This window comes from Dendrobates tinctorius, unplaced genomic scaffold (genome assembly GCF_039654945.1).
Source record: "Dendrobates tinctorius isolate UK_male_01 unplaced genomic scaffold, ASM3965494v1 ptg000021l, whole genome shotgun sequence".
NCBI classification, from domain to species: domain Eukaryota; kingdom Metazoa; phylum Chordata; class Amphibia; order Anura; family Dendrobatidae; genus Dendrobates; species Dendrobates tinctorius.
Window position 1 is genome coordinate 44,713,279 of NW_027361689.1, and position 144,179 is coordinate 44,857,457.

General features: G+C 44.6%; 1 protein-coding gene and 1 long non-coding RNA gene across 2 annotated transcripts; one reads left to right on the plus strand and one right to left on the minus strand.

Annotated features, from left to right (window-relative positions):
• The first annotated feature begins 25,339 nt into the window (after nt 1-25,339).
• LOC141083745 (uncharacterized) lies at nt 25,340-110,158 on the plus strand. Its single transcript, XR_012230819.1, has 3 exons — nt 25,340-25,400; nt 108,328-108,499; nt 108,665-110,158. It is a non-coding gene; the product is annotated as an uncharacterized lncRNA (long non-coding RNA).
• LOC141083870 (astacin-like metalloendopeptidase) lies at nt 27,821-63,610 on the minus strand. Its single transcript, XM_073568357.1, has 9 exons — nt 63,532-63,610; nt 62,612-62,746; nt 59,687-59,804; nt 54,548-54,726; nt 54,310-54,391; nt 51,910-52,037; nt 51,683-51,795; nt 51,372-51,582; nt 27,821-28,320 (listed from the first exon to the last, which is right to left on the minus strand). The coding sequence occupies exons 1-9, from the start codon at nt 63,608-63,610 to the stop codon at nt 27,821-27,823; spliced, it is 1,545 nt and encodes a 514-aa protein (XP_073424458.1).
• Nucleotides 110,159-144,179: the final 34,021 nt, after the last annotated feature.

Here is a 144,179-nt window from a genome sequence, read left to right on the forward strand (position 1 = left end):
AACTACAGGTGCTGTAGCTTGCTTAACAGCTCGGCAGCCGTTCTCAGGCCCAGTATGGATTCAACAACATTGTAGAAAGTTGATAAAGGGTACAGTTTCACCGGAAAACACGTATATATGTAGCCTAGTTTACACATTAAAAATATATGTCTATAGATCAGGAGGCAGACTCAGATGTTCTCAGGCCCAGTATGGATTTGACCAGATTGTACAAAGTTGAGAAAGGGTACTTTATCACTGGATAGCAGGTATATATAGCATAGTTTAAACATGTAAAATCTCCGTGTTCTCAGTATGGATTACACAGCAATCTAAAAAGTGGAAAAAAGGAAATGCATTTGAGGCATACACAACTATATACTTTTGGTGTTATTTTTAAATCTTCAGATATATTTCTGTCTCAACAATACAGTCCAGCCTCTCCGCAATAGGAAATGATATGCATACAATTACTGACATAAAGGCTAGTGATTGCAGAAATCTAGGAATTACTATTCACGGAAAAAACTTCCGTCACAATTCTCATAGGCGATGCTGACCCTCAATTAATTTGTGTGTTGAGACAGTGAAAACATTTTTTTGTGAATAAAGTCTTGCTGTATCGCACTTCCGTTGATTCCATCACTGTTACTCATCTCAATCAAATTTTTATCACAGGGAGCGATGTAAACATGGTGCTCACTGGCTGTCATGATCTGTCACATAACTTTGGAGTGCAAAAGACAGAAGCCACAGGCCGTAGGCGATTCTATTTGATTGGCATGAGAGGGCACATTTTAAAATGTGTGCCGGAATGTCACACGTTTGTGAGTAGGAAAACTGTGAAAGCTGATGATAAACCACCACTGCTTGTCATTGTGAGTCGACGTCCATAAGAAATGGAAGCCATTGATGATCTGGAGCTAGAGCCCGGCCAGCAGGACAGGGCATAGCTACATCTTAACCATCATCTTTCAGTTCAATCAATTTGTAGTGGCACTCCCAGTGAAGGATTTGACAGCCCAGACTACACAGCGGAGGAGCAGGGAGAGGTAAACATTGCAAATGCTGGGGCCCTGCCCAAGCAAGGTGGGCACACTCGTGGGCGTCGGTTCTGGCACTGGGCCCCTCATAGTATGGCGGTGTGTCTGACGGCGGGTGTGCACCACCACCATCAGAGACACTTGATGGCACTATGAGGGACCCTGTGCCAGTGCCCGCGCCCAAGAGTCGGCCTACCCACCTGTCCAGGGCAATGGCACTCGCACGGTTTCGTGTGCTAGGTGGTGACCCCGGCCATGGGGGGGGGGCAGCCCTGTTAGGGCGGTTTACAAAGTGGCATATGTTGATGTGGGACATTCAGCTGCTGCAAAAGGCGAAATAGGTCAAGTTCGCGGAATAGGAGGAGGACCAAAGCAAGCCATTTTTCTGGCAACCTATGTGTCATCAAGGGAAGGTGGGACAAAATCCTTGGAAACCCATGCATGGTTCATTTTAATGAAGGTTAGATCATCCACATTTTGGGTTTACAGACGGGTCCTTTTTTCTGTCAGGATTGATCAGCTGCACTGAAGACTCTTTCCGATAGCACACTTGCAGCTGGGCAAGCGAGCTCCTGTAAGGCATATTGTGCCAATTCAGGCCAGGTGTCCAGTTTAGCGGCCCAATAGTCAAAGGGGAATGACCTGTGCGGGAGAACATCGATATGGGAGGAAAAGTAGTTTGTAACCATAGTTGACAACTGCTGTCTCCTGTCACTTTCCATCGATGCAGTATTACCAGTTGTGTGAGCGGTACTTGAAAAATCAGTCCACAACATTGTCATGAAACCACTGTCTCCAACGCCACTTCTGCTGTGTGCACCACGAACACCTCTGCCAAGCTGCCCCTGGCCCGTACGGCTCGTGTGAGAACCATCACCGCTGCTGTGTGCTGGGAATGCCTCAACCAACCGGTTTACCAGAGTTGCTTGTTTATTAGCCAATAATAGGTCAAGGTTCTCGTGTGGCATGATGTTTTGCAATTTGCCTTTATAGCGTGGATCCAGGATGCTGGCCAACCAGTAGTCGTCATCGTTCATCATTTTGGCAATGCGGGGGTCCCTTTTTAGGATCTGCAAGGCATAATCTGACATGTGGGCCAATGTTCCTGGTGTCAGTGATGCACTGCGAGTGCTGGTTGGAGGAGCACTTTCTGGCAAATCCACATCCCTCCAGTCACGCACAAACCCTGTACCAGACCTTGCCACGCCAACATTTTCACTTGCCCCACGAGATGCATCCTCCTCCCCTAAGTAATCATCCCCATCATCATCCTCCTCCTCCCCTTCTTCCTCCACCTCATCCAGGAGAGGTCCCTGAGCAGACAATGGCTGAATGTCAACAAGGATTCCCTCCTCCTCTTCCTCCTCTTCAACATTGGCTGCAGACACCTGCTCCTTAAGGTGCGTCAAAGTTTGCATGAGCAGACGCATAAGTGGGATGCTCATGCTTAGGATGGCGTCGTCTGCGCTTACCAGCCGTGTGCATTCCTCAAAACACTGAAGGACTTTACAGAGGTCTTTCAGCTTCGACCACTGCACACCTGTCAACTCCATGTCTGCTCTCAAAGTGCCTGGCCGTGTATCCTCCCACAAATGCATTATGGCCTGCCTCTGCTCGCACAGCCGATCCACCATGTGCAGGGTGGAGTTCCACCTTGTTGCAATGTCGATAATGAGGCGGTGGTTGGGAAGGTGGAGCAATCGCTGCAGCTTCTGCATACGAACGGAGTGTACAGGCGACCGGCGGATGTGCGCGCACAGTCTTCGCACCTTCTGGAGCAGGGCTGTTAACTCCGGATAATTTTTGAGGAAGCACTGCACCACCAGGTTCAAGGTGTGAGCCAAGCAAGGTATGTGGCTGAGTTTTGAAAGGGCTATGGCTGCCACAAAATTACGGCCGTTATCACTAACTACCTTGCCTGCCTCAAGATGTACACTGCCCAGCCATGACTCAGTTTGTCGCTTCAAGTACTCGGCCAGCACCTCGGCGGTGTGTCTGTTGCCCAAACACATCATCTGCAACACAGCCTGATGACGCTTTCCACTAGCTGCTCGATAGGGGGACACATCGTGTGCAACAGTGGCAGCTGCAGATGGAGTGCTCGTACGACTGCGCTCTGTGGACGAGCTTTCGCTTCTGGAGGAGGAGGAGGAGGAGGAGGAGGGTCAAACGCCTACAGCCAACTGTTTCCTATACCATGGGCTAGGCAGCACTGTCCCACCACCACTGTCCCCTGTGGACCCTGCATCCACCACATTAACCCAGTGCGCAGTGGATTGTTGGATTGTGTGAGGCCCAGTGAATATCACACCGCTATGTCACAGGCTCAGTGTCGCAGGTGTGAAAAAAGTCACTATAGGACAGGGGAGATGTAGAATTTCTGAACACACTTGTGGACACTGTTGGATTGTGTGAGGCCCAGTGAATATCACACCGCTATGTCACAGGCTCAATGTTGCAGGTGTGAAAAATGTCACTATAGGACAGGGGAGATGTAGAATTTCTGAACACACTTGTGGACACTGTTGGATTGTGTGAGGCCCAGTGAATATCACACCGCTATGTCACAGGCTCAATGTCGCAGGTGTGAAAAATGTCACTATAGGACAGGGGAGATGTAGAATATCTGAACACACTTGTGGACACTGTTGGATTGTGTGAGGCCCAGTGAATATCACACCGCTATGTCACAGGCTCAATGTCGTAGGTGTGAAAAATGTCACTATAGGACAGGGGAGATGTAGAATTTCTGAACACACTTGTGGACACTGTTGGATTGTGTGAGGCCCAGTGAATATCACACCGCTATGTCACAGGCAGAAATTGGCTAGTGTATGACAAACTACAAGGTGTATATAGAATTAGGCAGAATAGGAATCTCCCTAGAGTGTAGGTCTGTAAGAACGGAACATGTCCTCGACTTATTCTTACAGAGTCACACACAGCTTCACTGTGGCCGTGATAACAGCCGTTACACGGTACTGAGAGAGGAGCGTGCACGTACACCGCTGTCCGGTGTCCGTAAAATTGTCAAGCTCCGTGTTTTTTAAGTATATGGACTTACACACGCTGTCTCTCTATAGTTTTGAATGTGACCAAACAGCAAATATACTTAACTGTTTGAAAACCAGACAAAACTAGAAGGTGGAGGTCTGTAAGAACGGAACATGTCCTCGACTTATTCTTACAGAGTCACACACAGATAGCTTCACTGTGGCCGTGATAACAGCCGTTACACGGTACTTTGTGAGGAGCGTACACCGCTGTATGATGTGAAAAAATGCACGCTCAGTACCTCAAAGCAGTTTGCAGAGCAGTGGGAAAACAGCAATGCAGCTATCAGGAAGCCTTATAAGGCAGCCTTACAACCAACACAGCTGATCCAGCAAAATATAGCCTCCACTTGCACTGCACACACAGTGACTGGTGTGTTGTACAGGCAAAATCGCTAGCAGCAGAAGCAGTTTTTGGTGTCTTCTTCTCTGCCTAACGCTCTCCCTACAGAATCATCATCGTCAGCAGCAGCTCTCCCTATTCTGAGATCAGCATGAGTAACATGGCGGTCGGTGTGCACGCCCTTTTATACCCCCTGTGACGCCCACGAAAGCAAGCCAATCACTTGCATGCCCTTCTCAAAGATGGTGGTGACCCCTGCCTATGTCATCACATTGCCCACAGTGTCCGTGGATCCTGATTGGCTGAAAAAGGGCGGAAAACAAACTTTTGAAACGCGACTTTGGCGCTAAAGTCTCCGAGCTCGTGGCCGACCTCTCCCTAGGGTCGGGTTTCGTTTCATGAAACCCGACTTTACCAAAAGTCGGCGACTTTTGAAATTTTTCAACCCGTTTCGCTCAACTCTAGTCTCCAGGACTATAGGAGAGCCCCACGCTGAAGGGGTTACAAGCGCCCGAATCCCAGCGTGAGTATTGTTGGGCGTGGGGGCCGTATCATCACTTTCACTGAAGTAAGTTGTTAATGACTTTGGCTGCATGCTTGGGGTTGTTGTCTATATGCCTCCCTGATGGTATTACATGATGGATAATTATCTGCCTGCATGTCTTAGCATTGAGGATACTATTAATTTTGACCAAATCCCCATCTCCATTTGCTGAAATGCAACCAAAAACTTGCCTGGACTTTCAACCGTGCTTCACTATTCCTGCAGACCCTCATAATTCTGCTGCTCTCCAACCCATTAGTGACCAAACTGCCATCTTTTGACTCATCAGTTCAAAGCAGCTGCTGCCATTTTTCTGCACCCCAGTCCTACATATAGTAACATGTGAGTTCATTTTCCCCTTCACCATTGAGGTCTGATGAACTCCCTCTTCTGGTGAAGGAAGGTAGTGAGGCTGATTACCAAGCAGGTGGGCAGGATGATGATGACTGGGTGATGTGAATTGCTGACTGGATATAAGGCAGCCAACGCCCTTCTGCCTTGCTGGTGATCTCTCTGAGGGATTCTAGGAGACCAGTCTGATTCCTGCTCCTCAAAAGCTAAGTTTTCTGCTCTGCCTTTTGCATTTGTGTTTTGGGTTTTGTTTTTCCTTGTTTTTCTGGATTTCTGCCATCCCCTGCTGGGGTGTGCTGAATTCCTTTTTGCTCTGTCTTCAGATAATACCTGAGTACTGATATAGTCTTTTTGAAGCCTAGCGTCTTCAGGGCTTTTTTCCCTATCAGTCTGTTGGCTCTTGTTTTTGAGAGAGTTTTGGCGGATTGCAGACAGCAGCTTTTCTATTCTGTCCTATTTAGTTAGCTTGGACCCCATCATTTGCTCAGCCTATCTTTCTATCTGTGTGAGTGTTTTTTCATCTTGCTTCACCGTCATTATATGTTGGGGGCTACATATTGCTTTGGGGTCTGCTCTGGGGCAGTTTAGATTTTCCTTTCTGTCTTTAGGCTATGTAGTTCTCCGGCTGTGATCGAGGGGTCTAGGGCACCGTAGGAACCCCCCACGGCTACTGCTAGTTGTTGTTGTTAGGTTCAGGGGTCTGCAATCTGATAGCTGCCAACTTCTCTGGTTTTCTGGACTTAGCTAGTATTTCTGTTTTTGCCTCCTATGGTGACTCATTCATAACAGAATCACCCGCCATACCGCAGATCCTAGGGTACTCAATAGCAGGAAAGAATTGTAAAAAAAAAAAGTGTGTATATTTTTTCCTCTATATCTCTGAGGCCGTAGGGGAATTTTTTTTTCTCTCAATGGAGATAAAGCAATTGTCTGATCGTGTGGAGCAGCTCGCTGCGGAAGTGCGGGGAATTTCCGCCTACCTTGCTCATTCACATGCTGCTGAACCAAAGATCCCTACTCCTGATGTGTTTTTTGGGGATCGGTCCAAATTTTTGAATTTCAAAAATAATTGTAAATTATTTTTTGCCTTGAAGCCTAACTCGTCAGGGAGCTCCGCGCAGCAGGTTAAAATTGTCATCTCTTTGCTGCGTGACGATCCCCAGGATTGGGCATTTTCTTTGAAACCAGATGATCCTATTCTGACTAATGTGAACGCATTTTTTCAAGCCTTGGGGTTGTTGTATGACGAACCTAATGCTATTGATCAGGCTGAAAAGACCCTGTTGGCATTGAGCCAGGGTCGAGATTCTGCAGAATTGTACTGTCAAAAATTCCGAAAGTGGGCGGTCCTTACTACCTGGAATGATAATGCCTTGGCAGCTCTCTTTCGGAAGGGTTTGTCAGAAGCCGTAAAAGATACTATGGTGGGATTTCCTGTTCCCTCTGGTCTTGACGATTCTATGTCATTAGCCATTCAGGTTGATCGGCGTTTACGTGAACGCAGGACTGCACGAGAGGTGTCGCCACCTGTTGAACAAGTGTCTGAACCTATGCAATGTGATAGAGTTTTGTCCAGTGAGCAACGTCAGGAGTTCAGAAGGCGTAATAAGCTGTGTTTTTTTTGTGGAGATGCCTCGCATATTATTTCTGTCTGTCCTAAACGAGAGAAACGTTTTGCACACACGTTTTCTGTGGGTGGTGTTCAACCTAAGTTTCTTCTGGCAATTACTCTGATCTGCTCCCTGTCCACATTTTCCGCCTAGGCTTTTGTGGATTTGGGAGCAGCCCTGACTCTAATGGACTTGGATTTTGCTAAACGCTGTGGATTTCCGATGACACCTCTGCGGACGCCTATCCCTTTGAGGGGGATTGATGCTACTCCTTTGGCGAAAAATAAACCTCAGTTTTGGACCTAGGTGGTAATGCGGGTCGCCCCAGACCATCAAGAAAATTGCAGATTTTTGGTGTTGCATAATTTGCATGATACCATTGTTCTGGGGTTTCCCTGGTTGCAAATTCATAATCCAGTTTTGGATTGGAAATCTGTGTCTGTGGTGAGTTGGGGTTGTCGGTGTGCCCTTAGTGAGGCTCCGGTTTTTTCCACCTCTCATCAGTCGCATGATGTTCCTGACTATTTGGCGGACTTTTATGATGTATTTAGTGAGAATGAGTCTGCATCTTTGCCTCCTCATAGGAGTTATGACTGTGCAATTGAACTGAGTCCGGGATGTAAATTTCCTAAGGGTCAGCTCTTCAATTTATCTGTACCCGAGCACGAGGCTATGCGATCCTATATTAAGGAGGCGTTGGAGAAGGGTCATATTAGACCATCCTCTTCACCCTTAGGTGCTGGTTTTTTTTTTCGTGGCCAAAAAGGATGGTTCATTAAGGCCTTGTATTGATTATCGTGCCCTCAACAAAATTACTATTAAATATCAGTATCCGTTACCCCTGATTTCGGATATATTCTCCAGAGTTAAAGGTTCTTGCTGGTTTACCAAGCTTGACCTCAGGGGGCGTATAATCTTATCCGCATTAAGCATGGGGATGAATGGAAGACGGCGTTTAATACTCCGGAGGGACATTTTGAGTACCTGGTGATGCCTTTTGGGCTCACTAATGCCCCTTCTGTCTTCCAGTGCTTCATGAACGACATTTTCCGAGACTTTGTGGATAAATTTTTGATTATCTATCTGGATGATATTTTGATCTTCTCCAAGGATTGGGATTCTCATGTGGAACATGTTCGGACTGTGTTCCGGATCTTGAGGGAGAATTCCCTGTATGTCAAAGGATCGAAATGCCTTTTTGGGGTACAAAGGATTTCATTTTTGGGATTTATTTTGTCTCCGTCAACTATTGAAATGGACCCGGCCAAGGTACAGGCCATTTATGATTGGGTTCAGCCCACTTCTTTGAAGGTCCTCCAGAAGTTTTTGGATTTTGCTAATTTTTATCGGAAATTTATAGCAACATTTTCTAGTATTGCCAAGCCATTGACTGATCTGACTAAAAAGGGTGCTGATGTGTTAAATTGGTCTCCGGAGGCTGTTTCTTCCTTTCAGGAGCTGAAGCGAAGATTCACTTCTGCCCCGGTTTTGCGGCAACCTGATGTCTCACACCCGTTCCAGGTAGAGGTGGACGCTTCTGAGATTGGTGCAGGAGCTGTTTTGTCCCAAAAGGATCCTGTAACATCTAAAATGAATCCCTGTGCTTTCTTTTCCCGAAAGTTCTCTCCATCTGAACGTAACTATGATGTGGGGAATCGGGAACTGTTAGCCATGAAATGGGCATTTGAGGAGTGGAGACATTGGTTGGAGGGAGCTAAACACCAAGTCGTGGTCCTCACTGACCACAAGAATTTGATTTACCTGGAGTCGGCCATACGCTTGAACCCTAGACAGGCTAGGTGGGCCTTGTTTTTTACACGTTTTGATTTTGTGGTCTCTTTTCTTCCTGGCACTAAGAATGTCAAGGCAGACGCCCTCTCTAGGAGCTTCTTTGCTGATTCTCCTGTGGTGACCAAGCCTGCTACCATCTTAGGCGAAGGGGTAGTTCTTTCTGCCATCTCGCCCTTTTTGAGACGTGGTCTGGAAGAGTTCCAGGAGGACAAACCTGAGCGTTGTCCCAGTGGAAAGTTGTATGTTCCTGACCAGTGGAAGAAGAGAGTGATGTCTGAAGTTCATTGCTCTGCATTGGCTGGTCCTCCATGTATTTTTGGTACTAGGGATCTGGTGAGTCGGTCTTTTTGGTGGCCCGCCTTGTCTCATGATGTCAGGAATTTTGTGCAGTCCTGTGGGACTTGCTCCCGGTCTAAACCTTGTTTTCGCTCTAGTGGGTTGTTGATGCCTTTGCCGGTCCCCAGGAGGCCATGGACCAATATTTCAATGGATTTCATCTCTGATATGCCTGTCTCTCAGAGAATGACTGTTATTTGGGTGATTTGTGATAGGTTCCCTAAGATGGTTCATCTTGTACCACTCCCTAAGTTGTCATCTTCCGGCTGGGGCTGTGCTGAATTTCCATTCTTATGTCACTGAATGTGCCAGTTTGCTTTTTGTCTCTTATTAGATTTGCCTCTTTTTGCTCTGTTCTCAGAATATGCCAGAGTGCTGATATAGTGGGTGAAGTCTAGTGACTTCAGGGTTTTTTTTGCTATCAGAAGTGTTGGACATTTTTGCAGGGTTTTTTGGCGTGATTGCAGACAGTATCTTTCCTTTCCTGTCCTTTCTAGTTAGTGTGGGCCCCATCGTTTGCTCAGCCTATTTTCCTACCTGTGTTTGTGTTTTCATCTTGTTTCACCGTCAATACATGTGTGGGGGCTGTCTATTCCTTTGGGGTCTGCTCTGGGGCAGTTTAGATTTCTGTTGTGAGTTCATTCTCACCAGTTGTGAGTTCCCCTTCTGGACTCCCTCTGGTGGTGACGGGAGGTGGTGCGGCTGGTTTGATCGGTGGAGATCTGCCACCTGAAAATGAGGATGACAATTGGATCTCAGGATTCTCAGATTGGATTTAAGACAGTCGACGCCCTGTTCAGTTGCTGGTGATTCCTTCTGGCTTGACAGCTCTTGGTTTTCAGCTCTGTTCCAGTCATCTAAAGCAAAGTTTTTCTGCTAATGTTCACACTTGATTTTGTTGGTCTATTCAGTTTTTTGTGTGGTCTGAGCTGAATTTCCACTCTTATTTATCAGTATTTTGCCAATTGGCTATTTGTCCCTTACTAGTTCGGTCTCTTTTTGCTCTGTCTCAGAATATTCCAGAGTGCTGATATAGTGGGAGAAGTCTAGTGACTTCAGGATTAATTTTGCTATCAGAAGTGTTGTACATTATTTTTGTAGGGCTTTTTGCAGGTTGCAGGCAGTGACTTGCCTTTCCTTTCCTGTCTAGTTAGTTTGGGCCCCATCATTTGCTCAGCCTATTTTCCTGCCTGTGTTTGTGCCTTCATCTTGTTTCACCATCAATACATGTGTGGGGGCTATCTATTCCTTTGGGGTCTGCTCTGAGGCAGTTAGTTTTCCCTTTTCTTGCTTTAGGCTTATGTAGTCCTCCGGCCGTGACAAGGCGTCTAGGAACATCGTAGGCACGCTCCACGGCTACTGCTAGTTGTGTGGTAAGATCAGGGATCTGCAATCTGCATAGTTACCAACTTCTCTGGTTTTCTGTGGCTTAGCTTGTTTTGTTTTTTTTCTCCTCGGTGACCCATTCATAACAGATTTCCCCTTTTCTTGCTTTAGGCTTATTTAGTTCTCCAGCTGTGACGAGACATCTAGAATCATCGTAGGTACGCTCCACGGCTTCTTCTAGTTGTTGTGGTTAGGATCAGGGGTCTGCAATCCGCTTAGTTACCAACCTCTCTGGTTTTCTGTGACTTAGCTTGGTTTTGTTTTCCTCCTCGGTGACCCAATCATAACAGGCCTCATGGATGATGCTCCAGTGTATGATGGGCCCTAATAATGCTCCATATATAATGGACCCCATTTCTCATGCTCCAGTGTTAAATGTGCCCCGTAAATGATGCTCCAGTGTCTGATGTCCCCCATTTCTAATGCTCCAGTATATGATGGGCCTCATGGATGATGCTCCAGTGTATGATGGGACCTAATAATGCTCCATATATAATGGGCCCCATTTCTAATGCTCTAGTGTATAATGTGCCCCATAGATGCTGCTCCAGTGTCTGATGTCCCCAATCTGGAATGCTCCAGTATATGATGGGCCTCATGGATGATGCTCCAGTGTATGATGAGCCCTAATAATGCTACATATATAATGGGCTACATTTCTAATGTTCCATTGTATAATGTGCCCCATAGATGCTGCTCCATTGTCTGATCTGCCCCATTTATAATGCTCCAGTATATGATGAGCCTCATGGATGATGCTTCAGTGTATGATGGGCCCTAATAATGCTCCATATATAATGGGCTCCATTACTAATGCTCCACTGTATAATGGGCCCCGTAAATGCTGCTCCAGTGTCTGATGTTCCCAACCTAGAATGCTCCAGTATATGATGGGCCTCATGGATGATGCTCCAGTGTATGATGGGCCCTAATAATCCTCCATATATAATGGGACCCATTTCTAATGCTCCAGTGTATAATGGGCCCCGTAAATGCTGCTCCGGTGTCTGATGTTCCCCATTTGGAATGCTCCAGTATATGATGGGCCCCATTTTTAATTAACCCAGGCATGGTATGTGAAAAGAGCTCCATGGAGTAATCTGAAGTGTGTGCTGCCGCATCCTTCACTTTTGGTATGGGTGAAGGACACAAGGAAAGGGGTTGCTCCTGACCAGAAGCCTTCACTGACGACTCAGTGCTTGCATTTTTTTAAACTTCAGAACAGGAGGCGATAGAGCTGGAGGCTGTTTCAGTAATGTAAGCAAAAAACAGTTCCTGATGCTCTGGCTTTAAAAGCAGTCTACCTACTTCCAGAAAAGGGAGCCTTACAGGTCTTCCAGAGCTACACCATGACGCAGGCTCAACACCTCCTGCCTTAGCTGCTATTGTGTTTTTGGCACAACCAGCAGATGCACCACCACCGCCATCAGTACCAGGGGGCCCCCCACGCCCACGTCTGCATCCTCTTCCACCATACTTCCTCATGTTTTGGAAAATGCACCCAAAATACCAGCAGATATATGGTACTGTATCAGAAGCGTACAGCTCTATACAGTCTAGGGATAACAGTAAATCTCTGTATATATTTCATGAGTCATACACAGACGCTCACAGTCTCGGTATGGATTACACAATAAAGTAAACAGTTGAAAAAGGGTACAGTATCACCAGATACAAGGTATATATAGTATAGTGTAAACATTATGAAACTCTGTATATATTTCAGGAGGCAGACACAAACGCTCTCAGGCCCAGTATGGATTACACAAGAATATGAAAATCTGTAAATAGGTAATGTAACACAAGCGTACTGCTGTATACAGTGTTGGGGTAATCTTAAAGCTCTAGATATATTTCTGGAGTAACAGACAGACATTCACGGGCTCATTATGGATTACACCAGAATCTAAATAGCAAAAAAGGGTACTGTATCAGAACTGTACAGCTGTATACAGTGTTGACCAAATTTGAAATCTCGGTATATATTTCCAGAGTCACCCTCAGATGCTCACTCAGTCTGGGTTTGACCATAATAAATAATGTTGTAAAAAAGGTACTGGATAACAAGATAGTAAGTACAGTGGGGAAAAAAAGTATTTAGTCAGTCAGCAATAGTGCAAGTTCCACCACTTAAAAAGATGAGAGGCGTCTGTAATTTACATCATAGGTAGACCTCAACTATGGGAGACAAACTGAGAAAAAAAAATCCAGAAAATCACATTGTCTGTTTTTTTTTCATTTTATTTGCATATTATGGTGGAAAATAAGTATTTGGTCGGAAACAAAATTTCATCTCAATACTTTGTGATATATCCTTTGTTGGCAATGACAGAGGTCAAACGTTTTCTGTAAGTCTTCACAAGGTTGCCACACACTGTTGTTGGTATGTTGGCCCATTCCTCCATGCAGATCTCCTCTAGAGCAGTGATGTTTTTGGCTTTTCGCTTGGCAACACGGACTTTCAACTCCCTCCAAAGGTTTTCTATAGGGTTGAGATCTGGAGACTGGCTAGGCCACTCCAGGACCTTGAAATGCTTCTTACGAAGCCACTCCTTCGTTGCCCTGGCGGTGTGCTTTGGATCATTGTCATGTTGAAAGACCCAGCCACGTTTCATCTTCAATGCCCTTGCTGATGGAAGGAGGTTTGCACTCAAAATCTCACGATACATGGCCCCATTCATTCTTTCATGTACCCGGATCAGTCGTCCTGGCCCCTTTGCAGAGAAACAGCCCCAAAGCATGATGTTTCCACCACCATGCTTTACAGTAGGTATGGTGTTTGATGGATGCAACTCAGTATTCTTTTTCCTCCAAACACTACAAGTTGTGTTTCCACCAAACAGTTCCAGTTTGGTTTCATCAGACCATAGGACATTCTCCCAAAACTCCTCTGGATCATCCAAATGCTCTCTAGCAAACTTCAGACGGGCCCGGACATGTACAGGCTTAAGCAGTGGGACACGTCTGGCACTGCAGGATCTGAGTCCATGGTGGCGTAGTGTGTTACTTATGGTAGGCCTTGTTACATTGGTCCCAGCTCACTGCAGTTCATTCACTAGGTCCCCCCGCGTGGTTCTGGGATTTTTGCTCACCGTTCTTGTGATCATTCTGACCCCACGGGGTGGGATTTTGCGTGGAGCACCAGATCGAGGGAGATTATCAGTGGTCTTGTATGTCTTCCATTTTCTAATTATTGCTCCCACAGTTGATTTCTTCACTCCAAGCTGGTTGGCTATTGCAGATTCAGTCTTCCCAGCCTGGTGCAGGGCTACAATTTTGTTTCTGGTGTCCTTTGACAGCTCTTTGGTCTTCACCATAGTGGAGTTTGGAGTCAGACTGTTTGAGGGTGTGCACAGGTGTCTTTTTATACTGATAACAAGTTTAAACAGGTGCCATTACTACAGGTAATGAGTGGAGGAAAGAGGAGACTCTTAAAGAAGAAGTTACAGGTCTGTGAGAGCCAGAAATCTTGATTGCTTGTTTCTGACCAAATACTTATTTTCCACCATAATATGCAAATAAAATGAAAAAAAAACAGACAATGTGATTTTCTGGATTTTTTTTTCTCAGTTTGTCTCCCATAGTTGAGGTCTACCTATGATGTAAATTACAGACGCCTCTCATCTTTTTAAGTGGTGGAACTTGCACTATTGCTGACTGACTAAATACTTTTTTTCCCCACTGTATATATATTATGGGGTACAATTGAAATCTCCATATTCATAGTCCCGTAGTCACTCTCAGATGCTTACTCAGTATGGATTTGACCGTAATACTAAATGTCGAACAGAGGTACTCTATAACAAGATACAAGCTGTATCGAGTATAGGGTAAAAACTGGTATCTCCGATTCACCGTATATATAGAAGGCGTAAACCACACACGCTCACTCACTATGGATGATACCGTAATAAAACATTTTGAACAAAGGTACTGTATCAGCACATACCAGGTGTATCCAGTCAAGGGGTAATTGTAAATTTCCATCTAAACTTCCGGAGTCAAACACAGACACTCACAGGCTCAGTATGTATTACACCAGAATTTAACAAGTAGAAAAAGGGAAAGGTATTCGAAGCGTACAACAGTATACAGTGTTGTGGTACTTTTAAATCATCGTATATATTTCAATCTCAGTAAGCCAGTCCGGACTCCGCTACTGGAAACTACATGGATACAAGTACAGATGGAAAGTCGAGTGTTAGCCGAAATTTGGGAAATTACTTATCGCGGGAAAACCTCCTGGTAGATGTTGCAGAGGCGATGCAGACCCTCAATTACTGTGTCTGTGGAGACGGCGAAAATGGTTCTTTGTGAAGAAAGGATTGCTTTATCGCAGTAGCGTGGATCACATCACAGTTACTCGTCTCCATCAAACTGTGATCACAGGGAGAGATGTAGACATGGTAATCACTGCCTATCATGATGTGTCTGGTCATTTTGGAGTGCAAAAGACAGAAACAACAGGCTGTAGGCGAGTCTATTGGATTGGCATGAGAGGAGACATTGAAAAATGGTGGCGGGAATGTCACACGTCTGTCACTATCACAACTGTGAAAGGTGATCATAAAGCACCACTGCATCCACTTGTAAGTTGACGTCCATTACAAATGGTATCCATTGATCATCTGAAGGTAGAGGCCAGCAGGACAGGCCATAGCTACATCTTAACCATCATTGATTAATACACCAAATTTCTAGTGTCCGTCCCTGTGAAGGATTAAACTGGCCAGACTACACAGCGGTGAAGCAGGGAGAGGTAAGTATTGCAACTTGCAAGTGCTGTGGCCATGACCAAGCAGGGGGGGCACACTCGTGGGTGACGGTACTGGCACAGGGCCCCTCATAGTACGCTGGTGTGTCTGACAGCGAGTGGGCCCCCCTACGATCAGAGACACTGTATTGTACTATGAGGGGCCCTGTGCCAGTGCCGTCGGCCATCAGTGGGCCCATCCACTTCTTCAGAGCAACGGGCACTTGCACAGGTGTGCCAGGTGTTGACCCCAGCCCTTGGGGGGGTGGGCAGCCCAGTTAGGGAGGTTTAAAAAATGGCATATGTTGATGTGTAGGCTGGACATTCAGCTGCTGCAAATGGCGGAATTGGGCAAATCCGAGGAAGAGGAGGACAAAAGCGAGGCAGTTTTCTGGCAACCTATGTGTCATCAGGGGAAGGTGGGACAAAATCCTTTGAAACCCATGCATGGTTCATTTTAATGAAGGTTAGATCATCAATATTTTGGGTCGACAGACGGGTCCTTTTTTCTGTCAGGATTGATCCAGCAGCACTGAAGACTCTTTCAGATAACACACTAGCAGCAGGGCAAGCGAGCTCCTGTAAGGCATAGTGTACCAATTCAGGCCAGGTGTTCAGTTTAGAGGTCCAATAGTCAAAGGGGAGTGACCTGTGAGGGAGAACATCGATATGGGAGGAGAAGTAGTTTGCAACCATAGTTGACAACTGCTGTCTCCTGTCACATGTAATCGATGCAGTAATAGCAGTCGTGTGAGCGGTACTTGAGAAATCATTCCACATCATGGTCATTAAACCCCTGTCTCCAACACCACTTTGGCTGTGTGCACCACGCACACTTCTTCCATTGTGCCCACTACGGCTCGTGTGAGAACCAGCACCGCTGCTGTGTGCTGGGAAAGCCTCAAACAAACGGTTTACCAGAGTTGCTTGTTTGTTAGCCAATATTATCTCTAGGTTCTCCTGTGGCATGATGTTGTGTAATTTGCCTTTGTAGCGGGGATCGAGGATGCTGGCCAGCCAGTAGTCATCATCCTTCATCATTTTGGAAATGCGGGGGTCCCTTTTTAGGATCTGCAAGGCATAATCGCACATGTGGGCCAATGTTCTAGGTGTCAATAATGCACTGCCACTGCTGGGTGGAGGAGCACTTTCTAGCAAATCCACATCCCTACAGTCACGCACAAACACTGTACCTGACCTTGGAAAGCCAACATTTTCTCTTGCCCCTGAGAAGCATCCTCCTGCCCAAAATAATCATCCCCCTCATCCTCCTCCTCCTCCTCTTCCTCCACCTCATCCAGGACAGTTCTCTGACCAGACAATGGCTGACTGTCAGCAAAGCTTCCTCCTCCTCCTCCTGTTTCTCCTCCGCTGCAGATGCCAGATCCTTAATGTGCGTCAAACTTTGCATGAGCAGACGCATAAGTGGATACTCATACTTACGATGGCGTTGTCTGCGCTCACCAGCCGTGTGCATTCCTCAAAACACTGAAGGACTTTACAGAGGTCTTTCAGCTTTGACCACTGCACACCCAACAATTCCATGTCTTCCCTCAAACTATCTGCCCGTGTATCCTCCCACAAATGCATTACGGCCTGCCTCTGTTCGCACAGCCTCTCAACCATGTGCAGGGTGGAGTTCCACCTTGTTGTAACATCTATGAGTAGAGGGTGCTTGGGGAGGTGGAGCAATCGCTGCAGCTTCTGCATACGACTGGAGTGGATGTTTTTCGACAGATGTGCGAGCACAATCTTCGCACCTTATGGAGCAGGGATGTTAACTCTGGATAATTATTAAGGAAGCACTGCACCACCAGGTTCAAAGTGTGAGCCAGGCAAGGTATGTGTTTGAGTTTTGCACGGGCTATGGCTGCCACAAAATTACAGCCATTATCACTGACTACCTTGCCTGGCTCAAGATGTAGACTGCCCAGCCATGACTCAGTTTGTCGCTGCAAGTAGTCGGCCAGTACCTCCGCGGTGTGTCTGTTGTCGCCCAAAGACATCATCTTTAACACAGCCTGCTGACGCTTACCACTAGCTGTTCGATAGTGGGACACCTCGTGTGCAACACTGCCAGCTGCGCATGGAGTGCTCATGCTACTGCGCTCTGTGGACGAGCTTACGCTTATGGAGGAGGAGGAGGGTCGAAAGTCTACAGCCAACTGTTTTCTATACCGTGGGCTAAGCAGCACTGTTCCACCGCTGCTGTCCCCTGTGGAGCCTGCATCCACCACATTAACCCAGTGCACAGTGATGGACACATAAAGGCCCTGTCCATGCCTACTGGACCATGCATCTCTTGTGAGGTGCACCTTTCCACTCACTGATTGCTTGAGTGCATCAACAATGCGGTCTTTCACATGATGGTGGAGGGCTGGGATGGCTTTTCGAGAAAAGAAGTGCCAACTGGGTAGGTCATAGCATGGGACTGCGTAGGTCATGAGCTCGTGGAAAGTTTAGCTTTCAACCAAATGGTAGGGCATCTTCTCTAATGAGATTAGTTTGGCAATTTAGGCGTTCAAACACAGTGTATGCGGATGAGAGGATGAGTACTTTCTTGTCCTACTCAGAATGTCTGGTAGGGTGAGCTGGACTGGAGAGCTGCATATGGGGGAAGTAGAGGTGGACCGGACGGAGTGAGAGGGGGTTGGTGATGGTATTGGTGGTGATGGCCTAGATTCAGTGTTGTGTTGCAAAACCATTGTGATTCCCTGAGTGCTTTGGCCTTGCGATGACACCTCAACATTTAGTGCTGGTGGTGTGCTTAACGGTGGCGGTGGTCTTACAGTGAGGGAAGCGATGGAGCGTTGCAGGCTACCTTCAGTCGGAGCAGGTGCACATGTGCTACCTGAGGTTTTGTAGTCCATCCACGCTTGCAAGTGCATGTTGATTAAATGTCTAAGCATGCAACTGGTATTCAAATTTCTGAGTTGTTTACCTCGGCTAAAGCTCCTTCCGCACTTCTTACAGGTAACCTTTGCCTCATCAGTAGGATTTTGGACAAAGAAGTGCCACACTGCACTCTTCCTACTATGGTATACATTTTCTGGCCTTGCACGCTGTGCTAAGTTGACCGTCTGGCCAAGCTGTCCTGCAACTCTTTTAGTTTTTTGTGCACGTTTTTGGACAGCTATGGGCCTGCCAGATAACCGCTGATGCGATGTCAATGCCTGCTGCGGATCCTTCTCTTTATCTGAACTATTGCCAGCGCCACCTTCCTCCCCCTATGGATGTCAATCCGGGTCAAGAACTGGGTCATCCATCACCTCCTCTTCAAAGTCATCTGCACCTTCCTCTTTTCCTTCCTCTGTGTCACCGTGTAAGATGGTATAGTATGTGGGAAGGGGCACATGAGTTTCATCAGGGTCAGATGCTGGCTCAGTAGACTGCGAGGGCAATGTAGTGCTCTGGGTCAATGTACCAGCAGAATCATCTAGCAGTGGCTGTGCATCAGTGCACTCCATGTCAGATTCATCTTGGACTGGGGAATTCAGGATTTGACTGGATAACCCAGGCATGGTATGTGAAAAGAGCTCCATAGAGTAATCTGAAGTGTGGGCTGCCGCATCCTTAACTTTTGGTGGGGGAGAAGGACACAAGGAAAGGTGTTTTTCCTGACCAGAACCCTGCACTGACGACTCCGTGCCTGTAGCTTTTAGAACATTTAGAAGAGGAGGCAATAGAGCTGGTGGCTGTTTCGGCAATGTACGCCAAACCTGTTCATGATGCTCTGGCTTTAAAAGCGGTTTTCCTACTCCAAGAAAAGGGAACCTTACTGGCCTTCTTGGGTCAGAGGATGACGCAGTCTCCACACCTCCTGCCTTAGCTGCTATTGGGCTTTTGCCAGAACCAGCCGATGCACCACCACCATCAGTACCAGCTGCGCCCCCCTGCCCACGTCCGCAGCCTCTTCCACCATACTTCCTCATGTTTGGGAAAATGTACCAAAAATACCAGCAGAGAGATGGTACTGTATGAGGAGCGTCCAGCTGTGTAAGCTGTATTAAAAAAAATTAAAGCTAGGCATATATTTTGTTAGTCATTGACGCTCTCCCAGTATGTATTTGACCGTAATCCAACAAGCAGATATACGGAACTGTATCAAAAGTGTACAGCTGTATACGTTTTGTGTGTAACTAACAATCTCCGTATATGTATTTACAGAGTGTCACACACAGAGGCTGACTCTGTATAGATGTGACTGTAATGCGAACGGCAGATATACAATACTGTTTGAGAATCGGACAGCTCTATACGGTGTCTGTATGGAAAATTGTCAGTCTCTGTCTATTTTTATACAGAGTGACACACACTGTCTCTGTATAGTTTTGAGCATAATCAAACAGCAGATATACGAAACTGTTTGAAAAGTGGACAACTCCTTAAGGTGTAGGTCTGGAAAAAAGGAAAATCTCCTCGGCTTGTTTCTCCAGAGTCACACACAGATAGCTTGTATTTGTCCGTGATACCAGTCGGTACACGGTAGTGTGTGAGGAGCGTACACCGCTATACAGTGTCTGTATGGAAAATTGTCAATCTCCGTCTATTTTTATACGGAGTGACACACGCTGTCTCTGTATAGTTTTGACCGTTATCAAACAGCAGATATACGAAACTGTTTGAAAAGCCGACAGCTCTATAAGGTGTAGGTCTGGAAAAATGGAAAATCTCCTCGGCTTGTTTTTCCAGAGTCACACACAGATAGCTTGCATTTGTCCATGATAGCCAGTACACGGTAGTGTGTGTGGAGCGTACACCGCTATACGGTGTGTGAAAAAATGAATGCTCGGTAACTCAACAGAACAAAATAATAAAAGTTGGAGTGCTTTGAAAAAAGCAGTTTGAACAGCAGTGTGCACACAGCAATGCAGCTATCAGGTAGCCTTAAAAGGCAGCCTAATCACCATCAGCAGTGCTGCACACAACAAAAATCCTCCCCTTTCACTGCACACTAAAGGCCCTTTTACATTTAGCGATGCACCAGCGATCCAACCAGCGATCCGACCCGGTCAGGATCGCTGGTGCATCGCTAAATGATCGCTAGTGAGCTTTCATACAGAAAGATCTCACAGCGATGCAGCAGCGACGCAGCGCACGATACTTACCATTCACACACAGCGATCCTGCGTCCTCCCGCCCGCCTCCACGCGTCGCTGGACGTCACAGCAGGAAGCCCAGCAGGAAGCGCCCGACGAGAAATGGAGCCGGACATTCTCGCGCGATCAGCGATGGACAGCGGGGGAGCCGGTCGCTGGTAAGTATCACACATAGCGATATCACTAGCAATATCGCTATAACGTCACAAAACCAGTGACATTTTAGCGATATTGCTAGCGATATCGCTTAGTGTAAAACCCGCTTAACTGTACAGTGAAAAGCGCTATCAGCAGAAGCAATTTTTTTTTCTTCTTCCTTGCCTAAAGTTCTCCCTTATTCAGAATCAGCAGCAGCACCTCTCTCTATTTTATGATCGGCAGAAGTAAGATGGCGGTAGGCGGTCACGGCCTTTTATAGCCACTGTGATGCCACACAAAGCCAGCCAATCACTTCAATGCCCTTCTCTAAGATGGTGGTGGCCGCTGCCCATGTAATTGTGTTGCCCACAGTGTGCGTCCTCCATCATTGGCAGAGAAAAGGCGCTGGAAGCATTATTTGAAACGCGACTTTGGCGCTCGGCTTGGCGACCTCATGGTCGACCTCACGCTATGGTCGGGTTTGGATTGTCGAAACCCGACTTTAGCTAAAGTCGGCGATTTTTTAATTTGACCGACCCGTTTCACTCAACTCTAGCGAGCAAGCTATGCTGAAGAAGAGATGCAACTTAAATAAGAGAAAGCACACTTAGAAGACCAAGAGAGAAGGTCACGCATAGAAAGAGAAGACCAAGAGAGAAGGTCACGCATAGAGAGAGAGGATCAAGAGAAGTTACGCTTAGAAAGAGATGACCAAGAGAGAAGGTTATGCTTGGAAACAGATGAGCAAGAGATTAAGATGCCATTAGAGAAGGCACGTGTGGATGCTGCCTTAGAGAGCCTAGCAGTAAAAAGAGAGGCTGCTGCAGCACTAGCCGAGGCAGAATAACTAGAAGCCGTGCGCAACCCTGAGCTGCATAGCTGTAGCAGTATGACAAGTCTGAAGTTGCCACTGCAAGATTCACCACAACGCACATCTCAATATGTTAATGAACTTCCTGATCCAAACTATAACCAAGATCACGACACATCCAGTGAAACGAGTGAGAGCCATCATAAGGATCAGCTCCAGGAAAACGTAGAGCAAAACAACTCTGCTAATGACTACCTTGCCCCTTGCCAGGTAACCAACATGAATCACCTTGCTGACACACCGCACGTCAGACTGAAGCAATATGACACCGGCTGGCGCCACCCTGAGGATACTAACAGGTATGAACGCACCTCACATCACTATCAGAGTGACCCATCACCAGTATACTCTGCTGACAACCGGTTCATATCAGAATTTGCTAAGCTCATCACACGACGTGATCTGGTTGCCAAGGAACTCATGAAATTCACTGACCACACTGAAGGTTACAGAGCTTGGAAGCTTCCTTCCAAAATGTCACTAGAGACTTGGGGCTACAACACAGGGAAGAGATAGACCTCTTAGTCAAATACTTGGGAGAAGAGTCAGTCAAACACGCAGTAAGGATCAGAGACATTAATATAAACCACCCTCAAATCGATCTTAAAGAGATCTGGAAGAGGATAGATGAGTGCTACGGCTCTGCAGAGGTAATAGAGAGAGCCTTGTTCAAAAGAATCCATGACATTCCTAAAATATCTAACAAAGGTATTCCAAAACTTAGAGAGCTAGGTGACCTGATAAAGGAGGTCCTAGTTGCCAAATGTGAAGGTGACCTACAAAGACTTGCATACCTTGACACAGCCAAAGGTGTTAACCCTATAGTCCAAAAGTTGCCCTACAATCTACAGGAGAGGTGGCCATAGAGACAAAGCTGTAAGACTGTGTGCTATCTTGGATGATCAAAGTAATCAATGCCTGGCTAGATCAACATTCTTTGACCAATTCAACATCAAAGGGCCAAGCACTCCCTACTCATTAAAGACATGTGCAGGTACTATGACAACAGCAGGTAGGAAAGCTACTGACTACCAAATTGAGTCCTTAGATGGACAGTTCTGCCTACCAGTACCTACAATCATCGAGTGTTATCAGTTCCCAGACAACAGATCTGAAATCCCTACACCAGATGTGGCAATCCATCAGGCACAGATAATACTGCTGTTGAGAAGAGATATCCTACAGGTTCATAAAGTGAGAAGTCACATCAATGGACTCCACAATGCTCCCTATGCCCAAAAGCTAGACCTAGGATGGGTCATAATAGGAAATGTATGCTTGGGATATATGCACGACCTATCTTCTGTGACAAGTATGCTAAAAGGACGCCCATCTCTGTTTCAACCTTGCAACAACGAGTACCATGTCAAGGAACTACCACACAGCATCCAACTGCCCAATCATTTAATAGACTTTACTCATGACAGCAGTATGGCATCAGGAAGCTATGAGTATCAGTTGGGGTGCACAGTCTTCCAGAGAACTAAGCAAGACAACCCAGTAGCAATGTCGGTAGAGGATAAGTTGTTCTTAGAGGTAATGGACAAGGGACTCGTAAAAGATGAGACTAACAGCTGGGTCGCACCTCTCCCCTTCAGAACCCACAGACCACGTCTACCAAACAACAGAAATCAGGCATTAAGACCTTTCTCCTCCCTTAAACATAATCTGCAGAAGAAACCAGAGATGAAAGATCACTTTTTCTCCTTCATGTCAAAGATTTTTGAGAACTGCCATGCAGAACTAGCTCCCACTCTCAAAGACTCTGAAGAATGCTGGTTCCTACCCATATTTGGAGCATACCATCCTAAGAAACCGGGCCAAATTAGAGTGGTGTTTGACTCCAGTGCTAAGTTTGATGATATCTCCCTGAATGATGTTCTACTGACAGGACCAGACCTCAATAACAAACTGCTGGGACTACTTATGTGCTTCCGTAAGGATTCCATTGTTTTAATCGCTGACATCCAGCAAATGTTCCATTGTTTCCTTGTGAGAGAAAGAGAGACCGGAACTTCCTAAGTTTCTTCTGGTACAGAGACAATGTTCCTACTAAATAGGTCACAGAGTAATGCATGAGAGTGCACATCTTTGGCAATAGTCCTTCTCCTGCAGTCGCCATTTATGGACTCAAAAGGTCAGCCCAAGAAGGAGAAACAGAATAGGGATCAGATGTCAGACAATTCATAAAAAAAGACTTTTATGTTGATGACTGTCTGAAAATCATGCCTTCAAATGAGACTCCCATCAGTCTTCTGAGGAGAGCCCCAGAGATGCTTGCTTGCTCTAACCGCAGGCTTCACAAAATAGCCTCAAACAGCCAAGAACTCATGAAAGCATTCCCTTCACAAGACTTGTGTAATGGTCTCAGAGCCCTGGACCTGGGGTCAGACCCCACACCAATGCAACGCAGCCTCGGGCTTCTCTGGAGTCTACGGTCAGACACTTTCACCTTTCAGGTCAGCCAGGAAGAAAAGCCTTTCACATGCAGAGGTGTCCTGTCTACCATCCACAGCCTGTACGATCCCTTGGGTTTTGCAGCTCCTGTCACTGTACAAGGCAAAGCCATACTAAGAGACTTAACTAAGGAGACTTCAGACTGGAATGCACCTCTGCCACCTGATAAGAGAATCCAGTGGGAAGTATGGAAGAACTCTTTAGCAGCCGTCTCCAACCTGAATGTGTCAAGGCCATACACCCCTGTGCCGTCTACAGAGATACAGAACCAAAGACTGTATGTATTTGCAGATGCTTCTGTCAAAGCAATTGCTGCTGTTGCCTATCCCAAAACTGTGGACTCCAAATGTCAGAGCCACATTGGATTCGTTATGGGGAAGGCCAAACTTGCAACACAACCAGAGCACACTATACCTAGGATAGAGCTTTGTGCTGCAGTCTTAGCCGTTGAGTTAGCAGAGTTCATCGCATCCGAGATGGATAGCGACCTGACACAAGCCAAGTTCTACTCAGACAGCAAAGTAGTCCTTGGATACATCCACAATGAAACCAGATGATTCTATGTTTAGGTCAACAACAGAGTACTATGAATTAGGAGATCAGTTCATCCAAAATGGTGGTATTACATCCCCACAGACCAAAACCCTGCAGATCATGCATCTTGAGCAGTTGACGCAAGTCGACTAGAAAGGTTTTAAATACATTAGATAGGGACTGCTTCGTGAAGGGTTACCGTGACATGGTGAAGCGGCTTGGTATACATTTTTTGCAAAAAACGTATCGACTAAATACCCTGTATTTGTTATACAGCACTTACTGATTACTGTCATGTTTTTTACTGCAGAGTATTTTTGCAAATTTGTTATTTTGTGCTTTCTTGTTGTGTTTCAGCCATTGGGTGGTGTGAGCATTGTCTTACCGACTTGTTCACACTTGTGCATGTCACATATGTTTTTAATCCATTTTTTCCGTGCTCAGCATGGTTTGGGAGACCCCACCCCTCTCCTGTGTGACATGCACATAAATGAGCTGTCTTTCACCAACAAGCCCATATACTAGGAGGCGCCTGTCTGTATCCTGTTCATTTAGACACTGTTCACATGTTCAGGTTTTAAATACATTAGATAGGGACTGCTTCGTGAAGGGTTACCGTGACGTGGTGAAGCGGCTTGGTATACATTTTTTGCAAAAAACGTATCGACTAAATACCCTGTATTTGTTATACAGCACTTGCTGATTACTGTCATGTTTTTTACTGCAGAGTATTTTTTGCAAATTTGTTATTTTGTGCTTTCTTGTTGTGTTTCAGCCATTGGGTGGTGTGAGCATTGTCTTACCGACTTGTTCACACTTGTGCATGTCACATATGTTTTTAATGTATAGAATGTACAGGTTTCTATATATTTTACTGTTTTCTGTATCTTTGGCTCCATCTACTGACCAAAGCCATTGCTGCAGTGTTTTTGTGTGTCTTAGTTTCACTTTCTAATCTTCTCTTTCCCTCCAATCCACAATGTATTCTGGGTAAGTTTGCAAAGCATTATGGTCTAGTCCAGCCCCATTTTTCTCTTCAGTCCTCCATTTTCTATCAAGCCTGCTTCATGGGAATATCTCATTCCTCTACTTCCCTTGTGTCAGCATCAGTGGTAGGTAATCACGCTTCCCACATCTATTCCTGTCTTAGATCACTCTGCTTAGTTAGCTCTCCACTGGTTAGCTATTATGTATATTATGTATTCCTATGAACCCAGTACTGATTTTGTGTAAATGTTTTGTATTGTAGCTTCACCGCGCCAATATACCCTGCGTTCAATAAAATACAGATTCAACTACAGTCTCCTTATTGGACCCCGGTATAGCAGTTTAGTTGCCTGTATAAGCTACATGAATCCCGGTTCATTAGTGAGGACAGAACAACCACAGTCCATCATGTTCATCATACTCCACCAATTGTACATTTTTTCACTAAATTAACTATAACCCACAATGTTATGTACCAAGATAATCATCCAGCTCTTTTTTAAAAGCATAGTGTCTGCCATTACTACCCCCAAAAAGAGTACTCCTATGAAAAATAATAGTAAGATAAATGTTATATTTAAAATAGACAGTTTCTATTGAACACGTATTCAAATAACAAACAATCCATTAATACAGAATAAATCAGGGGATATACTGCAAAATTCTGTCACTGGTTAATAGACATGAGGCGTCGGTATTTATAAAGTACTTAATAAATAATATCATAAAGCAGGTAAGTATGAGTCATATGGAGAAATTGTGCATAGTCTTAAATAAATGTGATATAAATAATCCATCAATAATCCATTGCAAAATAGCACCACCTAGTGGAAACAGATGGAAAAACGGTAAAATGAAAGCAGATAAAAAAGTAATAATGGCACTCTCAAACTATACCTCTAAAGGGCCTGTCACACTAAGCGATATCACTAGCAATATCGCTAGAACGTCACTGGTTTTTGTGACGTTATAGCGATATCGCTATGTCTGATACTTACCTCCGACCGCTCCCCCGCTGGTTATCGCTGATCGCGCGAGAACGTCCTGGGCCGTTTCTCGTCGTCAGCTTCCTGCGGCGCTTCCTGCTGTGACGACGAGCGACGCGTGGACGCGGGCGGGAGGACGTCAGGATCGCCTCGTCTGACAGGTAAGTAGTGACCCCCGACCCCTGCGATGTCGCTGGTGAGATCTGCCTGTGTGGCAGCTCACTAGCAACCACATAGCGATGCACCAGCGATCCTGACCGCGTCATATCCCTGGTCGGGATCGCTGGTGCATCGCTAAGTGTGACAGTACCTTAACACACAATATATGGTTAAATACTGATCAGATAAGATTAGTGTATACTTAAGGGAATTGTTTATTCCATAAGGATGAGTATATGACTATATGGTGCAAAGGGCATTAGATGAAACTTGTTAGGCCGGGATCACACATGTGAGAAACACGGGCGAGTCTCGCATATTAATACCCCGCACTGCCGCCTGCACTCGGATCAGAGCGTGCGGCCGCATAGAAATACTTGGAGCAGCACGCTCCGCTCCTGAGTGCCGGCGGCAGTGCCGGGTATTAACATGCGAGACTCGGCAGTGTTTTTCGCATGTGTGATCCCATCCTTAGGAACAGTGTTTCTCAAATAGTTAAGACAAACTGGCACGAGTAAACACTTTAAATCATTGATGCATATCATAACTACCAGGACTTGATCCCTGGTAATTTCACATAGTTGCTTCTTCAGAGGGGGACCCGCTCTCTATTACAGGGGTCAGGAACTTTTTTGGCTGAGAGAGCCATAAACGCCACATATTTTAAAATGTAATTCCATGAGAGCCATACAATATGTTTAAAACTACATGCAAGTAAATGTGTGCATTTTATGTAAGACCAACACTTTTAAAGTACAGTAAGTCTGTGAATTCTTTTTGAAATGTTTGTTATGCTGTTGCTAACCAACAATGAATATACTGTAGTACTTTTTACCATTAATGTGACTTCTGGTGCTGCATGGTTTTGCTGATGGCTTTGTAGTCTGGTTGATACGTGATGAGGTTAAGCTTCATGCAGGCGTTGAGACTTCCATACGTTAAACGTGATCGTAGGTTGGTCTTAATATTCTTTAGATGTGAGAAAGACTGCTCACAAGCATACATAGAGCCAAACATTGTCTGTAGCGCAATACTCACGCTGCAGTGTGTGGTACGTGGCGGGAAGCGCGTTCCACATTTTGACAATCAGCTGGTCCGCCGGTTAAAGTTTTTTCATTTCTCCCCTCTTGTGTTTGTTCACCAACTCTGCTTTCTGTCGTGCAAGTCTTTCTAAATCTTCATTCAATGGCTTGAACTTAGTCACTCACATGTCTGAGGCCTTCAGGTCAGCAGCTTGTAGCTCAATATCTCTAAAGGAGACACAGAAGATGCAACTCAGGTCGACGATGTCCACTGCACACTCATGTGGATGGTGATGAACTTAAAAAAGACGTCCGCTCACGAAATTCTCCAAAGCGTGCTTTGAATGACTGCAGGAGATTAGATGTGAAGCCCGCTAGCTACTGAAGATTAAGATGTTGAGCATGGTCACTTGCTGTGCATGAATCTTTAAACGCTCTCAGTTTTTCAAAATGTCCTAAATGACCAGTTTCAAAGTCGGCGATGAAGAGTTCTAGCTTGTTCTCAAATGTAAACACTGCTTGTTGAAGAGATAAGACTGTATTTCCAATGCCTTGCATGTTCACATTGAGCTGGTTCAGTTGTTCAGTCATGTCCATGAGATAGTAGAAATTCAGGAGCCACTCAGTGTTCGCTAACTCAGGATGCTCGACGTTTTTCATTTCAAGAAAAGCCCGGATTTCGCTCAGACAAGCCGCAAAACGACTGAGCACCTTCTCTTGACAACCAAGGCACATTGCTGTGCAGAAGCAGACCAGGATAATTATTCCCAGCTTCATCAAGCAGTGTTTTAAACTGGTGATCATAAAGTTGACCACCTGAATGACAAGCGACTTCACCTCACCAAGCTTCTCACCACACATCTGAGCACAAAGCTCCCCTGATGTAGGATGCAGTGAAAACTTAGGATAGGTCTCTTTTCATGTTCACGAAGAAGCTCTACGAATCCATTGGTTTTCCCCACCAGGCCCGGAGCACCATCAGTACACACCGAAATAAGTTTATCCATCGGTAGATTTTTTTCTTGAGCGAACTCAGTGAAAGACTTGAATAAATCCTCCCCTCTTGTTGTCCCCTTCAAAGGCAAAACAGCAAGACTTTCCTCATGTAGTGTCACCAACAGTATACCTTGCAATCATGCTGAACTGGGCTAAAGGCTTACATCTGTTGACTCATCCAAAGCGAGAGAAAAGAATGGTGCTACATTTATGTCCTTCACTTGTGTTGCCTCAACTTGATTTGCCATCATGATGGTACGATTGTGAACAGTTCTTCCCAACAGAGGCATGTCTTTTATTTGTTTGATTATCTTGTCTTTATCCAAAAAGTCGTCAAAAATTTCACTGGCAACATCAAGCATGAATGTTTTGGCATACTCTCCATCTGTGAATGGCTTTCCGTTTCTCACAATCGCTAAATCACCAGCAAAGCTATCCGAATTCCAGTCACCTTGTTGGGTCCAAACATGGAGTTGCTGCTGACTAGCTTGCACTCTGCACTGTAGCTCTTGACATGCTTTCTTCCTGCTATTCCCCCGCAGGATATTTCGATGCAAATATAGTATGGCATGTGTCGAAGTGCTGCTTTATATTTGACTGCTCCATCTATGCAATTTTATCATTGCATATTAGACACACTGCAGAACCTGCTCTCTCCACATATGCGAATTCCTCTGTCCATTCCTGCTGAAAAGTACGATACTCCTCATCTTTTTTTCTTTTAGCCATCTTCTTCAATAAAAGTATTTCTACAATTAGCTGACTACTTGATTAAAAAGAGGGAAGTGTACTTCCTGACCTCACAATGACCTTCTGATCCCCACCACAGGAAGCCATCACCTTGGATATAAGTCGCCCGCTCTCCTGACTGCTAGAGCGGTGCTTGAACGAGCGGAGCTCAGTTGTTGCTAGGCTGGGGTGAGGAGAACACCGGCTGACAGTGCGGGAACTCCCTATACCTGCTGGTGAGCTCGTCTCTGGTCTGCACTTAATGATTCTGCTCCCGTTACTAAGGGGCAGCATGGTGGCTCCCACCAAGGACAACATCTGCAAGGAGTTTGTATGTTCTCCCCGTGTTTGTGTGGGTTTCCTCCGGGTACTCCGGTTTCCTCCCACACTCCAAAGACATACTGATAGGGAATATAGACTGTGATCCCCACAGGGGGACAGTGATGAAAATGTATGCAAACTGTAAAGCGCTGCGGAATATGTTAGCGCTATATAAAAGATTATTATTATTATTATTATTATTAAGGGACAGTCATTGCCACTTCTGTTCCGCTCCAGTCATGTCCATAGAGCAATGTCATAATATAATAAATTTTTGGCACTCAACTTGTTGCAAAGTGAAGATTTTTATTTGCAGTCTCAATAATTAGACGTTTCGGCTTTCACATACAAGCCTTCATCAGTAAGCTGCAAACCAGATACAAATGTACAATACAAGTCAAAGGCTACATAGTGTACAATTAATTAAGATAACATACAGTGGATAGCACAATGTATTCATAGTAGTGCACTAGTGATGGATGGGACGGGTTGAGGTATAGGGAAAGAGAGGAAAAAACATTTTTCAGGAAAAAATTAAGGGAAGGAAAAAAAATTAAGGGAAGGAAAAAAGGGGGAAGGTATATAACCTACCCAGACTGCTCTCTTGAAAAGATCTGCAATGTATCTAGAGTGACAGAGAAGAGAGTACGTATGTAGTATATATAATAATGATTGTACTAAATTAGTAAAAGGAATCAAAGGTCCGTCACTACTCACTCAATACTAAGATACCACTATAATAATGGTGTGAATGGTCTGATCCGTGTTGAGAATGATTCTCGTTCATCTTAAAAGAAAGAAGATTGTGACTATGACAGAGGACTGACATGTAAATGTACCATGATTTTATGATAAATGCCAATGAAGTATTATAGATACCAACCGATAAAAATTTGTAACTGGAGTAATCTGTGAAGATACCGTAAAGAATCCTATGTGAGGATAGAGCAATGTCAGTGGCAGCTAGATGAGCGGTCACTCATTTGGGGTCTTTTAAAATTGTTTATGGAAGTCAGGGAGGATTTAGGTGAGCCGTTTTCTTCTCCTCTCCTCTGAGCTAATTAACTATACATCTGAAAGTGAATCTGAAATGTCAGTAAGCACAACACAGAGGGATGATAGTGTAATAGATATAGAGTTGTACTTTAAAATGAAATTACAGATAGCGTATGCTTCAGGGAGGAAAGAGTCACAACCAGCAGAGCATCCAGTGAGGGGGTGGAGAGGGACCAAGTGGAGGTTTGAGTGCTAGGAGGCTCTTGGTCAGTCTGTAGGTGGCCCCACTGAAAAATAATCAACAATCAGTCAAAGCAGTACACGAGTGTTTCAACCGATGAGGCGGGAGAGTCTGTGTTGATAATAGCCACAATGGTATGGTAGACAGCAGTGTTTACCTTATCGATCGCCGGATTTGAGGCTGCATACCAGTGCGGAAGCGGTGAGGAGATGCCGTTTGTAGGTATTGCTGTGGAGTAGATGAGGCAAGGAGATGAGTGAAGCGCTGTCCCGGCCTGTGACAGGTGCTCCAAATGGCTCTACTGGGCAGGTGTGGATGTTCAGGTGCTGCAGTTGAGTCCTGTAGTAGGACGGTGACCGAAGATTGCAGGACCTGTGTGATGTCAGTGTTCACATGTAGCCCACGTGAATGCCACAGGTACGAGGCGCCGTAAGGACCATACTTATCCTACGCATTTCTCAAATTAGCTATTTCCTTCATTATTTTTTTTGTTAAAAATTTATCTGAGAGCCAGATGCAGCTGTTGTGTACCACGAATGGGAACTATCATGAGCACTAACCAGTGGCGAGCAGGACTGGGTATCACCCCGCGAGCCACCGAGAGCGCATGTACCCACAGGGCCGCAGGACCTGCGACACGTGACCGCTGGAGGCGGGACGGGGCGGAGTCTGCCGCGACACTCACCGGAGAGACAGTGGAGAGTGTTGACTGGGAAAGATGGGAATGGGACCGAGAAAGGCAACAATGGTACCAATGAGGGTATGACAAAAGAGGAGTCAGGAACAAGCCAAAGGTCAGAACCATAGAGGGCAACAGAGGTACAGGAGGGACAGATAATGCAGGCAGTCAGAGTGGAGCAGGAGTCAAATACCAGGCAGACAGCAATCAGAACCAAATCACTAGACACAAACCAAGACGGGGGGACGAACCGGATCAGCATCAGGGAATCAAACAGGGAAGAGGCACGAGGCACAAGCACACAAGGGTCAAACTACTCAGCCGAGGGCAAAAGTATAACTGACAGGGATGGGAGCTTCCAAAGGCTATAAGAAGCCCTCACTGAACCAAAGAGAGGCCACAACAATTAACCCCTGATGTGCAAGTAAAAACCCTGCACTGGAATCATGACAGTACCCCCTTATCAACGGGGGTCCTCTGGACCCCCAGGCTTTCCCGGATATTTGGCATGAAATGCCTGGACCAGGCGATCAGCATATACCAAGTAAGCAGGGACCCATGAGCGATCCTCCGGCCCATATCCCTTCCAGTGGACCATGTACTGCAAGGAGCGACACACCAACCTAGAGTCCACAATGTGTCTGACCTCATATTCCCCATGACCCTCCACCAGTACTGGAGGAGCTCCAGACCCGGAGTCCTCTTTGACAGACCCCACGGGTTTCAACAGAGCTTTATGGAACACACTGGGTATTTTAAAGGAGTCAGGGAGATGCAACCTATAAGCCACCGGATTGACTATTTCCACAATCTTGTATGGACCGATGAACTTTGGTCGTAATTTGGCCGATTGCACCTTCAGATTGATGTTCCGTGCGGAAAGCCAAACCTTCGCTCCACCTGAAACATGTGCCGCGGGGCTCTCTTTTTGTCTGCAAAGTATTTATACCTCCCCTGGGCCTGGGAGATATTATGCTGGACTTCAACCCTGAGACTTTTTAAATATTGAATAGATCCCTCTGCCCCCGGACAACCGGAATCCAACTGAGAAAATCCCCCAAAATGAGGGCTAAAGCCATAGTTAATCAGGAACAGGGACTTGCTGGTGGACTGACTCACTCGAATGTTAAAGGCGAATTTAGCCAACGGTTACGTGTCACACCAATCTTCCTGCCTGGCAGAGGTCACACACCTAAGAATCTGCTCCAAGAATTGATTGGTGCGTTCCATCTGGCCATTACTCTCCGGGTGATATGCCGATGAGAGGGATAGTGAAATACCCAATTTCTTACAGAATATCTTCCAAAATTTTGACACAAACTGCACCCCTCTGTCAGACACCACATTCAGGGGTAACCCATGCAAGCGGACCACATGCCGCAAACACAACCTAGACAACGTCTCAGCGGAGGGTAATGCTATTAGGGGAATGAAATGGGCCTGCATAGAAAACCCCTCTACCACCACCCATATCACGGTATTGCCCCTGGAAGGTGGGAGACCGGTAATAAAGTCCATGGACAGGTGAGTCCATGGCCTATCAGGAACCGGCAAAGGTATGAGTTCCCCAGCTGGCACGCTATGAGTGCTTTTGGAATGGGCACAAACTTCACAAGCAGATCTAAACTTCTTGATATCGGAACCAAGTGAAGGCCACAAAAGACCCTGGCTACTGCATCTCGTGTAGCCGTGATATCAGGATGAGCACTCAGCCTAGATTCATGAAACTCCTGCAGGAGTTTAGGCAGCAAATAATCTGGAACAAACAATTTATCCCCTGGCCTGGAAGCCGGGGCTAGGGACTGAGCCCTCATAATTTCTCATTCCAACTCAGATGACACCCCCGCCACCACCACCCCGGGATGAAGAATGGAGGACGGTGGCTCGGGGGGAGACACCGCGTCAAAACTTCTGGACAGGGCGTCCACTTTAACATTTTTGGACCCTGGTCGAAAAGTAAAAGAAAATTGAAATCGTGAAAAATGACGTGCCTGTCTAGGAGTCAATCTCTTAGCAGATTCAATATATGCCAATTTTTTATGATCCATGATAACCGCGATAGGGTGAGCCGCCCCTTCGAAAAAGTGCCTCCATTCTTCGAATGCCAGCTTGACCACAAGAAGCTCCCTATTGCCTACATCATAGTTTCTCTCGGCAGAAGAGAACTTCCTGGAGAAGAAGGCACATTGTTTGAGGTTAGTAAGAGTAGCCGGACCCTGGGACAACACTGCTCCCACCCCCACTTCAGAAGCATCCAATTCCACAACAAAAGGTTTGGACGGGTCAGGCTGTACCAAAACCGGGGTGGACATGAAACATTTCTTAAGTGCCGAGAGAGACTCCTTAGCGAGTGCTGAACAATTTTTACCTCGGCACCCGTGCGGGTAAGATCAGTGAGTGGTTTCACCACTTGAGAGAAACCCTTAATGAATTTGCGGTAATAGTTATCAAATCCTAAGAAGCGCTGGAGCTCCTTAAGATCTTGAGGCTCAACCCAGTCTGCAATCGCCTGCACCTTCTTAAGATAAATACAAAACTCCTCACAAGACACAATCAGACCCAAAAAAGACAGTTCTTGTATAAAAAAACGAACATTTTTCCAATTTAACAAACAATTGGTTCTCCCGGAGTCTTTGGAGAACTGTCCGCAGATGTTTTAAATGAGTCTGACTGTCCCGGGAGTATACCAAAATGTCATCCAAATAAATAATAAAGCGGCCTATCAGGTCAGAAAACACAACATTAATAAAGTTCTGGAAAATAGCGGGAGCATTTGTAAGTCCAAAGGCATAACCAAGTTTTCAAAGAGTCCCTCTGACGTGAGGAATGGCGTTTTCCACTCGTCCCCTTCCCAAACCCTTAACAGGTTGTAGGCCCCCCGGAGATCTAATTTGGAGAACCATTGAGCCCCTGATAACTGGTTGCATAAGTCTGGGATGAGAGAAAGCAGGTAGGTGTTTCTTACAGTTATCTTGATAAGCTCCCGAAAGTTGAGGAACGGCTGCAATCCACCATCTTTCTTTTTTACGAAAAAGAACCCTGCTGCCACGGGTGAAACAGAAGGTCTGATATGCCCTTTGCGGAGACTTTCGGCTATGTACTCCTTCATGGCTTGACACTCAGGCCCGGTCAAATTAAACAAACGAGCCTTGGGTAACTTGGCTCTGGGGATTAAGTCAATGGCACAATTGAAGGGTTTATGTGGTGGAAGCGCCTCAACCTCGCTTTCAGAAAATACGTCTTCGAAATCCTTCAGGTATCCCAGAATACCCTCCAGACCGACAGACGACACAGATTTAACAGAAGTGACAAGAGGAACCTGGTTACAACATGAATCATTACCCTTACATCTTCACTGAGTGATTTCCCCCTTCACCCAGTTAATGGTAAGATTATGGCGTTGAAGCCAAGGCATCCCTAGTATTAGTCCTGCAGGCGAGTTATCTAACACAAGGCAACTTAATTTTTCCACATGAGTGGGATCCACTTTCAGAGAGAAGACTTCAGACATGAAACAAAAACCATCCCAGGTCAGAGGAGATGAGTCAATTGCCACAATTTTAATAGTCTCCTGGAGTCCATCTTTCCTGATCTTATTAAGAGTCAACATCCGGGTATCAATCAGGTTAATGGTAGAACCACAGTCAACAAAGGTGGTAATCGTGACAGGGCCGCCAACAAGTTCCAATTTCACCTGAAGCACAATTTTAGCAAGTGAGGAAAATTGTACCTGTAGGTCTGGGTAGCCTTCTCGACTAATACCCAGACCTAGTTGTTTCCCACCATCTTGGACCATGATGGACAGGAGGGGCAGTCCTTCTTCCAGTGTCCAGATTTTCTACAATAGAAACACATCTGCTTCTCCCGGTGGCGTCTCCTTTAATTCTCCTCACAGGTGACAGTGCCCACCTCCATAGCCTAAGGAGGAGTCCTGACCACACCTCCACTGGAGAATAAAGATGTTTCGTATTGCATAACACCTCTCACCCGTAGTCTGCAATCCATACGAACCGCTTGGATCATGGCGTCCTCCAGGGAGTCAGTTGGAGGATGAAGTGTTAAGGCATCCTTCTGACGTTCAGACAGGCCTCTACGGAACAAACCTCGGAGGGCGGCATCATTCCAAGAAACCTCGGCCACCCAACATCTGAATTCAGAGCAGAACCACTCGGCTGAGTGCTTCCCTTGACAGACACTCATCACTTTGTCCTCAGCCAAGCACACTCTATCAGGCTCATCATAAATGTGCCCTAGAGCCTCAAAAAATGCATCCACTGACATTCTCTCAGGGGCAGAAGAGGAAAGAAAAAATGCCCAGGCTTGCGGGGCCCCCCTAAGCAGAGACATAACCACCCCCACCCTCTGTTTCTCATCTCCAAAGGAGCGGGGTCTCAAAGAGAAAAAGAGCTTACAGCTCTCCTTAAAAACTCTAAATTCTTCTTTGTTACTGGAAAATATATCAGGTAATTTCACTGGGGGTTCAAGTGGGACTAAAGTGACATCTCTAGCCCCCCCTGCTGAAGCCCCGCAGTAAGAGCCCCCTGAACCGTGTCCGCAACCTGCTGTTGGGACTGGGTCAGGGCTTGGTGCTCCAAATTTAACCTCTGCAGTGTCTGAGTCAGGTGATTCACCTGCTCAGACAAAGTATGCATCGGGTCCATGTTGCAGAAGAAAAAAAAAGTTCACGGTCAGTTATAATATCATGAGCACTTACTGGTGATGTGCACTCAGCACAGAACCGGTTAAGTCCATGGCGAATGGGGCCAGGTAGCACCTGGCGAGCCACTGGGAGCGCACGTACCCACAGGGTTGCAGGACCTGCGACACGTGACCGCTGGAGGCGGGAAGGGGGTGGAGTCTGCTGCAACACTCACCGGGGAGACAGCGGAGAGTGTCAACTGGGAAATCTGGGATGGGGACCAAGAAAGGCAACAATTGTACCAATGAGGGTATGATGAAAGAGGAGTCAGGAACAAGCCAAAGGTCAGAACCATAGAGCGCAGCAGAGGTACAGGAGGGACAGATAAAGCGGAACAGGAGTCAAATACAAGGCAGACAGCAATCAGGACCGAATCACTAGACACAAACCAAGACGGGGGGACAAACTGGATCAGTAACAGCTAGAGTTGAGCGATACCGTCCGATACTTCAAAGTATCGGATCGGAATGGATCGGCCGATCTTAAAAAAAAAGTATCGGTATCGCCGATTCCGATACCGGAAGTCCCATTCAAGTCTATGGGACTTCCGGTATCGGAATAAGAAAAACCCTGTTTTTGCCTTGTACAGCCTCTCTGGGGTCTGTACGGGCCTTTCGGGGGGCTGTGCCGGCCTGCCAGGGGGTCTATGCAGGCTCCGGTGGTCTGTGCCGGCCTGCCGGGGGGGGCTGTGCCGGCCTGCCGGTGGTCTGTGCAGGCTCCGGTGGGCTGTGCCGGCCTGCCGGGGGGGCTGTGCCAGCCTGCCGGTGGTCTGTGCAGGCTTCGGGGGTCTGTGCAGGCATCGTCCGATGGGACTACAAGTCCCATCGGGCGATGCCTGCTACCATGACAGTGATTGACACATTAGCCAATGATGGGACAGTAGTAGTCCCATCATCCGGCTAATGTGTTGAATGTAAAAAAAAAAAAAAAAAATTACATGCTACATACATGCTACATACATACAACATGCATACTACATACATGCTACATTCATACTACATACTACATACATGCTACATTCATACTACATATATACTACATGCAACATACATACTACATATATACTACATGCATGCAACATGCATACTACATATATACTACATGCAACATACATACTACATGCATGCAACATGCATACTACATATATACTACATGCTACATACATACTACATATATGCTACATACATACTACATGCATGCTACATACATACTGCATGCTACATACATACTACATGCTACATATATACTACATATATGCTACATACTACATATATACTACATGCATGCTACATACATACTGCATGCTACATACATACTACATGCTACATACATACTACATACATACTACATGCTACATACATACCACATATATACTACATACATACTACATGCATGCTACATGCTACATACATACTACATACATACTACATACATACTACATGCATGCTACATGCATGCTGCATGCTACATGCATAACATATATACTACATACATACTACATACATACTACATACATACTACATACATACTACATACATACTACATACATACATGCTACATACATACTACATATATACTACATGCATGCTACATACATACTACATGCTACATACATACTACATATATACTACATGCATGCTACATACATACTACATGCTACATACATACTACATATATACTACATGCATGCTACATACATACTACATACATACTACATGCATGCTACATACATACTACATACATACTACATGCATGCTACATACATACTACATGCTACATACATACCACATACATACTACATATATACTACATGCATGCTACATACATACTGCATGCTACATGCATGCTACATACATACTACATACATACTACATGCTACATACATACCACATATATACTACATACATACTACATACAATACATTCATACAATACATACATAGACATACAGTACATATAACATAGAGTAACATACTTACCAATACTTGTCACATTGTTCCCCGAAGCCATTGTCTTTTACGGAATAAATATTAACATAACAAACCACAAAAATACTCACCCATGATCCGAAGCAGTCCACGAGTGTGTCCCACGACGATCTTGGGTAGAGAACTGCAGCATCAGCTGATGCTGCCGTTCTCTACGGGCTGCAGGAATCCAATGACGGAAGGTAGGTATCCTTCCGCACTGTATTCCTCCGCCACTTAAAAAAAAAAAAAGTCCCTAGTCTCACTTTATGCCATTGCTGTGTGGGAATTTCCCACGCAGCAATGGCATAAAGTGAGACTAGGGACTTTTTTTTTTTTTAAGTGGCGGAGGAATACAGTGCGGAAGGATACCTACCTTCCGTCATTGGATTCCTGCAGCCCGTAGAGAACGGCAGCATCAGCTGATGCTGCAGTTCTCTACCCAAGATCGTCGTGGGACACACTCGTGGACTGCTTCGGATCGTGGGTGAGTATCTTTGTGGTTTGTTATGTTAATATTTATTCCGTAAAAGATAATGGCTTCGGGGAACAATGTGACAAGTATTGGTAAGTATGTTACTCTATGTTATATGTACTGTATGTCTATGTATGTATTGTATGAATGTATTGTATGTAGTATGTATGTAGTATATATGTGGTATGTATGTAGCATGTAGTATGTATGTAGTATGTATGTAGCATGCATGTAGCATGCAGTATGTATGTAGCATGCATGTAGTATATATGTAGTATGCATGTAGCATGTAGTATGTATGTGGTATGTATGTAGCATGTAGTATGTATGTAGTATGTATGTAGTATATATGTAGTATGTATGTAGCATGTAGTATGTATGTAGCATGCATGTAGTATATATGTAGTATGTATGTAGCATGTAGTATGTATGTAGCATGCATGTAGTATGTATGTAGTATGTATGTAGTATGTATGTGGTATGTATGTGGTATGTATGTAGCATGTATGTAGCATGCATGTAGTATATATGTGTTATGTATGTAGCATGCATGTAGTATGTATGTGGTATGTATGTAGCATGCATGTAGTATGTATGTAGTATATATGTGGTATGTATGTAGTATGTATGTAGTATGTATGTATCATGCAGTATGTATGTAGTATGTATGTAGTATGTATGTAGTATATATGTAGTATGTATGTAGCATGTAGTATGTATGTAGCATGCATGTAGTATATATGTAGTATGTATGTAGCATGTAGTATGTATGTAGCATGCATGTAGTATGTATGTAGTATGTATGTAGCATGTAGTATGTATGTAGCATGCATGTAGTATATATGTAGTATGTATGTAGCATGTAGTATGTATGTAGCATGCATGTAGTATGTATGTAGTATGTATGTAGTATATATGTAGCATGCATGTAGTATATATGTGTTATGTATGTAGCATGCATGTAGTATGTATGTAGCATGCATGTAGTATGTATGTAGTATGCATGTAGTATGTATGTAGTATATATGTGGTATGTATGTAGTATGTATGTAGTATGTATGTAGTATGTATGTAGCATGCATGTAGTATGTATGTGGTATGTATGTGGTATGTATGTAGTATGTATGTAGCATGCAGTATGTATGTAGCATGCATGTAGTATATATGTAGTATGTATGTAGCATGTAGTATGTATGTAGCATGCATGTAGTATATATGTAGTATGTATGTAGCATGTAGTATGTATGTAGCATGCATGTAGTATGTATGTAGTATTTTTTTTTTTTTTAACATTTAACACATTAGCCGGATGATGGGACTACTACTGTCCCATCATTGGCTAATGTGTCAATCACTGTCATGGTAGCAGGCATCGCCAGATGGGACTTATAGTCCCATCGGACGATGCTTGCACAGACCCCCGGACATCAGCACAGCCCCCCGGCAGGCCGGCACAGCCCCCCGGCAGGCCGGTACAGACCCCCACAGGGTGCACAGACCACCGGCAGGCCGGCACAGCCCCCCGGCAGGCCGGTACAGACCCCCACAGGGTGCACAGACCACCGGCAGGCCGGCACAGCCCCCCGGCAGGCCGGTACAGACCCCGGGCAGTCCACACAGCCCCCCGGCAGGCCGGCAGAGACCCCCGGAAGGCCCGAAATGACGGCGCATCATGATGCGCACACACCGCGCATCATGATGACGTCATTTCGGCTGTCAATCAACTTTGAACTTCCGATTCCGATGCCGACTTCCGATATTGAAAAAATATCGGAAGTCGGTATCGGAATTCCGATACTTGCGGTATCGGAATGCTCAACACTAGTAACAGCTAATCAAACAGAGAAGAGGCATGAGGCACAAGCACACTAGGGTCAAACTACTAAGCCGAGGGCAAAAGTATAACTGACAGGGATGGGAGCTTCCAAGGGCTATAAGAAGCCCTCCCTGGACCAAAGAGAGGCCACAACAATTAACACTGCACTGGGATCATGACAGGAACAACCTGTAATATATGTGTGTGTATATGTGTGTATATATTCTCTGTGTTGAGTTTTTCCTCCAATCAGCAAAATTCCCTGTTGTTGCTAGATGGAATTAGACTGTGTGAAGATTGTCCCTCCCGTAGTTGAGCTCTGTATTAGGTTGCTCCTCCCTTCTTCCTCAGTTTAGCCTACAGCAGCCATTACTCAAGACGCATGTGTACTCCCCTGTACAGATTACTCCTTTTTACCTACTGTTCATTGTAAACTAATGCAAGAATTTGGAAGAAAACAGCATAGTTTCTCCTGGTCTTTGTACAGTTGCATTGCCGATGGCATTAACTTATCTGTTGACGCCTGGTGATGTGAGTATAAGTTATACAATTATCTAAGAATCTGATAATTAGAATGCTTGGAATTTGAAGCCATTAGGAAGAGGCAGAATAGCAGCCATCAAAAGAGCCACATCCGGCTCCAGAGCCATAGCTTCCCTACCCCTGCTCTATTATTTAAGATCTTGAACCATGGAGATTTGATGGATGAACACTCTGTAGGAAGATTGATCTTGTGCAAGCCTAGATAGGTCCACCAGGGTCTTCTCCACCATTATCTTCATGGGCATGGTAGAAACATTATCATGGAAGTGAATACAGCTTGGTGGGAAGCTGGGAGGGGCACAAATAGGAGCATTGTTGGGAACAATTGGTTCAGCAGAGTGAATGGTAAACTGAGATTAGTTGCCCTGATACAGTGGTGCATTGCCAGGTGCTAGCCTAGTGTGAAAGATTTAGAGGGGGCTTTCTATTTCTTGCCACATGTGAACATCTGGAGATGTAGCTGCTGCAGCTGGAAGTAGCACAGGAGGATTCTGCTAATATGGAACTGAATGATTGTAAGATTGTATTGAAGAGAAAATGTAAAGTACTGCTATGCATTACTATCTATATGAACAGTGTAAAAAAAGTGAATATATGTGAATACTGTCCAGTCAGCTGTCAGTTATCTGTTAAGTCTTTTCGACTTCTACCTCAGTAAAAAAACCTCTCTGTCCATAACTCTAATGGTCTCTCCTGCTCCCTTGTTCATCTCATCCACCACAGAACATCCCAAGCCATTGCCATCGGCCCCCAAGGCAGCAGTACCAATAGTATAAGGGAAAACATGGTCACCTCATCAGGTGTTTCACTGGTGTTCAGTGTTTCAAAATCACACTGTAGTGCCCTCAAACTGCATGTTGGGGCTGTAGGGGACATCATATTGTGGATGGGGGTCCTCATATTTAGTGGATATCTTGGGTGACATTATAATGTGCGTAGGAGCTCTCATGTAGTGGGTTGTTGATGCCTTCATACTGCATGTTAAGGCTGTAGAGGACATCACATTGTGGGTGGGGTTCCTCATACTTTGTGGGGGGCTTCAGGTGAAATTATAGTGTTTGTAGGGTCCCTCATGCTATATTGATGGTTGTGGAAGCCCTAATACTGCATGTTGGGGCTGTAGAGGACATCATAATGTGGGTGGGGGTCCATATATTTTATGGGGGCTGTGGATGAAATTGTAGTGTGTGTAGGGGTCCTCATACTATGCTGAGGATTGTAGAGTCCCTTATACTGCACGTTGAGGCTGTAGAGGACATCATATTGTGGGTGGAGGTCCTCAAACTTTGTGGGGAGCTGTGGGTGCCATTATAGTGTGTCTAGGAGCCCTCGCACTATATTAAGGGTTGTGGACGCCTTCATACTGCATGTTGGGGCTGTAGAGGACGTCATATTGTGGGTGGGGGTCCTCATATTTTGTGAGGTTCTGTGGGTGATGCTCTGTGTGTGTGGGTCCTCACAATGACTATTGGATCTGTTGGGGACATTACATTGTGTTTAGGACCCCGTACTTTGTCTGAGGACTATGGGAACCATCATACTGGGTATATTGAGATGTGGGGCCTCCATGCTATATATAGGGGAGCTGTGGGAGGCACTTCAGGGGTATCATGCTGTGGGAGCAATTATACTGTGTTGTGGTTACTGTGGTAGCATCATACTTTGCTGGAGGCACTGTTGTGTTATCATAATGTGTGAGAGGGGATTGGGAGTGGAATTCACTGTGGGGTATCATGCAGTATGGGGGGCATTTTTAGGGCATTTTATTTTATAACGGCCATCAATGGGGTATAATAGTGGGTGAGTACAGTAAGGGGCTTCAATATTGGCATAATTGCTGTGTACCTGCTGTAAGATGTGTCCTTCTTGATTTGAAAAGTTGGGAGGAATGACCTCATCGACTGCAATTTCTTTTAGGGTGGGGCATGTAAAGGGATGGGTGGGTGGTTGCAATTAGCAGAGGTGTATCTAGGGGGCAACCAGGGCATATGCCCTGGGTGCAGCTGGGAGGGGGGCACAGTCGGGCAGCCTAACGCGGCGGTCCAAAGTGTCTCCTCCCGAAGGCTGCATTCTGCCACCCCCTGAACTGTGAGACGGCGGTTGTTTGAGCCGGCTGTCAAGCTGACAGCTGGCACAGAGAAACTGCGGTGCGCCAGCTCCCAGTGTTCTATAGTACTCGCATCTAACAGACGCAAGTACAATTCAACGCCAGCATTGTGATTATGTCATGTGATCACGCTGCTGATGTCACTCACCGATGCTGCAGAAGAGCAGATGGCTGGTAAGTGCACCATGTTAGTGGAGCTGAAGTCACCGAAGATGGGGGGTATTTTCTGGGTGGTGTTTACTGGGGGGGTGGTGTATTTAGTGTGTATGGGGTATTTGCTGTGTGTGTTGTGTAGAAGAGAGGACCGGGCTGTGGGCACTGATGGAGCGCCGGGTCCGGAGCTTCTGGGACCGATGCCTCATGTTGCGAGAGGGAAGAAGATTAGAGAAGGAGCAAACTCGTAACCCAGGTGAAGGGGCGTGGTTAGCGAGAGGGAGTTAAAAGGGTTTGCATGGGAACGAGAGGGGGCTCCCCTCCAAAGAGCAGAGCGGGTTAGGACCGTTGACGGACTGTGAGGAGAGATAGGCCGCAGAGTTGAGATCCTGGACAGGTGCGGCGAGGACTCTCAAGTACTGCAGGCATGCAAGGAAACGCATGCCAAGTGGAGGGTTATGGAGGACTCCACTCTTTTGCACAGCAGCTAAATGGACTAGGAGCTCAGTGGGCAAAACCAGTGACCACCCACTGCCACCTGAAGACTCCGCACCGGCCTCAGCCAGCAGCCAAGCAACCATCGGACTCGGCAAGAGAAACGGACAACCGAGTCAAGTTAAGTGAAACTGATTTAGACTGATAAACTGAATTACCGTTACCTTGTTTAACCCTCATCCCTTGAATTGTATTTACCTTGTTTTCTCCTTGTGAGGATATTCCTGCCTTGATAAAGTGAATAATTGTTAACCCTTGCTGTGTGCTTCTGTGTCACTGCATCCGTATACCTGTGTTACATGTGTGGGGGGGTATTTACTATGTGTGTGGAGAGGTATTTATTGTGTGTGGGGTATTCATTGTGTGTGTGAGAGAGGAGTATTAACTGTGTGTGGGGGTATTTACTGTATGGGGAGATTTACTGTGATGGGGTTTTTAGTGTAATGGGGCTGGGTGAGATTTCGTGTAACGGGGTATGATTTGAGGACACAAATTTGGGGAGCAAGGAAGTGACAGGGGAGCAGGAGAAATTTGAAGACACAATATGAGGAGGAAGGTGCAGATACAGTATGGTGAGTGGTGGTATGGGTGCAGACACAATATGAGGAGCGAGGGAAAAAATTATGAGGACACAGTATGGGGTTGATGGGATGGTGCGGACACAGTATGGGGAGTCGGCAGGATGTGTGAGAAGGTAGTGTGGAAAGTGAGGGTAAATGTATGAAGAGGGAGGGGGAACGTGCGAGGAAACAGTATGGGGGAAAAAGTGTGAATGGGAACAAAATAGAAACTGAGAAGTGTGGAGGTGTGTAGCATGGGGCAACAGTGTAAGGGCACAACCAGGAGGAGACAGTATACCAAGGGGTTGGTGTGATGAGGGGGCACAGTTTAGAGATCTCTATATACTCCGCTAGTGATAAGTAAAAGAAGACATTCTGTTCTTGTCCTAATAATTCCAGTTTCAATAAACTCAGAACAGAACGTACAGTATAAAGCTGAGTCTCCTAAACAATAAATGTCAGCAGGAATGGAACAGTCAGACCCTGATCGATATGATATTGGTTGCTTATTCTTAGGATAGGCCATCAATTTCGTAGTGCATGAGGATCCTTTGAATACCGAGCCTTTTGGCCACCAACTCTGGTATTGTGGTTAATTTTGGTAGCCTTATCACCCGCATCCTGTATTAGAGTAGCTAAAAAGAGTTTCTCTTCTGCTGGTTGTCCCAGCTCATCCTCTCCAGTGCCTGGGGTCAGCCCACTGATCTCAGTGAGAATGGTGTAATTTCCCCTCTAGAGGGCACAGCACTGGGAACTGAACATTGGCTGTTGTGTTCCTTTAGTGATAGTAGGACACCATATGATCGGTATCAGAAAAGCTATCATGTAGGTGGAGATTAAGAGGAATATCCAACTTTGGATTTTTTTTTTTTTATTTAAATACGTGTGCTTGGGGTTAAAAATATTTTTTTGCAATTGAGTTTCATTAAACATTTTGCATCTTTTGGCTTTTACAGGCTTTGTGTTTCCCTGCAGATTCTACCTTGATGTGATCTGTGGTCATAAATCAGCGGAGAGGAGCTCATAGAAAGTTAGATAAAAAAAAAAAGAATGACGATCTCTCCAGTAAGACTATCAGAACAAGCTCACTGTCGGATTTCCAGTTAAATCATTTTGGAGCAAGCAATATTGCACGACAGAAGCTATAGAAAGCAAATGGTGCAACATTTTTAATGAAAACCAATTGCAAACATGATTCATAGCCACAAATGCATGCATTTAAATAAGCTCCCCTCCTCCCATGAAAGTGATTATCCTCTTAATATATTGCAGCCAACATATTATACAAAACCTACGAGATACAAAATGAGCAAAAACCCCGCTCTAATTAAAGAAGTAAAAAGCAAAAGTGCATTTAAATAACAGAGTTCTTAGTAATACTGTTTTAGATCAAGAATAGCATAAAAGCCGTCCCACCATCGACAAGGTGACTCTGATCGGGACGGTCCTACACTAGCTAATATTAAAAACTTTACCATGTGTCAGAGTTGACCTCAATGTGTGAAAAAGGGCTTTTATGCCATTTTTGATCAAAGCAGTATTACTAAGAGCACTGTTATTTAAATGTACCTTTGCTTTTATTTATTTATTTAGTTACAGAAGGGTTTTGCTCATTTTTTCTCTTGTAGGTTTTGTATGTTTTATGGCCAATGTGAACATGCGTTTATGTGCTGCATGTATACCAACTCAAACCAAGCTTAATTTTTGTGTTTTTTTAGTCATCATATTATATAGCACTGTACATTTCCTGTTGCTCATTTTTCTCTTTTACCCGATAATTTTTCTCTTTTCCATACGGTCTATGGCATCATGTGAATAAGAACTGACTACCTGAATCCTTCTAAGCTCTATGTAGAAACAGGAGGACAATTTTCTCTGGATGAGTCATGAGTCACTGCAAATGCTCCTGACAGGGGGGAGGAGGGAGCTGCTGGGTCAGGATTTGTAGAGGGAGATGACTCATGCAGGTAAAAGAGACTTCCTGCTTCTACAAAAAGCAGAGAATATTGAAGAATTAATTGGTAAGAAAGGCAAAATGAGCAATTGTAAGTACACACTGCTATATAATATGATATACTGCAATATATTAAGAGGATAAAAATGTTGACGGGAGTGTTTATTTACGTAAAAAAAAATCCCCAAAGTTGGACATCTCCATTAATTTAACCTTTTTCATGTGTCATCATTATTATACTCTCTTAATTTATATGTAAAGTGTGCATATATGTTATTTTTATGACCCTTGTTTTTATATTTTTGGATTTTTAGCATTGATTTCTATTTTAAGTTATCAGGTATTAGGATATAATAATAATAATAATAATAATGATGACAATATTATAATAATTTTTTTTTCATACCATCACCATATTTCACAGCACTTTACAATTCTGAACAGATTCGAACAGACATCAGACATTCAACACTTCAAATAAGAAGAATGAGGGTTTTGCTCAGAAGAGCATACAGTTTATCCGACTCGGATATGAGAACGTCTCCTTTCCAAATACACAATGTATTATTACAGCATACATAACTGTGGAATAACAGGCGATATGGGGAGATGTAATTAGGATAATGTTTTCTATAACAATATACAAAATAATGGATTTAAATGGATGGAACAAAATAATTTGCTTCCTGCCATCTGCTGGCATCTTCTCACGGATAATTTTATTTCCAATAGTTTCAAAGCACTGAAAAGTAAAGAACATTAATGATTAGAAACAATGAATTATTACAGGACCAAATTTTTTCTTGCTTTTTTGGGGTCTTTCTTTGGGTAGAATCCAGTCTTGTCCTCCTTTTTCTGATCCTTTTCTTTAGTGATTATAGTGTTATTGTCCACTTATCTCTGGTGGATTTGTAGACATCTATGTGGTGGTTCTAATGTTATAGTGAGGTTTTTTTTTACATCCACCAGAAGAACTGATTCTGAGAACAACTGTCACGCTCGCGCCTTGACTGATTGGCGTGAGCCGGGGTTGTGGCCCCACTGTGCCACAAACCAGACTACCCTGGAAGGGGCGTGACTATGACAGCTACCTCGGTCTTCTCTGGAGCCTCTGATGGTGAGGTCAGGCTTGTGCGGCAGGTAGCTGCCGGGTGCCACTCCAGGGAGGTGTCTGGCTATGGCTGCTGATCCCACTTGGGGACAAGTCACTAGGACAGGTGCTACAGACAGGCAGGCAGGTAGGCACAGCAGGCACGGCTGAGACACAGGGCAAGCAGGCACGGCTGAGACACAGGGCAAGCAGGCACGGCTGAGACACAGGGCAAGCAGGCACGGCTGAGACACAAGGCAAGCAGGCACGGCTGAGACACAAGGCAAGCAGGCACGGCTGAGACACATGGCAAGCAGGCATGGCTTGGAGACACAGGGCAGGCTGGCACGGACGAGACACAGGGCAAGCAGGCACGGCTGAGACATAGGGCAGGCTGGCACAGCTTGAGACACAGGGCAGGCAGGCACGACTTGAGACACAAGGCAGGCAGGTGTGGTGTATGAAGGAACAGGTGGGGACCTATTCACACAGCGGGTACTGTCTGGAAGGTATGGAAAATGGAGGAACAGGTAAGGTCCTGTTCACACAGGAGGTGCGGTACGGGTACTGATAGGAGGGAGTGGAATATGACAGGACAGGTTTGGACCTGTTCACATGGGAGGAGCAGGTATGTGTCACGTCACCGTCAGACTCGGGGCCTGCTGTTCCGCCCTCAGCCACTAGGAGGCGACGGACTGTCACGCCGCCCTCGGGCTCGGGGCCTGCTGTCCAGGCCTCGGCTACCAGGAGGCGCCGGACTGACATGTCATCGTCGAATTCAGGGCCTGCTGTTCCGCCCTCAGCCACTGTGAGGCGCCGTGGCTCGCGCCCGTGTAATGGCGGCAACTGTGAATGGGCTTCTGCGCAGGCGTCTAGTGGACACAGACTCCGCTCCTCTGTCAGTCATGAAGGGGTTGGTGCATCATCATCAGGTCTGGTCCTGGGGGCGGTCCTGATGACATCATCAGCCCGGGAGCCTGTGAGGAATGACCTGATCCCTCAAATACCTTTGGACTGGGCTTGCAAGCCGCCGGATATATTCTTGGTTCCCCTGCGTGTTACTGTGTGAATTGCTGTTGACTGACTCTGACTTTTGCCTGGACTTCTGACTCTGCTTCTGCCTAACGATTCTGTACCTCTGCGACTCTCCTGGTTTATGACTCTGACTTTTGCCTGGACTTCTGACTCTGCTTCTGCCTAACAATTCTGTACCTCTGCGACTCTCCTGGTTTATGACTCTGACTTCGGCCTGGATTCTGACTCTGCGACTCTCCTGGTTTATGACTCTGACTTCGGCCTGGATTCTGACTCTGCTTCTGCCTAACGATTCTGTACCTCTGCGACTCTCCTGGTTTATGACTCTGACTTTTGCCTGGACTTCTGACTCTGCTTCTGCCTAACGATTCTGTACCTCTGCGACTCTCCTGGTTTATGACTCTGACTTTGGCCTGGATTCTGACTCTGCTTCTGCCTAACGATTCTGTACCTCTGCGACTCTCCTGGTTTATGACTCTGACTTCGGCCTGGATTCTGACTCTGCTTCTGCCTAACGATTCTGTACCTCTGCGACTCTCCTGGTTTATGACTCTGACTTCGGCCTGGATTCTGACTCTGCTTCTGCCTAACGATTCTGTACTTCTGCGACTCTCCTGGTTTATGACTCTGACTTTTGCCTGGACTTCTGACTCTGCTTCTGCCTAACGATTCTGTACCTCTGCGACTCTCCTGGTTTATGACTCTGACTTCGGCCTGGATTCTGACTCTGCTTCTGCCTAACGATTCTGTACCTCTGCGACTCTCCTGGTTTATGACTCTGACTTCGGCCTGGATTCTGACTCTGCTTCTGCCTAACGATTCTGTACCTCTGCGACTCTCCTGGTTTATGACTCTGACTTCGGCCTGGATTCTGACTCTGCTTCTGCCTAACGATTCTGTACCTCTGCGACTCTCCTGGTTTATGACTCTGACTTCGGCCTGGATTCTGACTCTGCGACTCTCCTGGTTTATGACTCTGACTTCGGCCTGGATTCTGACTCTGCTTCTGCCTAACGATTCTGTACCTCTGCGACTCTCCTGGTTTATGACTCTGACTTCGGCCTGGATTCTGACTCTGCTTCTGCCTAACGATTCTGTACCTCTGCGACTCTCCTGGTTTATGACTCTGACTTCGGCCTGGATTCTGACTCTGCTTCTGCCTAACGATTCTGTACCTCTGCGACTCTCCTGGTTTATGACTCTGACTTCGGCCTGGATTCTGACTCTGCTTCTGCCTAACGATTCTGTACTTCTGCGACTCTCCTGGTTTATGACTCTGGCTTCGGCCTGGAATCTGACTCTGCTACTGTCTACTGTTTTTGTACCGTTGCTGCCTGACTGGTTTAGTCTCGGATATCATTGCCTCTGTGTCCTGTATTGGAACACCTTTCTGGCGACCGTCCTGCTCTGGTCATTGCTCCTATTCAGACAGTGCCTCCTGGGCTCTGCTATAAATCCAGATCCCTGTATAGGGGTAAAGGGTATCAGTGTTTCTCGGGGTGTGTCTGGCTGCAGTCCAGACTGCAGGCAGACGTCACAGTATGGATACAGGCAGGAGTGCAAAGCAGGCAGAGCCACAGGAGTGCAAAGCAGGTGGAGCCGCAGGAGTGCAGAGCAGGCGGAGCTGCAAGGGTGCAGAGCAGAGACAGGGAAGACACAGGGAAAGACACAGCAGGGAAAGAAGCCAAAGACAAGGAGGCAGGGGTAGGACAGAGTTCAGACAAGGTACAGGGACAACGACTCAAGGATCAGGATATACTGCCTCCTGGAAGGCGGACGGAGGTACTAGGCAAGACAAGGTCAGGAGCTGTAGCACAGAGAACAGGATATTCAGCCTCCTGGAGGGCAGACAGACAGGCACAAGACAAAGCTAGGAGTGCAACCTCCAGAGAAGGAGAAACACAGAACAGGGCCTGGCTTACTCAGTAGCAAAACACTGTCTGAGCAATGTCTAAACTCAGTTAATGTTCCAGTGGGTGGGGCAGCCCTAAATAGTAGAGGGCTCTAGGTAATTGGTCAGGGACACATTAGCCAGGTGCACCCTGACTCCATAAGAAGCAGAGAGTTTAGGCGCCGCCCCCCTATACACACAGTCAGGAAACATGAACACAGCAGACAGGAGATAAGAGGGACAGAGCATGGAGCTGGCAGTATACAGAAATCACAGCATGGCCTGGAGCAGTGAGCAAGTTGGTGAGTGGAGAATGGGAGGCCATGCAGCGATGCCAGCAGGGTTGTTACAGCAACCCTCCATCTATACAGAATTATGGTGTCAATTGCTTTGAAAAGTCACAACATTTTTGCACAACTTGGTGGTGTGATTACATTTTGAGACTATTGATGATTTCACGACAGTTTCTCCCAGCTGTTACAAAATGGGTGGAGTTGAGGTAGGACAGGGGTGCAACAGGGGCATGATGTCTAATTCATGAGCAGCTGTGGCGTTCTTTACATCAGAAATCTTACTCCAGATGGGGACTGGAGTTAGGTTTCTGTTGTGGTGCAGGGAGGTGCACACCACACATTAGATGTTCCTGGTTAATTAAGAGTTGTGCACCTTTTAATGAATCAGGAGTGCCTGATTTCAACACACCCTTCATCAAGACCAGCGAGAGTCACCAGCCTTCATGAATCGGGGCCAAAGTGATTAAAGCAGGTAACAAACATAAGAGTCAATCAAGAACCGACAGGGATTTCCGAATACTTTTAGAATTGTGTGCACATGGACTAAAGACTGTGATTGGATCAAGTCAACAATGATCTAATTTCTATGGTCAACAGGGGAGAAAGCAAAAGCGACCATAGACAATACATTATTAGCTGATCCCATTTAATTTCTATGGCATCTGGCAAAGAGTCCTTTAATATTGGCAAGTTGCTCACCACAAAGATCGACCATTTAAATTTTTACCTCTGTGCCAGAGGTGATCGGCCGCCCTCTACTGAATTAACCAGAACATTTTGTGAAACAGAAGATGCTAGAGAATGGGTTAGGCTGAGCCAAACGTTGTGGTCATGCATCTTCCATTGGATGAATATTTTTGGCCCTCTTAGGATGAATGTTAAACACTTACCAGTGACATAAGAGGCAGTAAATGTACTTGACATGGAATTGGCTTTTGTCACAAACTCTACAAGCATGTTTCGCCCAGAAGAAACCAGAGGTGAGATTGGCCCAGACCCAAATGTTCTCTGCAGCAGGACAGGTGACGATTTAGTAGCACCATCATAGACTGTCACATAGTCAGTAGTCGCAATGTTAAGAAAGCTAAACCGTAATGAAATCTAGAACAAAAACCAAAGAGTGTTATTAGTTTGGATCAATGAAAAAATCCACAAATATCTAACTTTTGTGCTCAATGATTTTTGTCTGTATTCATTTTACCTTCATGTATGGGACTTGAATAAGCCAGAGGCAGTTTCCACCACCTTGGTTTGCTGAAAAGCTGCTTCCAGATAGAGATCCTGAGGTCGTCACCAGCTTTGTCCTACAAAGGTCTTTTTGTGGCGATATATATGGATAATGTTAGCGAGGAGTGTAAAGTTCACATCAAATCACAGAGATAAGAACAATTAGGAATTCAGAGAAGACACCAGGCAAAGAAAACTTACTGCAGCCATAGTTGGCATTAATTTTCATCACGTCCACACTACTCATTCCCGATCTCTGTCCTATAGGCACATTAGGATCAGGCTTCGGGACAATAGTAGACAAAGTGCCACTAAGGGAAAAGGCAAACCTATAAAGAGAATGGATGAAGATGAATTTGCCTTAGTCATGATATTGTAGACTTTTAACGGCTGTAAAAAAGATGTGTTTAATGGCTGCTATAAAGTCGACCTGATACATATAGTCATTAGTCATCATCCTTATTTTCAGTGTGTAAAAATGTGTCGCATTAGAGTAAATTCCTTGGATTTTGAAGCTTAATTTTGCTATGGAAAACTGAAGCCAGTCAGATAGTCCTATAAATACATATCCATGTAATACAACAAGATTGACATAAATATACAATAATTATTTATACTTGGTACCAGCAAATGTATCTTGGCATCTATGGCTCGTTTAAAAGGGGTTGACTATACATTAAGTGAAAGTGTCGGGATTTCGCTCCTTAGGACACCTCTCTATTAGCCAGGTTGAAGGACCATGACACAACATGGTCTAGCCTTGCTTGACATTGTCGATGTCACCCATTAGAATGAGACCTATGTAATACTATTGGTCCATCGATATCAGTAACTTGACTTAGAGCAAGTTCTACAAGCATGCTACCATAGGAATAACTCTATATATGGGCCCAAGGTGGTTATGGTAGGACGCAAGCACCACAATTCCACCATCGCTTCAGAGAGATAATTGTTTATGTCTCTCCTCCTGTGTCTTCACATAGTATATGAGTTGTGAGCTTCGCTCAACTGGAGAGAGCTGATGGATGTATGGCTCTCTCCTTCTCTCACGGTGCTGTATTTCAGTCTGAGGCTGAATTCGTACCTCCATGTATCTAGTTTTGAAGACGTACTGACCACAAGCCTCCTGATCCAAACTTGAGAGCATCATTTATTCACCATAATTCTCACCATTCCCAACTGTTTCGTGTCCTGTATGACAGCTCCCCAAGATCAGGATAGTCACCTTAGATCCAAAATGATTGGGAGGTTGGGGCTATGTCTTGACTTCAGCAGTATCTGACTTCTCAGGTCACACATACAGTTGAATATAAAGGTGGAGCAGGGAACCATCAGATCCCTCCTCCACCATTAAGACTATATAGATACTGAAGACATTCATTTTCTGTACCGACTAAATGGTGGAGAGATCGAAAAGGCAACGGAAACGAGGAACTGGACACCAAGGCAAGTTGTGTATGTTTTAGCTCAGCTGTGTATGTGTTGTTGTATAAGATCTGTCTGTACACTGTGGGGGAGACTGTGGGGGCAATGAAAGGTGTCCAATTCTGTACCGTAGCACTAACGGCCTTCACTAGGTGTAATATTTCTGTGTGTGTGAATATAGAGTCGTCTGAGAGTGCTGCCTTAGCATAAAATAAAAATTGACAGTGAGAAATATGTGTCCTGTTTCAAAATTAGAAGGAATGTACTGTATATATCTATAAAGCTGTTCAGTTCAGGACAGGAGAATTGCGCAAACTCTGTTCTGACCATAAAACACAGACAGAACCTAAGATAAAAGCAAAATGAGAAAATATGTATGTAAATGGATAAATAGTAACAGTAAAAACGTTTTGATCAAAAAAGCGTAAAAGTCATCCCACCGCGACAAGGTGTACCCAATCAGGACAGTCCCTAACTCTTGTAGTTCACCTCACTATGTGTCCGCAGACATCCAAATACATAACGGCAGAGCAGGACCTGTTTCTCAACTGTTCAGACACCTGCCCATGGAAAGCCATATAATCAAAATTAAAATGTCTTTGTTTGTACAAAGTAAAAAAAAGTAAAACTAAACCAAGAAAATTGAGCCAAATTAATATTTCTATAAATGCAATGCATAGGTGGGTATTCACACTGTGTCAATTTATTAGACAGAACCTAAGATAAAAACAAAATGAACAAATACCCCAGCATAAAACATAGAAATCTGAATTGGGCCTTAACCTCATTCATGGCCTTAAACCAAGACTTAAGGACTGACTGAGTGTCTCCTTACTCAAACTTAGCAGTCTCGTATATCGTTCTGTGAGGGTATTGAGTTTGGATCAGGACAGCTGCACAAACTCTATGCATTGTGGTCCATGTCCAGACCGCAAAACATGGTTGTCGGAATTTAACCTAAGGCCTCATTCACGTATTTGTATACCATGGTCTGACACCACGACTTGAGGACTGATTGTGGTTCTCCTAACCAAAACTTAACAGATCGCCTATGAGGTGTTGTCTGATATTGCAAAATGTGTGACGCTTTTCTTTTGCCCAAAACATTTGTGACAATGTAATAGGAAATAGCAGTAAATGGAGTAAGGTACAACAAGGAACATCATCTGGACATACCTGTGGTAATGCATTACTGATGTATAATCATACGGAAGGTTATAGGTGTTTCCATCAACAGTATCGAAATTACCAAAGTTAGCTGGAAGAGATGAAAATGATAACATTGCATATTAATACAACCGAATGTAAAGATTTAGCAGCTTCTCTCTAGAGACAGTGAGTATGGTTTATTCATTAGGATCATGCAACCAAGATCTACAGAAGACTGACCACCAACATTTGTACAACTTCTCACCTTTATCCATGTTCTGCCACAAGATGTCAATGTAGTTATCTCTGTCCATTCTGGTATGCTCATGGTAGAAGCCAAGATTGTGCATAGCTTCATGCTGTATCACACCGTACACCATACAGCTTGGTCTGGCCAGGCTTACCATCTGCTTGCCTGAAATTTTCCCAATGTAAGACCAGCAGCTAGGTATAAGATATGAATAGGATAATGTTATATATATTTCATATAAGAATCTTGGTTAAATGAACACTTGTCTTGGAAGATGTTACACATCTAATCCTTTACTAATAAAAGATCCCCAAAAAGTATAGCAAAAGCTTGTGTAGATTTTTAAAAATTTAGTGCAAAGGAAAAGTGGGATATTTGAAAATAAATTTTATTTAGAGTTTAAAAAATAAGATGTAAAAATCCAATTTTTTAAATCTATATATATGAAAGTGAATGTATGTATGTATGTATGTATGTATCACCAACCAATCACGAAGCATCTTTCACTTCACCAGAGCTATTTAAAAGAAGCTGAGCTGTGATTGGTTGCTATGAGCAACAGTTTTCCTTGTAGTCAGTTGTGATAACTGAGGCCTATTATTCTATGGTGCTATTGTCCTTCTGTGCAGCTGAAAATTACACAATTTATTACTGTGCCAACACAGACCACCCCCTGTCACAAACTGCAGGGGGAGCCCAGAATCAGGAACTTCTCTTTGTCTGGCATAAAGCATCTCATTAGCTTAAAAATTCAAACACAGATTTAAAAAAAACACAAGATGGATTTCTCCAACCCAGGTATCATTTTAATCGGTTTAACAGCGCCATCCTGACAATGTTGGCTCTGACAGGATGATGTGGGATATTAGGGGTAGCAGTCCGGTGGCTTTGATGGGATGATGTGGGATATTAGTAGTCCGGTGGCTCTGGCTGACGGGATGATGTGGGATATTAGGGGTAGCAGTCCGGTGGCTTTGATGGGATGATGTGGGATATTAGTAGTCCGGTGGCTCTGGCTGACGGGATGATGTGGGATATTAGTAGTCGTCCGGTGGCTCTGGCTGACAGGATGATGTGGGATATTAGGGGTAGCAGTCCGGTGGCTCTGGCTGACGGGATGATGTGGGATATTAGTGGTAGTAGTCCGGTGGCTCTGGCTGACGGGATGATGTGGGATATTAGGAGTAGCAGTCCGGTGGCTTTGATGGGATGATGTGGGATATTAGTAGTCCGGTGGCTCTGGCTGACGGGATGATGTGGGATATTAGTAGTCGTCCGGTGGCTCTGGCTGACAGGATGATGTGGGATATTAGGGGTAGCAGTCCGGTGACTCTGGCTGACGGGATGATGTGGGATATTAGTGGTAGTAGTCCGGTGGCTCTGGCTGACGGGATGATGTGGGATATTAGGAGTAGCAGTCCGGTGGCTTTGATGGGATGATGTGGGATATTAGTAGTCCGGTGGCTCTGGCTGACGGGATGATGTGGGATATTAGTGGTAGTAGTCCGGTGGCTCTGGCTGACGGGATGATGTGGGATATTAGGAGTAGCAGTCCGGTGGCTTTGATGGGATGATGTGGGATATTAGTAGTCCGGTGGCTCTGGCTGACGGGATGATGTGGGATATTAGTGGTAGTAGTCCGGTGGGTCTGGCTGACGGGATGATGTGGGATATTAGGAGTAGCAGTCCGGTGGCTTTGATGGGATGATGTGGGATATTAGTAGTCCGGTGGCTCTGGCTGACGGGATGATGTGGGATATTAGTGGTAGTAGTCCGGTGGCTCTGGCTGACGGGATGATGTGGGATATTAGTGGTAGTAGTCCGGTGGCTCTGGCTGACGGGATGATGTGGGATATTAGGGGTAGCAGTCCGGTGGCTTTGATGGGATGATGTGGGATATTAGTGGTAGTAGTCCGGTGGCTCTGGCTGACGGGATGATGTGGGATATTAGTGGTAGTAGTCCGATGGCTCTGGCTGACGGGATGATGTGGGATATTATAGTGAATGTGTCTATGCGGAGTGGGCAGGGCTGTACACTCAGCTATATATATATATATATATATATATATATATATATATATATATATATATATATATATAGTTATAATAAATGATAATGATTGTATCTAACTGTAGTTAGTTACTTTGCCTGGGCAGCGCCGGGCTCTTCAGGTAGTAAAACATAAAAATGAAGAAATGTAATTAGAACAATGAATTTGAATAATTTTGAGTTTTGGGAAACATGAAAAAATACAGGATTTTTTGGTTAATTTTACTTAAAAAATTAATATAATGTATGACTTAAAATTCATACATCTTACAGCAATGTCAATGAAAAATATCAGGTACAGTAGAGAAAATAAGTATTTGATATACTGACAATTTTGCAAATTTTCCCACCTACAAGGAATGGAGAGACCTTTAATTTTTATCGTACACTTCAACTGTGAGAGACAGAATCTAAAAATAAAAGCCCGAAAATCACATTGTATGATTTTTACATAATTAAATTGCATTTATTGCATGAAATAAGTATTTGATCACATATCTACCAGCAAGAATTCTGGTTCTGACAGACCTGACAGTTTTTCTATTCTGCACTCATTACCTGTATTAATTGCATCTGTTTGAGCTCGTTACCTGTATAAAAGACACCTGTCCACACACTCAATCACACTCCAACCTCTCCACCATGGCCAAGACCAAAGAGCTGTCTACAGACTCCAGGGACAAAATTGTAGACCTGCACAAGGCTGGTATAAGCTACAGGACAATAGGCAAGCAGCTTGGTGAGAAGACAACTACTGCTGGCACAATTATTAGAAAATGGAAGAAACACAAGATGACTGTCAATCTTCCTCAGTCTGGGGCTCCATGCAAGATCTTGACTCTTGGGATAAGGATGATTCTCTGAAAGATCAGGAATTAGCCCAGAACTACACGGGAGGACCTGGTCAATGACCTGAAGAGAGCTGGAACCACAATCACAAACATTACCATTAGTAACACAATATGCCGTCATGGATAGAGATAGGTGGACACCTGGATTTTGGGTCCAACGGGTTTGGCCGAACAGTTGCAAAATGTATGGGTTCGGGTACAAAAACAGTACCTGAAGCTGGACCTCATTCACTTGAATGGGGGGCCCGAACATACAGTGTTTGCCATTCTGTCATGTGCATGCGAGTGCGGCAAACATCGCTTCTGATCGGCGGTAAAATCATCAACGCCGGTCATACAGCCGCGGTTCTCATGAAGTCAAACGACATCGTAAGTGCGCAGCTGTGATGAAAGGTACAAAGTTTACCTCCGGTCACTGGTGTCAGCTGATGGGACTACTGTTCACATCGGTCGATGACTACTGTCACTAATAACAGTGAGAGCAGGCACTGGGTGATGGGAGTATTTATCAACCGGCGCCCTCACTGTTAATAAATAATAATAAAACAGTGTGAGTACCCCTGTATTTTTGATAACCAGCCAGGCAAAAGTCACAGCTGGGGGCCAAACATGCACCTTTTCTGGGCGGCTGTGAGCTGGTATTTTCAGGCTGGGGGGAGATATCCATAGCCCCTTACCAGCCTGAGAATACCAGCCCCCAACTGTCTGCTTTAGCAAGGCTGGTTATCAAAAATGGTGTATCCCACAACGTTTTTAAATTATCTATTTAAATTAAAATCGGAGTGGGGACTCCATTATTCTTGATAACCAGGAATGCTGAAGCTGACAACTGAGGGTTGCAGCCCCTAGCTTTGACTTTTGTCTGGCTGGTTATCACAAATACAGGAGAACCCACGCCAATTTTTTTTTAAAATTATTTATTTACAGCGTGGACGCCAGCTGATGAATACTCCCATAGTCCCATCAGCGGACACCAGTGACTGGACATAAACTTTACACTTCCAATCACAGCTGCATGCTCATGCTGTCTTGCAACAGCATGGGAACTCCAGCTCTTGGATTGGCGGTGATGATTTTACTGCCAATCAGAAGTAGTGTTTGTCTCGCTGTTATGCACATGACAGTGCAACAAACACCCGGTGTTCGGGTGGCTAAACCCGAACAGTAACACAGACTTCCTGGTAAAGTTTGTGTTCCACGTCCATGCTCGAATCGCCCATCTCTAGTCATAGATTAAAATCCTGCAGGGAACGCAAGGTCCCCCTGCTCACACTAGTACATGTTCTGACCCATTTGAAGTTTGCCAATGAAGATCTGGATGATCCAGAGGAGGCATGGGAGAAGGTCATGTGGTCAGATGAGACCAAAATAGAACTTTTTGGTGTTAACTCCACTAGCCATGTTTGAAAGAAGAAGAAGAAGAAGAAGGAGGAGTACAACCCCAAGTACACTGTCCCAACTGTGAAGGGTGGGGTAAACATCATACTTTTGGGGGGCTTTTCAACAAAGGGGACAGGATGACTTCATCGTATTGCAGGGAGGATTGCTGTGGTCATGTATTGCGAGATTTTGGCTAACAAGCTCCTTCCTTCAGTAAGAGCATTGGAGATGGGTCATGGTGGGTGTTCCAGCATGACAATGACCTCAAACAGACAGGGCAACTAAGGAGTGGTGCCGTAAAAAGCATTTCAAGGAGATGGAGTGACCTAGCCAGTTTCCAGACCTGAACCAAATAGGACATTTTTGGAGAGAGCTGAAACTCAATGTTGCCCAGCTACTGCCCCAAAACCTGAAAGATCTAGAGAAGAACTATATGAAGGAGTAGACCAACATCCCTGCTGCAGGGTGTGCAACCATGGTTAAGAACTACAGGAAACGTTTGACCTCTTTATTTGCAAACAAAGGTTTCTGTACCAAATATTAAGTTCTGTTTCTCTATTGTATAAAATACTTATTTCATGCAATAACATGCAATATAATTATTTAAAAATCATGCGATTTTCTGTATTTTATTTTTAGATTCTGTCTCACAGTTGAAGTGTACCTACCATAAAAATTACAGACCTCTCCATTCTTTGTAGGTGGGAAAACTTGCAAAATCGGCATCGTATCAAATACTTATTTTCTCCTCTGAATTGAAAAAGTCGTTCTTAGTAAAATTTTCCCCCTTTTGTAAATTGGACAATTACTGTTTAACAGTCATGGCATCAATTATAGATAACCCGCCCCCTTTAAGTGAATGTTAGTACTTACCCCGATCCAGGTTCTATACTAAGATAGTCCGGTTCCGAGTTCCGGGTCACAAACTGCACACAGGTCATCACTTCAAACTCTTTCAGAGCTTCGTTAATCAGAGATGCATCTGATGCCGCTGAAGATGAGAAGAGTTCAGTGTCAGTTTTAGAATCAGGAAAATCAGGAAGAGCCGTGTACACAGCGCCTACTGGTTGGTTCCCTTGGCACTCTGGGTGCTCTTACATGGGTACTCTGCATTATAGAGGCATCTAAAGCCATATTCTGTCAGTTTTCAGAATTTGAGTAAAACCAAAAGGACAAAGGCATTATCCAGACCATAGGCTCTTAAAGATGCGGAAACACTTAAATGTGCTCAGAGATAAAAGTTCCAGCTGCTGGAATGAAATGAATAATACAATAAATAAGATAATAGACCAGGCAAAGCGGTTTTATCAACTCGTTTCCAAGTGCGCACACTTCTTCAGCAGGAGAAGCACAAGTCACAACCACAGTTGTGGGTCTCCTGATGAATAAGTGAGCGCCCTTTGAAACGCGTTGATAACACATTAACTACTCAATGATCTAAATTTTTTTCTGGACTTCTATAATTATTAACGCGTTTCGTAGTGCACTCACTTCTTAATCAGGACATCCACAAGTGTGGTTGCAATTTCTGGTTCTCCTGCTGAAAAATGTAGTACATTTCGAAACGCGCTGAGAATCAAACCACATTACCTGTTTTACTATCTCCAGTTTTTTTTCTGGCCATGTATATTTATTGAGACACCAGCAGCGCAGCATATCTGCTTCTCCATATTTCTTCATTTTTCTGACTTTTTCATACAGACTGGCCCTTATATGGCTATGGGTGCATTAAGTGGATTTATCAGCGGATTTTACAATACAAATTGCCAACGTCAGTAAAAAGCTCACTTATGCCTGACTAGACTATCTATCTGCTTTAAAAATCTATGTTAGAATGGTAAAAAGAATTGTAATATTAAAATGAGAATTTTTTGAGTCCAGCTATAGAAAGAGCTCAAGAGTCCAAGTGTATTCAGCCTCTGCCCACCCAGTCAGACAGACTTATGCAGCTTGTAATGAAAAGTGGGAGCAGCAGGGAGGAGGGATGCTGTGGAGTGGTCAATCAGGTGAGGTCGGTCACGATTCAGTGGTTGGGAAGAGGGAGATTGAGGAGCTTTCAAACAGGCTACGTGGGTGATGACTGAGTTTAACCTTTAACCAAGGATTAAACAGCCATTCTGACTTGGATTTTTCATATTAAGTAAAGTAGTTTCAACAAGTGTAAGATCTATTTGGCAACAAATGCCATTTGTATTGTGAAAGCTGATGACGGTTCTGCCATAAATAGAGTCCTAATACTGCTGTGTGCATGCTACGTGCAAGTAAAATGGTATTAGGGTGAAATTATAGTGTATCATAATAGTAAAATTTCTACCACCACTAATAATAAATATACATCCTGATCTCATACTGCAGTAGGAATAGCATCAATATCAAGAGGTGTGAATAACTAGAAAAAATATTTTAAAACCAATATTATTTTATTTAATCAATATTTAAAACATACACATACATCAAAATGTCAGCTCCAGCAATACTTGGAATTAACAGGGAAAATGTATGCAGGATCAACCTTGCATTTATAATTACGATGCAATCAGCATACCAAATTTTATATGCAGTAAACATTTGGATACATTAATGTAATGATAATATACAGTATCAGACAGACTCTATTCAAATACCCCAAATCAATTTAAATGTGATCCTAATCAATGTTTCTGATCATACTGCAATCAGTGTATCCAAATATATATCATAAATATTCAAACATATTTATATGATGTTAATATATAATATCCAAATAAAGACTCTGTTCAAATACTTCCAATAACAGCAATATACAGCATAATAGTGCAAATAGCATAAAAAACCTCTGATTAGATAGCAATGAATACGATTTCTAAGTTGTGAATAGTCACACCTGCAAAGTGATCTAGTGCTTAAATAAACAATGGCCGCCGGCGCCAGGCATAGATAGTGGGGCACAATAAAGACTAAATCCTTACAGAGTGTAATGCTCTCTTTCCAATAATAGTTGCACCACTAGTTATTAACCCATGCTGACACTGAACTGCCAAAACCCTCGCCCCATACATATTACCTGAATTAAAGCTACTGAGCCAATATAATGTCCAGTGGCACGCTGACACTACAACCCCGATGCACGTTTCAACAAGGAGGCTTCTAGGGCCTCTTTGTCAAGTATATGTAGACGTGTCTCTGGACAAGGAGATGCTAGGACTTCTTTATCAATTTTGAATAGACATGTCTCTGGACAAGGAGGCTCTAGAACCTATTTATCAAGTATATGCCAACATGTCTGTATATACTTGATAAAGCAGTCCTAAAGTCTCAAACACATTGGATCTTTTGAGATTATATTCTCTTGCCAATAAAAGACATTTTATTTATATCATCGTTTGATGAATTTACTGCACGTTTTGGGATATTTTTGCTCTCCATGGATGATTATTGAGTGACTTACTCATCTGGTGCCAATTGTTGCTATCTGAGATTGATTGCATATCAGGTAGAATATATATACCATAAATGTCTGAGATGGGACAAATCTGTGTGACATGCACTATTTACCCAGTCATAGCACTATATATGCAGATGTGACTGTCTGGTACTGCAACTACATGCCCTTCACTTGGATAGGAATTGCATTTAACTGCAGTACCAGCTACAGCCACAACTGTATGGATGGCGCTGTCTGGGTACATATTATAGTAGGCACTGAACTGCTGTGGCTTTGTTAATTGGCTATCCTAGGGATAGTTCATCAATAATAAAGCCATGGAAAAAAATGCTTTGTTGCTTGAGACTATGAGAAAACAAATAGGAGGCACTTACAGTACTGTGGATCTATGGTATATGGTACTGGGACGATTCCATTGGCGTTCTTCTCCCATTTGCATGAGGTGCATTTTCTGGCATTACGGTTAATGACAAAGGCTACATCACTTTCTTTCAGCAAAATACGAACATCTAAGATGGAGCAATGGATATTATTTCTGATGTTTTTATAGTAGATCTTGATGTAAAAAAAACTACAGTTTTGTGCATACAGCTCATGTACAAACCAATGTCTCTATGACCAGCAACCTGATGGCTTGATACTATCAAGATGACGGCAGAGAAGACCCTGGTGGACCCATCTAGGCTTGCACAAGAATGATCTTCCTCCATATCCTTCATCCACCAAATTGACATGGCTCAAGATCAAGCCAAAGGCCGTTAAATAAATAATAACAAACAGTGTCTCTATGGTTATACAAGCTATGTAGTCTGAATTTAAAGTCATACTCTCTTCCATTTGTCTCTATTTCCACCACCAACCAAATATATCTCCATCGAGATGTAGCAAAAAATGTAAGCCTTCCCTTAGTCATTGGACCAAACAGACTAGGACCAAACATAGACAACTCTTACATAGAAGGAAGACCACATCTATGGATCTCCCTTAATGAACTAGTCTGGAGAGATATTAAGGAGGAGGACCGGTCCATATATTTGAATTACTGCCATGCAATACTATATTTTACCTACAATGGCCACTGCAGAGGGAAATCGATGACCAGCCACAGCTCGGCACAATTATTTAGGTTTCAGAAAAGAGGGATCTTTATGAGAAGCCCATTCAATATTGGCAATCTGCTTTTAATGATCTCTAAATCTACTGAGGACTAGTTACATATCTCTACATCTTGTGAATTACACTTTGAGCCTCCTTGGAAAGCAGAAGCAAAAAGTCAACTTTTTGAAAAATGTACCTTTGTTCGCAGCCTGGATGAGTTCAAATACAGTGCGGTCCGTGCCGGAGGTACTGTCATCTGTAGAGATAAAATACATGAGGACAAGGCGCCATCTCTATGAAGACAGGATAATGTAATGAGTCTGTATAGATATGTGGGATCACTATCTGATAAGGTGAATGACATTACTTGCCGAATATAGAAATGTACCAGTAATGTACCCCATATCGAGGAGCAGATCTGGTCAAAAGCTCAAATTAGAGTCATGTTTTCAGGAATTTTTTAAAGGCTCCCATCTTTTAAGGAGCCCCATTCCCACTAGACTGGCAACCTGAATTTAAAGCTAAAGCCTTTGCTGACCTAAACCACATTAGACAAGACCTTATCCATGTGATTACTGTATGCATGAAGACAAATTACGAGCATGTCATCCTATGTCGCTTGTTAGCTAGGGTGCTACTTTCAATAACACTGGCTATGCAAATCATGATGTGTCATCTAAAGGTCTAGACAATTATCTTATCTTAAAGTGGTGGTCTCAGAAGGAATTTATCAGAGAAGGGTGCACACATACATATTCTGGAGGTAAAATTCACATCTTCTACATCTGTGGGAGATATTATACATTGACATTAATATTCTGAAAATGTGGAGAACTTACATAGAATACGAGGTTCATTCACCTGTGAGAAGAAGCAAAAAAGTGACCATTAAGTCTTTAAAGAAAGTTGAAGACTTTTCAGAAAATGATCCCAGCATGGACCCAAGCATTTCAATGTGGTATGTACAAGCATTGCAAACGTTCTATCACCACAAAGTCATAGAGAAAACAGGCAAGTGGATTATGACTTACCGGTCTGGGCAGAACCTGGCCAGTCAAGCACAGCAAGAAGGCCACCTTCATCAGCTCCATGGTCTTGTATTTTGTATTTAGTGACAGCTGAGACACCTGTAAGAGATGCTGAATAGATGCTGTATATAAACCCCTCCAGAGGATGAGATCAGCCAATCCTCACAAAGAGCCTGACCCTTCACCATGGGTGGTGGTGATGGTCCTCAGACCCCTCCCTTACATGCTGATTACACTAATTATATATTCAGGAATCACATAAGGTGCCTGAGGATGCGCCTTCTGTCACGTACGAACTTAGCAGTACTAGAAGTTGCACTTAAGGGCTATGTTCTTGCTATATATTTTGTATCAGTGTGAGGTTACTCATGCTATATTGGAGCTGAGCTAATATATAAAAATCATTGCATTTTTTTATTTTTTGGCCCAAATATCTGAAATGTTGGAAAAGCCGGTAAAGAATTTGTAAAAAAAAAAAAAACTAAAAACCCAACAGTAATGCTTGAACCCAGTCTACATGGACTACTGCACTGACCAGAGGCAAAATATGACCAAAGAGAGCTATGCGCACTTAGTAATTTATACTAGATCACCAAGTACACACTGGCTGCCATAGTTCTTTGGAGAGAAAATTCTGGTTACACCGGGCGAGGCAACGCCAAGAACCCGAAACAGTATTTCACCCAATAAATGCATGTCTTGCTCGATCATCGGGTGATCGGCAGCCCGTTTACGCAGCATGATAATCGTGTAATTGAACAATCATGAAATCATTCACAGTTGTCTCGCAGCGTAAATGCAGCTTTAAAGACATTAAAACAGATCCATTAGAAGGAGCAATGACAATTAGGCCTTAAATAGGAGAATGTGACAAATCCAGTCCCGCAGAGGTGCCGGGGCAGAGTGAATACTGCACGTACACAGGCCACTGTAGCCATTGTACTGATCGGTGATCTGCATGTGAAGGGTTCACCTGCTCTTCCATTGTGTCCAGATTCACTGGTTACAGCTTCCAAGTGTAATCTGCAGATAATGAGCCCATTAGTATAATGTGATGAGGAAAGTGGGATTTTTACTGAACTGACACCTTACAGACAAACAATTCAGAATTTTTCCCATTTCTTAATATTGAGATTTAAAGTGGGAAAATCAATTGCCGTGTGTGTAATGTTTCTCTAATAAAATATCATGTTATTTCTTGCATATGATGACCGCTATAAAAAATACCCCTATATGGCAGAATTACTATTTTTGGCTACTTTGACTCCCCCAAAAAATGAAATAAAAGAGATCAGAAAGTCAAAAATTGTAATAAAAACTACAGCTGTGAAGCGGAAATAAATCCTTGATACAACTCTATAATGGCGTAATAGTTTCTAGGATGGGAAGATCTGGATGGGACAAATGCAGACAGGGCAATACTGTAATGAACAAGATGGCGGTGAGGGTGATGGTAGCCCTTACCTGTAAGGGTTGTGTAAGGAAACAACACCTGTAGAAGCCTGATGTGTTGTAGCTGCAGCCCCAAGGCTGGAGGATAGTATCATAGTGAAGTTTAGCAAAGTGGAAGTTATCATGATGCATGGACTGTGGTCACGAAAAAGATGTGATACAGAGAGTAAAAGCAAGGATTTTTCCTCAACCAACGCATTTCGGCACCTTTCTCAACGTAAAAAAACAAGTGTCGTAGTTTTAAGGTTGAAAGAAAGAAAAATCCTTTGAGTTCAACCTAAAATGTATATTCTCATGAACTGCTGAAAAAGCATTTGGCATCATTTCACATGTACACGACATGAAATAGGGAGTAATATATCGTAGTATAAAAGGGGAAGGAAAAAGTATTGGAAGACAAAATATAACTTTTTGATGTAAATATTAATATTAAGTGCTCTTATTAAAGACTTTTATACTGTATCCTGATCAAAAATTAAATATCCCTGTTACCTGTCGGCAATAAGATACAGCTATCACAGTCACCGGTCCTGTGCTTTAGACAGCTTTAATCGCTAACGTTTCTTGCAACACAATAGGAGCATGGTGCCAATTGTCATCAGCTACATGTCCATAGTGTGTTTAGGCTCCATTCTCATGTCCTGTAATGATTTATCAAAATGGATCCGGCAGCAATTAATTGATAAAAAAATGGCCAGACACCATTTTTTATGTCCGGGCATTTAACTGCATTCATTAATTGAGGATACTACAAGAACTCAAGCAGCTTTACCTTCATTTATGGTCAAGTTACCAGGGCTGTGGAGTCGGTAAGTCAAACCTGCGACTCCGACTCCTCAATTTCCCTTACACCGACTCCGACTCCAACTCCGACTCCGACTCCACGACTCCGACTCCGACTCCCACACATATTGCTTATATTTAAGTGAAAAATTTATTGTAGTACAATGTGAACCTCAGACATTTAATCATTTTTATGATCCAATAATCAAGATATTTAGATAGAACAGAATATATATTGGTGTACTACCCGGTTTTCATTCTTTTTGGTACAGATACGATATGGATAGACAGATATGGATAAATGGATAGATAGAGCAGATTTCTAATCTGCTTTTGCTATTGAAAACATTATCTATGAGCTCAAAAACCTTTCAGGTGATGCAGTTTTTTAAAAAGATGATCAACTTTTGCAGCTGAAAAACGTATCCTCAAAAAACACAGGAAAAACGCTGTGTGTGAATGTAGCCTTAGATCAGGAATAGAACAGCCATTTATAGGACATTTCATAACTTTCCCAAACTCCTATGAAAAAATATTCAGCACATCCTGCATTGAACTACTGTGCCCAATTTATTATATATTTTAGGAGTCGGAGTCGGTCCATTTTATACCGACTCCAACTCCGACTCCGACTCCACCAAAATGAGCACCGACTCCGACTCTGACTCCACGACTCCGACTCCGACTCCACAGCCCTGCAAGTTACAGTGTAATTTATTTTTTAATAAGAGTAGTTTAATTATTTCAACATGTGCGTCAGTAAAAGTTATATTTTTTCTTTATACTCACATTCTTTTTCCTTACCCGTTTTATATTACTCAACCTATAACCTAACAAGTTGATCTATAGGAAGTAAAAAACAAAAACAAAAGGCAAATGCTAACACTAGCGTCCTTGCTGGCCATTGCACTAGACAGGTTATAGTAAGGTAACAGCTAAGGACTAGGCACATGAAGTCGTCGGAGGGAAGAACCCGCATAGTGTGTTAGGGGAGCTTAGGGATAGGCTCAGGTTGTTAGGAGGTGTCACAACCCTCGTTTCCTACTGTTAGAACCTTCCTGTCACTTTTTCCATCCCGTTGATTGTGTGTGTTGTGCTGCCCTCCGGACTTTCCCATCCTGAGCATGACAGCAGGATCCGTGACCTGTCATAGGCCCATGAGCATGCATATATAAGCAGAGCACTACATAAAACCCCACCCATAGGCCGCCCCAAAGCACGAGAATCACATTAACTGAAAACTACCAATAGAGATTAAACAACAGCCCCAAGGCGGATTTCTTCAACCCAGGTATCATTTTTCTCATTAAAATGGCGCCACCCTGACACTGTCTGTAGCTTATTGAGCAAAATCCTGCTGACAGGTTCCCTTTAATAACATTGATTGCTCTTCTGCGCCCATTCTAGTTCAGTTAGTGACTTGTATAGCGCAAAACAATGTTTGTATCATAAGCATCAATGCCTCTTTATACAGTTGTGGCCAAAAGTATTGACACCCCTGCAATTCTGTCAGATAATACTCAGTTTCTTCCTGAAAATGATTGCAAACACAAATTCTTTGTTATTATTATCTTCATTTAATTTGTCTTAAATGAAAAAACACAAAGAATTGTCCTAAAGCCAATTTGGATATAATTCCACACCAAACAAAAAAAAGAGGGTGGACAAAAGTATTTGCACTGTTCGAAAAATCATGTGATGCTTCTCTAATTTGTGTAATTAACAGCACCTGTAACTTACCTGTGGCACCTAACAGGTGTTGGCAATAACGAAATCACACTTGCAGCCAGTTGGCATGGATTAAAGTTGACTCAACCTCTGTCCTGTGTCCTTGTGTGTACCACATTGAGCATGGAGAAAAGAAAGAAGACCAAAGAACTGTCTGAGGACTTGAGAAAACAAATTGTGAGGAAACATGAGCAATCTCAAGGCTACAAGTCCATCTCCAAAGACCTGAATGTTCCTGTGTCTACCGTGCGCAGTGTCATCAAGAAGTTTAAAGCCCATGGCACTGTGGCTAACCTCCCTTGATGTGGACGGAAAAGAAAAATTGACAAGAGATTTCAACGCAAGATTGTGCGGATGTTGGATAAAGAACCTTGACTAACATCCAAACAAGTTCAAGCTGCCCTGCAGTCCGAGGGTACAACAGTGTCAACCCGTACTATCCGTCGGCATCTGAATGAAAATGGACTGTATGGTAGGAGACCCAGGAAGACCCCACTTCTTACCCCGAGACATATAAAAGCCAGGCTGGAGTTTGCCAAAACTTACCTGAAAAAGCCTAAAATGTTTTGGAAGAATGTTCTCTGGTCAGATGAGACAAAAGTAGAGCATTTTGGGCAAAGGCATCAACATAGAGTTTACAGGAGAAAAAAAAGAGGCATTGAAAGAAAAGAACACGGTCCCTACAGTCAAACAAGGCAGAGGTTCCCTGATGTTTTGGGGTTGCCTTGCTGCCTCTGGCACTGGACTGCTTGACCGTGTGCATGGCATTATGAAGTCTGAAGACTACCACCATATTTTGCAGCATAATGTAGGGCCCAGTGTGAGAAAGCTGGGTCTCCCTCAGAGGTCATGGGTCTTCCAGCAGGACAATGACCCAAAACAGACTTCAAAAAGCACTAGAAAATGGTTTGAGAGAAAGCACTGGAGACTTCTAAGGTGGCCAGCAATGAGTCCAGACCTGAATCCCATAGAACACCTGTGGAAAGATCTAAAAATGGCAGTTTGGAGAAGGCACCCTTCAAATATCAGGGACCTGGAGCAGTTTGCCAAAGAAGAATGGTCTAAAATTCCAGAAGAGCATTGTAAGAAACTCATTGATGGTTACCGGAAGCGGTTGGTCGCAGTTATTTTGGCTAAAGGTTGTAAAACCAAGTATTAGGCTGAGGGTGCCAATACTTTTGTCTGGCCCATTTTTGGAGTTTTGTGTGAAATGATCAATGTTTTGCTTTTTGCGTCATTCTCTTTTGTGTTTTTTCATTTAAGACAAATTAAATGAAGATAATAATACCAAAGAATTTGTGATTGCAATCATTTTCAGGAAGAAACTGAGTATTATCTGACAGAATTGCAGGGGTGTCAATACTTTTGCCCACAACTGTATACAGCCCATAATTATATTTGCTTTGCAGCAGCTTTATGACATTGGATACTAAAGTTTAGTGTACAATTTCTCAGCCCAAACCTCCAGCTTCCCCAAGTCTCTTTGCAATATGAAATTATTTTCCTCTGTGTTGATTACCTGCAGAGTTTAGTATCAACTTCAGATATTGATATTCTACTCTGTATCTCCTCAACAAGGTCATTAATTAATATTTTAGAAAGAAGCTGGCCCAATACTGACCCCTGTGATATCCCCACTGTTTTCTATGAACCCCTGAGACTGTATACCATTAATTACCACCCTCTGTTTTGTATCACAAAACAAGTTCTTCTGTCTCCGACATTTAATCCAATATTTGAATATCTGTCTGGAAATATACTGTTATTTGCTGTATAGAATGTACAGGTTTCTATATATTTTACTGTTTTCTGTATCTTTGGCGCCATCTACTGACCAAAGTCAAAACTGCAGTGTTATTCTATTTTACTTTTGTTTTGCTTTCCCTCCATTCACAATGTATTCTGGGACAGCTTGCAAAGCACCCTGGTTAGTTTGCAAAGCATTATGGTTTAATCCAGCCCCCATTTTTCCCTCCAGTCCTCCATTTTCTCTCAAGCGGGCTTCCTGTGAACATCTCATTTCTCTACTCCCCTTGTGCCAGCATCGCTGGTAGGTAATCACACTTCCCGCATCAAATTCCTGTCTTAGATCACCCTGCTTAGCTAGCTCTCCCCTGCTAAGCTAGTAGTGCAGATAATGTATGTTATGTATATTATGTATTTCTATGAACCCAGTACTGATTGTATTTTCATGTTTTACTTGTAGTTTCACTGCACCAATATACCACTACGTTCAATAAAGCACATATTCAACCTACAGTCTCCTTATTGGACCCCCGGTATAGTGGTTTAGCTGCCTGTACAAGCTACATGAATCCTGGTTCATTAGTGAGGACAGGACACAAGTTAATAATTGAATTACACATATTTTTCCCTAGAACCATAGTTGTCATTTTATATACCAACCTTTTATGTGGCACCATAAAATCCAGTTAGACAACATCCACAGCCTTAGTTTCACAGTCTGGAACTTACCTCCTCATAGATGCTTGCCAGATAAGTTAAAGTCTGCAACCTCATTTCCTTCTCTGCAAGCATGTTTGAATGGTATATATTTCATTAGTAGCATAGTAACATAGTTAGCAAGGCCGAAAAAAGACATTTGTCCATCCAGTTCAGCCTATATTCCATCAGAATAAATCACCAGATCTACGTCCTTCTAAAGAACCTAATAACTGTAAGATACAATATTATTATGCTCCAGGAAGACATCCAGGTCTGTCTTGAACCCCTTGACAGAGTTCACCATCACAACCTCCTCAGGCAGGGAATTCCAGATTCTCACTGCCATAACAATAAAGAATCCTCTTCTAAATTGGTGAAAAAACCTTCTCTCCAACAGACGCAGAGAATGCCCCCTTGTGACCGTCACATTCCTTGTTATAAACAGATCCTCGGAGATATATTTGTATTGTCCCCTCATATATTTATACATGGTCATTAGATCCCTACTCAGTCGTCTTTTTTAGATTAAATAACCCTAATTTTGCTAATCTTTCTGGGTATTGTAGCTCCCCCATACCCTTTATTAATTTTGTTGCCCTTCTTTGTACGCCCTCTAGTTCCATTATATCCTTCCTGGGCACCGATGCCCAAAACTGTACACAGTACTCCATGTGTGGTCTAACCAGGGATTTGTACAGAGGCAGTATAATGCTCTCATCATGTGCATCCACACCTCTTAATGCACCCCATGATCCTGTTTGCCTTGGCAGCCACTGCCTGGCACTGGCTGCTCCAGGTAAGTTTATCATTAACTAGGATCCACAAGTCCTTCTCCATGTCAGATTTACCCAGTGGTTTCCCGTTCAGTGTGTAATGGTGATATTGATTCCTTCTTCCCATGTGTATAACCTTACGTTTATCATTGTTAAACCACATCTGCCATCTTTCGGCCCAAGTTTCCAACTTATCCAGATCCATCTGTAGCAAAATACTATCTTCTCTTGTATTGACTGCTTTACATAGTTTTGTATCACCTGCAAATATCGATATTTCACTGTGTAAACCTTCTACCAGATCGTTAATAAATATGTTGAAGAGAATAGGTCCCAACACCGACCCCTGCTGTACCCCACTGGTCACAGCGACCCAGTTAGAGAATATAGCATTTATAACCACCCTCTGCTTTCTATCACTAAGCCAGTTACTTACCAATTTACACACATTTTCTTCCAGCCCCAGCATTCTCATTTTGCATACCAACCTCTTTTGTGGTATCAAACGCTTTGGAAAAATCAAGATATACCACATCCAATGACTCACCTTGTCCAGTCTATAGCTTACCTCTTCAAAAAAGCAGATTAGATTGGTTTGACAGGAGCGATTCCTCATAAACCCATGCTGATACGGAGTTAAACAGTTATTCTCATTGAGATAATCCAGAATAACATCCCTCAGAAACCCTTCAAATATTTTACCAACAATAGAGTTCATCAGACCTCAATGGTGAAGGGGAAAATGAACTCACAACAGTACCTCCCCCTTGAGGAGGGGTCACCGAACCCTCAACCACGCCACCAGGGCAAATCAGGGTGAGCCCGATGAAAGGCACGCACCAATCTTTTGGCATGAATATCAGAGGCAGAGACCCAGGAATTATCCTCCTGACCATAACCCTTCCACTTAACCAAATACTAGAGTCTCCGTCTAGCCAGACGGGAATCCAGTATCTTCTCTACCTCATATTCCATATTACCTTCAACCAATACAGGGTCCGGACGTGCCACCCCAGGAACTACTGGTTCAACAAACCTCTTCAACAAGGACTTATGAAACACATTATGGATTTTAAATGTGACAGGAAGAGCCAACCGAAAAGAGACCGGATTAATAATCTCCAAAATCTTGCAAGGTCCAATAAATCTAGGCTTAAACTTAGGAGAGGCCACCTTCATAGCGATATTTTTTGATGATAACCAAACCATATCACCAACCTTAAACTGGGGACCAATGGTCCTATGTCGGTTGGAAAACCGCTGGGCCTTTTCCTGGGAGAGAGATAACTTATCCACCACTTGGTCCCAGATCTGGTGCATTCTCTCCACCACAGTGTCAACACCTGGGCAGGCAGAAGGCTCCACCTGCCCTGAAGAAAATCAAGGATGAAACCCAAAGTTACAAAAAAAAGGTGACATCAAAGTGGCAGAACTAGCTCTATTATTTAAAGCAAATTCGGCCAAGGGCAAAAATGAAACCCAATCATCCTGATCAGTGGAAATAAAACATCTCAAATACGACTCCAAGGTCTTGTTTGTTCTCTCCGTCTGCCCATAGGTCTGAGGGTGAAAAGCAGAGGAGAAGGACAACTGAATTCCCAGCTTGGAACAGAAAGTCCTCCAAAATCTAGACACAAACTGAACTCCTCTGTCACATACAATGTTCTCAGGAATCCCGTGCAAGCGAACCACCTGTTGCAAAAATAGGGTCACCAACTCAGAGGAAGATGGCAACTTAGGGAGTGGTAGGAGATGAACCATCTTAGAGAACCTATCACAAATCACCCAAATAACAGTCATTCTCTGAGAGACAGGCATATCAGAGATGAAATCCATTGAAATATGGGTCCATGGCCTCCTGGGGACCGGCAAAGGCATCAACAACCCACTAGAGCGAGAACAAGGTTTAGACCGGGAGCAAGTCCCACAGGACTGCACAAAATCCCTGACATCACGAGACAAGGCGGGCCACCAAAAAGACCGACTCACCAGATCTCTAGTACCAAAAATACCTGGATGACCAGCCAATGCAGAGCAATGAACTTCAGACATCACTCTCTTCTTCCACTGGTCAGGAGCATACAACTTTCCACTGGGACAACGCTCAGGTTTGTCCTCCTGGAACTCTTCCAGAGCACGTCTCAAATCGGGCGAGATGGCAGAAAGAACTACCCCTTCGCCTAAGATGGTAGCAGGCTTGGTCACCACAGGAGAATCAGCAAAGAAGCTCCTAGAGAGAGCGTCAGCCTTGACATTCTTAGTGCCAGGAAGAAAAGAGACCACAAAATCAAAACGTGTAAAAAACAAGGCCCACCTAGCCTGTCTAGGGTTCAAGCGTTTGTCCGACTCCTGGTAAATCAAATTCTTGTGGTCAGTGAGGACCATGACTTGATGTTTAGCTCCCTCCAACCAATGTCTCCACTCCTCAAATGCCCATTTCATGGCTAACAGTTCCCGATTCCCCACATCATAGTTACGTTCAGATGGGGAGAACTTTCAGGAAAAGAAAGCACAGGGATTCATTTTAGATGTTACAGGACCCTTTTGGGACAAAACAGCTCCTGCACCAATCTCTGAAGCGTCCACCTCTACATGGAACGGGAGTGAGACATCAGGTTGCCGCAAAACTGGGGCAGAAGTGAATCTTCGCTTCAGCTCCTGAAAGGAAGAAACAGCCTCCAGAGACCAATTCAACACATCAGCACCCTTCTTAGTCAGATCAGTCAATGACTTGGCAATACTAGAAAATTTTGCTATAAATTTCTGATAAAAATTAGCAAAACCCAAAAGCTTCTGGAGGGCCTTCAAAGAAGTGGGCTGAACCCAATCATAAATGGCCTGTACCTTGGCCGGGTCCATTTCAATAGTTGACGGAGACAAAATAAATCCCAAAAATGAAATCCTCTGTACCCCAAAAAGGCATTTCGATCCTTTGACATACAGGGAATTCTCCCTCAAGATCCGGAACACAGTCCGAACATGTTCCACATGAGAATCCCAATCCTTGGAGAACATCAAAATATCATCCAGATAGATAATCAAAAATCTATTCACAAAGTCTCAGAAAATGTCATTCATGAAGCACTGGAAGACAGAAGGGGCATTAGTGAGCCCAAAAGGCATCACCAGGTACTCAAAATGTCCCTCCGGAGTATTAAACGCCGTCTTCCATTCATCCCCATGCTTAATGCGGATAAGATTATACGCCCCCTGAGTTCAAGCTTGGTAAACCAGCAAGCACCTTTAACTCTGGAGAATAGATCCGAAATCAGGGGTAACAGATACTGATATTTAATAGTAATTTTGTTGAGGGCATGATAATCAATGCAAGGCCTTAATGAACCATCCTTTTTGGCCACGAAAAAACCCAGCACCTAAGGGTGAAGAGGATGGTCTAATATGACCCTTCTCCAACGCCTCCTTAATATAGGATCGCATAGCCTTGTGCTCGGGTACAGATAAATTGAAGAGCCGACCCTTGGGAAATTTACACCCCGGGCTCAGTTCAATTGCACAGTCATAACTCCTATGAGGAGGCAAAAACACAGACTCATTCTCACTAAATACATCATAAAAGTCCGCCAAATAGTCAGGAACATCATGCGACTGAGGAGAGGTGGAAAAAAAACGGAGTCTCACTAAGGGAACACCGACAACCCCAACTCACCACAGACACAGATTTCCAATCCAAAACTGGATTATGAATTTGCAACCAGGGAAACCCCAGAACATTGGTATCATGCAAATTATGCAACACCAAAAATCTGCAATTTTCTTGATGGTCTGGGGCGACCCACATTACCACCTGGGTCCAAAACTGAGGTTTATTTTTCGCCAAAGGAGTAGCATCAATCCCCCTCAAAGGGATAGGCGTCCGCAGAGGTGTCATCGGAAATCCACAACGTTTAGCAAAATCCAAGTCCATTAGGTTCAGGGCTGCTCCCGAATCCACAAAAGCCTTGGCGGAAAATGTGGACAGGGAGCAGATCAGAGTAATTGCCAGAAGAAACTTAGGTTGAACACCACCCACAGAAAACGTGCGTGCAAAACGTTTCTCTCGTTTAGGACAGACAGAAATATGCGAGGCATCTCCACAAAAAAAAACACAGCTTATTACGCCTTCTGAACTCCTGACGTTGCTCCCTGGACAAAACTCTATCACATTGCATAGGTTCAGACATTTGTTCAACAGGTGACAACACCTCTCGTGCAGTCCTGCGTTCACATAAACACTGATCAACCTGAATGGCTAATGACATAGAATCGTCAAGACCAGAGGGAACAGGAAATCCCACCATAGTATCTTTTATGGCTTCTGACAAACCCTTCCGAAAGAGAGCTGCCAAGACATTATCATTCCAGGTAGTAAGGACCGCCCACTTTCGGAATTTTTGATAGTACAATTCTGCAGAATCTCGACCCTGGCTCAATGCCAACAGGGTCTTTCAGCCTGATCAATAGCATTAGGTTCATCATACAACAACCCCAAGGCTTGAAAAAATGCGTTCACATTAGTCATAATAGGATCATCTGGTTTCAAAGAAAACGCCCAATCCTGGGGATCGCCACACAGCAAAGAGATGACAATTTTAACCTGCTGCGCGGAGTTCCCTGACGAGTTAGGCTTCAAGGCAAAAAATAATTTACAATTATTTTTGAAATTCAAAAATTTAGACCGATCCCCAAAAAACACATCAGGAGTAGGGATCTTTGGTTCAGCAGCATGTGAATGAGCAAGGTAGGCAGAAATTCCCCGCACTTCCGCAGCGAGCTGCTCCACACGATCAGAGAATTGCTTTATCTCCATTGAGAGAAAAAAAAAATTCCCCCTACGGCCTCAGAGATAAAGAGGAAAAAATATACACACTTTTTTTTTTTACAATTCTTTCCTGCTATTGAGTACCCTAGGATCTGCGGTATGGCTGCTGATTCTGTTATGAGTTGATTCTGTTATGAATGAGTCACCGTAGGAGGCAAAAACAGAAATACTAGCTAAGTCCAGAAAACCAGAGAAGTTGGCAGCTATCGGATTGCAGACCCCTGAACCTATCAACAACAACTAGCAGTAGCTGTGGGGGGTTCCTACGGTGCCCTAGACCCGTCAATCACAGCTGGAGAACTAAATAGCCTAAAGACAGAAAGGGAAATCTAAACTGCCCCAGAGCAGACCCCAAAGCAATAGGCAGCCCCCAAACATAATGACAGTGAAGCAAGATGAAAAAACACTAACACAGATAGAAAGATAGGCTGAGCAAATGATGGGGCCCAAGCTGACTAAATAGGACAGGATAGAAAAGCTGCTGTCTGCAATCCGCAAAAACCCTATCAAAATATGAGCCAACAGACTGATCGGGAAAAAAGCCCTGAAGACGCTAGGCTTCAAAAAGACTATCAGTACTCAGGTATTTTCTGAAGACAGAGCAAAAAGGAATTCAGCTCACCCCAGCAGGGAATGGCAGAAATCTAGAAAAACAAGGCAAAACAAAACACAAATGCAAAAAGCAGAGCAGAAAACTTAGCTTCTGAGGAGCAGGAATCAGACTGGTCTCCTAGAATCCCTCAGAGAATCACCAGCAAGGCAGAAGGGCGTCGGCTGCCTTATATCCAGTCAGCAATTCCCGTCACCCAGTCATCATCATCCTGCCCAGGTGCTTGGTAATCAGCCTCACTACCTTCCTTCACCAGAAGAGGGAGTTCATCAGACCTCAATGGTGAAGGGGAAAATGAACTCACAACAGGCCTGTCACACTAAGCGATATCGCTAGCAATATCGCTATAACGTCACTGGTTTTGTGACGTTTTAGCAATATTGCTAGCGATATCGCTATGTCTGATACTTACCTCCGACCGACTCCCCCGCTGGTTATCGTTGATTGCGCGAGAATGGCCTGGGCCATTTCTCGTCGTCAGCTTCCTGCTGGGCTTCCTGTGGACGCGGGCAGGAGGACGTTAGGATCGCCGCGTCTGAAAGGTAAGTAGCAACCCCCGACCGCTGCCATGTCGCTGGTGAGATCTGCCTGTGTGGCAGCTCACTAGCGACCACTTAGCGATGCACTAGCGATCCATATCGTTGTCGGGATCGCTGGTGTATCGCTAAGTGTGACAGTACCCTTACTCTCCTTAGCAATGTGCTTCTCTGTTTCCTTTTTGGCAGCTTTAATTATTTTTTTAGATAAAGAATTTTTCTCCTTATAGTTTTTTAGATCTTCAGCGGTGCCATCCTACTTTAGTAGTTTAAATGCTTTCTTTTTACTGTTAATTGCCCCTCTTACTTCTTTGTTTAGCCACATTGGGCTTTTCCCATTTCTTGTTCTTTTATTCCCACAAGGTATAAACCGCTTACAGTGCCTATTTAGGATGTTCTTAAACATTTCCCATTTATTATCTGTATTCTTATTTCTGAGGACATTGTCTCAGTCAACTAGATTAAGGGCATCTCTAAGCTGGTCAAACTTTGCCTTCCTAAAGTTGAGTATTTCTGTGACTCCTTTAGCGAAGGACAGGTGAAACTGTACAATATTGTGGTCGCTATTTCCTAGATGCCCGACGACCTGCAGATTTGTTATTCTGTCATGTCTATTAGATAGTATTAGGTCTAAAAGTGCTGCTCCTCTGGTTGGATTCTGCACCTATTGTGAAAGATGATTTTTCCTGGTTATTAGCAGAAACCTGTTGCCTTTATGGGTTTTGCAGGTCTCTATTTCCCAGTTGAAGTCCCTCATAACAAGGACCTCATTATGGGTTGCAGCTTTATCTGTCTGCCTTAATAGTAGGCTTTCCATGACTTTCCATGTTTTCTGTTATATTTGGGAGTTTATAACAGACCCCAATGAGAATTTTGTTCCTATTTTTCCATCCATGTATTTCGACCCATATGGACTCGTTATCATTTCCTTCGCTAATATCCTCCCTTAAAGTGGACTTTAGACAAGACATTACATAAAGACAAACCCTTTCTCCTCTCCGTTTTTTATGATCCTTTCTAAACTGACTGTAATCCCGTAAGTTAACTGCCCAGTCATAGCTTTAATCTAACCATGTCTCGGTTATTCCCACTATGTCATAGTTACCTGTAGATATTTCTACTTCTAGTTCTTCCATCTTGTTTGTCAGGCTTCTGGCATTTGCGAGCATGCAGTTTAGCAGATTTTGTTCTGTTCCAATCTCCTCCCTGTAGATTGTTTTAGAAATGTTCTTTCCTCCCTTTTGAGTATGTTGCCTAGGGTCTTCTTTGTCGCACCTAATATTCGTCATATCATATCATTTATCTTACTGAGCTGTTCCCTGATTCTTACTTAGGACATCCCTAAGGGCCCTGTCACACATAGCGATCTCGCTAGCGAGATCGCTGCTTAGTCACAAGTAGTGTTGAGCATTCCGATACCGCAAGTATCGGGTATCGGCCGATACTTGCTGTATCGGAATTCCGATACAGACTTCCGATATTTTTTCAATATCGGAAGTCGGCATCGGAATCGGAAGTTCAAAGTTGATTGACAGCCTGACGTCATCATGATGCGCGGTGTGTGCGCATCATGATGCGCCGTCATTTCGGGCCTTCCGGGGGTCTCTGCCGGCCTGCCGGGGGGCTGTGTGGACTGCCCGGGGTCTGTACCGACCTGCCGGGGGGCTGTGCCGGCCTGCCGGGGGGCTGTGTGGACTGCCCGGGGTCTGTACCGGCCTGCCGGTGGTCTGTGCACCCTGTGGGGGTCTGTACCGGCCTGCCGGGGGGCTGTGCCGGCCTGCCGGGGGGCTGTGCTGATGTCCGGGGGTCTGTGCAAGCATCGTCCGATGGGACTATAAGTCCCATCTGGTGATGCCTGCTACCATGACAGTGATTGACACATTAGCCAATGATGGGACAGTAGTAGTCCCATCATCCGGCTAATGTGTTAAATGTTAAAAAAAAAAAAAAAAAAAAAAAAATACTACATACATACTACATACATACTACATGCATGCTACATACATACTACATACTACATACATACTACATGCATGCTACATACTGTACATACTACATACTACATACATACTACATATATTCTACATGCATGCTACATACATACTGCATGCTACATACATACTACATGCATACCACATATATACTACATACATACTACATGCATGCTACATACATACTACATACATACTACATGCATGCTACATACATACTACATACATACTACATACATGCTACATATATACTACATGCTACCTACATGCTACATACATACTACATACATACTACATGCATGCTACATACATACTACATACATACTACATGCATGCTACATACATACTGCATGCTACATACATACTACATACCACATATATACTACATGCATACTACATGCATGCTACATGCATGCTACATGCATGCTACATACATAACACATACTACATGCATGCTACATACATACCACATACATACTACATGCATGCTACATACATACTACATGCTACATACATACTACATATATACTACATGCATGCTACATACTACATGCTACATACATACTACATACATACTACATGCTACATACATACCACATATATACTACATACATACTACATACAATACATTCATACAATACATACATAGACATACAGTACATATAACATAGAGTAACATACTTACCAATACTTGTCACATTGTTCCCCGAAGCCATTGTCTTTTAAAGGAATAAATATTAACATAACAAACCACAAAAATACTCACCCACGATCCGAAGCAGTCCACGAGTGTGTCCCACGACGATCTTGGGTAGAGAACTGCAGCATCAGCTGATGCCGCCGTTCTCTACGGGCTGCAGGAATCCAATGACGGAAGGTAGGTATCCTTCCGCACTGTATTCCTCCGCCACTTAAAAAAAAAAGTCCCTAGTCTCACTTTATGCCATTGCTGCGTGGGAAATTCCCACACAGCAATGGCATAAAGTGAGACTAGGGACTTTTTTTTTTTTAAGTGGCGGAGGAATAAAGTCCCTAGTCTCACTTTATGCCATTGCTGTGTGGGAATTTCCCACGCAGCAATGGCATAAAGTGAGACTAGGGACTTTTTTTTTTTTTTAAGTGGCGGAGGAATACAGTGCGGAAGGATACCTACCTTCCGTCATTGGATTCCTGCAGCCCGTAGAGAACGGCGGCATCAGCTGATGCTGCAGTTCTCTACCCAAGATCGTCGTGGGACACACTCGTGGACTGCTTCGGATCGTGGGTGAGTATTTTTGTGGTTTGTTATGTTAATATTTATTCCTTTAAAAGACAATGGCTTCGGGGAACAATGTGACAAGTATTGGTAAGTATGTTACTCTATGTTATATGTACTGTATGTCTATGTATGTATTGTATGAATGTATTGTATGTATGTAGTATATATGTGGTATGTATGTAGCATGTAGTATGTATGTAGTATGTATGTAGCATGCATGTAGCATGCAGTATGTATCATGCATGTAGTATATATGTAGTATGTATGTGGTATGTATGTAGCATGTAGTATGTATGTAGCATGCATGTAATATGTATGTAATATGCATGTAATATGTATGTAGCATGTAGTATATATGTAGCATGTAGTATGTATGTAGCATGCATGTAGTATATATGTAGTATGTATGTAGCATGTAGTATGTATGTAGCATGCATGTAGTATGTATGTAGTATGTATGTAGCATGCATGTAGTATGTATGTAGCATGTAGTATATATGTAGCATGTATGTAGCATGCATGTAGTATATATGTAGTATGTATGTAGCATGTAGTATGTATGTAGTATGTATGTGGTATGTATGTAGCATGTAGCATGCATGTAGTATGTATGTAGTATATATGTAGTATGTATGTAGCATGCATGTAGTATATACACTCACTGGCCACTTTATTAGGTACACCATGCTAGTAACGGGTTGGACCCCCTTTTGCCTTCAGAACTGCCTCAGTTCTTCGTGGCAGAGATTCAACAAGGTGCTGGAAGCATTCCTCAGAGATTTTGGACCATATTGACATGATGGCATCACACAGTTGGCGCAGATTTGTCGGCTGCACATCCCTGATGCGAATCTCCCGTTCCACCACATCCCAAAGATGCTCTATTGGATTGAGATCTGGTGACTGAGGAGGCCATTTGAGTACAGTGAACTCATTGTCATGTTCAAGAAACCAATCTGAGATGATTCGAGCTTTATTATATGGCGCATTATCCTGCTGAAAGTAGCCATCAGATGTTGGGTACATTGTGGTCATAAAGGGATGGACATGGTCAGCAACAATACTCAGGTAGGCTGTGGCGTTGCAACAATGCTCAATTGGTACCAAGGGGCCCAAAGAGTGCCAAGAAAAAATTCCCCACACCATGACACCACCACCACCAGCCTGAACCGTTGATACAAGGCAGGATGGATCCATGCTTTCATGTTGTTTACGCCAAATTCTGACCCTACCATCCGAATGTCGCAGCAGAAATCGAGACTCATCAGACCAGGCAACGTTTTTCCAATCTTCTACTGTCCAATTTCGATGAGCTTGTGCAAATTGTAGCCTCAGTTTCCTGTTCTTAGCTGAGAGGAGTGGTACCCAGTGTGGTCTTCTGCTGCTGTAGCCCATCTGCCTCAAAGTTCGACGCACTGTGCGTTCAGAGATGCTCTTCTGCCTACCTTGGTTGTAACGGGTGGCAATTTGAGTCACTGTTGCCTTTCTATCAGCTCGAACCAGTCTGCCCATTCTCCTCTGACCTCTGGCATCAACAAGCCATTTCCGGCCACAGAACTGCCGCTCACTGGATTTTTTTTCTTTTTCGGACCATTCTCTGTAAACCCTAGAGATGGTTGTGCGTGAAAATCCCAGTAGATCAGCAGTTTCTGAAATTCTCAGACCAGCCCTTCTGGCACCAACAATCATGCCACGTTCAAAGGCACTCAAATCACCTTTCTTCCCCATACTGATGCTCGGTTTGAACTGCAGGAGATTGTCTTGACCATGTCTACATGCCTAAATGCACTGAGTTGCCGCCATGTGATTGGCAGATTAGAAATTAAGTCTTAACACACAGTTGGACAGGTGTACCTAATAAAGTGGCCAGTGAGTGTATGTAGTATGTATGTAGCATGCAGTATGTATGTAGCATGCATGTAGTATATATGTAGCATATATGTAGTATGTATGTAGCATGTAGTATATATGTAGTATGCATGTTGCATGCATGTAGTATATATGTAGTATGCATGTTGCATGCATGTAGTATATATGTAGTATGTATGTTGCATGTAGCATATATGTAGTATGAATGTAGCATGTATGTAGTATGAATGTAGCATGTATGTAGCATGTAATTTTTTTTTTTTTTTTTACATTCAACACATTAGCCGGATGATGGGACTACTACTGTCCCATCATTGGCTAATGTGTCAATCACTGTCATGGTAGCAGGCATCGCCCGATGGGACTTGTAGTCCCATCGGACGATGCCTGCACAGACCCCCGAAGCCTGCACAGCCCTCCGGCAGGCCGGCACAGCCCCCCGGCAGGCCGGCACAGCCCACTGGAGCCTGCACAGCCCCCCGGCAGGCCGGCACAGCCCCCCGGCAGGCCGGCACAGACCACCGGAGCCTGCACAGCCCCCCGGCAGGCTGGCACAGACCACCGGAGCCTGCACAGACCACCGGCAGGCCGGCACAGCCCCCCGGCAGGCCGGCACAGCCCCCCCTGGCAGGCCGGCACAGCCCCCCCTGGCAGGCCGGCACAGACCACCGGAGCCTGCACAGACCCCCTGGCAGGCCGGCACAGCCCCCCGAAAGGCCCGTACAGACCCCAGAGAGGCTGTACAAGGGAAAAACAGGGTTTTTCTTATTCCGATACCGGAAGTCCCATAGACTTGAATGGGACTTCCGGTATCGGAATCGGCGATACCGATACTTTTTTTTAAGATCGGCCGATCCATTCCGATCCGATACTTTGAAGTATCGGACGGTATCGCTCAACTCTAGTCACAAGTTTTGTGACACAACAGCGATCTCACCAGCGAGATCACTGTGTGTGACAGCGATCAGCGACCGGCCCCCCTGCCGGTATCGCTGATCGCTCTTGGAAAGCCCTGGATATTTCTTTGATCGCTGGTCTCCCGCGTACACATTGGGTATCTAAGTGACGCACGTCCCTTAGATACCCGAAGTGTACCTTAGTTACCAGCTCCCTGCATCAGTGCGCTGGTAACTAAAGTACACAGCGACACCGCGCGCTCGGCGTCGCTGGTGCTGATCGCTGGTGAAGCTGTCTGTTTGACAGCTCACCAGCGATCATGTAAGGACTCACCAGTGATCCTGACACGTTGATATCATTGCCGGGATCGTTGGTGAGTCGCTATGTGTGGCGGGGCCCTTACTCAAAGAGTTTACGATCCATGTTGGTTTGCAAACTTGTTTGTTTATTTCTGCATTTATTGTCTCCTGCTGTCTTAACTTAGTTGATTGATTGCTAACGAGTCACATTAGTTAAAGATCTAAGAACAAAATTCCAATATATTCAGGCAGAGCTTTGGAGAAGCATTCATGAATGGGGCATTTATGCATATTTTATTCCAAGTGACTGGCTGTTAAACATGGCAGTTGGACAGGGCAGGAGACAGTTAAGACAGTCAAAGAAACCTACTTCAAATCATTTGCATTGCAACAAATATTCACCATATGTATTTGTATCATTATAGTCTGTCTACTGCATTCGCTCACATCCACCGTCCTTGCACAAACTCTTTGCACTCCATCCATATCAGACCCTCTCTCCTCTCCTATGTACAGCACTAGCGTTCTTTTCACAATCCTAAACTGCACAGATCCATTCACTCCAACCATACAACACAAGATACATTCTCACAAACCACTTAACCATCTGCTCACTCTTTAATCCTTCTCCTTGTTGCAGAAGATACCTCTCCCAACCCCGGCCCTTCTTGTAATAATAATTTGAACCCCTCTCCTACTATACTCAGAAACCCTACAAATCTCATTAATTTTCCCTGCATGTTTTCAGTTACATTTAACTATGCCCCCTGAAATTCATGCTCTACATGTAACAAACTCTCCTACATCCATGACTTCTTCTTTTATGATTCTCTTAAAGGGGTTGTCCGGGCCTTTCACATAATCTCAGTACATATCTGGGCTGCAGAATTATGACAATAAGTAATTTACTTTCTGTCTCTAGTTTGCACGGTTTTCTAGATATTCTGAACAGGACGTCCAGGGGGGGGGGGGGGGGGGGGGGTGTTATGGCATTGAAATGAGAACTAGTCGTAACCTCCTACTCTATTCCAAACATGCCCTCTATAGCAACAACCCCACCCTCCAAAGCTACAGGCCCTCCCCATCCACATGATGAATCGTCCTGAATTCTGGGACAGGCTGCTCCCATCAGTATTTGTGTCATTAGAGGCACAGTGCTCACACATACACTGCACCAAATCTGCTGCTGTGTGAAGACATCAGTGACACAGAGCTGTCTCATTCACACAGCAGAGGCTTTGTTACACAACAGATTACATCAGTGACTGCCGTCCCCTGTGCAGATTTGAAGCTGCAGACCTAGAGCTGAGCGACTTTTGGTTTTTTAGGGTCGCGTTTCGTTTCGTGAAACCCGACTTTTCCAAAAGTCGGGTCGAGCAAGATCGTCCGATTATAGGGAAAAGTCGGGGTCGTCCCGAAACACGAAACACAATGTAAGTCAATGGGGAATAAAAGTCGGCAGTGAGAGGAGGACAGGAAACACACCTACAGTGCCCATTTGAATGCCAAAAGCATCAATTCTTCTTTCTTAAGCTTGTCAACCTTAATTAACTTCATAATACAAGTTACGCACTGAAAAATGGGGGTTATTTGGCTACAAACTGTGGGGGGGGAGGGCTGGCTCCAGGTTTTCATGTGCCCTGGGCGAAAGAGCGCCCCTTTAACACATACCACAACTCATCATGCTCCGATACGGCAGAGAAATAGCGGTATAGTCCAATGAAAAATACCTCACTTTTTACATCTCATGACGAGGCCCATCTATTTCTCCATACAGAATCATTGGTCCCATATAATGTTTGAAACAATATATGATGAGCTCCACATAATGCTACAGTATATGTTGGTCCCCATGGATGAAGCTCCACTGTCTTATGGGCCCAAATAATGCTCCAAACATAATGGGCCCCATTTCTAATGCTCTAGTGTATAATGGGCCCTGTAAATGCTGCTCCAGTGTCTGATGTCCACCTTTGGAATGTTCCAGTGTATGGTGGGCCCCATCTATCATTCTCCAGAGTATAGTGCTCCCCAAAAATTGCTGTCCCAACATTGAAAACAATCAAATAAGTCTCCTCGCTAGGGAATCCCTGTACTAGTCTGGACAGGTGCTGTAGCTTGCTTAACAGCTCGCCAGCCGTTCTCACGCCCAGTATGGATTACACGTGATTGCACAAAGGTGAGAAAGGGTACCGTATCCCCAGATAACATGTATGGATAGCGTACACATTCAAAATATATGTCTCAGGAGGCAGGCTCAGACGGTGTTAGGCCCAGTATGGATTGGACAAAGGTTAGAAAGGGTACCGTATCCCCGGATAACATGTATGGATAGCGTACACATTCAAAATATATGTCTATACAGCATGAGGCAGGCTCAGACGGTGTTAGGCCCAGTATGGATTGCACAAAGGTTAGAAAGGGTACCGTATCACCGGATAACATGTATGGATAGCGTACACATTCAAAATATATGTCTATACAGCATGAGGCAGGCTCAGACGGTGTTAGGCCCAGTATGGATTGCACGTGATTGCACAAAGGTTAGAAAGGGTACCGTATCCCCGGATAACATGTATGGATAGCGTACACATTCAAAATATATGTCTCAGGAGGCAGGCTCAGACGGTGTCAGGCACAGTATGGATTTGACGGCCCAGATTACACAGCGGAGGAGCAGGGAGAGGTAAAGATTGCAAATGCTGGGGCCCTGCCCAAGCAAGGGGGGCCCACTCGTGGGCGTCGGTACTGGCATTGGGCCCCTCATAGTACAGCGGTGTGTCTGACGGCGGGTGTGCACCACCACCGTCAGAGACACTTGATTGCACTATGAGGGACCCTGTGCCAGTGCCCGCGCCCAAGAGTCGGCCTACCCACCTGTCCAGGGCAACGGCACTCGCACGGTGTCGTGCGGTAGGTGGTGACCCCGGCCATGGGGGGGGAGGCAGCACAGTTAGGGAGTTTTAGAAAGTGGCATATGTTGATGTTGGACATTCAGCTGATGCAAAAGGCGAAATAGGTCAAGTCCCAGGAAGAGGTGGACCAAAGCAAGCCATTTTTCTGTCACCCTATGTGTCATCAGGGGAAGGTGGGACAAAATCCTTGGAAACCCATGCGTGGTTCATTTTAATGAAGGTTAGATCATCCACATTTTGGGTTGACAGACGGGTCCTTTTTTCTGTCAGGATTGATCCAGCTGCACTGAAGACTCTTTCCGATAGCACACTTGCAGCTGGGCAAGCGAGCTCCTGTAAGGCATATTGGGCCAATTCAGGCCAGGTGTCCAGTTTAGCGGCCCAATAGTCAAAGGGGAATGACCTGTGTGGGAGAACATCGATATGGGAGGAAAAGTAGTTTGTAACCATAGTTGACAACTGCTGTCTCCTGTCACTTTCCATCGATGCAGTATTACCAGTTGTGTGAGCAGTATTTGAAAAATCAGTCCACAACATTGTCATGAAACCCCTGTCTCCAACGCCACTTCTGCTGTGTGCACCACGAACACCTCTGCCAAGCTGCCCCCGGCCCGTACGGCTCTTGTGAGAACCATCACCGCTGCTGTGTGCTGGGAATGCCTCAAGCAACCGATTTACCAGAGTTGCTTGTTTATTAGCCAATATTAGGTCAAGGTTCTCCTGTGGCATGATGTTTTGTAATTTGCCTTTATAGCGTGGATCCAGGATGCTGGCCAACCAGTAGTCGTCATCGTTCATCATTTTGGCAATGCGGGGGTCCCTTTTTAGGATCCGCAAGGCATAATCTGACATGTGGGCCAATGTTCCCAGTGTCAATGATGCACTGCGAGTGCTGGGTGGAGGAGCACTTTCTGGCAAATCCACATCCCTCCAGTCACGCACAAACCCTGTACCAGACCTTGCCACGCCAACATTTTCACTTGCCCCACGAGATGCATCCTCCTCCCCTAAGTAATCATCCCCATCATCATCCTCCTCCTCCTCCTCTTCTTCCTCCACCTCGTCCAGGAGAGGTCCCTGAGCAGACAATGGCTGAATGTCATCAAGGATTCCCTCCTCCTCTTCCTCCTCATCAACATTGGCTGCAGACGCCTGCTCCTTAAGGTGCGTCAAAGTTTGCATGAGCAGACGCATAAGTGGGATGCTCATGCTTAGGATGGCGTCGTCTGCGCTTACCAGCCGTGTGCATTCCTCAAAACACTGAAGGACTTTACAAAGGTCTTTCAGCTTCGACCACTGCACACCTGTCAACTCCATGTCTGCTCTCAAAGTGCCTGGCCGTGTATCCTCCCACAAATGCATTATGGCCTGCCTCTGCTCGCACAGCCGCTCCACCATGTGCAGGGTGGAGTTCCACCTTGTTGCAATGTCGATAATGAGGTGGTGGTTGGGAAGGTGGAGCAATCGCTGCAGCTTCTGCATACTAACGGAGTGTACAGGCGACCGGCGGATGTGCGCGCACAGTCTTCGCACCTTCTGGAGCAGGGCTGTTAACTCCGGATAATTTTTGAGGAAGCACTGCACCACCAGGTTCAAGGTGTGAGCCAAGCAAGGTATGTGGCTGAGTTTTGAAAGGGCTATGGCTGCCACAAAATTACGGCCGTTATCACTAACTACCTTGCCTGCCTCAAGATGTACACTGCCCAGCCATGACTCAGTTTGTCGCTTCAAGTACTCGGCCAGCACCTCGGCGGTGTGTCTGTCGCCCAAACACATCATCTGCAACACAGCCTGCTGACGCTTTCCACTAGCTGCTCGATAGGGGGACACATCGTGTGCAACAGTGGCAGCTGCAGATGGAGTGCTCGTACGACTGCGCTCTGTGGACGAGCTTTCGCTTCTGGAGGAGGAGGAGGGTCGAACGGCTACAGCCAACTGTTTCCTATACCGTGGGCTAGGCAGCACTGTCCCACCACTGCTGTCCCCTGTGGACCCTGCATCCACCACATTAACCCAGTGCGCAGTGATGGACACGTAACGGCCCTGGCCATGCCAACTGGACCATGCATCAGTTGTGAGGTGCACCTTTCCGCTCACTGACTGCTTGAGTGCATGGACAATGCGGTCTGTCACATGATGGTGGAGGGCTGGGATGGCTTTGCGAGAGAAGAAGTGGCGACTGGGTAGGTCATAGCGTGGTACTGCATAGGCCATGAGTTCGCGGAAAGCTGTGCTTTCCACCAACCGAAAGGGCATCATCTCAAATGAGATTAGTTTGGCAATGTGGGCGTTCAAACCCAGTGTACGCGGATGAGAGACTGAGTACTTTCTTGACCTACTCATAGTGTCTGGGAGGGTGAGCTGGACTTGAGAGCTGCATATGGTGGAAGTAGCGGTGGACAGGGTGGACTGAGAGAGGGTTGATGATGGTGATGGAGTTGGTGTTCTTTCTGATGGCCTAGAATCAGTCTTTCGTTGATATAACAGTGGGATTCCCTGACTGCTGTGGTCTTGCAACGACACCTCAACATTTGCTGCTGTGCTAACCGGTGGGCTTACAGTGGGGGAAACAATGTAGCGTTGCTGACTACCTTCGTTGTGATCAGTTGCACATGTGGCACTTGAGGTTTGGTGTTGTGTCCACGCTTGCAAGTGCATGCTGGTTAAATGTCTAAGCATGCAACTGGTATTCAAATTTTTCAGATTTTTCCCTCGGCTAAAGGTCTTTGCGCACTTCTTACAGATAACCTTGGCCTGATCATGAGGATTTTGTTCAAAAAAGTGCCACACTGCACTCTTCCTACTTTGGCAGACATTTTGCGGCCTAGCACGCTGTGATCTTTTGACCCTCTGGACAAGCTGTCCAGCAACTCTTTTGATGTTTGGAACCTGTCTTTGGAGTGCTCCGGGCCTGCCAGATAACAGCTGTTGCGATGTCGATGTCTGCTGTGGATGCTCCTCATCTGAGCTATTGGAAGCAGCACCCTCTTCCCCCAATGGATGCCAATCTGGGTCAACAACTGGGTCATCCATCACCTCCTCTTCTATGTCATGTGCACCTTCCTTTGTGTCACCGTGTATGGTGGTATAGTGTGCGGGAAGGGGCACCTGAGTCTCATCAGGGTCAGAATCTGGCTCTGTACACTGCGAGGACAATGTAGTGCTGTGAGTGAATGTACCAGCAGAATCATCCATCAGCGGCTGTGCATCAGTGCACTCCATGTCAGATTCATCTTGGCCTGGGTAATTCACCATTTGACTTGATAATCCAGGCATGGTATGTGAAAACAGCTCCATGGAGTAATCAGTAGTATGGCCTGCGTCATCCTTCAATCTTGGTTGGGGTGAAGGACACAAGGAAAGGTGTGGTTCATGAACATGAGCCTCCAATGACGACTCAGTGCTTTTACTTTTTACAACTGAAGAAGAGGAGGCGATAGAGCTGGAGGCTGAGTCAGCAATGTAAGACAAAACTTTTTCCTGATGCTCTGGCTTTAAAAGCGGTTTGCCAACTCCTAGAAAACTAAGTGTTCGAGGCCTTATGTAGCCAGACGATGACGCAGGGTCAGCACCTCCTGCATTCGGTCCTATTTTGCTCTTGCCACTACCATCAGATCCACCACCAACACCATCATTACCAGCTGCCAACCCCCGCCCAATTCCACGGCCTCTTCCACCAGCCTTCCTCATTTTTGGTAGAAATGTAGACAAAATCCAACAAACTATATAGTAATGTAAAACAAGGTACAAGGTGTCTATAGGACAGGGGAGATTTTGAATTTCTGCACACACTTTTGGACATTGGACACTTTTGGATTGTGTGAGGCCCACTGATATCTGAGCGCTATGTGACAGGCTCGATGGCACAGCTGTGACCAAAGTGACGAGAGGATAAGGGAGATTTTGAATATCTGCACACACTTTTGGACAGTGGACACTTTTGGATTGTGTGAGGCCCACTGATATCTGAGCGCTATGTGACAGGCTCGATGGCACTGCTGTGACAAAAGTGACTAGAGGATAAGGGAGATTTTGAATATCTGCACACACTTTTGGACACTGGACACTTTTGGATTGTGTGAGGCCCACTGATATCTCAGCGCTATGTGACAGGCTCGATGGCACTGCTGTGACAAAAGTGACTAGAGGATAAGGGAGATTTTGAATTTCTGCACACACTTGTGGACAGTGGACACTTTTGGATTGTGTGAGGCCCAATGAATATCTGAGCGCTATGTGACAGGCTCGATGGCACTGCTGAGACAAAAGTGACTAGAGGATAAGGGAGATTTTGAATATCTGCACACACTTTTGGACACTGGACACTTTTGGATTGTGTGAGGCCCACTGATATCTCAGCGCTATGTGACAGGCTCGATGGCACTGCTGTGACAAAAGTGACTAGAGGATAAGGGAGATTTTGAATTTCTGCACACACTTGTGGACAGTGGACACTTTTGGATTGTGTGAGGCCCACTGATATCTGAGCGCTATGTGACAGGCTCGATGGCACAGCTGTGACAAAAGTGACTAGAGGATAAGGGAGATTTTGAATTTCTGCACACACTTGTGGACAGTGGACACTTTTGGATTGTGTGAGGCCCACTGATATCTGAGCGCTATGTGACAGGCTCGATGGCACTGCTGTGACAAAAGTGACTAGAGGATAAGGGAGATTTTGAATTTCTGCACACACTTGTGGACAGTGGACACTTTTGGATTGTGTGAGGCCCACTGATATCTCAGCGCTATGTGACAGGCTCGATGGCACAGCTGTGACAAAAGTGACTAGAGGATAAGGGAGATTTTGAATCTCTGCACACACTTTTGGACACTGGACACTTTTGGATTGTGTGAGGCCCAATGAATATCTGAGCGCTATGTGACAGGCTCGATGGCACAGCTGTGACAAAAGTGACTAGAGGATAAGGGAGATTGGATTGCTTTTAAAAAAGCAGTTTGCGGAGCAGTGGGTAAACAGCAATGCCAGCCTGTCAGGAAGCCTTAGAAGGCAGCCCAACAACCAACACCACTGATACACCACTATATAGCCTCCCCTTGCACTGCACACACAGTGACTGGTGTGTTGTGCAGGCCAAATTGCTAGCAGCAGAAGCATTTTTTTTTCTTCTCAGCAGGACAAAAAAAAAAAAATTGGGATTGCTTTTAAAAAAGCAGTTTGCGGAGCAGTGGGTAAACAGCAATGCCAGCCTGTCAGGAAGCCTTAGAAGGCAGCCCAACAACCAACACCACTGATACACCACTATATAGCCTCCCCTTGCACTGCACACACAGTGACTGGTGTGTTGTGCAGGCCAAATCGCTAGCAGCAGAAGCAGTTTTTTTGTCTTCTTCCCTGCCTAACGCTCTCCCTACAGAATCAGCAGCAACCTCTCCCTATACTAAGATCGGCAGAAGTAAGATGGCGGTCGGCGTGCACGCCCTTTTATACCCCCTGTGACGCCCACCAAAGCAAGCCAATCACTTACATGCCCTTCTGAAAGATGGTGGTGACCCGTGCCTATGTCATCACGTTGCCCACAGTGTCCGTGGATCCTGATTGGCTGAAAAAGAGCGCAAAACAAACTTTTGAAACGCGACTTTGGCGCGTAAGTCGCCGACCTCATGGCCGACCTCATCCTAGGGTCGGGTTTCGTTTCATGAAACCCGACTTTGCCAAAAGTCGGCGACTTTTGAATTTTTTCGACCCGTTTCGCTCAACTCTATGCAGACCCCCATCACTGGCCATCACACAGTCTGTTCTCACTGCTGCCAGCAGCCTGGGACAGTGAGGGAAGGAATTACTGATAATGAGTTATGCATTGTAATCATGGAGTGGCCCAGAATACAGGACGATTTTCCCTCCTCACTAGTTTCACTTTCCATAGAACACTGTTCAGTGTGTGTCTGGGGGAGGAGCAGCTCTCTGCTCTCTGCACTGAGGCTGCTGGAGGGGAAGAATTCGTTACTGTGTGATGAGGGCTTCTTCATGTGGACGGAGAGGGCCTGTAGCTATGTAGGGTGGGGTTGTTGCTATAGAGGGCATGTTTACATTAGAGTAGGAGGCTATGACTAGTTCTCCTTTCAATGCCATAACACCCCCCCTTGGACGTTCTGTTCAGAATATCTAGAAAGCCGTGCAAACTAGTGACAGAAAATAAATTACTTATTGTTATAATTCTGCAGCCCAGATATGTACTGAGATTATGTGAAAAGCCCGGACAACCCCTTTAACTTTCTGGCTCTTAATGAAACCAGAATTCAGCAGTCAAACACCACTAGAGCTGCTGCTTTTTCATATGGTGGCCTACATTTTTCACATACCCCCAGACCTGAGAGCAGACAAGGTGGAGGTGTTGATCTGCTCCATTAACCAAATGTACTTTTCAAGTTATCACCCAATTACCATTACTTGCAGTTGTGGGCAAAAGTATTGACACCCCTGCAATTCTGTCAGATAATACTCAGTTTCTTCCTGAAAATGATTGCAATCACAAATTCTTTGGTATTATTGTCTTCATTTAATTTGTCTTAAATGAAAAAACACAAAAAAGAGAATGAAGCAAAAAGCAAAGGATCATTTCACACAAAACTCCAAAAATGGAGAAGACAAAAGTATTGGCACCCTCAGTCTAATACTTGGTTGTACAACCTTTAGCCAAAATAACTGCGACCAACCACTTCTGGTAACCATCAATGAGTTTCTTACAATACTCTGCTGGAATTTTAGACCATTCTTCTTTGGCAAACTGCTCCAGGTCCCTGATATTTGAAGGGTGCCTTCTCCAAACTGCCATTTTTAGATCTCTCCACAGGTGTTCTATGGGATTCAGGTCTGGACTCATTGCTGGCCACCTTAGAAGTCTCCAGTGCTTTCTCTCAAAACATTTTCTAGTGCTTTTTGAAGTGTGTTTTGGGTCATTGTCCTGCTGGAAGACCCATGACCTCTGAGGGAGACCCAGCTTTCTCACACTGGCCCTACATTATGCTGCAAAATTTGTTGGTAGTCTTCAGACTTCATAATGCCATGCACATGGTCAAGCAGTCCAGTGCCAGAGGCAGCAAAGCAACCCCAAAACATCAGGGAACCTCCGCCATGTTTGACTGTAGGGACCGTGTTCTTTTCTTTGAATGCCTCTTTTTTTCTCCTGTAAACTCTATGTTGATGCCTTTGCCCAAAATGCTCTACTTTTGTCTCATCTGACCAGAGAACATTCTTCCAAAACGTTTTAGGCTTTTTCAGGTAAGTTTTGGCAAACTCCAGCCTGGTTTTTTTATGTCTCGGGGTAAGAAGTGGGGTCTTCCTGGATCTCCTACCATACAGTCCCTTTTCATTCAGATGCCGACGGATAGTATGGGTTGACACTGTTGTACCCTCGGACTGCAGGGCAGCTTGAACTTGTTTGGATGTTAGTCAAGGTTCTTTATCCAACATCCGCATAATCTTGCGTTGAAATCTCTTGTCAATTTTTCTTTTCCGTCCACATCTAGGGAGGTTAGCTACAGTGCCATGGGCTTTAAACTTCTTGATGACTCTGCGCACAGTAGACACAGGAACATTCAGGTCTTTGGAGATGGATTTGTAGCCTGGAGATTGCTCATGCTTCCTCACAATTTGGTTTCTCAAGTCCTCAGACAGTTCTTTGGTCTTCTTTCTTTTTTCCATGCTCAATGTGGTACAGACAAGGACACAGGACCGAGGTTGAGTCAACTTTAATCCATGTCAACTGGCTGCAAGTGTGATTTAGTTATTGCCAACACCTGTTAGGTGCCACAGGTAAGTTACAGGTGCTGTTAATTACACAAATTAGAGAAGCATCACAAGATTTTTCGAACAGTGCCAATACTTTTGTCCACCCTCTTATGTTTGGTGTGGAATTATATCCAATTTGGCTTTAGAACAATTCTTTTTGTGTTTTTTTCATTTAAGACAAATTAAATGAAGATAATAATACCAAATAATTTGTGTTTGCAATCATTTTCAGGAAGAAACTGAGTATTATCTGACAGAATTGCAGGGGTGTCAATACTTTTGGCCACAACTGTATCTGCCCTTCTTTTGAGGTTCACACTGTCAGACTCTAAAACCCCCTTCTCCCTTCAAGTGGCAGTTGTGTACCGCTCTCTGGACCTCTCCTGTCAGTTCCTGGATCACTTTGCCAGCTGGTTTCCACATTTTCTACCCTGTGACATGGCCACCCTCATCATGGGAGATTTTAACATCCTCATAGGTGATTCCCTCTTCCCATCTGCCTCTCACCTTTTATCGCTAACCTCCTTCATCCTCTCACAGCTAACTAACTCTCCTACACATAAAGGTGGATATATGCTGGACCTGGTCCTCTCTCAACTCAGTGCATGACTTTACTAACTCCCCTCTCCCTCTCTGACTACAACTTTCTTTCTCTGTCAAGAACTGTCACCACCGTTCAAAACACCCCCACTTTCCACACTTAAGTTTATGCATGTTAATATCATGTATAAACTTATGAAGAATTTGAAGTCATCATGGGCCCTAATCTCCTCCATCTCCTGTCCTGATTCTACAATGAAACATTATAATGATACATTGCAGAGTGCCCTGGATGAAGCTGCACTGCGTACACATAGAACAACTCTGAATAGACCGACAACCCTGGCACATGGTGCAAGCACGATTTCTACAGCAGTGCTCCTGGTGCGCCAATAGTCTGTGGAGAAAATCCAATCTAGCAGAAGATTTCATCCATTATAAGTATATAATTAAAACATATAAGTCTGCTATTTCAACACCCACATTACTTCACTATCCAACAATCCTAAACATCTTTTTTGACACTTTTCATTCCGTCATCAATCCAAGCTTAACCCCTTACCTACAAATGACGTAATATTCCGTGCATGTGACCATGGACCTAATTACCATGGACGGAATATTACGTCATCGCGATCAGCAGCGCCCACGTGGTGAGCGCCGCTGATCGCGGCCGAGTGTCAGCTAATTATCATAGCTGACACCGGGCACAATGTGTCAGGGGCGGTCACGGACCTCCCCCGACACGTTAACCCCTTGCACACGCGATCAAACACGATCGCGGTGTACCGGGGGTTAAAGGGCAGCATCGGCAAGGAGGGGGCTCCCTCCTTGCTTCCCTGAGCCCCCCACGGCAGTGCAATGTGCAGCGCTGCTGCGGGGGACTCCTTTCCTGCAGGTCCCCGGATCCAATATGGTGACGGGGACCTCCGGGGACCTGCAGGAAGCTGGCTTCCTCAGTGCCTGCAAAGCGCAGGCATGCGGAAGCTTGTGCAGTGCCTGTGACAGATCGCTGATCTGTCACAGTGATCTGTGATGTGACAGATCAGCGATCTGTCACAGGACAGTGATGTCCCCCCTGGGACATTGTAATAAAGTAAAAAAAAAATTAAAAATAATTAAAAAAAATAAAAAAAAAAAAAAAAAATCGCCAAATTTAAAAAAAAAAAAAAAAAATATTCCCCAATAAATTCATTTTTTGGAAATAAAAAAAACCAAAAAACAATAAAAGTACACATATTTGGTATCGCCGCGTCCGTAACGACCCGCCCTATAAAACTGTCCCAATAGTTAACCCCTTAAGCGAACCCCTTAAAAAATAAAAATAAAAAACGAAGCAAAGAATAATGATTTATTATCATACCGCCGAACAAAAAGTGTAATAACGCGCGATCAAAAAGACGCATATAAATATCCATGGTACCACTGAAAACATCATCTTGTCCCGCAAAAAACGAGCCACCATACAGCATCATCAGAGAAAAAATAAAAAAGTTATAGCTCGCAGAATAAAGTGATGCAAAAATAATTATTTTTTATATAAAATTGTTTTCATTGCATAAAAGCGCCAAAACATAAAAAAACCACCTAAATGAGGTATCGCTGTAACCGTACTGACCCGAAGAATAAAACCGCCTTATAAATTTTACCGCACCTGGAACGGCGTAAACGCACCACCCAAAAGAAATTCATGAAACGCTGGTTTTTGTAAATTCTGCGTCCCAAAAAACGAAATAAAAAGCGATCAAAAAATGTCACATGCCCGAACGTGATACCAATAAAAGTGTCAACTCGTCCCGCAAAAAATAAGACCTCACATGACTCGGTGGGTCAAAATATGGAAAAATTATAGCTCTCAATATGTGGTGATGCAAAAACTATTTTTACAATAAAAAGCGTCTTTTAGCGTGCGACAGCTGCCAAACATAAAAACCGCCATAAATAGTAAATCAAACCCCCCGTTATCACCCCCTTAGGCTGGTTTCACATTTGCGTTTTTTAGCGCTGGAAAAAAACGCATATGTGCGCATGCGTTTTTTCCCCTATATTTAACATGGGTGCGCATACCTGCGCGCTGGTAAGCGCATGTATGCGATTTTCATGCGCTGCGTTTTTTTGGGGTGTGCGTTTGTATTTTCCAGACACAGCATGTTGCATTTTTTGGCCCTGCAAAAAAGCGCATGCGCACATATGCGCACGTTTTGCGCTAAAAATGGCCATTATAGCCTATGGATGCGCATATGTGCGCACTGGCATGCTCATGTATGCGTTTTTTTGCACATGCGTTTTTTTTTGTTAACCATGGAATTTAGGGGTTTGGGTTAGAGTTTGGGTTAGTTAAGGGGGTTTAGGGTTAGGGTTATGGTCAGGGTCAGGGTTAGGGTTAAGTATGGTTCGGTTAAGGGTTAGGGTCAGGGTTAGGGTCAGGGTTAGGGTTAAGTATGGTTTGGTTAAGGGTTAGGGTCAGGGTTAGGGTCAGGGTTAGGGTTAAGTATGGTTTGGTTAAGGGTTAGGGTCAGGGTTAGGGTCAGGGTTAGGGTTAAGTATGGTTTGGTTAAGGGTTATGGTCAGGGTCAGGGTTAGGGTCAGGGTTAGGGTTAGGGTCAGGGTTAGGGTTAGGGTCAAGTATGGTTTGGTTAAGGGTTAGGGTCAGGGTTAGGGTTAAGTATGGTTTGGTTAAGGGTTAGGGTCAGGGTTAGGGTTAGGGTCAGGGTTAGGGTCAGGGTTAGGGTTAGTTAGGGTTTAGGGTTTGGGTTAGGGTTAAGTATAATTTGGTTAAGGGTTAGGGTCAGGGTTAGGGTCAGGGTTAGGGTCAGGGTCAGGGTTAGGGTTAGTTAGGGTTTAGGGTTTGGGTTAGGGTTAAGTATGGTTTGGTTAAGGGTTAGGGTCAGGGTTAGGGTCAGGGTTAGGGTCAGGGTTAGTTAGGGTTAAGGGTTTGGGTTAGGGTTAAGTATGATTTGGTTAAGGGTTAGGGTCAGGGTTAGGGTCAGGGTTAGGGTTAGTAAAGTCATGGTTTGGGTTAGTGTGAGGGGCCACCTAATGTTGGAAAAAAACGCAAACGCGGTAAAAACGCACTAAAAATGCATACAAACGCATAAAAACGCTGCGTTTTTTTCATGCATGCTCATAAAAATGCTTGAAAAAAACGCAGCAGTTGTATGCTTTTGTATGCGTTTTTTCAATGCGTTTTTTGTGGGAAAAACGCGCTGCAAAAAAAAAGCAAGTGTGAAACTAGCCTTAGTTAGGGAAAAATAATAAAATTAAAAAAATGTATTTATTTCCATTTTCCCATTAGGGTTAGGGCTAGGGTTAGGGTTATGGCTAGGGTTAGGGCTAGAATTGGGGGTTTCCACTATTTGCCCACATCAGGTGCTCTCCAAACGCAACATGGCATCTGATCTCAATTCCAGCCAATTCTGCGTTGAAAAAGTCAAATGGTGCTCCTTCCCTTCCAAGCTCTGCCATGCACCCAGTGCTTTACCCCCTCATATGGGGTTTCAGCCTACTCAGGACAATTTGCAAAACAACTTTTGGGATCCTATTTCTCCTGTTGCCCTTAGGAAAATAAGAATTTTTGGGGGCAAAAATATTATTTTTGTGGAAAAAATTTTTTTTGTTATTTTCACGCCTGGGCGTTATAAACTTCTGTGAAGCACTTGGGGGTTCAAAGTTCTCACCACACATCTAGATAAGTTCCTTGGGGGGTCTAGTTTCCAAAATGGGGTCATTTGTGGGGGGTTTCCACTGTTTTGGTACATCAGGGGCTTTCCAAACGCGACATGGTGTCTGATCTCAATTCCAGCCAAAAAAGTCAAATGGCGCTGCTTGCCTTCCGAGCTCTGCCATGCGCCCAAATAGTCATTTACACCCACATATGGGGTATCAGCGTACTCAGGACAAATTGCACAATAACTTTTAGGGTCCTGTTACCCTTGGGAAAATAAAAATTGGGGTGAAAAGATCATTTTGTGGAAAAAATATGATTTTTTAATTGTTCCTCTGTACATTATAAACTTCTGTGAAGCCCTTGTGGGTTTAAATTTCTCACCACATATCTAGATAAGTTCCTTGGGGGGGGTCTAGTTTCCAAAATGGGGTCACTTTTGGGGGGTTTCCACTGTTTAGGTACATCAGGGGTTCTCCAAACGCAACATGGCGTCTGATCAGAATTCCAGCCAATTTTGCATTGAAAAAGTCAAACGGCGCTCCTTCCCTTCTGAGCTCTGCCATGCGCCGAAACAGTGGTTCCCCCCCACATGTCAGGTATCAGCGTGCTCAGGACAAATTGCACAATAAGTTTTGCAGTCCAATTTCTCCTGTTACACTTGGTAAAATAAAAAAAATTGAACCTGAAGTAATTTTTTTTGTGAAAAAAAGTTAAATGTTAATTTTTTTTAAATATTCAAAAAATTCCTGTGATGCACCTGAAGGGTTAATAAACTCCTTGAATGTGGTTTTAAGCACCTTAAGGGGTGCAGTTTTTAGAATGGTGTCACTTTTGGGTATTTTCTATCATATAAACCCCTCAAAGTGGCTTCAAATGTGATGTGGTCCGTAAAAATAAAATGGTGTTGCAAAAATGAGAGATCGCTGGTCAACTTTTAACCCTTATATCTTACTAACAAATAAAAATTTTGGTTCCAAAATTGTGCTGATGTAAAGTAAACATGTGGCAAATGTTACTTATTAACTTTTTTGTGTGCCATATCTCTGATTTAAGGGCATAAAAATTCAAAGTTGGAAAATTGCGGAATTGTCAAAATTTTCGCCAAATTTCCGTTTTTCTCATAAATAAACGCAAGTTATATGAATGAAATTTTACCACTAACATGAAGTACAATATGTCACGAGAAAACAATGTCAGAATCACCGGGATCCACGGAAGCGTTTCAGAGTTATGACCTCATAAAGGGACAGTGGTCAGAATTGTAAAAATTGGCCCGGTAGTTAACGTGCAAACCACCCTTGGTAGTGAAGGGGTTAAAGGCCTCGACCACAGACATCAGAACTGACGATCTGGCCAATTATTTCAAAGAAAAATTTGAGCATATGTGACAGGAAATGTACTCCTAATCCCCTAATACTAAGCACTGTCCTCCCTCCACCACCCTATATCTAAGGGCCCCGTCACACATAGCGACACACCAGCGATCCTGACAACGATATTACCTTGTCTGGATCGCTGGTGTGTCGCTACATGATCGCTGGTGAGCTGCCAAACAGGCAGCTTCACCAGCGATCAGCACAAGCGACACGTGGGTAACAAGCGATGCACGTCGCTTAGTTACCCACTGTGTACCTTAATTACCAGCACGCTGGTGCAGGGAGCTGGTAACCAAGGTACACATCGGGTTTCTAAGTGCTGCGCGCCGCTCAGAAACTCCATGTTTACCTTAGTTACCAGCGGCAGCTCGCTGATCGCTGGTTTCCCGCCTGTCACACGTAGCAATGCGTGCTGGCCAGCGGGAAACCAGCGATCAAAAAAATGTCCTGGCCATTCCAGGATGATCAGCGATACCCGGCAGGGGGGCCGGTCGCTGTGAAGTGTCACACACAGCGATCTCACTGGTGAGATTGCTGTTGCGTCACAAAGCTTGTGACTCAGCAGCGATGTCGCTAGCGAGATCGCTGTGTGTGACGGGGTCTTAACTCACTCTGTCTTTGAACCAGTCAGGGAAGAAAAAGTGAGCAATAGATTTGTTTTCCAGTACCATCTCTATGCTGATGACACCCAATTATACACATCGGCTCCTGACATCATGCCTGCATTATTACAAAACACCAGTGCTATCTCTAACATCATGTGCTCCCTCTATCTGAAACTGAACCTGTCGAAAACTGATCTCACTGTGTTTCCTCCCTCCAATAACCTACCTATGACCGATATTGTCATTTCCGTGTGTGGTTCTGCCATTACTCCCCAGCAACATGCAAACTGTCTTAGGGTCATACTTGATTCAGATATTTCATAGACTCCCTACATCCGATCATTGGCTCGCTCTTGTCATCTACACCTCAAAAATGTTATACTCAGCATGTTATACACACTCTTACTAAGCGCAAAGGTAGCCTGAAAACTACTCTGTTGAAGAGATGTTGAGAACTAGGATTCCGCATGTAAGTTTGGAGGATTGGGAGGAGGCACTGGAATGTCCAATTCATGTGACTCCTGCAATCAATATAATAATGATAAAGCTATACTTCTTACACCAATCTTATTTACCCCCTAAAAGGCTTCAGAAAATGGGTAGGCGTTGCCATTCTAGCTCTTTTTGCTGCAAAATATCTTGCACAGACTTTTGATATGGAATTACTGGAAGACATCTTGGGAATACCCATCACAAACACACCAGAGGTCTGTTTGTTGGGTATCTTAGAAGAGTCCTTATGGACCCCTCATATTTGTATCTTTCTAAAGGAAACTCTTTTTTCCATTCTACATGATAGCACCACGAGAGAGGGGATCCGCCCAGCGAGGACAGGAAACCTTCAAGATAAAAGGGGCTGCTCCTCTCTCCGCATCAGTTGGTTTCCTGTCCTCGATGGGGAACCCTCAAGATGAAAACCTCTTGAAGAAGGAAGAAAGAAGAAGATGCCTGGGCCAGGGTCGGGTGATTAATGGCAGGCACCGGTTTGCTACGCCCGTCGCCAGGTACCGGTAGTCGCCTCGGGGGCCATATATTCCTATGTCCCCCCTGAGTGAGTGCATGGCCACAGCCTGTGAGGCAGATTGCCCAGGTGAAGTTGGATGCCTTGGAGACCACATGCGGTGTACCCTCCCAGACGTTGATATACCCCATAAAAAGTGCACGGAGGCCACTTTCTGTGTTCCTTCCCTGTCGACGTACAGTGGCCATGCAGCCCGTGTGGCACATCGGTGCCCAGGCAGAAGCAATGCTCCTTGGAGGCCACATATGTGTACCCTCCCTGTTGAGGCCAGACACCAGACCCCCTGGATAAACCCTGGAAGTAAGTACCTGTGAGCAGTGGTGGCCAGGGTGACGTCCATATTCCCTCAGGTGACAGCCAGTCGGCAGGGGTCCGAAGGAAGCAGGTATGAGGGCGCAGGTGTCATGGCAGCCGAGGGCGTGGGAACACCGCAAGAGTCCCGGGCGCGCACCGGCAGGGAAGCCGGGTACGCGCTGCTGAGGGGGACGCTCGGGCGCAGGGGTCAGCAAGGCGTGCGCACTGTGAACGCGCATGACGGGGCCAGAGCTGCGAGGAGGCCGGGTACACCCACCTAGCGGCCGGAAGAAGTTGTGGGCGACCCGGAAGTGCGGCGCGACACCCGGCAGGCAGCTGGGGGAGCGCACAGCAAGCGGCCACATAACAAGGGGCGCGCACCGTATGTGGTGCCAGGTGTGTGCACAGGCAAGCTAGAGTGCGCAGGCGTAGGGGGCATAAAGCGCAAGCGGCCAGCAGGTGCAGGATCAACCAGGTGTGCCAATTAATTAAAGAAAAAAAAAAAAGAAAGAAAAAAAAAAAAAAGAGTGCTGCTATTTAAAGCAACAGGAAGTGCTGGCAGGCGTCACCACACCATTTTTGGGTTGGATGTGACAAAGCAGCAGCAGCTAAACAGTTCATAGAATGGAGAGCCCTTCGCCAGAGCACTTACAACTGCGCCAGAAGGCAAAAGAGTGGCGGTCGCGCTCAGAGGAAAAGAGCCAGACACGCCGCAGCAGCAGTGGGAGCCCCTCGGGCAGCGCACAGGCGGATCGTCACCACAAGAGGGAGGGGTCCCTAGTCTCTTTGGGAGACATTGAGAAGACCAGTCAGCCTCCAGATCCGAAACCCGTTCTGTGAAGCATCCGAGTGGTGAGTGAGCTTCGAGAAAGTCCAGCACTCTAATGTCTGTTCTCTTTCTCTCTCCTGTCTCCTCTCCCCTCTTTTACATACATTGGCGGGGTGCAGTAATAATAATAAATTTTATTTCTATAGCGCTGACATATTCCGCAGCACTTTACATTTCAGAGGGGACTTGTACAGACAATATACATTACAGCATAACAATAATCACATAGATCATAACAGATACCAAGAGGAATGAGGGCCCTGCTCGCAAGCTTACAATCTGTGAGGAAAACAGGGGAGACACAAAAGGTGGGTGGTAACAGTTGCCCTGATTGTATGGACCAGCCATAATGTTAAGTGTGTAATAGTACGGATGCAGTGGGCTAATGGATGCATAAATCATGTGGGAACATGATGCGGGGAACCTGGTTATGGTAAAAAAACTTTTGGCTGTGCCACATAGGGATAGATTAGGCTAATGTGTTGAGGCGGTAGGCCAGTCTGAATAAATGCGTTTTCAGGACACGCTTAAAATTGTGTGAATTGGGGACTAATCGTATTGACCTGGGAAGTGCATTCCAAAGAATTGGCACAGCAAGTGTATAGTCTAAGAGTGTAGGAGGTCCCTAAGAAGAGTAGGGAAAAAACAAAAAATAAAGAATGTCCTTTATGCAATAGTCCCTTAGGAGCATCCTGGAATAAAAGGTTGTGCCAGGATTGTATTAACAAGACAGTAGCGGAAGAAACACCCTCATTCTCTGACAGTCTGAGAACCCTAATTCAAACAGAGGTTTGCAAATCAGTAAGGGCATTACAATCAGCGGATACGGATAGACGCATTCCCAGTAGAAGCTATAGATAAGCTTATAAAAGCAATCCGGTCTACCATGGGGTTGGTAGATGAGCGAGCAAAAAAGACAGCTCAGGAACTCATGTTTAGTGGACTACAAAAGAAAAAACGTAGAGCCTTCCCTATTGATGAGCAACTGGAAAGACTCATAAAACGGGAATGGGAAAAACCAGAGAAGAAGTCTCAGATAATCAATTCCCTAAAAAGGAGGTACCCCTTTGAGGAAGAGGCATCCTCATCCTGGGATAGAGCTCCAAAAATTGATGTAGCGATATCAAAAGTCGCCAGGAAATCCTCCCTACCCTTTGAGGATTTAGGTTGTCTAAAAGAACCTCTGGACCAAAAGACAGACAATTGTCTTAAAACGGCCTGGGAGGCCACAGCTGGGGCCCTAAGACCCGCCATCGCAGCCACTTGTGTGGCTAGGTCCCTGAAAATATGGGTGGACAACCTGGAAGACCAGCTAGAGCAAGGAGTCCCCAGGGAATCTATTCTGGAAGCATTGCCGGCCATCAGAGCAGCAGCAGTCTCTCTCGCTGAGGCTTCAGCAGATTCAGCCAGGCTAGCAGCAAAGTCAGCGGCCTTAACCAATGTAGGTCGTCGGGCAGTATGGCACAAATGCTGGCCGGGGGACACTCAGGCAAAGATGAAACTCTGCTCTCTGCCATGTGAGGGAAATTTCCTGTTTGGACCGGCATTGGATGACGTGTTGGAGAAAGCCAGCGACAAAAAGAATTTCCCAAAACAGCCATTTCAGGCCTTTCGGCGCTCCTTTCAGAAGGGCCGAAAATTCAGAAGACAGCAGTACAGAGATTGAGACAGAAACAATTCTGACAAGCGAGCCAGAGGCGGGAGAGGCTTCTATTTCGGCAAGCCCTCCAAAGACGCCAAAAAACCCTCCCAGTGATGGTCCATCTCAGGTGGGGGGAAGGCTCTCTCACTTCCTCCCAGCCTGGGAGAAGATCTCATCCAGTACCTGGATCCGGCAAATAGTAGGGTCGGGTCTGGAATTAAGATTCCACCACTGGCCGCCACGAAGATACATGCAGACTCCAGTACAGTCATCTCAAGAAAAACACGAAAGTCTGGAAGGAGAAGTATTATCACTTCTAGAAAAACATGTCCTGGAAGAAATTCTGGAAAAAGAGAAGGAGGAAGGGTTTTACTTCCCCCTATTTCTTATAAAAAAGCCAGACAATTCCTGGAGGACGATTATAAATTTGAAAGGCCTCAACAAATATCTGATAGTTTCAAGATGGAAACGATAAGGTCAGCGGTGAAGCTCCTCTATCCTCAGTGCTTCATGGCAGTCGTGGATCTCAAGGATGCTTACTATCATGTCCCGATCCGGCAACAAGACCGCAAATATCTCAGTGGCCGTCCAGATAAGGTCTCAGTGGTGTCACTTTCAATACAGGGCTCTGCCCTTTGGTGTGGCGATAGCCCCCCCGAGTCTTCACAAAATTAATTGCAGAGGTCACAGCGCATCTCAGGGAAAAAGACACTCTGGTGATACCATATCTGGACGACTTCTTGATAGTGGGAAGAAATTTCTCTCATTGTCAAGAACAAGTCAAAATAGTGATGGAGACACTACAGACCCTGGGTTGGCAACTGAACCTCAAAAAATCCAAACTGTTACCAGCAATGATCCAGAATTTTTTGGGCTTAACAATGGACTCGGTGGTACAGGAATGTCGCCTTCCAGAGGAGAAAGAAGAGAAAATCAAAAATCTAATCATGGCAACATTAAAAAAAACAGAAATGACTCTGAGAAGGGCCATGTCAGTGTTGGCGTCCCTAACTTCCTGCATACCAGCTGTAAAATGGGCCCAGTTTCACACAAGAGAACTTCAGTGGTGTGTTCTACAAAATGACCTGAGGCTTCAGGGGCAGTTAGAGCAGAAGCTCACCCTCCCGGACCCTGTACTCCAGTCACTCAAGTGGTGGTTACAGATAGAGTCCTCTCCAATAGGAGTGCCCTGGACATACACAGCCTCCAGAGTAGTCACAACGGATGCCAGTCCTTGGGGCTGGGGAGCCCATCTAGACACACTATGGCTCTAGGATCCCTGGGTCCAGGAGGAAAGAAATCTATCCTCAAACGAGTGGGAGCTACTAGCCATCGAAAGGGCGCTGGAAGGATTGTTGACACACCTAAGAGGACATCATGTGAGAGTCCTATCAGACAACCGGACAGCAGTCGCATATGTGAACCACCAGGGGGGCACCCGTTCTCAGTCCCTGATGCGAATAGCAGGAAGGATCATGGCTCTAGCAGAACACCAGTTCCTTTCATTATCGGCCTAACATATTCGAGACGTAGACAACCTGAAGGCAGACTTTCTGAGCAGGAACCACCTGGGGCAAGGAGAATGGTGCCTAAAAGAGTCCATTTTTCAACGGATTGTGCATATGTGGGGGAAACCCATCATAGATCTCTTCGCCTCAAAAACCAACAAGAAAGTTCAAAAATTCTGCTCCCTAAGTCCAGCAGACAGGCCGTTGGCAGTAGACGCCTTCAGGATAAAGTGGACACCAGGTCTCTTGTACGCCTTCAGTCCAATATGCCTCATTCCAGCAGTTCTGAGGAAGATCAGGGAGGACCAAGCCAGACTAATTACGATAGCTCCTTTTTGGCCGATAAGACCGTGGTTTTACTGGCTGAAAGTGATGTCAGTGACGGACCCATGGGTGCTCCCAGAGGATCACAACCTGCTAACACAGGGTCCCTTCAATTACCCTCCGAAGTCCAGGCTGCATTTGACAGCCTGGAATTTGAAAGGTCACTGTTAGAGAAAAAAGGTTTCTCAGCGGGGTTAGTATCCACCTTACTCAGTAGCAGAAAACCAGTGACTACGAAAATTTATGGAAGGACATGGAGGAAATTTTTATCTACCTCAGGCCCGATATGGGAGGGAGAAGTACCGGTAAGGGCAGTACTGGAGTTTCTGCAGAAGGGTTTAGAGTTGGGGTTAGCTGTCAGTACCCTCAAAGTTCACGTTTCAGCCCTGGCAGCCTTATTCAACTATGACCTGGCAAACCATAGATGGGTGACCAGGTTAATCTGGGTCTGTACTAGAGCTGACTCTGTCCTGTCTCCTATGCCTCCTCCCTGGGATCTAAATTTAGTCCTATCATCTCTGACAGAAAGTCCATTTGAACCGCTAAACACAGCGTCAGATAAAGTGTTAACTTTAAAGACAGCCTTATTAGTGGCACTCACATCGGCCCGTAGAGTTGGAGACTTACACGCACTGTCAGCAGACCCGCCATACACTCAGGTCATGGACGATAGGGTTGTGTTAAAATTAGACCCAGCATACCTCCTTAAGGCAGTGTCGAAATTCCACAGGGCTCAGGAGATTGTCTTACCATCCTTTTTTCCTAACCCCGGTAACCAGAAGGAGGAGAGACTTCATTGCTTAGACGTTAGGAGATGTATCCTACAGTATTCAGAGATGACAAAACCTTGGAGAAAACAGAGGGCCTTATTTGTCTCATACCAGGGGGCAAGAAAAGGCCTTAAAGCCTCTAAGCAGACTATAGCTAGATGGGTGAGAGAGGCCATCATGCTAGCGTATAGTAGTGCAGGCAGGGCGGTTCCAGAAGGCCTAAAAGCCCACTCCACGAGGGCCATGGCGACGACCTGGGCGAAGAAAGCGGACGCCTCCATCGACCAAATCTGTAAGGCGGCCACTTGGTCCTTTCCATCTACCTCTTTCAAACATTACAGATTAGACCTATCTGCTACCTCTGATCTCACATTCGGGAGAAGAGTGTTACAAGCAGTGATCCCTCCCTAAAGAGAATACAAATCTCTGTAACTCTCTCGTGGTGCCGTCATGTAGAATGGAAAAACATGGGTATTACATACCTGGTAATGTGTTTTTTCATGAGACATGACGGCACCCTTATATGCCCTCCCTATTGATCACGTCATTAGTTGGGTGCATTATTAGCATTATACACTCCCTTTGGTGTTGGAAATTTAGTAGTGTAAAGGATGTATTATTTATGTGTACACTAACCTGCGGAGTTCCTCTCATGCTCTGTAAAACAACTGATGCGGAGAGAGGAGCCGCCCCTTTTATCTTGAAGGTTTCCTGTCCTCGCTGGGCGGATCCCCTCTCTCGTGGTGCCGTCATGTCCCATGAAAAAACACATTACCAGGTATGTAATACCCTTGTTTCCTGGCCAAGAAGATGATAGGCCTCAAGTGTATGGGGGATAGAACACTTCCCTTTCCCCAATGGAAGAATTTATTACAATTCTCTAGGAAAGTTTGTTATACAAAAATAGAGGATGTCCACAAAAATTTACTAAAGTATGGGGTGGATGGTGTGCATCTCTTACAACCTCCTACACCTCTAACACTCAGGCTCCAACTGTCTTCTGATCTGAGCCAATATGTTTTCAAAGTTCTGATCGCTGATGCTGAACAGAAGTTGGGTCTGAGCAGGGGATATACAGATATTACAATATTGATTTTACAATTGTACAGATGATATTTATGGTTTTCTGTTGAATGAAGTTGTCCTGTATATGTTGACTTTACAACAATCTATAATGTACATTTCTGAGTTTGATTTGTTTTATACATTGAAGCTGAGAGTTCAATTCAATGACTTTAAAAAAAAGAATTGTTTCATCAGAAGGAAATTAAAGTCGCAGCAAGACCACAGATCTGAGTCCTGAGCACAGGAGATGTTCTCACAATTTGACAGATGCGGAGCAAAGAACAGTGGGCAAAGATCACCAATTCCAGATATGCCATGCTCATAGACTCCTATCAAAAATTAATAAAAGTGGTCATCAATTCAAATGGTACTTTTACAAATTATTAATTTAAGGAAGCACTCCCATCAAATATTGTATCCTCTTAATATATTGCAGTCATCATATTATATTGTTTTTTCTTTCCCACTTTTCCTTTGCTTTATCCAAAAAAATTGTGGTCTTACTCATTTTAATTCCTTATTTCATCCCAAGGTGCTCTGTTTCGATGTTGCCTCCTGATGATTCCTTTTACCTACTCTTCTAAAAGCCATAATTTCAGGAGAAGATCATGATCCGGGTTAGAGTGATTGTGGAAGAAACAATATGGACACTTTTCTCACTTTTTTTTATTCACTGCACATGTTCCTTATTTTATTATTATTTTTATTTATATTTACATGTGTATTTTCAGCCCCATGTCTTTCGTGTAATTTATGCCTCTTCTTTGGTATGTATCATGTATACACAATTTTGGGTTTACATATATCGTTATTATCATAATTTTATTGACATTTATATGTTTATCATTGTCTTGTGTCCACCAATGTAATTTATTCACTTTTCACGCCTGCACCTTTGTGTTCACACACATCATGTCTCCTTCACATTCACCTCATGCAGGCAATTTATTCTCATTACTTTTTGGTATATTAACATGCCTCTTCTATTCATACACTCGCCCCTAACAGGTCCTTCACATACACACACGGGTTCATTCCTCTTCATCTACATTCACACACCTCCACTCATCCTCAGTTCACTTCTCTCATTTACATATTTTTGTGTCCGGTCCCTTCCTACAAATGCAGTCGAGGCTATATTTATACTTCCAGTGTCTAATGCGCACGCGCTAGTCTTGAATCCTCCTACTGACCACCGGAAGTACTCTGAATAGTGACACGCAGTGTGCTTCACTTGCGTGCCACAGAGCGCAATTGCGGAAGTCCCATTAGCAAAAGGAGGCGGGACTTTTTGACGTGCGCTGCAATAGACCAATGGAAGCTCCTTTACAATCCTTCCCGGTATCTAGCACCTTGGCATAAATATTACTCTGACACCTCCTTATCTCCACACCCCTGGAAGAAGCTCCTTAGCGAAACGGCGCTCGTCGGGCGGGGGGAGACAGCCTGCGGCAATCAATTACCTTTCACTGGTGGATGCTGCACCTAACCTGGCACACGTCTTAATACCAGGTAATAACCATCAGTCCTTTGCTTTATACATAAGCACATCCATTATAAACTTGTTACTCTGTGCAGCTCCCTGGTGTATTCCAACCTATTAACCCTACATTATACCCAGGTTTCTAACAGGCACATGGGCAATGTGCAACACTGCTCTTTTTGCAGATACTTAGTAGTAACACAATAGCTAATTTTTGTGTACTGAGGCATGCTGAACCTTGTAGTGACTAGTTTGCAAGTTAGAACCTCTGTGTATTCATGTGCAATATTGCTTTTTGCAAAACTTAGTAGTAACAAACAATGGTGATTATTGTCATTTACTAAGGCATGTTGATTTTTGTAGTGACTAATTTGCATGTAAGAACCTTTTTGTATTTATACATACCTATAGGGTTATTGTTTTTTTTTTCCATGTCTTTCTTTGCCACAGCTTATCCTCCTCTTTTTTGGAGGCCTATTGCGCTGTCTTTTTAATTTTCCTATTTTTTAATATATTCGATAAAGAATAATTTTTTAACAATTTATATTTTCTGTTATCTTCACTTTCTTTCCACATGACATATATCATTGTGGAATATGTTGAGCTCAGTCATATATTATATAGCACTTACAATTGCTCAATTTGCCTTTCTGCACAGTTAATTCTTCTCTTTTCCATTAGGTCTATGACATCACGTGATTAACAATTGACTAGCTGAATGCTTCTAAGCTCTATGTAGAAACAGGAAATCAGTTTTCCTTGTATGTGGGTCACCCTCCCAGGACTGTGGGGTACTCGGTAATGGGCTGGTGTCAGGGGGATGTGTCACAGCAGCGATGACCCGGTCCGTGGCCCTGGGTGCCCAAGTAATGAGATGTAGTTATTAGTAGGAAAGTTCGTGACGCCACCCGTGGTGTTTGGCAAATATGGTGTTAGGCCAACGCTGCATACAGATCCGCTGTGACTGATGGTATGTGCAGCTTAGATGGTAAAGCTCCCCACAGGTGGAGCTGTAGTCCAAGGGCAGTGTAGATGTAACCGGCGCGGGGATGTAGCAGTGCCGAAAGCATAGGGAACAGACAAGACACAGCGGTTGTAGTTTCTGTACCTTTACTGAGTATGTGCAGTCCAGAGTCCTGATTACAGATGGTGTTGGAGCAGGTTAGCCTGGAAGCAGATCAGGATTCTCTCTCAGAAGAAGGGCTGTGCAGTCTCCTTCCTAGCGCTTTGTAGTGCGAAGCACTCCAGTCCTTAGTTACTCTGAAATGCCTCTTCAGATGTTCCTAGAACTATACTTGTATGACAGACAGCTGTAGCCTCTCTTGGGGACTCATCTCCTGAGTCCTGGCTCTCTATCCAATTGCTGTTGTGTCCCAAGTCTTTGGTGAGAGCAGGGCATTTACAGCCTCCTACTCTGGTATCTGTGGCAGGATCATTAGTATCCATACCACCGTGGAGACCAGGCTCCAGTCTTTGCGCTCTAGCAGTGAGGGAGCTCTCCACCTGGAGCTTGACCTCCACCCCGCTCCACACATCTGCACACGCGGACCTCCTCACACAATCTGACTACTCCTGCCCCTCAGAGAGCACTCTGCTCCTCAATCCTGGTTCAGAGTTCCCCCTGCTGGCCCGGAGTGGAACTGTGTTGCATGTATTAGGTTAACTGCTGGAGAGACCCATCACTGCTTCCAAGCCTGGCATTACCCTCCCCTGGAGGAAGGCAAAGCCAGTGTGGCAACCATACCCCTGGGGGCGCCACATGTGATTCATAAGTAAATGCAATATCCTTGGCACCAATGATGAGCAGAGCAGCTGGATCAGGAATTGAAGGGAGGAGTGACTCATGCAGTGAAAAGATACTCTGTTTCCACAAAGAGCAGAGAAAAGAGAAGAATTTACTGGGTAGAAAGGAAAAATAATTAATTGTAAGTACACAGTACTACATAATATGATGACTGCAATATATTAAATAAATAGAAACTTTCATGGGAGGAGAGCTTCTTTAACCCCTTCCTGACATCAGACGTACTATCCCGTCCATGGGACCCTGGCCCCTATGCCAATAGACGGGATAGTACATCTACCGCGATCAGCAGCGCCCACGTGGTGAGCGCCGCTGATCGCGGCCTGGTGTCAGCTGATTATCACAGCTGACACCCGGCATAATGTGTCAGGGGCGGTCACGGACCGCCCCCGACACGTTAACCCCTTGCACACCGCGATCAAACATGATCGCGGTGTACCGGGGGTTAAAGGGAAGCAGCGGCAGGGAGGGGGCTCCCTCCGTGCTTCCCTGAGCCCCCCACGGCAGCGCAGTGTGCAGCGCTGCTGCGGGGGGGTCCTTTCCTGCAGGCCCCCGAATCCAAGATGGCGACGGGGGCCTTCGGGGGCCTGCAGGAAGCTGGCTTCCTCAGTGCCTGCAAAGCGCAGGCATGAGGAAGCCTTCTGCACTGCCTGTGACAGATCGCTGATCTGTCACAGTGATCTCTGATGTGACAGATCAGCGATCTGTCACAGGACAGTGAAGTCCCACCTGGGACTATTTAATGAAGTAAAAAAAAAAAAAAAAAAAAATTCCCCCAAATAAATCCATTTATTGGAAATAGAAAAAAAAAAAAAAAGTACACATTAGGTATCGCCGCGTCCATAATGACCTGCCCTATAAAACTGTCCCATTAGTTAACCCCTTTAGCGAACCCCTTAAAAAATAAAAAACGAAGCAAAAAATAATGATTTATTATCAAACCGCCAAACAAAAAGTGTAATAACGCACGATCAAAAAGACGCATATAAATATCCATGGTACCGCTGAAAAAGTCATCTTGTCCCGCAAAAAATGAGCCACTCACAGCATCATCAGCAAAAAAATAAAAAAGTTATAGCTCGCAGAATAAAGCGATGCAAAAATTATTTTTTATATAAAATAGTTTTCATTGCATAAAACCGACAAAACATAAAAAAATGACATAAATGAGGTATCGCTGTAACCGTACTGACCCGAAGAATAAAACCGCTTTATCAATTTTACCGCACGCGTAACGGTGTAAACGCACCCCCCCAAAAGAAATTCATGAAACGCTGGTTTTTGTTCATTCTGCGTCCCAAAAATCGGAATAAAAAGCGATCAAAATGTGCCGAAAATGGTACCAATAAAAACGTCAACTCATCCCGCAAAAAATAAGACCTCACATGACTCGGTGGGTCAAAATACGGAAAAATTATAGCTCTCAATATGTGGTGATGCAAAAACTATTTTTACAATAAAAAGCGTCTTTTAGCGTGCGACAGCTGCCAAACATAAAAACCGCCTTAAATAGTAGATCAAACCCCTCGTTATCACCCCCTTAGCTACGGAAAAATAATTAAATAAAAAAAATGTATTTATTTCCATTTTTCCATTAGGGTGAGGGTTAGGGTAGGGTTAGGGCTAGGGTTAAGGTTGAGATTAGGATTAGGGGTGTGTTGGGGTTCGGGTTGGAGTTAGAATTGGGGGTTTCCACTGTTTGGGCACATCAGGGGCTCTCCAATTGCAACATGGCGTCTGATCTCAATTCCAGCCAATTCTGAGTTGAAAAAGTCAAATGGTGCTCCTTCCCTTCCAAGCTCTGCCATGCGCCCAAACAGTGTTTTACCCCCACATGTAGGGTATCAGCCTACTCAGGACAAATTGCAAAACAATTTTTGGGGTCCAATTTCTCCTGTGACCCTTAGCAAAATAAAAAATTGGGGGCAAAAATATCATTTTTGTGGAAAAAAAATGATTTTTTTATTTTCACGTCCGAGCGTTATAAACTTCTGTGAAGCACTTGGGGGTTCAAAGTGCTCACGACACATCTAGATAAGTTCCGTGGGGGGTCTAGTGTACAAAATGGGGACACTTGTGGGGAGTTTCAATAGTTTAGGTACATCAGGGGCTCTCCAAATGCACATGACACCCGCAGACCATTCCATCAAAGTCTGCATTCCAAAACATCACTGCTTCCCTTCCGAGCCCCGACGTGTGTCCATACAGTAGTTTTCTCCCACATATGGGGTGTCAGCGTACTCATGACAAATTGGACAACAACTTTTAGGGTCCAATTTCTCCTGTTACTCTTGGGAAAATGAAAAAATTGGGGACAAATTGATCATGCTTGTGGAAAAAATACGATTTTTTTATTTTCATGCCCGGGCATTATAAACTTCTGTGAAGCCCTTGGGGGTTCAAAGTGCTCACCACACATATAGATAAGTTCCTTAGGGGGTCTCGTTTCCAAAATGGGGTCATTTGTGGGGGGTTTCCACTGTTTAGGTACATTAGGGGCTCTCCAAAGGCAACATGACACCCGCAGAACATTCCCTCAAAGTCTGCATTCCAAAACGTCACTACTTCCCTTCCGAGCCCCGACGTGTGTCCATACAGTAGTTTTCTCCCACATATGGGGTATCAGCATACTCAGGACAAATTGGACAGCAACTTTTGGGGTCCAATTTCTCCTGGTACCCTTGGGAAAATAAAAAAAATGGTGACTAAAAGATAATGTTTGTGGAAAAAAATACGAATTTTTTATTTTCACGCCCGGGCGTTACAAACTTCTGTGAAGCACTGGGGGGTTCAAAGTGCTCACCACACATCTAGATAAGTTCCTTAGGGGGTCTAGTTTCCAAAATGGTGTCATTTGTGGGGGGTTTCCACTGTTTTGGTACATCAGGGGTTTTCCAATCGCGACATGATGTCCGTTCTCAATTCCAGCCCAAAACGTCAAATGGCGCTGCTTCCCTTCCGAGCTCTGCCATGCGCCCAAATAGTGGTTTACCCCCACATGTGGGGTATCGGCGTACTCAGGACAAATTGCACAATAACTTTTAGGGTCCTGTTACCCTTGGGAAAATAAAAATTGGGGTGAAAAGATCATTTTTGTGGAAAAAATATGATTTTTTAATTGTACCGCTGTACGTTATAAACTTCTGTAAAGCCCTTGTGGGTTCAAAGTTCTCACCACATATCTAGATAAGTTCCTTGGGGGGTCTAGTTTCCAAAATGGGGTCACTTGTAGGGGGTTTCCACTGTTTAGGTACATCAGGGACTCTCCAAACGTGACATGGTATCAGCGTACTCAGGACAAATTGCACAATAACTTTTGCAGTCCAATTTCTCCTGTTACCCTTGGTAAAATAAAAAAAATTGAACCTGAAGTATTTTTTGTATATACCCCTCAAAGTGGCTTCAAATGTGATGTGGTCCTAAAAATAAAATGGTGTTGTAAAAATGAGAAATCGCTGGTCAACTTTTAACCCTTATAACTTCCTAACAGAAAAAAAAATTTTGGTTCCAAAATTTGTGCTGATGTAAAGTAAACATGTGGGAGATGTTAGTTATCAAGTTTTTTGTGTGCCGTATCTCTGTGATTTAAGGGCATAAAAATTCAAAATTGGAAAATTGCGAAATTGTCAAAATTTTCGCCAAATTTCAGTTTTTCTCACAAATAAACGCAAGTTATTTGAATTAAATTTTACCACTAACATGAAGTACAATATGTCACGAGAAAACAGTGTCAGAATAACCGGGATCCATGGAAGCGTTCCAGAGTTATGACCTCATAAAGGTACAGTGGTCAGAATTGTAAAAATTGGCCCGGTCATGAACGTGCAAACCACCCTTGGGGGTTAAGGGGTTAAGGATGTGCATATACCACAGAACCTCCTGCATGTCATTGACTATGTTAGATGGTTGAAGTGCTGCAGTGAAGTGACCGATCGCCTTTGCATTATAGAGCTGGAATGAATACTTTGCAGTATGTAGTTAATGATGAAAGCTAGGAATATGGACGGGGTATCGGAATTGTGAATGTAAGAGAATGCTGAAAATAAGATGCAAATGAGTGACATCTAATGAGAGGAACTAGTGATAATTAGGCTGTTGGTCAGGAATTGTGACAAGACCAGTGCCTGCAGGTGACCCAGGGGCAACGCGAATGTTGCACGTACACCAGGCTCCGATACTGCATCCATTGTCCTGAGCAGTGATCTCCATGTGAAGGATTACACCCTGTGTCCATTGTGATCACTGTTTTCACCTTTCAAGTGTAATCTGTGATAAGATAATGAAATAATTAAGGCTATAAATGTACTCAAACACCCCTCCATTGCCAACAATACCTGAGGTCATTAAAAAGGAGTAGAGACAAAGCAAGTGGTAAGGGTTCTATAACTAATCTATGGGAAACAGGTCAATGATAAGAAAGTGGAGAAGGCTGATTTCCACTTAGTATCAGATATCGAGGACCTCAGTTCTCTAGTACATTACACAGTGACGATTCCCAGCTTATTCAGGTAACGTTCATATATTGAGCACGACAAAACGAAGTTATGCCATAAAATCAATATCCTTTAATAAATCACAATAATAAACACATAAAAAACACTAAAAAATGCGCTTCAAGAGATACATGTCTAATGACGCCCAATAGGCAGTAGATGTCATAACAGGCAGATATCTTAGAGGCGCTAAGAGAGTTACTGAAAAAGTTTTCACATCTGCTCCCCTGGGTATTATGCAAACATTGCATACAGTGAGATGCTCAATAATCTACACACATGTGCGTTAATAAAGTCACAATGAAGAGTTTCTCACAAATAATGACCCCGTGAACGCCACACCATACAAACAGTAAAAGATGATATTCATACATTAAGGTAAATATAGTATGTTATTCAATAGCCAAGTTTGTAGATACTGCAAAATACACATATATTATCCATAGTCCTTGCTCCAAAATCTAACCTCAGTTGCATAGTGCTGTATAATAGGGTATATGTACACAACTGTCACATATGAGTGGCGCACAGAGCCAAATCTGCCTGAGATCAGTAAAGTGCAGAGTGCATTCTGAAATTATACAACCTTATTGGGCGTAGTACCCGACGCGCGTTTCGCCTTTGCTTCATCCAAGTTTTAAATTTTCATACTGGGAAATGGGTAAAAACGGCACCAGAAATTGTCCCACAATTTCTGCTGAACGTGGCAATGTCCCATATGTGGCTGTACAGTACTACTTTGCCATACAGAGAGACTCGGGAGGTATGGAGCGCTATTTGTCTCCTAGAGCACAGATTTTCTTAGACTAGTTTGCGGATTCCATATAAAGAGCCCCTAAGTGATAGAAAAGCAGAATCCCTCCTCAAATGACTACATTTTGGAAATTATAACCCTTTGGGAATTTATATACAGATATAGTGACGATTTTGACTCCGTGGTTGTTTTCCAGAAGCAGGTAGCAATGGATGCTGCTGAGTGAAAATTGCAAACTACCGTTGTAGTGACCAGTACTTTGTAGTGACCAGTACATTGTGCCCAGCCCGTGCTTCTGGAGACACGCACCTGTAAATTAGGTGGGCTCTCATCACTACAAAAATGCCAAAGGTGTACGCTAAATGCTTAGGTACACTGTGGGCTCAGAAAGGAGGGGGGCATTTGGATTTGGGAGCAGAGAATTTGCTGAATTTAATTTGGGGAGTGAGGAGCCATTTAGCTTTTCCAGAGCCTTTGTGCTACCAGTAATGTGGAAGCCCCCTATATTTCCATTAGCAGATGACATCTAAGTGAGGGCTTGCTTTTTTTGTGGATTGAGTTAAAGCTTTTATTGGGAACATTTTACATAACTTTTGGGATCACATTTATCTGGCACTTTACGCTGACCACTTACTTTGAGGTTTTCATCTAAATCTCTGAGTGACATGATTCAGATGAAACCCCCGAGGGATCCGTTCACTATAATAAGGATTCACTAATAGGATTTTTATGGATTAAAACGTGCGCTGCCAGACCATCACTCCTCACAAGTTGTATACTTAATATATTTATTTCCCAACGCGTTTCGAGGTCATAAAACCTCTTCCTCAGGGGATGACATGTCATCCCCTGAGGAAGAGGTTTTATGACCTCGAAACGCGTTGGGAAATAAATATATTAAGTATACAACTTGTGAGGAGTGATGGTCTGGCAGCGCACGTTTTAATCCATAAAAATCCTATTAGTGAATCTGAAGATTTATGGCCACAGCGTGGTCATTTGGATGTGCAGCAAGCTGACCGCGTTCTTTATGCCTGTTACTCTCCTATATACGGTGAGTATAAACTATTGTTTGATATCTTGGTTTTCTCAGATAAGACCCTATTGCGCTTTCTTTCCTTGCAGTTTCAATTACACTATAATAAGGAAGCATATTTACTCTGGACTCCATCTGGCCTCTGTTCAGCAGTGTCCTTTTCAGAAGTGCATAAAACATTCAAGTAATCCTAAAAAGACAGATACCGTCAGATCACAGGTCCTATGGCTCCCACAGTGCCACTATCTGCCTCGTTATAGGGAATCTTCTGCCGGGATTCTGTCTGAATCACATATTTCAGAGATTTACATGGAAACCCCGGTGTAAGCGCTCAGCACAGAGCACAAGATAAATGTGTTCCGAGCCTTACTGCAATCTTTGGGAGGCAGAATAAAAAAAGGCAGCAGCATGTGAAGAATTGGTTTTATTTATCTTTATGCTGTTCTTCTTGTGGTATAAGTAGAGTTGAGCGACTTTTGGTTTTTTAGGGTCGCGTTTCGTTTCGTGAAACCCGACTTTTCCAAAAGTCGGGTCGAGCAAGATCGTCCGATTATAGGGAAAAGTCGGGGTCGTCCCGAAACACGAAACCCAATGTAAGTCAATGGGGAATAAAAGTCGGCAGTGAGAGGAGGACAGGAAACACACCTACAGTGCCCATTTGAATGCCAAAAGCATCAATTCTTCTTACTTAAGCTTGTCAACCTTAATTAACTTCATAATACAAGTTACGCACTGAAAAATGGGGGTTATTTGGCTAAATTTGTGGGGGGGGAGGGCTGGCTGCAGGTTTTCATGTGCCCTGGGCGAAAGAGCGCCCCTTTAACACATACCACAACTCATCATGCTCTGATACGGCAGAGAAATAGCGGTATAGTACAATGAAAAATACCTCACTTTTTACATCTCATGACGAGGCCCATCTATTTCTCCATACAGAATCATTGGTCCCATATAATGTTTGAAACAGTATATGATGAGCTCCACATAATGCTACAGTATATGTTGGTCCCCATGGATGAAGCTCCACTGTCTTATGGGCCCAAATAATGCTCCAAACATAATGGGCCCCATTTCTAATGCTCTAGTGTATAATGGGCCCTGTAAATGCTGCTCCAGTGTCGGATGTCCACCTTTGGAATGTTCCAGTGTATGGTGGGCCCCATCTATCATTCTCCAGAGTATAGTGCTCCCCAAAAATTGCTGTCCCAACATAGAAAACAATCAAATAAGTCTCCTCGCTAGGGAATCCCTGTACTTGTCTGGACAGGTGCTGTAGCTTGCTTAACAGCTCGCCAGCCGTTCTCACGCCCAGTATGGATTGCACGTGATTGCACAAAGGTTAGAAAGGGTACCGTATCCCTGGATAACATGTATGGATAACGTACACATTCAAAATATATGTCTATACAGCATGAGGCAGGCTCAGACGGTGTTAGACCCAGTATGGATTGCACGTCATTGCACAAAGGTTAGAAGGGGTACCGTATCCCCGGATAACATGTATGGATAGCGTACACATTCAAAATATATGTCTATACAGCATGAGGCAGGCTCAGACGGTGTTAGGCCCAGTATGGATTGCACGTCATTGCACAAACGTTAGAAGGGGTACCGTATCCCCGGATAACATGTATGGATAGCGTACACATTCAAAATATATGTCTATACAGCATGAGGCAGGCTCAGACGGTGTTAGACCCAGTATGGATTGCACGTCATTGCACAAAGGTTAGAAGGGGTACCGTATCCCCGGATAACATGTATGGATAGCGTACACATTCAAAATATATGTCTATACAGCATGAGGCAGGCTCAGACGGTGTTAGGCCCAGTATGGATTGCACGTCATTGCACAAAGGTTAGAAAGGGTACCGTATCCCTGGATAACATGTATGGATAGCGTACACATTCAAAATATATGTCTCAGGAAGCAGGCTCAGACGGTGTCAGGCACAGTATGGATTTGACGGCCCAGATTACACAGCGGAGGAGCAGGGAGAGGTAAAGATTGCAAATGCTGGGGCCCTGGCCAAGCAAGGGGGGCCCACTCGTGGGTGTCGGTACTGGCACTGGGCCCCTCATAGTACAGCGGTGTGTCTGACGGCGGGTGTGCACCACCACCATCAGAGACACTTGATTGCACTATGAGGGACCCTGTGCCAGTGCCCGCGCCCAAGAGTCGGCCTACCCACCTGTCCAGGGCAACGGCACTCGCATGGTGTCGTGCGGTAGGTGGTGACCCCGGCCATGGGGGGGGGAGGCAGCACAGTTAGGGAGTTTTAGAAAGTGGCATATGTTGATGTTGGACATTCAGCTGATGCAAAAGGCGAAATAGGTGAAGTACCAGGAAGAGGTGGACCAAAGCAAGCCATTTTTCTGTCACCCTATGTGTCAACAGGGGAAGGTGGGACAAAATCCTTGGAAACCCATGCGTGGTTCATTTTAATGAAGGTTAGATCATCCACATTTTGGGTTGACAGACGGGTCCTTTTTTCTGTCAGGATTGATCCAGCTGCACTGAAGACTCTTTCCGATAGCACACTTGCAGCTGGGCAAGCGAACTCCTGTAAGGCATATTGTGCCAATTCAGGCCAGGTGTCCAGTTTAGCGGCCCAATAGTCAAAGGGGAATGACCTGTGTGGGAGAACATCGATATGGGAGGAAAAGTAGTTTGTAACCATAGTTGACAACTGCTGTCTCCTGTCACTTTCCATTGATGCAGTATTACCAGTTGTGTGAGCGGTATTTGAAAAATCAGTCCACAACATTGTCATGAAACCCCTGTCTCCAACGCCACTTCTGCTGTGTGCACCACGAACACCTCTGCCAAGCTGCCCCCGGCCCGTACGGCTCTTGTGAGAACCATCACCGCTGCTGTGTGCTGGGAATGCCTCAAGCAACCGATTTACCAGAGTTGCTTGTTTATTAGCCAATATTAGGTCAAGGTTCTCCTGTGGCATGATGTTTTGTAATTTGCCTTTATAGCGTGGATCCAGGATGCTGGCCAACCAGTAGTCGTCATCGTTCATCATTTTGGCAATGCGGGGGTCCCTTTTTAGGATCCGCAAGGCATAATCTGACATGTGGGCCAATGTTCCCGGTGTCAATGATGCACTGCGAGTGCTGGGTGGAGGAGCACTTTCTGGCAAATCCACATCCCTCCAGTCACGCACAAACCCTGTACCAGACCTTGCCACGCCAACATTTTCACTTGCCCCACGAGATGCATCCTCCTCCCCTAAGTAATCATCCCCATCATCCTCCTCCTCCTCTTCTTCCTCCACCTCGTCCAGGAGAGGTCCCTGAGCAGACAATGGCTGAATGTCATCAAGGATTCCCTCCTCCTCTTCCTCCTCATCAACATTGGCTGCAGACGCCTGCTCCTTAAGGTGCGTCAAAGTTTGCATGAGCAGACGCATAAGTGTGATGCTCATGCTTAGGATGGCGTCGTCTGCGCTTACCAGCCGTGTGCATTCCTCAAAACACTGAAGGACTTTACAAAGGTCTTTCAGCTTCGACCACTGCACGCCTGTCAACTCCATATCTGCTCTCAAAGTGCCTGGCCGTGTATCCTCCCACAAATGCATTATGGCCTGCCTCTGCTCGCACAGCCGGTCCACCATGTGCAGGGTGGAGTTCCACCTTGTTGCAATGTCGATAATGAGGCGGTGGTTGGGAAGGTGGAGCAATCGCTGCAGCTTCTGCATACGAACGGAGTGTACAGGCGACCGGCGGATGTGCGCGCACAGTCTTCGCACCTTCTGGAGCAGGGCTGTTAACTCTGGATAATTTTTGAGGAAGCACTGCACCACCAGGTTCAAGGTGTGAGCCAAGCAAGGTATGTGGCTGAGTTTTGAAAGGGCTATGGCTGCCACAAAATTACGGCCGTTATCACTAACTACCTTGCCTGCCTCAAGATGTACACTGCCCAGCCATGACTCAGTTTGTCGCTTCAAGTACTCGGCCAGCACCTCGGCGGTGTGTCTGTCGCCCAAACACATCATCTGCAACACAGCCTGCTGACGCTTTCCACTAGCTGCTCGATAGGGGGACACATCGTGTGCAACAGTGGCAGCTGCAGATGGAGTGCTCGTACGACTGCGCTCTGTGGACGAGCTGTCGCTTCTGGAGGAGGAGGAGGAGGGTCGAACGCCTACAGCCAACTGTTTCCTATACCGTGGGCTAGGCAGCACTGTCCCACCACCGCTGTCCCCTGTGGACCCTGCATCCACCACATTAACCCAGTGCGCAGTGATGGACACGTAACGGCCCTGGCCATGCCGACTGGACCATGCATCAGTTGTGAGGTGCACCTTTCCGCTCACTGACTGCTTGAGTGCATGGACAATGCGGTCTTTCACATGATGGTGGAGGGCTGGGATGGCTTTGCGAGAGAAGAAGTGGCGACTGGGTAGGTCATAGCGTGGTACTGCATAGGCCATGAGTTCGCGGAAAGCTGTGCTTTCCACCAACCGAAAGGGCATCATCTCAAACGAGATTAGTTTGGCAATATGGGCGTTCAAACCCAGTGTACGCGGATGAGAGACTGAGTACTTTCTTGACCTACTCATAGTGTCTGGGAGGGTGAGCTGGACTTGAGAGCTGCATATGGTGGAAGTAGCGGTGGACAGGGCGGACTGAGAGAGGGTTGATGATGGTGATGGAGTTGTTGTTCTTTCTGATGGCCTAGAATCAGTCTTTCGTTGATATAACAGTGGGATTCCCTGACTGCTGTGGCCTTGCAACGACACCTCAACATTTGCTGCTGTGCTAACCGGTGGGCTTACAGTGGGGGAAACAATGTAGCGTTGCTGACTACCTTCGTTGTGATCAGTTGCACATGTGGCACTTGAGGTTTGGTGTTGTGTCCACGCTTGCAAGTGCATGCTGGTTAAATGTCTAAGCATGCAACTGGTATTCAAATTTTTCAGATTTTTCCCTTGGCTAAAGGTCTTTGCGCACTTCTTACAGATAACCTTGGCCTGATCATGAGGATTTTGTTAAAAAAACTGCCACACTGCACTCTTCCTACTTTGGCAGACATTTTGCGGCCTAGCACGCTGTGATCTTTTGACCCTCTGGACAAGCTGTCCAGCAACTCTTTTGATGTTTGGAACCTGTCTTTGGAGTGCTCCGGGCCTGCCAGATAACAGCTGTTGCGATGTCGATGTCTGCTGTGGATGCTCCTCATCTGAGCTATTGGAAGCAGCACCCTCTTCCCCCAATGGATGCCAATCTGGGTCAACAACTGGGTCATCCATCACCTCCTCTTCTATGTCATGTGCACCTTTCTCTGTGTCACCGTGTATGGTGGTATAGTGTGCGGGAAGGGGCACCTGAGTCTCATCAGGGTCAAAATCTGGCTCTGTACACTGCGAGGACAATGTAGTGCTCTGAGTGAATGTACCAGCAGAATCATCCATCAGCGGCTGTGCATCAGTGCACTCCATGTCAGATTCATCTTGGCCTGGGTAATTCACCATTTGACTTGATAATCCAGGCATGGTATGTGAAAACAGCTCCATGGAGTAATCAGTAGTATGGCCTGCGTCATCCTTCAATCTTGGTTGGGGTGAAGGACACAAGGAAAGGTGTGGTTCATGAACATGAGCCTCCAATGACGACTCAGTGCTTTTACTTTTTACAACTGAAGAAGAGGAGGCGATAGAGCTGGAGGCTGAGTCAGCAATGTAAGACAAAACTTTTTCCTGATGCTCTGCCTTTAAAAGCGGTTTGCCAACTCCTAGAAAACTAAGCGTTCGAGTCCTTATGTAGCCAGACGATGACGCAGGGTCAGCACCTCCTGCATTCGGTCCTATTTTGCTCTTGCCACTACCATCAGATCCACCACCAACACCATCATTACCAGCTGCCAACCCCCGCCCAATTCCACGGCCTCTTCCACCAGCCTTCCTCATTTTTGGTAGAAATGTAGACAAAATCCAACAAACTATATAGTAATGTAAAACAAGGTACAAGGTGTCTATAGGACAGGGGAGTTTTAGAATTTCTGCACACACTTGTGGACAGTGGACACTTGTGGATTGTGTGCGGCCCACTGATATCTGAGCGCTATGTGACACGCTCGATGGCACAGCTGCCTGTGACCAAAGTGACGAGAGGATAATGGAGATTTTGAATCTCTGCGTACACTTGTGGACAGTGGACACTTGTGGATTGTGTGCGGCCCACTGATATCTGAGCGCTATGTGACACGCTCAATGGCACAGCTGCCTGTGACCAAAGTGACGAGAGGATAATGGAGATTTTGAATCTCTGCGTACACTTGTGGACAGTGGACACTTGTGGATTGTGTGCGGCCCACTGATATCTGAGCGCTATGTGACACGCTCGATGGCACAGCTGCCTGTGACCAAAGTGACGAGAGGATAATGGAGATTTTGAATCTCTGCGTACACTTGTGGACAGTGGACACTTGTGGATTGTGTGCGGCCCACTGATATCTGAGCGCTATGTGACACGCTCGATGGCACAGCTGCCTGTGACCAAAGTGACGAGAGGATAATGGAGATTTTGAATCTCTGCGTACACTTGTGGACAGTGGACACTTGTGGATTGTGTGCGGCCCACTGATATCTGAGCGCTATGTGACACGCTCGATGGCACAGCTGCCTGTGACCAAAGTGACGAGAGGATAATGGAGATTTTGAATCTCTGCGTACACTTGTGGACAGTGGACACTTGTGGATTGTGTGCGGCCCACTGATATCTGAGCGCTATGTGACACGCTCGATGGCACAGCTGCCTGTGACCAAAGTGACGAGAGGATAATGGAGATTTTGAATCTCTGCGTACACTTGTGGACAGTGGACACTTGTGGATTGTGTGCGGCCCACTGATATCTGAGCGCTATGTGACACGCTCGATGGCACAGCTGCCTGTGACCAAAGTGACGAGAGGATAATGGAGATTGGATTGCTTTTAAAAAAGCAGTTTGCGGAGCAGTGGGTAAACAGCAATGCCAGCGTGTCAGGAAGCCTTAAAAGGCAGCCCAACAACCAACACCACTGATACACCACAATATAGCCTCCCCTTGCACTGCACACACAGTGACTTGTGTGTTGTGCAGGCCAAATCGCTAGCAGCAGAAGCAGTTTTTTTGTCTTCTTCCCTGCCTAACGCTCTCCCTACAGAATCAGCAGCAACCTCTCCCTATACTAAGATCGGCAGAAGTAAGATGGCGGTCGGCGTGCACGCCCTTTTATACCCCCTGTGACGCCCACCAAAGCAAGCCAATCACTTGCATGCCCTTCTGAAAGATGGTGGTGACCCGTGCCTATGTCATCACGTTGCCCACAGTGTCCGTGGATCCTGATTGGCTGAAAAAGAGCGCAAAACAAACTTTTGAAACGCGACTTTGGCGCGTAAGTCGCCGACCTCGTGGCCGACCTCATCCTAGGGTCGGGTTTCGTTTCATGAAACCCGACTTTGCCAAAAGTCGGCGACTTTTGAATTTTTTCGACCCGTTTCGCTCAACTCTAGGTATAAGTGATTAGGCAACTTTATTCTTCCGGTCGGTGTGGTTACAGAGATCCCAGATTTATATTTATATTATGTTTGGCTGCTGTCACACACTTAATGACACTTTTTATTGCAATAATTTTTCCATATTACGGGCCACAGAATCATGTGAGGGCTTGTTTTTTGCGGGACAAGCTGATATTTTTATTGGTACCATTTTCGGGCACATGACATTTTTTGATTGCTTTCTATTTTAATTTTTGGGAGACAGAATGAACAAAACCCAGCAATTCAGGAATTGCTTTTTGTTTTTTTTTTATAGCTTTCTGGGTGTGGTAAAATTAATAAGGCAGCTTTATTCTTTGAGTCAGTACGATTACAGCGATATCTTATTTATAGTTTTTTTTTATGTTTTTTCGCTTTTACACAATAAAATCTATTTTCTATAAAAAAAATCATTATTCTTGCACTTTATTCTGAGAGCTATAACTTTTTTATTTTTCTGCTGATGGAGCTGTATGGTGGCTTGTTTTTGTGAGAAGATTACGTTTTCAGCGGTACCATTTTTATTTACATCCATCTTTTTGATCGCACTTTTTGTTTGGTGGTATGATGTTAAAGCATTGTTTTTTGCCTAGTTTTTTATGAATTTTTTTTACGGCGTTCAATGAAGGGGTTAACTTGTGGGACAGTTTTATAGAATGAGTCATTACAGAAGCGGTGATACCAAATACTGTATGTGCACTTTTATTGTTTTTTTCATTATATACATAAATGTCATGTTTGGAGAGCTCCTGATGTGTCTAAACAGTGGAAAGGCTTCTCAAGTAACACCTTTTTTGAAACTAGACCCCTCAAGGATCTTATCTTGATGTGTGGTGAGCACCTTGAACCCTCAGGTGACTAACAGAAGTTTATAACATTGAGCCGTGAAAAAAAAATGAAATCACATTTTTCCCCCCAAAATGTAATTTAGCCCCAAATTTTGCATTTTCTCAAGGGTAACAGGAGAAATTGCACTTTACAATTTGCTGTGCAATTTCTCCTGAGTACGCTGAGACCCCATATGTGGGGGAAAACTACTGTTTGGGTGCATGGCAGGGAAAGGAGTGCCATTTGACTTTTTGAATGCAAAACTTGCTAGAATAATAAGCGCACACCATGTTACCTTTGGAGAGCTCTTGAAATGCCTGAACAGTAGAAATACCCCACACTTGACATGATCTTGGAAACTAGACCCCTTAGGAAAATATGGGGTGCAAAGATAGTGGGGCCATTCTTCATCAATGGAAACCTCAATGCCACTGGATATCTGAAATTGCTACATAATGATGTGTTGCCCTCTTTATGCACTGAAGATGGTACGTTCCTTGAGTTTTTCCAGTAAGATGGTGCACTACCACATTATGGATGTCAGGTCCGAGCATTCCTACAAGGAATCTGACCCCCTTAGACTAGCATTTCTTCTGTGGTGTTGCTATCCGTGTGTCAAGAGAGGGAGAAGAGGGTTGCATTGACAATCCAACACTATGGGCAGCACTTTGAACACATTTTATAAGTGGTCATAAATTTGTAAATAAGAATAAAGGTACGTTAAACCCAAGCACACCATTGTTTTTCTTGTGAAATTCTCAATAAGCGTGATGTGTCACATGACCCTCTTTCCATTGGAAAAAATAAAGTTGGATCCAAAATGGCCAACTTCAAAATGGCCACAATGGTCACGACCCATCTTGAAAAGTTTTCCCCCTCCCATATATTAATGTGCCACAAACAGGAAGTTGATAACAACCATTCCCATTTTATTTAGGCGTATCCATATAAATGGCCCACCCTGTAGATGTGTGGTGAGCTCCTTAAGCCACAAGGTGCTTCACAGAAGTTTACAACATTGTGCGATGAAAGCAAAAAATCTAATTTCTCCCACAAACAAAAATGGTTTTCTTAGCCCCCAATTTTACATTTTTATTAAAGGTAATAGGTGAAATTGCTGCATTCAATTTATGGTGTAATTTCTCTTGAGTATGCCAATACCCAATATGTGGAGAAAAACTAATGTTTGGGCACACAGCAGAGCTTGGAGTGGAAGGAGCGTCATTTGACTTTTTGAAAGCAAAATTTGCTGGTAAAACTAGTGGATGCAATGTCTCATTTGGAGAGCCCCTGATGTGCCTCAACAGTGGTAACCCCTCCAATAGTGACACAATTTTGGAAACTAGACCCCTCACAGAACATAGTCCCAAATTTTTTCTTTTCACAAAGTAACAGGAGAAAATGGACCCCAAATTTTGTTGTGCAAATCTCCTGAGTAAGCAGATACCCTATATGTGGTGAAAAACTACTGTTTGGGCACACGGCAGGGCTTAGAAAGGAAGGAGTAATGTTTTAGAGAGCCCCTGATGTGCCTAAACAATGTAAAACCCCCACAAGTGATATCTTTTTGGAAACTAGACCCCTCAAAGAATGTATCTAGAGGTGTGTGAGCACCTTGAACTTCCACTGGCGCTTCACAGAGGTTTATAATATACAGCTGTGAAAATAAGAAAATAAGTTTTTCCCAGAAAAATGTTATTTTAGCCCCAATTTTTTTATTTTCATTTCTTCACAAGGTAACAGTAGGAAATGTAACCCAAAATTTGTTATGCAATTTTTCCTGAGTATACAGATACCCCTGATGACTAAAGAGTGAAAAACTCTCACAAGTGACCCCATTTTGGAAACTAGAACCCTCTAGAGATGTATTTTGATGTGTTGTGAGCACCTTGAACCCACAAGTGCTTCTCAGAATTTTACAACATTCATCTATGGAAATGAAAAAATATTTTTTCACCCAAAAACGTTGTTTTAGCCCCATTTTTTTTTTTCATTTTAGCAAAGGATAGCAGAAAAAAAATGAATCTGAATTTTTTGTGCAATTTCTTCTGAGTACGCTGATATCCCATATGTGGTCAAAAACTGCTTTTGAGGCACATTGCTCAGAAGGGAAGAAGCGCCATGTCGAAGTTCAGATTTTGCTGGACTGGTTTGAGGGAGCAATGCCACATTGGCAGAGCCCCTAAGGTGCTAGAAGAGCAGAACCCCCATAAAAGACCCCATTTTACAAACTACACCTCTCAATAAATTCATCTAGGCGTGATGTGACCATATTTACACAACAGGTGGGTCACAGAATTTTCTACCATTTGGCTGTGAAGAAAAAATAATTACATTTTTACCCCAAAGGTTTGTTTTAGCCTCATTTTACATTTTCACACTAGGAAATGGGTAAGAATGGCATAAAAATTTGTCCCACAACTTTTGCTGAATGTGGAAATACCCCATATGTGGCTGTTCAGTACTGATTAACCACACAGCGAGACTCTTGAGGGATGGACCACTATTTGCCTCCCTTGAGCACAGATTTTCCTAGAACAGTTTGCAGGCTCCATATACAGAGCCCCTAAGTGCTAGAATAGCAGAATTCCCTTTCTATTGACTCCATTTTGGAAATTATACCCTTTTGGGAATTTATCTAGAGGTGTCGTGACAATTTTGACTCCATGGATGTTTTCCATAAACAAGCAGTAATGGATATTGCTGAGTGAAAATTGAAAACTATCGTTGTAGTGAGCAGTACATTGTAGTGAGCATTAAATTTTAGTGTCCAGTACATTGTGCTCAGTTCATATTTCTGGAGACATGCACACATAAATTAGGTGGACTCTCATCGCTACTCATCGCTACAGAAATGCCAAACATGTGGATGCTAAATGTAGTTTAGGTACACCGTGGGGCTCAGAAGACAGAGGGGTTTTTGGATTTGGGAGAGCAGAATTCGCTGGATTTCTTTTGGGGAGTGAGGAGCCATTTTGCTTTTACAGAGCCTTTGTACTACTGGTAATGTGGAAACCCACTATATTTCCATTGACAGGTGACAGACCTGAGTGGGGACTTGCTTTTTTTGTGGATTGATTTGAAGCTTTTATTGGGAACCTTTTACATAATGTTTGGGATCACATTTATCTGGTGCTCTACACTGAGCACTTTCTTTGGGGTTTCCATCTAAATCTGAATGACTTGATTCAGATGAAACCCCTGGGGGAGCCATTCACAATAATGAGGCAGCAGAGGTACTCTGGACTTCATCTGGCCTTTGTTCATCATTGTCCTTCTTTTCAGAAGTGCACAACACTGTGGCTGACGGCACTTTTTTGCTCGCCTAAAAAGACGAACACTGCCGAATCACATGCCAGACAGCATCCAGAGTGCTTCCATCTGCATCATTATAGGAAATCATCCCCCAGGGGTTCTGTCTGAATCTCATATTTCAGATATTTAGAAGAAATCCCCAGTGTAAGCATTCAGCATACGGCGCAGGATAAATGTAAACCGAACCTTACTGTGGTAGGCAGAATGAACAAATCAACAGCAGGTGAATAATTAGTTTTATTTATTTTTTACCTAGTTCATCGTGCAGTATTAATGATTAGTTTATTTTATTCTTCGGCTAGGTGCAACTACAACGGTACCAGATTTATATCGGTTGTATATGTTTGGCTGCTGACACATTAAAAGATGCTTTATTTTTCGCAAAAACAACTTTTTGCATCGCCATATTTTTATAACTATAAGGCTATGTGCACACGGTGTGGATTCACCCGCGGATTTTTCTGCTTGGATTTTGCACAATCCGCCGGTAAATCTGCAGGTCAAAAGACCTGCGGATTACCCTGCGGTTTTGCCCTGTGATTTCTCACCTCCACAATGGAGGAGATGGGAAACCGCAGCAGAATCCACAGAAAAGAATGACATGTCAATTCTTTCTGCAGATTTGAAACCGCAGGCAAAATCACATGGAAAAATCCGCTAGAATGGTACTGTACATCACCTGCAGTTCTGCTGTGGATCAGCAGGGCCAAATCCACTGCCGATCCGCAGCAGAATCCACACCATGTGCACATAGCCAAATTTTTCCATATTTCGGCTGGCAGAGTGAGGGCTTGTTTTTTGCAGGATGAGTTGATGTTTCTATTAGTACAATTTTCTGACACATGACGCTTTATGATTGCTTCCTACTCCAATTTTTGAAGGCAGAATAAATGAACACCAGCAATTCAGGAATTGCATTTGAGCTTTTTTTTATGCCGTTCTGTGTGTGATAAAACTGTTAAGGCAGTTTTATTCTTGGGGTCAGTATGATTACAGCAATACCACAGTCACACTTTTTATGTTTTGGCGCTTTTACACAGTGAAAGCTATTTTATAGAAAAAATTATTTCTTTATCGCTTTATTCTGAGGACTATAATTTTTTTTTATTTTTCCACTCATTTAGCTGTATGGCAGCTTGATTTTTTTGTGGGACAAAATGATGTTTTTAGCAATACCATTTTTAGTTACATTTGTCTTTTTTATTGCGTTTTATTCAACTTTTTGGTGGCCGGTATTATGGTAAGGCATTTTTAGCCTAGTTTTTTATTATTTCTTTTGGTGTTCACTGAGAGGGTTAACTGGTGGAACCGTTTTATAGGTCGGGTGGTTCCAGACGCTGTGATACCAGATGTGTCCTTTTTTGTTTTGTTTGTTTATTTAATAAAAATACTTATTCAATGAAATGCCACCCCACTCCGTTACTGACCCACTGCCAAACCGGTCATGCTGAAGGGTGTTGTAGGCAGCAGATCGCTCTCCACGGTATCTCAAGAATCTGTCACGTCTGTCACATGTGCTCAGTGTTTACCTGCTTTCATCTGTGAAGAGCACAGGGCGCCAGTGGCGAATTTGCCAATCCTGGTTTTCTGTGGCAAATGCCAAGCATCCTACACAGTGTTGGGCTGTGAGCACAACCCCCATATGTGGACGTCGGGCACTCAGACCATCCTCATAGAGTCGGTTTCTAACTGTTTGTGCAGACACATGCACATTTGTGGCCTGCTGGAGGTCATTTTGTAGGACCCTGGCAGTGCTCCTCCTGTTCCTCCTTGCACAAAGGCTGAGGTAGCGGTCCTGCTGCTGGGTTGTTGCCCTCCTATGGCCCCTCCACATCTCCTGGTGTACTGGCCTGTCTCCTGGTAGAGTCTCCAGCCTCTGGACACTACGCTGACAGATACAGCAAACCTCCTTACCACAGCTCACATTGATGTGCCATCCTGGATGAGCTGCACTACCTGAGCCACTTATGTGGGTTGTAGAGTCGGTCTCATGCTACCACGAGTGTGAAAGCACAATCAACATTCAAAAGTGACCAAAACATCAGCCAGAAAGCATTGGTACTGAGATGTGGTCTGTGGTTCCCACCTGCAGAACTGCTCCTTTATTGAGGGTGTCTTGATAATTGCCAATAATTTTCATCTGTTGTCTATTCCATTTGCACAACAGCATGTGAAATTGATTGTCAAGCAGTGTTGCTTCCTAAGTGGACAATTTGAATTCATAGAAGTTTGATTTACTTGGAGTTATATCCTGTTGTTGAAGTGTTCCCCTTATTTTTTTCAGTAGTGTGTATATATATATATATATATATATATAATATATTTTAGTTTTAAAACTATTTTTTACTTTTTTAATTAGTCCCACTATTGGACTTTCACTTTCTGCAGTCTGATCCCTGTTATAAAGCATTGCTCTTGCTTAGTGCCTGGTGACCCAGATGTTGTCATGACAACATTGGGTCACCTTGTCAACAATCAGGTTCCTGCGACGACTGTGTTGACGCCGATCCAAGGGCGAAGAGGCTTTCTTTCCTCACAAAATTTATGGGGTAAAAGTGCCGGGAGCAGTGTGGTCACGGCTCCTGGCACTGAGTGATGTGTGTCAGCTGTCTGAATGTGTTAGGAATCTGGGTCATTCTATGCTTATGCAGCAACCCAGATTCTCACATTTGTCTCCAGAGGCCAAGTCCTTTTTCCCTGCTTCTGAGCATGCTCACGGGACGAGCTCTCATTGGAGTTCAGGAGTCAGGTGCTCAGGTCCTGCTCCCGATTTCATTGTTTATGCTCGGGGCTCTGGAGATTTCCGGAAGGTCCCGCACGCTATTAAAAGTGTGCATGGCTGTTCTGCCATGCGCTAGTATTTTCTATACTTGCTGCTGTGTGTTCGGTGATGGATGCTTGGACTGGTGAATGACTTAAGAAACCCCTTCCCTCTGATAATACGATTGTGTGAGTGATTGGGATACAGCCAGTATCGCGCTAGCACCAGAGCGCTAAAGCTCCACCTTTTGCAGCAGCCAGTGTCCTGCATTGCGCCTGCTAATTTGCACTTGCAGTCATTTTGGCATCCGCAGTTGCGACGCCGTGCACACGTCCAGTCACGGTAAGTCCATTCGGTGGTAGTGACGTCTACTCCGATCTCTGGCTACCGCACGTGTGCCGCTGATGGTCTGTGCTGTAAATACAGACTCAGCGTTTTGTGTATTTGTGTTCATGTGTGCAGCTCTGTGAGTTCTACCAGAGCTTGCTTTTGTGCACCAGGTGCAGTTCATCCCTGTGCACATTACCGTCCTTGTGCTCTGCCTATTTAGCAGTGGTTATTACACCTGCCGCACGGTGGACCCCTGGCGGCGAACACGCTTTATTTATATTTTTCTAAGTGTGTTCTGCCGCCGTAACATAATACTAGCACCAGGGTCTGGCTAAAAATTGCAGATCAGCAGCAACTATTGCAGTGCCTGCGACAGCTCAAGGCTCGCTTGACTACCCTTGAGAGGGCCCTCGCAGCTTCGCAGGCCACGGATGCTGCTGTCCAGGCACTTACGGACGCGGTGGGATGTATGTCCATGTCCGCCCTTGCGCCGACAGTTACCCGCCTCCCATTACCCGAGAAATATTCTGGGGATGGTGCCTCCTGCAGGGGTTTTATCAGCCAGTGCTCGATCCATCTGGAGCTGCTGGCTGCGCAATTCCCTACAGAACAGGCCAAGGTGGCCTTTATTATATCCCTACTGTCGGGCAAGGCGCTGGAATGGGCAACTCCACTTTGGGAGCGTGCTGACCCGGATGTTCGAACCGCGGCTAACCTGCTTACCGCTATCAAGCAGGTGTTTCTAGGTCCACAGGTTACACACGATACCCTTCTCCAATTGCTTGCCTTGTCTCAAGGATCACTCTCAGTAAGTCAATACGCCGTCCGTTTTCGGACACTGGTGTCTGAGTTAGAGTGGTCTGACAAGGCACTCATCCCAGTTTTTTGGAGAGGACTAGCTGAGCACATGAAGGATGCTCTCCACTAGAGAGATCCCTACCACTCTGGAGGAGCGAATCTCCATCTAATCCCGTATCGACCTCTGTTTTTCGGAGCGTGGTTTGGAGCGTGCTCACACCAAGCGTAGAGGTACTCCAGCTCCCAAATTTTTTGAGCCTTTGGATCTGCCCGAGCCAGAGGTTCTACCCCCCAAGCCCATGGAGGTGTCTCACGCCATTTCGGAGACATGTCCGGCGCAAGAGACCATGTGCGGTTGTCACTCTCTGCCTGCTCCTTCTCAGGAAGACAGCGCCCCGCAATGGTCTGATTGTGAATCGGTAGGCGAGACTTTTGTCCCTCCTTGCCAGTGGCCTAAAGTTCTCACGTGGGCACACACGCCCAATGCGGATGGCCATCGTGGCTATATTCAGACCACGAAGTCACTGGCCGGTTCGTATTGGTGGCCGCACAGGGCTCGGGATGTAAAAAAATTCATTTGGGCATGCACCCCATGTGCTCGGGATAGCCTTCCCGAACGGAGAGTGGCTACGCCCGCCGATACACGGCGACCTTCTCCTAAGACTCCCATTGTCTCCCGGGTGTCCCTCCTGAGACCTGGTGATCTGGTCTCCCCCAATACAGTCCGCATCTCCCGGTTGTCGGTTTCACCTACCGGGAGATCAGGCTCGCCTTTTGACGAGTCTGAGACCTGTGCTGCTGTCGGGCACAGGCTGGTGGATCGGAGGGTTCAGGGAGGAGGGGGCAATGTTAGGAATCTGGGTCATTCTATGCTTATGCAGCAACCCAGATTCCCACATTTGTCTCCAGAGGCTAAGTCCTTTTTTCCCTGCTTCTGAGCATGCTCACGGGACGAGCTCTCATTGGAGTTCAAGAGTCAGGTGCTCAGTCCTGCTCCTGATTTCATTGGTTATGCTCGGGGCTCTGCAGATTTCCGGAAGGTCCCGCACGCTATAAAAAGTGCGCATGGCTGTTCTGCCATGCGCTAGTATTTTCTATACTTGCTGCTGTGTGTTCGGTGATGGATACTTGGACTGGTGAATGACTTATTAAGAAACCCCTTGCCTCTGATAATACGATTGTGTGAGTGATTGGGATACAGCCAGTATCGTGCTAGCACCAGCGCGCTCAAGCTCCACCTTTTGCAGCAGCCAGCGTCCTGCATTGCGCCTGCTAATTTGCGCTTGCAGTCGGTTTGGAGTCTGCAGTTGCGACGCTATGCACACGTCCAGTCACGGTAAGTCCATTCGGTGGTAGTGACGTCTTTAACTACTCCGTTCTCTGGCTACCACATGTGTGCCGCTGATGGTCTGTGCTGTAAATACAGACTCAGCGTTTTGTGTATTTGTGTTCATGTGTGCAGCTCTGTGAGTTCTAACAGAGCTTGCTTTTGTGCACCAGGTTCAGTTCTTCCTGTGCACATTACCGTCCTTGTGCTATGCCTATTTAGCAGCGGTTATTACACCTGCCGCACGGAGGACCCCGGGCGGCGAACACGCTTTATTTATAATTTTTTAAGCGTGTTCCGCCGCCGTAACAGAATGTCTGAATCAGCTGACACCCAGCGGCGATCTTGCGTGCATCAGTAAAATAGTCTGGACAGATCCATATGTCCAAGGTCGGTAAGCAACCTGGACGTATGGTTACAACCAAGGTCGAGAAGGGTTTAAAGGGGTTTTCCCACAAAAAAAAGTTAATTTTAAAATTTATTTTAATCAATACATTTTGGAATAATAAGTTCCACAAATGGATATGTTTAAAAATTGATTTCCTGTGCTGAGATAATCTTATAAATGTGCCACTGCTGTGTACTGTGTTATAACGGTGTCTGACCGTACAGGAACATGGCCTGGTCATACTACAGCTCATGGGCAGGGGAGGAAATAAAAGTATTCATATATTACAACATGGGATCATACTTGATTCTTTTTGTAAGGTAAAAGATTTCCCTGTCTGTTTTTAAAAAATGTTTTACCTCAAAGAGAATCATTTGTGATCCTGTGTTGTAATCTCTGTATACTCTTTTTCTTTCTCCCCTGCCCAGGAGATGTGGTATGATCAAACTAAAAAGTATATAATAAATGGATAATGCTAGAAGAGAGGAATATGGACAGGGTAACGGAATTGTGAATGTAAGAGAGAGTATTGAAAGTAAGAAACAGATGAGTGACATCCATTGGGAAGAACAAGTGATAATTAGGCTGTTGGTCAAGAATTGTGACAAGACCACTGCCTGGAGGGGTCCCAGTGGCAAAGTGAATATTGCACGTACACCAGCCTAGGATACTGCAGTCATTGTACTGACCAGTCATTTCCATATGAAGGATTACACCCTGTGTCCATTGTATTCACTGTTTTCACCTTCCAAGTGTAATCTGTGATAAGATAATGAACTAATTAGTTATAAATGTACCCAATCACCTCTGCATCTCCGAGAAACCAGGGGTCATTAAAATATATAGATTGACATAATGAGTAAAGACAAAGTAAGTGGTAAGGGATCTATAACTATCTATGGGAAAGAGGTCAATGATAAGAGAATGGAGAAGGCTGATTTCCAAATAGCATCAGATATCGAGGATCTCCGTTCTCTAGTACATTACATTAGTTTTCATTCCTAGGTCATTCAATTGATGTTAACATATTGGAGTATATTGAAGTATTATTAGCCGACTGCTCGTCATATTTGCACCTACCAAAGCTGTTCAGATTTAATAGTATCCCCTTATATATAGTTTTGAGTAAGTTAATCCTAATTAGAGATGAGCGAACCTTTTGACGTTCTGTTTGGTTCGACAAACATAACCAAACATAAAAAGACACGTTTTCCCTCCCACACCTTTTCAGGCACATGACAACTGATCTGTCAGGAACACCGCACTGCATTTGCTCACTGAGCCAGTGTGCGAGTCCTGAGTAAAACAAACTGTACTCAAAGATACCTGTGGAGACAAACAGGACCTGAAGGGGCAGAGCCAGACACAGGTCTCCCAGAGGAAGCAGGAGCAGAGAGAGAATGCTTCAGGCCAGATAGGACCTGAAGCACCTGACTGCTGGGGGAATGGTCTAACCTCTGGAGAGTTAGGAGCTGAAGGAAAACTCAAAGGGTAACTAGAGGACAAAGTTACCAAGGGGCATAGACAGGAACGTAAACCTGATCTGGCTGGGGTCAATGCACGAGATAGCACGACAGTACCAAAGGATTAGACAGAATGGATAGTCAGGATGTAGCAAGAGATCAGTAAACCAGAATGGGCAATAGACGGTACAGAAACGGCAGGCAAGAATCACAACGAGGATGGATCAGAAACCAAACAAACAGTAGTACATACAGAAAGCAGAGGCACACCAGGGTGCCAAAACATCAGCCAGAATGCATTGGTACTGTGATGTGGTCTGTGGTCCCCCACATGCAGAACCACACCTTTATTGAGGGTGTCTTGATAATTGCCAATAATTTCAATCTGGTGTCTATTCCATTTGCACAACATCATGTGAAATTGATTGTCAATCAGTGTTGCTTCCCAAGTGGACAGTTTGATTTCACAGAAGTTTGATTTACTTGGAATTAAATTCTGTTGTTTAAGTGTTCCCTTTATTTTTTTGAGCAGTGTATATAGATTGACATTATCGTTAGATACAAAGTACCTTGTGAAAAGGGTTTTACAACTAATCCATAGAAAACAGACCAAAATGAGGAGAATGGAGAAGATTAATTTCCACTCAATATCCGACATCATAGACTTCAGTTCTCTAGTTCATCTCATCTCAGTCAATTGATGTTTGTTTATTCCATATACTGACTAATTTAGCATTTATTATTATTTTGGGGTTGGGTACATCAAAGCAAACAAGTAACATCAATTAAGAGGAAAATTGATGTCTGGTTCCAGCCGAGGTACCAGGGTCGGACTGAATATACAATGTACACCAGACATTGTTCTGATCGATGAAGGTTTCAACTCATTGCTGCATTAAATTCAGTTTTGATGTTTATAGAAAGAGTAATTTGTGATCAGACAATGAGCTTTTTATTGTAAAATGACAAGGAAAGTGGGAAATTTACAAAAATAAAACCTTATAGACTCATGATACAGATTTCTTCTAAGCCAGTAATACCACAATTTAAATTGGGAAATCAGCCAAATACATCACCAGCCTGCAAATTTCTATTTGTTCTTCAAATTGAGAAAAAAAAACAATCATTATAACCAGGGACAGACTATTTGGGCATTTGGTAGGGCAAAAGAGTCCATAGCCATGGTGCAGCTAATTGGTTGGCACGTTACAGTGTCATTACTCCGGTTTAGGGCTCATTCTCACTTGTGATTAAATTAGACAAATGCAATCTGGATTAAAATTGGATTGCATTTGGAACAATGTTAGTCTAACATCGCAGCATGCTGATGGGATTATAATCAGAAAATGGATTGCATTCTGCCATGGCTGCGAGAAAAGAAAAAAAATCACAGCACTCCGGCCATGTGGTTTTCATCCAATTTTTACACACTGATGTCCTTTGAAAAGTCAGCAATTCATCTGCCATGTACAGTAAAATCACAGTGTGACCCGACAGGAAAGAATAGATAGCCCATGGGTATTACCTATTCTTTCCAGGGTATTAATATCAGCTCACAGCTGTATACTTAGCCTTATCAAGTTATTCAAATGAGGGAAGCCACCAAAACATGTTGAGTCCCCCTATAATTAATAACCAGCAAAGGCTAGGCAGACAGCTGCAGGCTGATATTAGCAGCCTAGGAAGAGGCCATGGTTATTGGCCCCCCAGGCTAAAAGCATCAGCTCTCAACCACCCCAGAAGAGGCGCATCAATAGGATGTGCCATTTCTGGCACTTAGCCTCACTTTTACCACTTGCACAGGTGTGGTGATAAGTGCAGTAATAGTTGGGGGTTAATGTCACCTTTGTATTGTGAGTAGTGTTGAGCGATACTTGCCGATATAGAGAAATATCGGATCGGATTGGATCGGCCCGATACCCAAAAAGTATCGGGTATCGCCGATTAAGATACTGGAAGTCCCATTCAAGTCAATGGGACAGAAATATCGGAAGTAAAAAAAAACCCTTTCTTTCCTTGTACATCCAGTTCGGGGGGGGGGGGGGAAGAGTGTGGGCGGTGCGTGGGCGGACACTGTGCATGTCTGTGTGCGGGCGGGGTCTGCGCGGGCCTGCCGGGGGTCTGTACAGGCCTGCCGGGGGCCTGTGCCGGCTGCCGGGAGTCTGTACGGGCCTGCCGGGGGCCTGTGGCGGCTGTCGGGAGTCTGTATGGGCCTGCGCGTGTGTGCAGGCATCGTCCGATGTGACTACAAGTCCCATTGGGCTATGCCTGCTACAATGACAGTGATTGACACATTAGCCAATGATGGGACAGTAGTAGTCCCATCATCCGGCTAATGTGTTGAATGTAAAAAAAAAAAAAAAAAAAAAAAAAGAACATACATACTACATACAGTGGGGCAAAAAAGTATTTAGTCAGTCAGCAATAGTGCAAGTTCCACCACTTAAAAAGATGAGAGGCGTCTGTAATTTACATCATAGGTAGACCTCAACTATGGGAGACAAACTGAGAAAAAAAAATCCAGAAAATCACATTGTCTGTTTTTTTTTCATTTTATTTGCATATTATGGTGGAAAATAAGTATTTGGTCAGAAACAAGCAATCAAGATTTCTGGCTCTCACAGACCTGTAACTTCTTCTTTAAGAGTCTCCTCTTTCCTCCACTCATTACCTGTAGTAATGGCACCTGTTTAAACTTGTTATCAGTATAAAAAGACACCTGTGCACACCCTCAAACAGTCTGACTCCAAACTCCACTATGGTGAAGACCAAAGAGCTGTCAAAGGACACCAGAAACAAAATTGTAGCCCTGCACCAGGCTGGGAAGACTGAATCTGCAATAGCCAACCAGCTTGGAGCGAAGAAATCAACTGTTGGAGCAATAATTAGAAAATGGAAGACATACAAGACCACTGATAATCTCCCTCGATCTGGTGCTCCACGCAAAATCCCAACCCGTGGGGTCAGAATGATCACAAGAACGGTGAGCAAAAATCCCAGAACCACGCGGGGGGACCTAGTGAATGAACTGCAGAGAGCTGGGACCAATGTAACAAGGCCTACCATAAGTAACACACTACGCCACCATGGACTCAGATCCTGCAGTGCCAGACATGTCCCACTGCTTAAGCCTGTACATGTCCGGGCCCGTCTGAAGTTTGCTAGAGCATTTGGATGATCCAGAGGAGTTTTGGGAGAATGTCCTATGGTCTGATGAAACCAAACTGGAACTGTTTGGTAGAAACACAACTTGTCGTGTTTGGAGGAAAAAGAATACTGAGTTGCATCCATCAAACACCATACCTACTGTAAAGCATGGTGGTGGAAACATCATGCTTTGGGGCTGTTTCTCTGCAAAGGGGCCAGGACGACTGATCCGGGTACATGAAAGAATGAATGGGGCCATGTATCGTGAGATTTTGAGTGCAAACCTCCTTCCATCAGCAAGGGCATTGAAGATGAAACGTGGCTGGGTCTTTCAACATGACAATGATCCAAAGCACACCGCCAGGGCAACGAAGGAGTGGCTTCGTAAGAAGCATTTCAAGGTCCTGGAGTGGCCTAGCCAGTCTCCCGATCTCAACCCTATAGAAAACCTTTGGAGGGAGTTGAAACTCCGTGTTGCCAAGCGAAAAGCCAAAAACATCACTGCTCTAGAGGAGATCTGCATGGAGGAATGGGCCAACATACCAACAACAGTGTGTGGCAACCTTGTGAAGACTTACAGAAAACGTTTGACCTCTGTCATTGCCAACAAAGGATATATCACAAAGTATTGAGATGAAATTTTGTTTCTGACCAAATACTTATTTTCCACCATAATATGCAAATAAAATGAAAAAAAAACAGACAATGTGAGTTTCTGGATTTTTTTTTCTCAGTTTGTCTCCCATAGTTGAGGTCTACCTATGATGTAAATTACAGACGCCTCTCATCTTTTTAAGTGGTGGAACTTGCACTATTGCTGACTGACTAAATACTTTTTTTCCCCACTGTACATCCCACGTGGATTGCGCATTAAAAATATCCGGACTTATTTTTTCAGATGAATTTCTTCAAAAATGGAACAGTATTTTGGGCCAATGTTCTTTCAAGCTGATGGAATTGATAATTTCTTATGAGGAAACACGATTGGTGGAATTGAAGAATGATATTGAAAAAATTAATACAGAGTTAAATAAATGTACCTCTTGGTCAGAATTTGACAACTCCATGAAAAAAAATACAGGAGAATGTCAAAATTCTGGAAGAAAATATTGTGAAAACCAAAAAAAAATGAAATTGTCCAGAGACACTATGGATTATAAAAACAGCAAAGTTTACACTTGGAGCAGAGATTTTAAATCCACTACTCCAAAAAGATCTACTTTTAAATCCAATGCCTCTGATTATAGCCTCAATAAGTTGGCATGGTTTTCCTCCTCTGATTATAACACGTCTGATCCAGATATGGATAATTCCACTTGCGATGTGCAACATCAGTCGTCTGACTCCCGCACTCCCTCTGGTGCCATGACAAAAAACGGAGATGCAGGAGGAAGAGAAAAACGCACATGGAAGCGTTATCCAATGCGCAACAAAAGAACTATGTTTTAAGTCCTGTTTCCAACGTTGTAGTCCTGACTCCGTTTATTTTGACCGCAGCACAAATTGATATCTTGCAGAAAGGATTGAACTTTGTTCCCAGCAAAAGATTTGATCTTTTTCAAACAATTAAAGATGTAAATAAATTCACCAGACTCCACAGTGAAAAGACATTTTTTCCATAACGATTCTAATGACAATGTGATTGATAACTCCGATCCTGTCAATTTTCATGATGAATTTTCTGCTTCGCTTTCTTTTAGAAAGCAATTTGTATTAACCACTCTTTTTTCCCTACAGGATCCACACGATAATCCAGATCTCATACATAATGAGGTTCATGTTGTTCCACACAATTCTTCATACTCCCCATTACAATGGAGAGTACCCAGTTTGGACTTTTTTCAGTCCTTGGTGGAGAGAGATTTACAGGACTTAGATAAGAATACCAAATCTACTGATTTTTTTCATAATTTGACTATCACCCAATCTCAAGCCATCACTGATCTGAAAAATAATCCAAATTTGCTAATTAAACAATCTGATAAAGGTGGTTCTACAGTAATTAGAGACACCGACTTATATATCAGTTCTGGGTTCAGTATTTTGAATGACACCTGCACATATTCCACATTGAATCGTGATCCTTCTTCCACCTTTAAGTGTGAATTAACCAACTTGGTACAGGATGGTCTTAAAATGAATATATTTAATTCAAAAATAGCCAAATGGCTGTTACCTGACCATCCGATAATTCCTATTTTTCATGGATTACCTAAAATCCACAAAAACCAATTCCCTCGGCTCCACTTCGTCCCATCAATTCTAGTATTGGTTCATTAAACGAAAATTTAAGCGTCTGGGTAGACAAATTTTTGCAACCTTTAACCCTTCGTATTCCAGGATATTTGAAAGATTCTTCATCTGTGATCCATGCGTTTGATAATTTTATTTGGCAGGATAATTTTAGTTTTTTCACCTGTGATGTAACCAACTTATACTCCTCGATCCCTCACTCTCCTGCTATTCAGGCTTTGTCACATCACATGGAAAATCACAGTAATTATTCAGGTGAACTCAAATCCTTCATTATCAGATCGTCCACATATCTACTAAGTCACAATTATTTTATACTTAACAAATCATTTTTTCTTCAAATTTTGGGTGCCCCTATGGGGTTAAGTTTCTCACCTTCTTTAGCCATATTATATGTGGCTTGGTGGGAAGAACAGTTTCTTTTTCATGATCTTAACCCATTCTTTGATATGTTTTGGTTCGGTAGATACATGGACGATCTGATGTCTGTTTGGAAAGGTAATTCTACAGATTTGTCCCTTTTTCATTCTTATCTCAACTCCAATAATTTAAACCAAGATTCACCAGTTTAAAAGAAAAATCTTCAGCTCGTGCTGATTCCATGGTGACTTTTTCAACGTCATTTAGTCCCCAATTTAATCAAATCAAAGAAATTGTGAAAAAATATCTGCCCGTCATAAAGCAAGACACTAAATTAAGACAAATCATACATTCTGGTTGCCGTTATGTCGCCCGAAGAGGAACTAGTTTGGCAAACTTTCTTCCAGTCTTTTAAATTAACCAGATAAAATTCGTACTTGGATGACTCCCACTGGATTTTACTAATGCGCTGGTTCCAGCTGCAATGTTTGCACATATGCAATAGACAAAGCTAAATTTAGTTTTTCATACCAAGGCTTTTCCCAACAAATTACATCTTTCATGAATTGTGACAGCCAGTTTGTCGGTTATTGCATTTGTTGCACAGAGTGTAAGATTCAGTATATTGGCTGTACTATACGCAAACTAAAAAAAAGAATAGCTGAACATATCAGAAATATAGAACAAAAAAACGCTTCCTATTCAGGAGCGGTAAAACACTTTGTTCATGCTCATCATAGCAATAGGGAATCACTTGCCTTCTATAGTCTAGAAAAGGTTAAAACTCCTGCACGAGGTGGTGACAGAAATAAGCTATTAAATATACGCGAAGCCTTTTGGATATTAAAGCTAGACACTAAATCTCCAAACGGTATGAATTTTAGGAACGATTTGTTCTATATTTATTAATGAAACTCATGCACCTATTAGTTCTTTCTAGCAAAAATAAGTTTATAGTGATTCTCAGTTTTTTTGAGTACCGCCGCACAGAATGATGTCCTTATATGGTTATCAACTACTTTTAGTAGAGGTAACTTCGGAATTGTTTTTATAGTATTTAATTTAATTTTTCATATGCTGCTTAATTTCCAACGGCATAAATTCCATGAAAAGTTCCACCATTGATTGCTATGTGTCTATAACTTCCTTTTTATGTGCTAAAAACTCCATCTGATTGTCACTAATTGTATATATTGTTTGCAGGCTCTCATTCACACCTCTTGCATGGAACCATTTATTCCAGCGTATTTATAAGGTGTTTTTTTTTTCCCCAATGTGCCAAAAATTCGTTTTGATTGTGACTAATTCTATATATTGTTTGTAGGCACTCATTCACACCCTTCGCATAGAATCAGGCCCGGATTGGTAATATACCGAACCGGGCAGATTCCCGGTGGCTCTGAACTAGGAAATGGGCCGCCGGCCCTTTAAAACCTTTGACTAGGCTCTGTGTGCGCGCTCCCTCTCATCGCATGCGCTGACAAGGGCCGCATCTGCCGGCGTCAGTGCGTGAGCGTGCCCCACGTCCGTGACTGTGCGCCGCTGCTGCCCTCCTCAGTGCAGGCAAGCGGGAGAGCTCGCGCCGCACACTGGACCTTGTCAGAAGTTTGAAAAGGCCGCCGCAGCAGCACGCACAGGACTCCTGCCTCTCTGTCTGATGCTGGAAAGTACCAGCATCAGAGAACAGTGGAGAGAGCCAGCAGCACGCAGGATTAAAGGTAGTACCTGCCTGTGAGTGCTGTGCTTCCAGGGAGAGCTAGGGAAGCAGCTCAAGCCAGCAAGGTGACATCGTCTTCTGCTCTGATCTGCATCGGGGGAGGTGAGGGGACAGAGCTGCTGTGAGCACTAGAACCTGAGGAGCTGCATATGGACATCAGCCTCCTCTGCACCACAGAAGAGAGAGTGTGTGTAAGTAATACTTGTGTGTGGTATCTGTAGTATGTAAGTGTGTAATGCTTGTCTGTGCGGTATCTGTAGTGT

Bases quoted from the DNA above. Each gene is read 5' to 3' on its own strand.
- LOC141083870 (XM_073568357.1), bottom strand. From the start codon at position 63,610: ATGTATTTTATCTCTACAGATGACAGTACCTCCGGCACGGACCGCACT. The intron at 62,747-63,531 runs GTACATTTTTCA...GCTCCATCTTAG, and splicing joins CATCCAGGCTGCGAACAAAG to ATGTTCGTATTTTGCTGAAA. The intron at 59,805-62,611 runs GTAAGTGCCTCC...TCTCATCTTCAG, and splicing joins TACCATAGATCCACAGTACT to CGGCATCAGATGCATCTCTG.